The sequence below is a fragment of the Engystomops pustulosus genome, chromosome 1 (assembly GCF_040894005.1).
Source record: "Engystomops pustulosus chromosome 1, aEngPut4.maternal, whole genome shotgun sequence".
Taxonomy (NCBI): domain Eukaryota; kingdom Metazoa; phylum Chordata; class Amphibia; order Anura; family Leptodactylidae; genus Engystomops; species Engystomops pustulosus.
In genome coordinates this window covers 97,625,716-97,769,894 of record NC_092411.1, presented here as the reverse complement: position 1 = coordinate 97,769,894, position 144,179 = coordinate 97,625,716, and the positions used below count along the sequence as shown (strand labels likewise).

Genomic DNA, 144,179 nt, shown 5'->3' with positions numbered 1-144,179 from the left:
AGTATATGACCAGCCCCAGGGTCAGGCTCGGTCCCAGCCTCCACCAAGTTAACCCAATGTGCCGTCAGCGATATATAGTGGCCCTGCCCGGCAGCACTCGTTCACGTGTCCGTGGTCAGGTGGACCTTGTCAGAAACGTCATTGGTAAGGGCACGGATAAAGTTGTCTGACACGTGCTTGTGCAGGGCTGGAACGGCACGTCGGGAAAAGTAGTGGCGGCTGGGGACCGAACACCGAGGGGCGGCCGCCGCCATGAGGTTTCGAAAGGCCTCAGTCTCTACCAGCCTATAGGGCAGCATCTCCAGACTAAGCAGTTTGGAGATGTGGACGTTGAGGGCTTGGGCGTGTGGGTGAGTTGCACTATACTTCCTTTTGCGCTCCAGCTGAACGCTGGTGGATGCTGTAGGGGATCGTGGAGGCGAAGATGGAGTTTTCGCACGGGAGGTGTTTGGGCCGGGGTCCTGGGCAGGGGGCTGACTAGCAGATGAAACAGAGGAAAGAGCAGTGGTGTGCCCGGCCGGAGGTGAACGGGCTTGGTGCCATCGAGTGGGGTGTTTAGCATTCATATGCCTGCGCATACTGGTGGTAGTTAAGCTAGTAGCGGTGGAACCCCTGCTGATCCTGGTTTGGCACAGGTTGCACACCACAGTCCGTCGGTCATCCAGTGTTTCTATAAAGAACCTCCAGACTTCTGAAAATCTAGCCCTCGCCATGGGAGCTTGACTACGGGAAACATTTGGCACTGATGCACCAGCTCTGGCCCTACCTCTCCGTCTGGCCCCACCACTGCCTCTTCCAACCTGTTCTGCTATAGGACTCGTCTCAAAAGCACTGTGTTCACCCGGCCTATCAACCCAGCTTGGGTCTGTCACCTCATCATCCACCGATACCTCAGTCTGCTCCCCCCTCGGACTTCCTGCCCTGACAACAACTTCACCACTGTCTGAAAACCGTGTCTCCTCATCGTTCGACACCTCTTTACACACTTCTTCCACTACGTCAATAATGTCATCATCACCCACAGACTGCGACCGGTGGAAAACCTGGGCATCGGAAAATAGCTCAGCAGCAACCAGACAAGTGGTTTGTGACTGTGGGAAGGGTCCAGAAAACAGTTCCTCAGAGTATGCCGGTTCAAATGCCAAATTTTGCTGGGAGGGGGCAGACTGGGGGGAAGGAGGCTGAGGTGGAGGAGCTGGAGGAGTGCTGATTTCGGTGACATGGGTGGACTGCGTGGAAGACTGACTGGTGGACAAATGGCTAGAAGCATTGTCCGCAATCCACGACATCACCTCTTCGCACTGTTCTGGCCTCAACAGTGCTCTACCACGAGTCCCAATAACTTGAGACATGATGAACCTAGGGAGTGTAGCTCAGCAGGTGGTGTCTCACCCCACCCAGGACCACGGCCTCTGACCCCTGCAGTAGTTGGACGCCCACGTCCATGCCCTCGTCCTCTACCCCTAGCCCTCGAGTTAAACATTTTCCAAATTAAAGTGTAAACTTTATTTTTTTTTTTTTAAACAAAACGATGCTATCCTATTGCTATGGCTAGTTTCTAACCTACACTGACAGCACACAACTGGATTTTGTGCTGTGCCTGATGACTTTGAGTTATAAAAAGAAATAAACGTAAAAAAAAATAAATCAGCAGACTATGCCTAATTCGAATCAAACCCCTAATAAATTGTCCCACTTCGGTGTTTGAGGTGGATATGTGTGTCACTAAGAGCTAAACGCAACGGTCACAAATCTCCCTGCAAATTACTCACAATATGGTACTAGCTGCACTACTAATGGCAGCAAGCCCAGCCACAAGCAAACCAAAAAAAAGGAAAATATAACGCTATTGTAGGCCTAAATAAGCCGTTGAGGTTCTCCTATGGCTATTTTCTAGCCTACACTGAAAGCACACTGCTTTGCCAGATGAGTTTGAGTTATAAAAAGAAATAAACGTAAAAAAAAATAAATCAGCAGACTCTGCCTTATTCAAATCAAACCCCTAATAAATTGTCCCACTTCGGTGTTTGAGGTGGATATGTGTGTCACTAAGAGCTAAACACAACGGTCGCAAGTCTCCCTGCAAATTACTCACAATATGGTACTAGCTGCACTACTAATGGCAGCAAGCCCAGCCACAGGCAAACCAAAAAAAAGTAAAATAAAACGTTATTGTAGCCCTAAGAAGGGCTGTTGGGTTCTTGTAGAATCACTCCTGCCTAACACTATTCTAATAGAACACCCTAACGCTTTCCCTGACCAGCAACAGCTCTCTCCCTAGCGGCATCTAGACAGAGAATGATCCGAGCAGCGCGGGCAGGGGCTAGTCTATTCCAGGGTCACCTGATCAGACCAGCCAACCACTGTTATCGACGTGTAAGGGTACCACGTCATGCTGGGTGGAGTGCAGAGTCTCCTGGCTTGTGATTGGCTCTGTTTCTGGCTGCCAAAAATCACAACGGCGGGAGATGCCATTTTCTTGAGCTGGCAAAATACTCGTCTGAGCAACGAGCAGTTTCGAGTACGCTAATGCTCGAACGAGCATCAAGCTCGGACAAGTGTGTTCGATCATCTCTACACTGAAGTTCACCGGCCTATACTTGGTGAAGGTAAGCGCGAGTCCCGCAACACTTTTTTTTTTAAATGCGGTGGGTTTTCCGAATCCGTTGGGTTTTCGTTCGGCCACACCCCCTATTTCCGTCGCGTGCATGCCAGCGCCGATGCGCCACAATCCGATCACATGCACCAAAATCCCGGGGCAATTCAGGGAAAATCGACGCAAATTGGAAATATTCGGGTAACACGTCGGGAAAACGCGAATCGGGCACTTAGTAAATGACCCCCATTATCTCCAGACTTTCTTTTAGTTGCTTTTTATTTCCAAAGTTATTTTGTGGATTTTATGGCCAGATATGGCTTAGACTTAATATTACTAACACTTATTACATTGAACTCTATGGCATTTATCATACCATAGGCTCCTCATTTTCCAGAATGAAGTAACTGTCTGAGTGATAGATTTCTATTTCATTGTTTATTTTCAGAAACATTTGGCCTTGAGACAAGCTAAGCTATGGTGTTTCAAATTCCCAAACCTTGTAATGAACACATTCAGAGGGGTCTGTTATGAGAATAGAAGCAAATGCCTCAGTAAAGTGTGTAATAATTGGACTCCAATGGGAGTTTCTTTTTCCACGTGTAAGGGTACCACATCATGCTGGGTGGAGTGCAGAGTCTCCTGGCTTGTGATTGGCTCTGTTTCTGGCCGCCAAAAATCACAACGGCGGGAGATGCCATTTTCTCGAGCAGGCGAAGTATTCGTCCGAGCAACGAGCAGTTTTGAGTACGCTAATGCTCGAACGAGCATCAAGCTCGGACGAGTATGTTCGCTCATCTCTAGCCACACGTGACGTACAGTACGCTTTACCGTCAGAGAGAATGTGGATTGGGATTTCTGGAGACTAGCTTGCCAAACTGTAGCAGGCACAACCGTTCAACTACAGTAGACAAAATTTGATTGCTATAACGGAGATTTCCCACCCCCCAAAAAAAATTAAAAGAGAAAATTTATTATTATTACAGGTGGTCCCCTACTTAAGAACACTCGACTTACATACGACCCCTGGTTACAAATGGACCACTGGATATTGTTAGTTTATTGTACTTTAGTCCTAGGCTATAATAATCAGCTGTAACAGTTATAACAGGTGTCTGTAATGAAGCTTTATTGTTAATCCTGATTCTTATGACAACCCAACATTTTTAAAATCCAATTGTCACAGAGACCAAAAAAGTTCTGGCTGGCATTACAATGATAAAATATACAGTTCCGACTTACATACAAATTCAACTTAAGAACAAACCTATAGACCCTATCATGTATGTAACGAGGGGACTGCCTGTATTTTTTTTTTTTCGTTTTTATAACTTTTTTTTTGTTTTTTTAAATTTCTTTATGAACGAAACACGCAGAAGAAATCAGAAAGCAAACTGAAATGCGGATTGCGGAATGTCCGGTACTATTGTGAACAAAAAAACGAGTTCTGGAGACTAGCTTTCTTAACAGTAGCAGGCAGACTAAGCTAGATGAAATTGCATTTGCACCACTGACAGCACACAAAAGGATTTTTGCTGTGGCTTTCACTTTCACTTTTGAAAAAAAAAAGAAAATCGGCAGACTGTGCCTAATTCAATCAAACCCCCAATAAATTGTCCCACTTAGCTGTTTGAAATGGATATGTGTGTCACTAAGAGCCAAAAATAATGTTCGCAAGTCTCCCTGCAAATTTGTCACAATATGGTAGTAGTTGCACTACTAGTGCCAGCAAGCCCAGTCACTTGCTAATCTAATAGAACACCCTAACGCTATCCCAGACCATCAGCAGCACTATCCCTAACGGCATCCAGACAGAGAATGATCCGAGCAGCGCGGGCAGGGTCTAGTATATTCCAGGGTCACCTGATCAGGCCAGCCAACCACTGCTATTGACATGTAAGTGTACCACCTGATGCTGGGTGTACTGCAGAGTCTCCAGGCCTGTGATTGGCTCTGTTTCTGGCCGCCAAAAATCAAAACTGCAGGAGATGCCATTTTCTCGAGCTGGCGAAATATTCGTCTGAGCAAAGTTGAATGCTCGAATGAGCATCAAACTCAGACGAGTATGTTCGCTCATCTCTATTACTTACCTTTCCGGCATCCCCCACAGGTCCTCTTCTGCGTCCAGTCTCCAGTCCTTCGGATCCTCTTGGGATTCTTCCGCTCCTCTTCCGCTCCTCTTCGTGAAGTTCTGTTCCTCTTCGGGTCCCGTCACGATGCCGGCAGCTCACAAACAATGACATCGTAATTTTGTGTGCCAGCTGAGCGCGACGGCTCCAAGAGGAGCTGAACGTCCCTAAGAGGATCCGAAGAGGAGCAGAAGAACCTGAAAAGGACCAAAGGACCCGAGGCGGCATTGGAAGCAGAAGGGGACCTAAGGGGGACGTCAGAAAGGTGAGTACAGTGTTAATTTTTATTTTTTTTACTACAGGGGCTGGCAGGCTGTATACTATCGGAACTGGCTGGCTATATACTAGGGGCTGGCAGTCTATACTACAAGGGGCTGGCAGGCTATATACTACAGGGGGCTGGCAGGCTATATTCTACAGGGCCTGGCAGGCTATGTACTACAGGGGCTGGCAGGCTGTATACTACAGGGGCTGGCAGGCTGTATGCTACAGGGACTGGCAGGCTATATACTACAGGGGCTTGCTGGCTATATACTACAGGGGTGGGCAGGCTATATACTACAGGGGGCTGGCTGTGACCAATGCATTTCCCACCCTCGGCTTATACTTGAGTCAATAGGTTTTCCCAGTTTTTTGTGTTAAAATTGGGTATTTTGGCTTATACTCGGGTCGGCTTATACTCAAGTATATACACACATTTTTAAGAGGGCATTTCTTAATACATTTAATAAACATATAAAAATATATATTTATGTATATATATATATATATATATATATATATATATATATATTTCTATCATTAATAATTATAAATCATTGTTGTCTTGTTATTTTATGTAGGCTGCCTTATCCAATTTTGCATTTGGAGGGTCCATGAAGTTGATTGGAGTCACAGGACATGGCCCACCTCGAAATTTATGGCCTGAACATTTGATTGGTCAAGTGCATGGCGAAACTCTTACAGGGAGTCAGTGTGCAGATTTGGATCCTCTGTAACGGTTACGGTTATCAATTGAATTACTGGAGTACTGACCTGTTTGAAGCTTCCAAGTCCATCTACCATTGTTCACATTGTTATACTAATGTTCTATATTGGTCATATCTGAGCTGTGTTGTTAATAAATATTGGCTTCTGTGGCCAAATCATTCCAAAGAAAAAGCTGTGGTGTTTTCTCAGTGTGAATAGAATTGATTTTGGAGAACAGTGGTTGCATTTGTGGGACTGACTTGACAATACCCAGTTAGGGTACAAAAACGCAGCAAAAAGACAGGTGCACATGCATCCATCATGCACATGCATTCATTAAAAAAGAAAAAAAAATCATATCTTAGTAACATCAAAAATCAACATTATAAAGCATCAATTCATAAATTAGTACAGTGTTGCTTTGAAATGTCTTGAGAAAACAGCTTTGGACATTTGGGGATACTGTTAAGTCATATAAGTGCAGGTTTTTCTTACTGTCTTCCATGCTAGTACTTGAAATCAACCACATTAGTATTCACTAAGAATTTATCTTTACAATTTGTCTTTGATTTGGTTGTCTATTTTCAATTCAATTTTGGTTTTATCCTAATTCATCAAGTGAGTCTATGTATGTTGTTGTATTTGTTTGAGTTTTTTTGTTTGTCTCATAATATTGTTTCTTTTTGCGTTTGTCACAAACTGTTCCTTTTTTTTTGGCGCACATGTCCCTTGATGTCTTGATAAATTTGGTAGTGGTTTTTGTCCTATTTCTACCCCAAGGGCGTGACTGGGGTCATTTTGCGCCAAAGCGAAGATTTGTGCCAAATCGCAAATCATGAAGTTAGTTCAGTATTGTGAAAACTGGTCTATGCAAACAATGAATTTGGTGCAGATAGGGTCTATTTTATAGTCACTTTACACTGTCCTCTGTTCATTTGGCACAATGGAAAGTCGCAAATCAGCATTTGTACCACTAGTGTGCCAAAGCGATGCCAAAAATAGACAAAAAAAACAAAAATAAATAAATTCCCCCAATGTGTTTTTCAAATGCTTTAAGGATTGGAAATGATGAAAATGATTTGTTTTACAGTGGATGCTATAATTTTTCACTGAGAAATATATTAACACTTTGCATTCAGTCTTCATGTCTTCTTAACTTAAGAGTAATCTTTCTAACGTGATAAACACATACAGTAACAAATTATTTGTATAAATGTGAAAGGAAAAATCATGAACAACAGTACAAATATGAAAGTTTTCTACCTCCATGCTTTTGCTGATATGAGATTCAAGGCCATCTACTTTACTTTATTCCTGCTTGTATACCTTGTCACAGTGATAGGTAATATTTGTATTATTACACTTACAGAATTGGATCATAAGCTTCAGACACCAATGTACTTCCTCCTTAGAAATCTGGCATTTTTAGACATCTGCTATACCTCTACTACGCTTCCACAATTGCTTGTCAATTTATTAATTGAACATTTAGCCATTTCCCTACCAGCATGTGTTGTCCAGCTATTTGTCTTCCTCTCATTGGCAGCCTCTGAGTCTTCACTACTGGCCACAATGGCTTATGACCGATATGTAGCTATATGTCATCCACTAAGATATCCCGTCATTATGAATAGAAATATTTGCCTCTATATGGTTGCTGGTACATGGGTAATTGGGGGTATTTATGGGGCAATTCACACAATTAACACTTTCAGGCTGCCCTTTTGTGGTTCCAATGTTCTCAATCATTACTTCTGTGATATTCTACCATTGTTGAAGATATCCTGTATTGATACACTTCCCAATGAAGCTACTGTTTTTGCTGTTGGTGGCTTTTTAATGCTCGGTTGCTTCTTATTGATATTCGGATCTTACGTACAAATTGTGTTCTCAGTCTTGAGTATCGAAAAAGGAGGTGGGAGAAAAAAGGGTCTGTCAACATGTGTATCCCATCTTATTGTTGTACTACTGTTTTATGGAAGTGGTAGTTTTATGTACTTCCGCCCCAAATCTAATGAGCTTGCGAATAAGGAATGGTTCTTGTCTCTTTTTTATACAAGCATTACACCACTTTTAAACCCCTTAATATACAGTCTGAGAAATAAGGAAATACAAGGCGCATTCAAAAAACATTTTAGGAAATGTCAAATAAACAGGCTTTTATAGAATTCTTGTTTCAGTATTTGGTTAAATTGGTCCCATTTTTGGTAAAGCCAAAACATTTTCTTTTGCATAAGGTAAAGTGCGTGGGAACCCACTGTGTCACCAAAAGGCTTTGACATCGGTCTACTCTAAAAGGCATCCCCTGGTTTTCACTCTTTTATCTTGTTCCTTGCCACTACCTCTGAGTTTGCTCTGGTTTTGGTGACAGCCGAAACAAGCTGAAGACAGAGTGCCATCCATGGGATGGAGCAGGGCACAAATGAAACCCCTCAATAGCATAGCTAGCACAAGCTACTTACAGAAGCTCCAAACTGTCCCCTGCAGTTGCTCAGTGTTGTCAGTAAGTGTATACATAGTTGCATTTTGCTTTAATGATTCAGCAAATCTACTGAACAACCAGAGGTGAACATATGGAGCTCAGACCAGGGACTGAAAGAGGAAGCATCCTTGTGTAAATACTAATGCCAGGAGTTGTTGGGTGGAGGAGAGAAACCTAATGTATCATTCGCACATTCCTGTGTAATGAACAAAAGGGACACTGATTGTTCTGCCAGTTGATGTTGGGTGCAGGAAAAGAGGGATCTGATGGGTCATACACACTGGAACAGATGCCAGAGGCTGTTGGGTGAAGGAACTTAAAGGGAACCTGTCACCAGGAGACCCATTTTTTAGCACTCTCCCAGTCCCCGCAGAGCATAGTACATACACTGCCAAAGTGTTTTTGTATAAAAAATAGGTTTTACAGAAAAAAAGATATGTTATATTGTACCTTTCATTAGCATCTGCTATGTGACTAGGCAGTTGCCAAAAAGGAGGGACTGGAAAGGAGCAGTTCCCCCCCACCCTTGGGAAACATGTGACCATTTCAAATATATGAATAACTCCCCACACTCGGGATTGGCTGTAGAGGAGCAGGGGGGTGTCGCTAAGCCCAGTGATGGGCGTTTTCATATATTTGAAAAGGTCACAGGTCACATGGAGAAGCTGAATCCCAAGGGTGGGGGGAACTGCTTCTTTCCAGCTCCTCCCAAAAGGTAACTGCCTAGTCACACAGCAGATGCTAATGAAAGGTACAATATAACATATCTTTTTTTCTGTAAAACCTAATTTTAATACAAAAACACTTTGGCAGTGTATGTACTATGCTCTGTGGGGACTGGGGGAGTGCTAAAATGGGTCTCCTGGTGACAGGTTCCCTTTAAGTGATATCAGAGCACAGCACAAGGGATCACTTATCAGTCAATCACATTGATAGTGTAGGAAGGAGTTTGGACTAGAGGGACTTTAATGGAGCATTTGAGATGCCTGAGGCTGTAAGGTAAAGAAGAAAAGATGCCCTGATAGTTTATTTACATTTATAATGATGCCAGGGAAAATAGGGCGCATGGGAATGATTAATCATTTACACTGAAAGTGATACTGTGGGGGAAGGGGGGCATTTTTTATTGAAGTCATGCAGGGCGCACTATATATTCAGGGCATTACATTTAATTAAAGAGGCGATTATTGTATATACTAATATTACAGACAAAGCAGGCTTTCAGGCAGATCAATTTCCTTGTTATAAAGCAGCATATTTATCCATTCAAAGCAAACAAGTACAAAATAAGGTAAAAAGACAATTCCAAACAATTACATAAACAAGGAACCATTGGACATCCTGCCTTCTGTAGAAGAAACTTCCTTTTATATCCTAAAAGAGAAAGAAGTTGCCTGGCAAACTTAAAGCGGTATTCCGGGAATAGGAGCTACAGATACAAAACCCCATAGTGCTATCAATAAATAAATACAACAAAATAAGGCAAGAGGAAGGCCGGAGGGCTGAAATGTACGCTGGGGTGACACACCATCTGGCTATTCATCTTTGGCTTTAATAGGTTTTTGATGCTAGTAGCCAGTCTTGGGATGTAACTCCAAGTAATTGTGATTCTGGTACAAGTAACAATGTTAGTGCTCTTACTCCTATTGCGAAAGTCATTTATTTCAAAGCTTCCATAGAGCAGTCTTACCCATCTTCCTTGCAGATTGAGAATTGGAGATTATCCTCGGTAATTCATCCTGTCACACTGCCTGCTTGGGCATGGGTGCCGCCATCTTGCCGCGATCGTTGCTCCCCGTGACGTCATCAGCACATTATAATGTATGAGGATGAAAATCCCCATATACCGTAGTATGGCAGTATATGATAGGATCAATTAGACAACCTAGGGTTAAAGTACCCTTGGGAGTCTGAAAAATAGTAAAAGTAAAAATAAAAAAAAGTTTAAAAAAAAATTATAATAAAAAAACCCTTAAAATTCAAATCACCCCCCTTTCCCTAGAACTGATATAAATATTAATAAACAATAAAAATCATGAACACATTGGGTATCACAGCATCCAAAAATGCCCGAACTATCAAAATATAATAACGGTTTTTCACTGTATTTTCCCCATAGCGGAAAATAGCGCCCAAAGTAAAAAATGGCACTTTTTTGCAATTTTGAAAAATATAAAATAATCAATAAAAAGTGATCAAAAGGTTGCACAGTCCTAAAAAATTATAGCAATGAAAACACCATCAAAAGTTACAAAAAAATGACACCACCCACAGCTCCTTACACCAAAGTATGAAAAAGTTATTGGCGCCAGAAGATGGCAAAATTAAAAAAAAATATTTGTACAGCAGGTTTTAATTTTTGTAAATGTATGAAAACATTATAAAACCTATACAAATTTGGTATCCCCGTAATCGTACCGACCCAAAGAATAAAGTAGACATGTAATTTGTGGTGCACAATGAAAGCTGTAAAATCCAAGTCCACAAGAAAACATTGCAAATGCGTTTTTTCACCATTTTCACTGCATTTGGAATTTTTTTCCCGCTTCCCAGTACACGGCATGGAATAATAAATACCGTCACTATGAAGTGCAATTTGTTACACAAAAAAAAAACCATGACAGAGCTCTTTATGTGGAAAAATAAAAAAGGGCCAAGTTGTTAAGGGGTTAAATACAATCCTCACATGCAGCTATAAGATGCAGTTCATACCAAAGAGTATACTTTCTTATAACATTCGGTAACAACCTCCTATCATAGTTCACTCAGATACTTTAAATTTAAATTATCACATCAAAAATCCCACGTATATAAAAGAAACCCATATAAAAAAAAAAAATAATCTAAGAACGGTTATCTACTATACTCCCTAGTTTTGTCTCAACATTCTTAAAGCATGCTGTGTATTGTATAGGTTTCACTGTCTTCAAAACTCAGGGCATTGTATGGAGCCAACCTACTTTTCTTCTTCGTCCAATTACAGACCGTGGTTTGAAAGCCAATTGGCTTTCAAGCATAGTTCACACCCCTGTGCCCCCCCCCCACCCCCTTGTACACCGATAGGGAGGAATCCCTTGCAAAGTGTACTGCAAAAAGAGATCGGACGCGTCTAAAATTTATTTTTACAACTGAGCAGCTATTCCACTATGTATCTGTATCACAAAAGGGAATAAAATGAGTCCCAAACTATTTTTCCAAAATTAAACCACCGTTCTATAATGCATGTAACATATAGACAAAGAAGGAAAAAACATTTCTTACGTATCAGGGGATGAGGGACTTGCATTATATGATGGATAGAGGAGGGGGAAAGGAGGATTTTTTGGCAGTAGGGGACTTAATTCCAAGGGATTGCTTGACAAAGACCTGTTGCGGTTGAAACGCGCATTGGGGGTGCACGCCAGGTACCGTAATAGTCTGTCCTTCCAGCCCCATTCACTTTACTTATTCATCTGTTCACTTATATGTTGCTTCTAGCGTGTAATGTTACAATACTATTTACCTTATACTTTTGTGTTCTGTGGGTTACACCACTCATTTGTGCCATTCACACTGTATATAGTCATTTATTTTCAGCGTGGTTTTGGCTACTATATACTCCTACCATTACGAGAGTACTTTATATTTACATAGGACCTATTACCTGGTGTGCATATACTCATTCTTCTTGAGATACACTCATTTTTATGATGTATTTTATTACTTCTATGTTTAATAAATATATAATAAATATATTTCCCACATTTATGTTGTCTGAAGCCTTGATTCTTTATCCTCTTGTTCTCTTCTGTTCGGTTTTTAGCCCATATGTTGATCAGCAAGATGTCACTGATGTCACCTCACAACATAAAAGGATACTGCTTCTGCATGTACAAAATAAATGAATAAAATGGTAATACAAAAATTTTAGCTGTAAAAAAACTGCCCGAAAGTAAGTTGGAAAAAAAAGCTGCCCGAAATCTAAAAATGTACTCATTTACTATACATAACCACTTATGCTCTATTCTTTTTCTTTTCACACACACAAAAAACAGATGCCAATGAGTGATATGTCACTGATCGGCACTCCTCAGTTGCAGGACACACGCAATTAGGCAGCACACATACAAAAAATGAACGTGAAAAACCCTCCTGCACCAAAACTGAGCACAGATGCGGATACAGCTAGTGTTGGCATGATCTGTATGAAAATAACAAACCCTCCTGTATAAAAAATAAATCTTTGCTGATAAAACTGCAATTAAATATGATCAGACCCATGCTCTGTTATATGTTTTCTGCATTTCTATGGTGACAGGTTTCCTTTAACAGTATAAAAACTGAAATCTCTGTGCTGATTAATGATTTGTAATCTCTTGAGGAAATCATTTAAGCAATCTGGGGAATTCTATTTGGAGAGTCAAAGCTTATATAGGTGCAGAATCCAGTCACCTTATTGTCTTACAGATTGGCAAAGTCTGACTTCAAAATTTCAGAAAGCAGTAATATCATGTCAATACGAAATATTGTTACTTCATTGGAGTCACCCATTCCTGAAAATGAACAATGGCACAGATATGAAGATGTTTTACCTGCATGCCTTTGCCAATATGAGATTCAAATGTTTGTACTTTGCTTTCTTTCTGATTGTATACCTTGTGACAATGGTAGGTAATCTTCTTATTATTGTCCTCACAATCAAAGATCATCTCCTTCAAACATCAATGTACTTCCTCCTTAGAAATCTGGCATTTTTGGATATCTGCTATACCTCTACTACGCTTCCACAATTGCTTGTCAATTTATTAATTGAACATTTAGCCATTTCCCTACCAGCGTGCATTGTGCAGCTATTTGCCTTCCTCTCATTGGCAGCCTCTGAGTCTTCATTACTGGCCACTATGGCTTATGACCGATACGTTGCTATTTGTAATCCACTGAGATATTCGGTCTTAATGAGTAAAAATGTTTGCCTCCAAATGGTTACTGGGACTTGGATAATTGGGGTCATTTTTGGAACAATTCACACTGTAAACACTTTTAGGCTGCCCTTTTGTGGTTCCAATGTTCTGAACCATTACTTCTGTGATATCCCACCTTTGTTGAAAATTTCCTGTATTGATACACTCCCCAATGAGGCTTCTGTTTTCGCTGTTGGAGGCTTCCTAATGCATGGCTGCTTCTTGATGATATTTGGATCTTACATACAAATTTTTTGTTCAGTTCTGAGAATACCAAAAGGAGGTGGGAGAAAAAAGGGTCTGTCAACATGTGTGTCCCATCTCACTGTTGTACTGCTGTTTTACGGAAGTGGTAGCTGTATGTACTTCCGCCCCAAATCTAAAGTTCTTGCAAACAAGGAATGGCTCCTGTCTCTGTTCTACACTAGCATCACACCTCTCTTAAACCCTCTTATATACAGTCTGAGAAATAAGGACATCCAAGGGGCATTTCAAAGACAATTTGGTACAATTTATTTACAAGGAATACATGTTCAGAATGTGTAACAACAAATGACATTTTAGCGAACAAAAACAATAGTATTAGTCATAAATTGGTCCTTTATTTTTAACAAGAGCAAAGCATCCTATTTTTTTTCATATTTTTTCAACTTCTTAAAATAGTTTTTGCAGTACTGTATATAGTGAATTTTTAGGCTCTTTTAATAATATCTTTTTTTTTTAACTGAGTGAAAAAGTGATTACTTTTTTGTTTTCTTCCAAAATCAGCAAAATGTCTGCATTGTTCTCATTTTAGAATTTTTATAATTTATTAATAATACTTTCAATTCTACATAGACTTTATTTATAGAAGATCTGAGTCTTACTATCATAATTCACCTGCACTGATAGGAATTTTAGTATCCTTGCCAGACCTCACAATTCACTCTTAAAGGACATCTACCACCAGGATGAAGGATTGTAAACTCAGCACACTGACATACTGGTTTGTGACCCCTCTGGCAGGATCTGCTCTTCCCTCAACCTTTTATGCTTTTGTTTTTACAAAAAAAAAAATTATGCATAATTTTAAAGCCTTTATTTCTTTAAAACACGTCATAGGAAGCTTAGGAAGAGCAGATTGCAGCAGAGGGGGCGCACGCCAATCTGTTAAATGACTGTAAAAAGTAGTGGCGGCAAGAATCAAATATGGTGGTCTCAGTCATAGAAGAAGATGAAAGAAAAGTTCTCCAATTAAAGAAGTCATCTGCAAGTCACCAGATTTGAACCTTCATTGTTGATCAATAGTTAAAATAAATCATTAGTGCCACGAGTATTCTGTATTTAGCCAATGACTAATGTTCAAGCAAGTGTTCACATTCTCACTGTCCATAGTATGTTTCTCCAGCGATAATTGGATACAGCCCTGAGACAGGAATTTGGAGGAAGGTTGATTTAGAATTGTTATTTCACTGAGCCAAGTATCAACTAAGACAGATATCAGGAATGATATCCAATGCATGTTTTGTGCTAGTGTATACTCAACATTTATACATTGAGCTGGGTTCTGGTGTTGCATTTATCTGTATTCTATTTACCGAACTTGTTTCTGGTGCTGTATTTATGTACAGTATAGAACTCAGTTCTAGGGTACCTTGTGTTAGTACTTCTGGATTTATATAGTTGATGAAATTTTGTTTGAACTTATGCGAAAAACCAGTTCAGAACACAGCCACTTCTTCTTTTTCACAATGAATTCTAAAAGCTGTAACTTTTTATTTTCAACAAATGTTGTTGGCTGAGGGCTTGTTTTTTGTGAAACAAGTGGCAATTCTGGCGGTGTCCATTTGGGGTCCATGTAACTTATTAATTGAATTTTATCATCTATTTAGGCAGGGGATGAGTAAAAAAATTACATTTTGCCATGTATTATATAATTAAATATTCTGTGGCGCTTACGTACAGCAGGAGTAACATGTTAACTCTTTTTTGCAAGTCAGTATGATTTGGCAGATGCCTAATTTATACACTGCTCAAAAATATAAAGGGTAAACTTAAACAAGACAATATAACTCCAAGTAAATCAAACTTCTGTGAAATCAAACTGTCCACTTAGGAAGGAACACTGATTGACAATCAATTTCACATGCTGCTGGGAAAATGGAATAGACAACAGGTGGAAATTATTGGCAATTAGCAAGACATACTTAATAAAGGAGTAGTTCTGCAGTTGGGGACCACAGACCACTTCTCAGTACCTATCTCAGTACCAGGATTGTAAAATTCACCACTGGTGCCCTGTGTTCTTCACAGATGAGATAATGGTTCAATAGAGAACCAGAGTTTTTAACTTAGAGACAAAAAAAACCATCACACCACCCAAGTCATCTAATAAAAGCCCGTTGTCTCAACTTTGTTATTGTGATTGTCCTTTTGTTCACATTTTGTTTGCAAGTCTTCTCTGTCTATGGTGTATAAGATCTGTGTCACTTCAGAAAGACTGTTATACCATGCCTGAAAAAGTTACCTAAGATGTTCCGAAAGCTTGCTTGCAACATCTTCATTTTGACTTTCTTTAAAAACATTTCATCAAAGTTGAATCAGCCTGTAGTGTGTTTTCCACTGACCTGTGACTCCAAATCCAGGCCTCCATTGGTTTATACATTTGATTTCCATTGATGATTTTTTGGTGATTTTGTTGTCAGCACATTCAACTTTGCACAGAAGAGAATATTTAATTCATTTAGATCTAGGATGTGTGTGTATACATATAACTATATATGTATATATCAATATCAATATCAATATCTATATATATATATATATATATATATACATATATATATATATAACAAAAATATGTTTTGCTCTTGTTTTACAATAAAAATGCATTCATTGGGGGTCATTTACTAACGGACCAATTCGCATTTTTGCGACGGGTTAACCAAATTTTTCCACTTTGCGCCGATTTTCCCTGTATTGCACGTGACGGAAATGGGGGTGGGGTGGGGGGGCGTGGTCGTAAAAAAACCCGACGGTTTCGGGGAACTTCAGTGCATTCCGATGGTCTTCAGTGCAGCAGCGACACCTGGTGGATGTCGGAGGAACTGCCTCAGTGAATCCCGGCCGGACCCGAATCCACCACAGAGAACGCGCCCCTGGATCGCGAATGGACCAGGTAAGTAAATCTGCCCCATTATCTCCTTTGTGATGCAGCCTGAAAAGGCGAATTTTCATTTGCGCCGGTTTAAGGGCCATAAATTTCTATTTTTTGCATGATACCTTACATTTTTTTGCAGTGTTTTTTTTCGAGACACATAGAGCTAGTTAAAAAAGTAATAAAAGTTTAAAACATTTTTTTCATTTTATTTTTATTTCAGGTTAAAAGTGGAAAAAAGGCTATTTTTGTAATTTATAGTATTTTTTTTAAATTTTCAAATAAACTCAAAATTAATATAATTAATGAATTCATCTATTTTGTTTTGGTCATTTTGATATTTAATATGTGTCTCGGGCAAACGGGGTGACTATATCGTTGCTTTTTGTAGTGTAGCAGGGGATTTTTTTTTTTTATTATCTGGGGAAATGTCATTGTAATTTTATGAATATTTATTAATATTTTTTTTATTCGTGTTTTTTCATTATATGTCCCCCCATTAGGTAATAAAAGACCCCTGGGGGACATCTTCCCTTTTTTTTTACTTTATTTTTTTACTTTTACAAGTTTTTACCTGTAACTATGGCATCTGTAAGAGCTTCAGTTACAGGGAAAATGACCACCTGTGAATGGGGATTGTGATCAGAGCTGTGCTGGGTCGAATTAGACCCAGGATCTCTTAATAAGCCCTTTACACCCGGTATTCACGTGACCGCCGAGTTTATGGTGCCGGTGGCCGCTGATTCAGCGCAATGCTGTAAGGAGCAGAGAAGGGAGAAGCAATAACGAACCACATCTCCCTTCTCCCTGGGGTCTCTGGGTGACTCTGACAGCTCTGGCAGCTCCAGTTAACTCTGGAAGGTCTGGGGGCCTTCACTAGGCACCTGTTTGCCATGGCAATGTATCAGCACCCTCTGATCATAGTGTGGGGGATGCAGATGAGGGGAGGTAGAGAGGAGGATCTCTAGTAATGGGTTAAATGGCCACAATTAGCAGTTAAATCGCCCATTGCAACTGTGGCTGGAGCCCCGTTGACAGGCTCCCTCAGTGATCACACAGGCTATCTCCAGGATGGTAAAGTACGTTGAAGTGCTTGAACTTACTTTATTTGTCTACTAATAAGTGCATATAGAAAAATGAACATTGATTTATATTGTATGTATTTTACAGTGCATTTAAAATATTGTTATTGCCTATTAGTGTAGGTATAATTTTTTACCTATGTTTTCTTACCCTGGGCTATATGAGCAACTTCTTCCTCCCAAATTGGGAAGCCTGTTGTAAAAAAATTAAATCCCAACCCTGGATACATGGCCTGTTGTCACCTTGCAGTACATCCACATCTCAGTCATGTCAGCAGTTTTTTAAACCGGCTATTATGAGCCAAAACCATGTAAGTATAATATACAAAGATATGATGGAATGGATGTGTCCTCTTCTTTTGAGGATAAACCCGCCGAAAATGCTGCCGTGGGACCCTTAGTAAATAAGCCCCATTGTTTCATATGTGGTATGCATTGTGTCACTATTTTAGTCATACTGTCTGTGCTGTGTAATTTTTTTCCTTATTCTGGAAAAATGGACTAAGACAAGAACTTAAAACAACAACATAACATTAAGAAAAAAATACAGAAACAAATTGATTGCAGATTGATGAACCAATGGGAAAACCAAACACCCTTTCTCTCATTGTGATTTAAATCTAGCTACTGTGGTATTTGTCAGATGTCAATTTTGATTCCGACTAATGCAGAATTTGACAATTTAAATTTTTAGTTCAGCGAATGTGGAATTTGTCACCTTAAATTTTGAATCCAGCAAATGTGGAATTGCATCTGTTTAAATTTGGACTCCAACTAATGAGGAATTTGACAGTTTAAATTTTGAATCCAGCTTATGCAGAATTTGACAATTTACATTTTGAATCCAGCAAATCCAGGATTGGCTCATGTGGCTTAAGGCTGCCCAGAGGCAAGGACAAGTTGTCCTCGGTAGGAGGTGTCTCCTCCTCCTTCTCCGTATCCCCCAGCATTTATCCTGTGATACCCGTAACCTACTCCAGGTGTCATCCTGCTGGGAGCCATGTGTGTACTGGCCTGACATCTGTTCCCCCTACTCTTTCGCTGTGCTTTTTCAAGCAAGGAGAAGAAGGGGATGGTAACAATGACACTAGCACAATCAGCACTGATCCTATTGGGGGGATATTAGAAGCTGTGCAGCATGGCATAAATGTGGAGGCCCAGTCATTAGTGGTGAAGTTCTGTAGGTCACTTCTTGAGCTGGATAGGTGAGCAGCACCTGGTTGTGAACAACGAAAATATGCAACATGCCATACACTTTATTTAGGAGCTTTGGAATGTCTGTATAATTGCTGAGAAACCATTGGACCACCTGGTTAGACCTAAGGTTGCTTCAAGATTTGGTCCGTTGCACACCCCTTTGCCAGGCATGAGATTCTGCGGCAGCAGCCACTCATATGCTACTGGATACCAATCCAAAGTTCATGGAAAGTGGTATGGTTATTCACCTCAAACAGATGAGTTTCAGCATGGTCTGCTGCCAATTCCCCATAGAGGCTTCTTTGGAGTCTGGTCCACTGCAGCTCATGTTTACTTTGCAGGTGCCTCATCATAAAAAAGGTGCTTACATTTTTGAGACTCTGGCTATGCTTTATAGACTGGTGACACAGTGCACAAATGACAAGTGTTCTGTCTTCTGCAGCCTGGGTGAAACAATGTCATGCTATGAACAGTCTGACCTTTTTGTGCTGTGCCCCAAGGCATGATGGGCAGTAGCAGGCAAAGTCATGGCTAAGGACTGACTCTTGCATCTTGTGACACAGTGCTGCCCACCGTAGAAACAATGCTACCCCCCAGTAATCAGTGCTGTCCCCAGTAGTGTGTGCTGCACCCAGTATTCACAGTTCTGCCCCCAGTGGTCCCAGTGTTGCCCCATGCAGTCAGCCCTTAGTAGTCAGGTCTGCTCTCTTCCCCCCATGCCCCTCCACAATGACCCTCCCCTCCTCCAGGCTACCCCCAGTAACCACAATGCTGCCCCTTCTAACCACAGTTCTAGCCCTCAGTAGGACCTCTACTGCCTCCAGTAGCCAGTGCTGCCCCCCTCCCCTATGCCCCCCACAAATGACCACCCTCCTCCCCTATTAGCCACAGTGCTAGCCCTCAATAGGATCTCTCCTACTAAATAGTTATAGTGCTACAGTGCTGCCAGCAGTAGTCACAGTGCTGTACCCTGCTGCCCTCTAGTGTGTGCTGAGTAGGAGGTAAAAACATGGCTACAGGCTGACCACTACGCTTTGTAACTCTCAAAGTGCAGTGATTTGTTTTGTGGACGTTCCAATAGTTTTTAGCCGGTCTGTACCTTATGTGGGGCAACAAGCATATTTGATGCCTAAACTGCCTTCCTTATTATCTGACATTGAATCTGTTGTGCTCCTCACATTGCCTTTATTTGCAGAGAACACCCCAGTTTATGATCCCTGCGTGCAAGCAATTTACCCTTAATTCTGTTGATCCCTCCCACAGCCCTGAAAGCATCATGCCCCTGGTGCAAATCTTGGGTTCAGGAAAAAGAAGAAGGACAATGCAGGCGCCACATGTGTGAGATCTGTTTTCGGTGTGAGTTTTTAAGCAAGATTAGTTCACTCACCTTTTTTGGTTGTACGTCCGGTACAACACGTTAAAAAGACATTTTAATGAAATATGAATAGGAGTCTGGCAGCCTTCCTGGTCTCCGTAGCAGTAGGCGTATGCATGCATAATCGAGTACTATTTGTTTTTTCAGGAGGTTATTTCGGCGCCAAATGGAAAGATCACACCAGGTGGTGATATGTATTTAAATGGAAGAGGAACAGGAGTGTCTCTCCCGAAGCGCTGGGAGAGACGCTCCTGTTCCTCTTCCATTTCAATACATATCACCACCTGGTGTGATCTTTCCATTTGGAGCCGAAATAACCTCCTGAAAAAACAAATATTACTCAATGGTGCAAATCTTGGAAATGCCTGTGCAATGAATATGAGTTATGGCTCATTGTGTAAGTTAGCAAGTTATCAGTTTTATTTTACAGAAAACGAACTTTCAATTCCTACTTAGGGATGCAATGTTAAAAAGGAAATACATACCACTGGTAGTGTACCACCTTTGTTACAATTAGTGGGTATTCTGAAAGTTTTGGCCAATCACCTTGATGAGCTATGACTTATAATAAAAATGAATACGTAATTTTTGATGCTGTCTCATGGATTTTTCTCATGTGACCAGTGGAAATATATTCTAACTAGGTAAAAAACATTACAAAAAATATGTGTCAGTAAAAGTGTGGGTTAGTAAAAAAGTACAAATTCCAGTAATGCTTGAAAAAAATTAAAAAACACTTTTTATTGAATGATTTTAAACCTGATCCTGCACCAAAAACCCCTGTTAAAATGTGGCGCAAATCGGAAATAGTTGGGAAACCCGATGGAAATGCGGTGTGCGGACCCCTAGAAAAGGGAGTGCCCCGACAGAGTGCCCCAATGTGCTTCGAATCCTAGAAGTCTATAACCAAAAATCCTGCCAGGAGTTTTTAAATGAAGCAATAAAGTGTTTTTTATTTTTATTTTTACATTTCTTTTTCAATTGCTGAAATTTCTACTGTTTTCCATAAAAATATTCTGAACAACATTTTAATCTTTGCCTACATCTGGGCAGGACTACAAACACAAAACTTGAAAATACTGCCAGTTTTATGTAGGCCTAAAGAGACAGGGCCACTGGGGGAAGTTTTTGGAGCATGTTCACACTTTTATCATTTGATACTTGAATAAAATCTGTCTAGTTAAACTAAGCTCTGTTCTAAACAATGAATAAATCTTCCCAACTGTTTGTTATTCTTCAAGCCTTTTGTGGTTTTACTGATTTCCCTTGCATCTGTTGAAAAATCCTTTCATTTGAGACCATTGGGAATCGGGACACTGCCATTATCATGTTCCTGCATTTATTATTCAGATTTAAATGATATATATATGTTTTGAAAGCTCGGTTTCGCTCAGTTTCCTGGGCCACATTAATTCACATACCTGCAATTTGTGAGCAATATATAAGAACTGCCCTAATACTTATGATTATTTAAAGTGAACTACCATACAAATGTCAACACCAGAGAAACACTTTCTTACCAATAACTTCAATAACCACTTGTGTTACTAATTCCATTGATCCAATATTTATTTTTATAACACAAAAAGTTTTTGTTTTGCATCTTCTGTATCATCAATAAGTTTGTGAAATTACACTGTACAAAAATATTACTGTGCTGGCAATACACAACGGGACTCGAAAGAATGTGCAATTTTCTAAATGGATTATAAAATTAATTTTGCACATCAATAATTGCATGCAACTTTGCCAATTAATAATTACACATATTGATTTTCTGAAGTTTTTACGACATGGCCAATTTCACAAAAATGAACGTTTTCTATCTTGGTGCTTTTGCTGACAGTATGAAATGGAAGTTCTTCTTATTTGTGTTTTTTCTGGTCATATACTTTTCTACACTAATAGGGAATGTGATAATTATTATTCTCACAAAAACGGACCATCATCTTCAGACTCCAATGTACTACTTTCTAAGAAATCTTTCCTTTTTAGACATCTGCTATACCTCTACAACACTTCCACACATGCTTGTAAATATATTAATTGAACATTTAGCCATTTCCCTACCAGCGTGCATTGTGCAGCTATTTGCCTTCCTCTCATTGGCAGCCACTGAGTCTTCATTACTGGCCACTATGGCTTATGACCGATATGTTGCTATATGTAATCCACTGAGATATTCAGTCATTATGAGTAGAGATGTTTGCCTCCATATGGTTACTGGGACTTGGGTAATAGGGGGGATTTATGGTGCTATTCACACCACTAATACTTTCAGATTGCCCTTTTGTGGATCCAATGTTCTTAACCATTATTTCTGTGATATTCCCCCTTTGTTGAAGATGTCCTGCATTGACACATTTCCTAATGAAGCTACCATTTTTGTTGTGGGTGGTTTTTTAATGATTGGTTGTTTCTTGTTAATATGTGGCTCTTATCTTCATATTCTTATTTCAGTCTTGAAAATTCCAAAAGGACATGGCAGAAGCAAACCATTTTCTACTTGCATATCCCACCTTATTGTTGTCCTGCTATATTATGGAAGTGGTAGCTTTATGTATATGCGACCAAAATCTAACCTATTGGCTGATAAGGAATGGCTTCTTTCTCTTTTCTACACCTGTATTACACCTCTCTTGAACCCTATCATATACTGTTTAAGGAACAAAGACATTCAAGGAGCATTTGCAAAACTTGTTAAAAAAGTGCTTTGGAGAATGTACTTGTAAATGACTGATATCAGTTACTAAACCAGTGTTTCTTTACTATGATACTATGTATATTTCTCTTATCAGCTCTCATTGTGATGTCATAATGGACCAGTGTGACAATGGGTCATTGTGATTTCATGATGGGTAATTGTGATGTCATAACTGACCATTGTGACAATTTGATGTCATAATGGGCTATTATGATAATGGGTCATTTTAATGTCATAATGGGCCACTGTGATAATGGATCAATGTGATGACATATTGGGCCATTGTGACCATGGGTCATTGTGATGTCACAATGGGCAATTGTGACAATGTGTCATTGTGATGTTATTTTGGGTCAATGTGATGTCATTGGATTTGTTTGCAACGTGAAATAATTTATTTTTGTAGCATAAAGTACAGTGTGAACATTTTCTCTTTAAATATCGCCATGTAAAAATTTGCATATGGGGGAGGCCACATTGGTTCAGGTCAGAATTTTGATTATTTTGTCAAAACCTTATTGATGTTCAATAGAGGTGTATAGGCTGGTGACATCCCATGTTACTAGTATGGTCCAGGAGGGTAAAGGTCCTAATGAGCGGATACAAGTCAGAAAATCGGATGTGTCCAGTAGAAAAGAGGATTTTTTTTAAATCAAAGGGGGTTAGAACTTTTTCCAATAATATGACTGAATGAGATAAAACTGAATAGGTCTCCCCGGTGGGTTAATGAAGGCTTTATGAACCTTGGGAAGTATGTAGATTACTGGGATAATGGGGTGTGGGTTAATCAAAAAAGTTCCGATTTGGGTGTCAGTCGTGTCTCGTGTTTTGGTTTACTACTTTTTGAATTTTTTCTTGCGTCCTATTTGTAGGATTTTAATTTTTGTAAAAAGTTTTGTCATCAAGTTGACGATTAACCTCAAATATTCGGCCTTGTTCATGACAACCAGGGCTCCTATCTTGTCAGCGGGTTTGATGATTATGTCTAAACTGTTCAAATTGGAGTAGGTTCTATATTTATTAAGATTGCACATTTAGATCTACAACTAGATCTGCATCTCGATCTAGAATTCTTGCCATCTGTATATTCGTTTTAAACGATAGTCCTCAGCGTCTCTCAGGAATTTCTTTCATTTAGTTTCTTCAACTGTAAGGCGATGATTATCAATTGTAGTCTTGATCCATTCCTTGATTTTTGTGAATTCCTCAGTGGGTAGGGATGACCAGAGTTGTTGTTCTGTATTCTGTATTTCAGATTGTAGCTCAGAGATGGATTTTTGAAGAAGGGAAATGGTGATGTCAAATGAACATTCATTTTCAGTTCAAAATGAGCCCAATAATCCTTATGGTTACTGAATATGGTAGGACGTAATCTAATGACCTGTCACGACCCGTAAGTCCCATAGTATACGTTCAAGTATCAGGTATTCAGCTAGGCAAGTGCTGTGCAATTTTTAATTGGTCAATTTGTAAATTATCTTCTCAAGGTCCCTCTAACAGACAACAGAAGTTGGTTTCTTTAGGAAGTCGCTTGATATTTTCACTTGTGAAAGGATAGCAGCTCTGTTTTGGTTATGTCATAAGAGAATGTGGAGCTTGTCATGTTGTCCACTTTTATTTATATGCTTCGGGATGTTTCTACTCTACATATTGTAAATACACTGTATATATCTTGTATTGTATCACTCATGTATTATGAATTTTATCAGTGACAATATGTATGTCCACTACACTGAATTATTCATAATGGGTCATTGTGACAATGGGCCATTGTGATGTCATAATGGGCCATTGTAACAATAGTTCATTGTGATGTCATAATGGTCTATTGTGACAATGGGTCACTTTAGTATCATAGTGGGCCATTGTGACAATGGGTCAATTGGGGACATGTATCTTCATTCCTGCTAGTGTAATTGTCTAATTTTTGTGACTTTTGTGCAATTTTTCACTGCAACTTTTGCTGTGGTTTTTCAAGTATACCTTGCTCTCTGCACCTTGTGCAATGAGCCTTATGTATGTTTGTTTTCCAGATGTTCCATGTGACTTTTCACTTATGTATCAATTTTTTGGCTTATTTTTGTGACTTTTTATGTGCAAATCTGCACCTGGTCCAGGGCAGGTGCAAAGTAAGGATTTGTTTAAGCATATATATTGGAATTATTTCACATACTTTAAATATTTAAAATTTTGCACATAAACCTGCTGGGCATTGAAAGTTTGGGCTGTTATTTTTTTAATTCAGAAATTTTTGCATTTACATTTTATTGAAATTTATTGGTTACTTACAAGGATGAGGTCATAGGTGGCATTAACACATACATTTTCAAGCGCATCACAACAGTTGAGAAGAGCAGATTTGCCTAATTATATTGTTAAAAAAAATGGAATTACCAAAACCCATGCATAAATGCTAAGTTAACATACATGTTAACACTATGTTAACAAATAAATTTATTACCGCTACATTAGTGTGTATGTTAACATCTTGTTAAAACATGTATTTTGTAAATGCAATGTTGACAGGAATGTAATTAGGCAAATTTACGCTTTTCAGCTGTTGCGATGAGTTTGAAAATGCATGTGTTAACAGCAAGTGTGACCACCTTCTATGTTGTCTTCTCCCTGGGGTGTGACTAGAGTGCTTAAAATGCAGGCTATGGCCTCAAATACTATATTTACAGTATTGTCCAATCTTGAACCCCCCTCCCTTTCTCACATGACTTGTGTCTATGTGGATTTGAGACATTTGCAACAAAAAGTCTCAAAAAAGCCTGCCAGGATAAGAAAAACTAAATATGCATTAAAAGAAAAAAAACTTGATCATACATAAGGCAAAAAAAGTCTGAATTATACACCTAAGAAATCATGTTACACATGATTGTTTTGTGTCGCAATCACTCCTGCTTTCCCGCAAATCGTGGGGCAGGCCATCGGACGATCCGACGGATTCTGACTACGCGCGGGATTCAACATTTAAATTTGTGTCGCAATCCACGCACTTACATGCACCAGGAAGAAGAAGGTGAACTCCGGCGGACCTGAGCGGAGAGCGACACATGCAGGAAATAAGGCGCACGATCTTCATGAATCACGGCAGAGTCCAGCCTCGTCGGACAGTCCGGATTGGGGAATCCGCAGGGACCGGGGTAAGTAAATGTGCTCCAATGTGTCATAATGACCCAATGTGACAATGAATCATTGGGATGTCATAATCGGTCATTGTATCATGTATCTTTATTTCTGCTAATTTAAGTTTCATTTTTGCTACTTTTGCTGTTTTTTTTGCAGCTTTTTACAACAACGTTTGCTATTGTTTTTCAAGTACGCCTTGGTCTCCACCTTGTGCAATGTGCCTTATGTATCTATATTTTCCAGATGTTCCAAGCAACTTTTCCCTTATGTTTCACTTTTTTTGCTTACTTTGCGACTTTTTAGGCAGTATTGGACCCTGTTTATTATTTAAATTGGAATTATTTCACATGTATTAAATGTTTAAAATTTTGCATATAAACCTGTTGGGCATCATAGGTTTGGGCTGTTTTTTTATTCATAAAGTTTTGCATTTACAATTTATTGAAATGTATTAGTTACTTCTAAGGTAAATACATATTCCTAATTTATTGGTTACTTATATTTTCATGACACACATATAACATGCATTTTCAGACACATCTCAACAGTTGAGAAGCGGAGATTTGCCTTATTACATTTGCAACATCCCTGCCAATGTGAGGCAGAGGAGTTGTTGCGAATAAGCCCCTTATATGTGTGTCCCCCTGGTAGTGGGTCTGATCAGCTCCCCAGCAGGACATTACACATATATTCAGGTAATTGTGCAGCGTTAAATTCTGCCTGGATAGGCAAGGGTTAAACATTATTTCTTGTTATCATCCAATGATATGCCTCAATGCACTTAAATGTGAACGGGAGTGTTATTGGAGGAGTAGACCACCTGACCAGGGATTAACTAAACCCTTAGTCAGTCTTCAGGCCCAGCTCTGCTAGTGAGTAGATGTGTCCAGTGTCGGACTGGAGTACCTTGGGCCCACCAGAGAAAGTCTTTTTTGGGGCCCACCTTTCATGTAAATAGAAAGAATACTACAGAACCCAAAACACGTTGGGGAAGATTTATCAGAAGCATTCAACATTAGACAGCGTAAACGGAGACGGACAGATTTATACTGCAGCGGAAAGAATCCAGCATCGCAATGTACAAATCTGGATGATAAATATGTTGTAGTATTAGTCTTTTTAGTATAAATTTTAACCTTCTATTAGTTGGTTTAGATTACATCAAAAAATAAGCCTGATTTTTGGGCTCTTTTGAACCTGGTGCTAAGGCACAGCCCCTTTACTCATATTAGTTGAAAAACTGTCTAAAAACTGCACTGCCAAGCTCAGTACACAAATACAGAACCAGAACCATATAAAATACAACATTTGTACATTGCCAACGACAACCTTGGTCATAGCAACACAGGTGACATTACTGTACTGCAAGCTCCAGGCAGGGAAGATCTGGTTACTTTATCCACCAACCTTTAGATGAGAGACAGAGCTAAGAGCGAAATCTAGAGAGTGCTAAAAAATGTCTATTGTGACTAACAGTGACTATGTAGTAGTCAGATACAAGGTATACACAGGGGCTCTGCAATACTCTCATTCTCCATGAAATAACAATTCTAAGACACATTTTTCTCCAAATCCTGGATTGAGCATCTGTTATTTCTCCGTATATGTATGCATAATGTGACAACTGGGTGTTCCCATTACTTCTGTTAGAGGCCAATGCTTAATATACACTACAACAGTATCCTGACAACATCCTATTTGGATTCACTTAATGAGACTTTATGTAGTGCTTCATAACTATAGAGTGACAGCTGCAACTCTCAAGCTTCAATGATGTTCCATGCTGTGTACTGCGGCTGTAGCTCCATGTACGGCTGTGTACTGCGGCTGTAGCTCCATGTATGGCTGTGTACTGTGGCTGTAGCTCCATGTATGGCTGTGTAATGCGGCTGTAGCTCCATGTATGACTGTGTACTGCGGCTGTAGCTCCATGTATGGCTGTGTACTGTGCCTGTAGCTCCATGCATGGCTGTGTACTGCGACTGTAGCTCCAAGTATGGCTGTGTACTGTGACTGTAGCTCCATGTATGGCTGTGTACTGCGGCTGTAGCTCCATGTATGACTGTGTACTGCGGCTGTAGCTCCATGCATGGCTGTGTACTGCGACTGTAGCTCCAAGTATGGCTGTGTACTGTGACTGTAGCTCCATGTATGGCTGTGTACTGCGGCTGTAGCTCCATGTATGACTGTGTACTGCGGCTGTAGCTCCATGCATGGCTGTGTACTGCGGCTGTAGCTTCATGTATGGCTGTGTACTGCGGCTGTAGCTCCGTGTATGGCTGTGTACGGGTGCTGTAGCTCCATGTATGGCTGTGTACTGGTGCTGTAACTCCATGTGTGGCTGTGTACTGCGGCTGTAGCTCCATGTATGGCTGTATACTGCGGCTGTAGCTCCATGTATGGCTGTGTACTGTGGCGGTAGCTCCATGTATGGCTGTGTACTGCGGCTGTAGCTCCATGTATGGCTGTGTACTGTGACTGTAGCTCCAAGTATGGCTGTGTACTGCGGCTGTAGCTCCATGTATGGCTGTGTACTGCGGCTGTAGCTCCATGTATGGCTGTGTACAGCGCCTGTAGCTCCATGTATGGCTGTGTACTGCGGCTGTAGCTCCATGTATGGCTGTGTACAGCGCCTGTAGCTCCATGTATGGCTGTGTACTGCGGCTGTAGCTCCATGTGTGGCTGTGTACTGCGGCTGTAGCACCATGTGTGGCTGTGTACTGTGGCTGTAGCTCCATGTGTGGCTGTGTACTGCGGCTGTAGCCCCATGTATGGCTGTGTGCTGCTGCTGTAACTCCATGTATCGCTGTGTACTGCGGCTGTAGCTCCATGTATGGCTGTGTACTGCGGCTGTAGCTCCATGTATCGCTGTGTACTGCGGCTGTAGCTCCATGTATGGCTGTGTACTGCGGCTGTAGCTCCATGTATGGCTGTGTACTGCGGCTGTAGCTCCATGTATGCAGGTCACAGAACAGATTCTTCAGAATTGTCAGCTCATGGGTAATAAAAGCATCACATGACTTATGGGTGACATCTAATTGGAGGAGTTCTCTTTCATCTACTTCTTAGAACTAGACCAACATGTCGGCTCCTACCAGACACAACTTGTCTCTGCAGACTAAGAAACACAAAAATTTTAGGTTCTTCACTTCATTACAGTTGCCAATAACACTGCCCAACAGTAGGCAACTTTAAAATGCTGACTCCACTGTATGGGGTATCGTAAAGGTGCTCTTACAATAGCCAATATAAGCAAAGGGGCCTCACAGTAGCATCGCCAAAATAGTAACTGTGCTCCCACAGTAAGACATTTAGGTATGAAGCCCCCACTGTAGTCAGTATCTTAATGGTGCCATCACAGTAGTCATCGTATTAATAGTGTGCTTACAGTAGTCATAACATTAATGCTGGCCCCACTGTAGCCAACATTGTAACCGTGTCCCCAAAATAACCATTATAGACATAAGGTACCCAACAGTAGCCAATTAAATAACAGTGCCCCCAAAGTAGCCAAGATAGCCAAAGAATCTCCTTAGTAACAAATATAGTCACAGAGCCCCTCACAGCATCCATTTCAAATCCCCCCTCCACACGTAGAATCCATTAGAGCCCTCCCCATCCCTCTCCCCCCACAGCATCCATTACAGGGCCCCCTCTTCCCCATCCTCCTCCACCCCCACAGTATCCATTACAGGGCCCCCCATCCTCCCCACTCCATCCACTGCTGGGCCCCCCTTCCCCCACAGCATCCATTAAAGGGCCCCCTCTTCCATATCCCCCCTCCCCCCCACAGCATCTCTTAAAGGGCCCCCTTTTCCATATCCCCCCTCCCCCTTACAGCATCCATTACAGGGCCCCCCCGTCATCCCTCCCCCGCAGCATTTATTACAGGGCCCCTCTCCCCCCAAAAGCATCCATGACAGGGCCCCCCATCCCCCCTCCCCTCATGGCATCTATTAAAGGGCCCCCCCTCCCCTCATGGCATCTATTAAAGGGCCCCCCCTCCCCTCATGGCATCTATTAAAGGTTCCCCTCTCCCCTCATGGCATCTATTACAGGGCCCCCCCTCCCCTCATGGCATCTATTACAGGGCCCCCCCTCCCCTCATGGCATCTATTAAAGGCCCCCCTCCCCTCATGGCATCTATTAAAGGGCCCCCCCTCCCCTCATGGCATCTATTAAAGGGCCCCCCCTCCCCTCATGGCATCTATTAAAGGGCCCCCCCTCCCCTCATGGCATCTATTAAAGGGCCCCCCCTCCCCTCATGGCATCTATTAAAGGGCCCCCCCTCCCCTCATGGCATCTATTAAAGGTTCCCCTCTTCCCTCATAGCATCTATTAAAGGGCTCCCCTCCCCTCATGGCATCTATTAAAGGGTCCCCCCTCCCCTCATGGCATCTATTAAAGGGTGCCCCCTCCCCTCATGGCATCTATTAAAGGGCCCCCCCTCCCCTCATGTCATCTATTAAAGGTTCCCCTCTCCCCTCATAGCATCTATTACAGGGCCCCCCTCCCCTCATAGCATCTATTACAGGGCCCCCCTCCCCTCATAGCATCTATTACAGGGCCCCCCTCCCCTCATAGCATCTATTACAGGGCCCCCCTCCCCTCATAGCATCTATTACAGGGCCCCCCTCCCCTCATAGCATCTATTACAGGGCCCCCCTCCCCTCATGGCATCTATTAAAGGCCCCCCCTCCCCTCATGGCATCTATTAAAGGCCCCCCCTCCCCTCATGGCATCTATTAAAGGCCCCCCCTCCCCTCACAGCATCCATTACAGGGCCCCCCCTCCCCTCCCCTCCCCTCAAAGCATCTATTAAAGGCCTCCCCTCCCCTCATAGCATCTATTAAAGGGCCCCCTCCCCTCATAGCATCCATTACAGGGCCCCCTCCCCTCATAGCATCCATTACAGGGCCCCCTCCCCTCATAGCATCTATTAAAGGCCCCCCCTCCCCTCATGGCATCTATTAAAGGCCCCCCCTCCCCTCATAGCATCCATTACAGGGCCTGGCCCCCCCTCCCCTCCCCTCAAAGCATCTATTAAAGGCCTCCCCTCCCCTCATAGCATCAATTAAAGGGCCCCCTCCCCTCATAGCATCCATTACAGGGCCCCCTCCCCTCATAGCATCTATTAAAGGGCCCCCTCCCCTCATAGCATCCATTACAGGGCCCCCTCCCCTCATGGCATCCATTAAAGGGCCCCCCGCCCCCTGCAGTTTACATTACAGGGCTCCGAACACTTACCTCCTCAAAGGCTGCTGACTGTCTCGCTCCGATGGTCCAGCCTGCCTTCCTACGCGCTTCACAGCGATTGTGCAGCGCGCACACTGATGCCGGCGCCGCGGACACTGATGAAAGTGGCGCGCACACTAATGCCGCCACCCTGCTAACTGACGCCGGCGGCGCTCACGCTGATACTGCCGGCGTGGATGACCGCGTCGGCAGTGCACTGTGACCTGGTGCTGGCGGAAACAGCTTCCGCCAGCGCCTGAACACAGATGCGATTTAAGTGTGTAAGTGTCGGGACTTGGGGCCCACCGGAGGTTTCTCCGGTACTCCGCTGGGCCAGTCCGACGCTGGATGTGTCTTAGGCCCAGCTCTCCACACAGGAGGGAGAGTTCCAGAAACTTCTGAAGAGAGCAGATCTCTTCAGACCCACTGACTGAGAAGCACCACCTCAGAGCTCGTGCTCTGACCACAGGCCTCAGCAGCTATATAGAGTGTCAGTCCACCTTCAGGGCTAACACTGAACCATTCTAGGATCACAGCTGAAGCTTCCTACATTGGACACAGCTCCATCCCAGCCTGCTCCTGCATCCAGGCTGGTGAACAGAGTCCTGTGGTTCCCTCTCCAAGAGCACTCTCAGTATCCTACCTCTGTAAGGATTCATTGGGCGCGTTGCCTGCTGTCGCTGTTGGTTCGAATAAAGAACTTTAAGTTATTTTTGCACAACGTTGCCTCCGTCTGGTCCCTGCTACGGCTGTAACACCAAGGGCGTCCCATCCATCTACCACGGACACACACTACAGATTCTAAGGGCTGCCCCAGGGAGAATCAGTACAACAGCCTCTCCCTCCATATCATTTCTTGCATACACCACCTGCTGGAGACCTACCAGGCTGTGGGACAGTCCTCCGATCTCCATACCAAGCACCGTGACACTAGGGTGCCTAGGCCGCAACCGCCAGCCACTCCGGTATTCTGGGCCCCGACTGCCTCCAGGCCCCAAGAAAAGGCTAGGCCCCGGTGGGGGATGTTGCACATTGCTCTCATTGCATGTGTTAACTCAGTGTTAACACATAAGTTAACACAATTTTAACATATGCATGTATAAATGGTTTGTTAAAGGGGTATTCCCACGAAGACAAGTTTCTTACATGTACTCAGGATAACAAAATAACACATTCTCTAATTCACTGTTATTAACAAAAATCCAGCATTTCACTTGTCCTGGTGTACACAATTTAAGTTGCCCCTAGACACGACCCTGTAACTTCTGACTTAGGGTCGGCGGCCATCTTGCCTCAGGCTCCGCCTAGCTTCTTTCTCTCAGTCTCTGCTCTCTTCACTGCAGCCACGCCCCCTGGATTCCAGCAAGGAGCTCACTCACTGATGCACACAGAGACAAAGGGGCAGATTTATCAAGCAGTCTGAAAGTCAGAATATTTCCAATTGCCCATGGCAACCAATCACAGCTCCCCTTTAAAATATTCATGAGCACTGGTGAAATGAAAGCTGAGCTGTGATTGGTTGCCATGGGCAACTGGAAATATTCTGACTTTCAGACTGCTTGATAAATCTGCCCCAAAGAATCTGAGTTCCTGAAGCAGCAGCAGCATTCGGACAACTACAAGCTAAAGCTAAGTTCTTTATCTGGGGCGGCACAGTAGGATGGAAGAGCAGATCTAGTGCGTTTTAGAGTTGTTGTAGTAGGTGAGGAGACATTGGGGCAGATTTACTTACCCGGCCCTCTCGCAATCCTGCGGGGTGTTGTCTGATGAGGATTCCGGTCTGCGGCGATTCACTAAGCTCATGCGCCCGAGTTCCTGCATCCATCGCTTCTGCGCCGAGGTCCGCCAGAGTTCACCTGCTGCTTCCCGGTGCTTGTAAGTGCGTATTTTGCAACACAATTCTAAATGTTAAATTCAGTGGGTTGTCCGAATCCATCGGGTTGTCTGACGGCCCGCGCCCCGATTTCTGTCGCGCGCAAGCCGGCGCCGATGCGCCAAAATCTGATCGAGTGCGGCGAAATCCTGGGGCAATTTGGTGCAAAAGGGAGATCGCCGGGAAACCGGACGAAAATGGGTCTGACGGGCCCGATTTGCGTTTTCCCGACGTGTTACCCGAATATTTCCGATTTGCACCGATTGTACCTGAGTTGCCCCGGGATTTTGGCGCACGCGATCGGATTGTGGCGCATTGGCGCTGGCATGCACGCAACGGAAATCGGGGGACGTGCCCGAACGAAAACCCGACGTATTCGGAAAAACCGCCGCATTTAATAACCGAAAATGTGTCGCTTGGGAAGCGCTTACCTTCACCTGGTCCAGCTAGGTGTATTCCGGCGCGTTCAGATGATTTTCAACGCAGCAGCGCCACCTGGTGGACGACGGAGGAACTACCTTCATAAATCCCGTCCGGACTCGAATCCTGTTCAGAGAACGCGCCGCTGGATCGCGAATGGGCCGGGTAAGTAAATCTGCCCCATTGAGTGTAATAGGTATCTAATAGGCGTCTAACTCTAATTTCTATGACAGTACAATGTCAGAAGCCAGATGAAAGTGTATATAAACTTGTACCCTGATAATCTAACCACATTGTCACCCCACTTAACTAGATGGATCATAATGGGCCTCATTTACTAAGGGTCCACAGAGTGCATTTTTGTCGAGAATTTCCATTTTGCGCCGAATTGCCCTGGGTTTTTTGCACTCGCAATCGGATTTTGGCGCATCGGTGCCGGCTTGCACGCATCAGAAATGATAAAATTTCCATGACTATTGTCATAATGGCCCAATATGACATCACAGTGAAACATTTTCACGATGGCTAAATATGACATCACAATGAACCATTGTCATGATGGCCCATTATGACATCACAAAGAACCATTGTCACAATTGCCCATTATGACATCACAATGACCCATTGACACAATGGACTATTATGACATCACAATGGCCCATTATCACATCACAAAGAAGCATTGTCATAATGGCTTAAAATGACATCACAAAGAATAATTGTCACAATGGCCAATTATGTAATCAAAATAACCCATAGTCACAAGGGCCGATTATGACATCACAATGACTATTTTCATAATGGCCCATTATGACATAACTATGACCAATTGTCACAATTGACCAATATGACATCACACTGACCCATTTTCATAATGGACACTTATGAAATCATTAAGAACCATTGTCATAATGGCCCATTATTACAATAAAATGCTCCATTATCAGAATGGCCAATTATGACATCGCAAAGAACCATTGTCATAATGCCCGATTAAGAAATAATAATGACTAACTGTCGCAATGGCTCATTATGACATCACAATGAACCACTGTCAAAATGGCCTATTATGACTTCACAATGAACCATAGTCACAAAGGTCCATTATGAGATCACAATGAACCATTGTCACAACGGCCCATTTTGACATCACACTGACCCATTTTCATAATGGCTCTATATAAAATAAAAATGACACATTGTTGTAATGGTACATTATGACATCACAATGACTAATTGTCACAATGGCCAATTAAGACATCACAATGGCTCATTATGGCATAATAAAAAATAATGATGACATAACAAAAAACCATTGTCTTAATGACCCATTATGACATCATAATGAACAATTGTCACTGTGGCCCATTATGACATCACAATGACCCATTGTCATAATGGCCCATTATGACATCACAATGACCCGATGTCACAATGGCCTATTATGACATAACAATGGCCCATTATGACATCACAATAACCTATTGTCACAATGGCCCATTATGACATCACAATGACCCATTGTCAATGTGGCCCATTATGACATCACAATGACCCATTGTTACATTGGCCCATTATGACATCACAATGACCCATTGTCACAACGGCAAGTTATGACATCACAATGACCCATTGTCACAAAGGCCCATTATGACATCACAATGACCCATTGTCACAATGGCCCATTATGACATCACAATGACCCATTGTCACAGTGGCCTTTTATGATATCACAATCACCTATTGTGACAATGGCCCAATATGACATCACAATGGCCCATTGTCACAATGGCCCATTATGACATCACAATGACCCATTGTCACTATGTCCCATTATGACATCACAATGACCCATTGTCACAATGGCCCATTGACACAATGGCCCATTATGACATCACAATGACCCATTGTCACAACGGTAAATTATAAAATCACAATGACCCATTGTCACAATGGTAAGTTATGAAATCACAATGTCCCATTGTCACAAAGGCCCATAATGACATCACAATGACCCATTGTAATAATGGCCCATTATGACATTACAATGACCCATTGTCACAATGGCCCATTATGACATCACAATGACCCATTGTCACAGTGGCCCATTTTGACATCACAATGACCCATTGTCACAATGGCACATTAAGACATCACAATGACCCATTGTCCCTATGGCCCATTATGACATCACAATGAACGATTGTTACAATGGCCCATTATGACATCATAATGACCCATTGTCACAATGGCCCATTATGACATCACAATGGCCCATTATGACATCACAATGACCCATTGTCACAATGGCCCATTATGACATTACAATGACCCATTGTCACAATGGCCCATTATAATATCACAATGACCTATTGTCACAAAGGCCCATTGTGACATCACGATGACCCATTTTCACAATGGCCCATTATGAGATCACAATGACTCATTGTCACAATGGCCCATTATGATATCACAATCACCTATTGTCATAATGACCCATTATGATATCACAATCACCCATTGTCACAATGGCCCATTACGACATTACAATGACCCATCCTAACAATTGCCCATTATGACATCACAATGTCCCATTGTCACAATGGCCCATTAAGGCCTCACAGTGACCCATTGTCACAATGGCTGATTATGACATCACAATGACCCATTGTCACAATAGCCCATTCTAACTTCACAATGACCCATTGTCACAATGGCAAGTTATGACATCACAATGAGCTATTGTCACAAAGGCCCATTGTGACATCACGATGACCCATTTTCACAATGGCCCATTATGAGATCACAATGACTCATTGTCACAATGGCCCATTATGATATCACAATCACCTATTGTCATAATGACCCATTATTACATCACAATGACCCATTGTCACAATGGCCCATTATGACATTACAATGACCCATTGTCACAATGGCCCATTATAATATCACAATGACCCATTTTCACAATGGCCCATTATGACATCAAATTTACCGATTGTCACAATGGCAAGTTATGACATCACAATGACCCATTGTCACAATGGCAAGTTATGACATCACAATGACTCATTGTCACAATGGCCCATTATGACATCACAATGACCCATTGTCACAATGGCCCATTATGACATCACAATGACCCATTGTCTCAATGGCTCATTATGACATCACAATGACTTATTGTCACAATGGCCCATTATGACATCACAATGACCCATTGTCACAATGGCCCATTATGACATTACAATGACCCATTGTCACAATGGCCCATTATAATATCACAATGACCTATTGTCACAAAGGCCCATTATGACATCACAATGACCCATTGTCTCAATGGCCCATTATGACATCACAATGACTTATTGTCACAATGGCCCATTATGACATCACAATGACCCATTGTCACAATGGCCCATTATGACATTACAATGACCCATTGTCACAATGGCCCATTATAATATCACAATGACCTATTGTCACAAAGGCCCATTGTGACATCACGATGACCCATTTTCACAATGGCCCATTATAAGATCACAATGACTCATTGTCACAATGGCCCATTATGATATCACAATCACCTATTGTCATAATGACCCATTATGACATCACAATCACCCATTGTCACAATGGCCCATTACGACATAACAATGACCCATCCGAACAATGGCCCATTATGACATCACAATGTCCCATTGTCACAATAGCCCATTCTAACTTCACAATGACCCATTGTCACAATGGCAAGTTATGACATCACAATGAGCTATTGTCACAAAGGCCCATTGTGACATCACGATGACCCATTTTCACAATGGCCCATTATGAGATCACAATGACTCATTGTCACAATGGCCCATTATGCTATCACAATCACCTATTGTCATAATGACCCATTATGACATCACAATCACCCATTGTCACAATGGCCCATTATGACATTACAATGACCCATTGTCACAATGGCCCATTATAATATCACAATGACCCATTGTCACAATTGCCCATTATGACATCAAATTTACCGATTGTCACAATGGCAAGTTATGACATCACAATGACCCATTGTCACAATGGCCCATTATGACATCACAATGACCCATTGTCACAATGGCCCATTATGACATTACAATGACCCATTGTCACAATGGCCCATTATAATATCACAATGACCTATTGTCACAAAGGCCCATTGTGACATCACGATGACCCATTTTCACAATGGCCCATTATGAGATCACAATGACTCATTGTCACAATGGCCCATTATGATATCACAATCACCTATTGTCATAATGACCCATTATGACATCACGATCACCCATTGTCACAATGGCCCATTACGACATAACAATGACCCATCCTAACAATGGCCCATTATGACATCACAATGTCCCATTGTCACAATAGCCCATTCTAACTTCACAATGACCCATTGTCACAATGGCAAGTTATGACATCACAATGAGCTATTGTCACAAAGGCCCATTGTGACATCACGATGACCCATTTTCACAATGGCCCATTATGAGATCACAATGACTCATTGTCACAATGGCCCATTATGCTATCACAATCACCTATTGTCATAATGACCCATTATGACATCACAATCACCCATTGTCACAATGGCCCATTATGACATTACAATGACCCATTGTCACAATGGCCCATTATAATATCACAATGACCCATTGTCACAATGGCCCATTATGACATCAAATTTACCGATTGTCACAATGGCAAGTTATGACATCACAATGACCCATTGTCACAATGGCCCATTATGACATCACAATGACCCATTGTCACAATGGCCCATTATGACATCACAATGACCCATTGTCTCAATGTCCCATTATGACATCACAATGACTTATTGTCACAATGGCCCATTATGACATCACAATGACCAATTGGCACTATAGCCCATTATGACATCACAATGAACAATTGTCGCAATGGTCCATTATGATATAACAATGAACCATTGTCACATTGGCCCATTATGACATCACAATGACTCATTATCACAATTACCCATTATGGCATCACAATGGCCTGATATGACATCACAATGACCCATTGTCACAATGGCCCATTATGACATTACAATGGCCCATTGTCACTATGGCCCATTATGACATCAAAAATAACCCATTGTCACTATGGCCCATTATGACATCACAATGACCCCTTTTCATAATGGCCCATTATGTTATTAGAATGATCCTCTATCACAGTGGCCCATTAAAACTTCATAAAGACCTATTGTCACAATGGCATGACATGACATCACAATGACCCATTGTCATAATGGCCTATTATGACATCACAAAGAACTATTGTCACAATAGCTTAATATGACAGCACAATAAACTATTGTCACAATGGCCCATTATGACATCACAAAGAACAATTGTCACAATAGCCCATCATGACATGACAAAGTACTATTTTCACAATGGCCCATTATGACATCACAATGACCTATTGTCACCATGACCCATTGTGATATCACAATGAATTATTGTCATACTGGCCCATTATGACATCACAATAATCCATTGCGATAATGGCCCATTAAAACATCACAAAGAATTATTGTCACAATGGCCCGTTATGTTATTACAATAATCCACTGTCACAATGGCCCATTAAGACAGACATCACAAAGAACCATTGTCAGAATGGCCTGATATGACATCACAATGACCCATCGTCATATTGGCCCATTATGATATCACAATGATCCATTGTCACAATGGCCCTTTATAACTTCACAGTGACCTCTTTTCATAATGGCCCATTATGACATCACAATAACCCACTGTCATAATGGTCCATTATGACATCACAATGACTCATTGTCACAAAGGCCCTATTATGACATCATAATGACCCCTTTTCATAATGGCCCATTATGATTTTACAATGATCCACTGTCACAATGGCCCATTAAGACATCACAAAGAACCATATTCACAATAGCCTGATATGGCATCACAATGACCCATTGTCATAATGGCCCATTATGACATCACAAAGAACCATTGTCACAACAGCTTAATAGGACAGCACAATAAACTATTGTCACAATGGCCCATTATGACCTCACAAAGAACAATTGTCACAATAGCCCATCATGACATCACAAAGAACCATTGTCACAATAGCCCATCATGACATCACAAAGAACCATTGTCACAATGGCCTGATATGACATCACAATGACCCATTATAATATCACAATGATCCATTGTCACAATGGCCCTTTATGACTTCACAATTACCTCTTTTCATAATGGCCCATTATGATATCACAATGACCCATTGTCACAATGGCCCTATTATGACATCACAATGACCCCTTTTCATAATGGCCCATTATGTTATTACAATGATCCTCTATCACAATGGCCCATTAAGACTTCATAAAGACCCATTGTCCCAATGGCCTGACGTGACATCACAATGACCCATTGTCATAATGGCCTATTATGACTTCACAAAGAACTATTGTCACAATAGCTTAATATGACAGCACAATAAACTATTGTCACAATGGCCCATTATGACATCACAAAGAACAATTGTCACAATAGCCTATCATGACATTACAAAGAACCATTGTCACAATGGCCCATTATGGCATCACAATGACTCAGTGTCACAATGACCCATTATGATATCACAATGAATTATTGTCATACTGGCCCATTATGACATCAAAATAATCCTTTGCGATAATGGCACATTAAGACATCACAAAGAACCATTGTCACAATGTCCCGTGTTAAACATCTGCAATGTGTTCTTCACACGTATTGTTCTACCTATACTATTGTGAAGAACACCTTTCTGCAATAATGTCTTCTGATAAGTTAGCAGATGTTTCCATGGAGTTCCAAAAGCATTGGGGCAGATTTATCAAGTGTCTGAAAGTCAGAATATTTCTAGTTGCCCATGGCAACCAATCACAGCTCCCCTTTAAAATATTCATGAGCACTGGTAAAATGAATGCTGAGCTGTGATTGGTTGCCATGGGCAACTGGAAATATTCTGACTTTCAGACACTTGATAAATCTGTCCCATTGTGTTATTCTGAACTTGTGTGAACTCTCTTTGAAGGAAATCTTTAAACAGGTACTCTTAAAAAAAAAAAGAAATGTTGTGCACTCACCAAAACTGTGAACTTCTTTTATTCAAGTCATGCAGGGAACAAAAGACATGCCGGACACAAATGAATTACGGACCGTTTCACGCTACTTAGGTTTCTTTGGATGCAATGTGCCTAACGTGGAAGTGGGAGTGAAATATCATCCACACCCCCCAACTTCATAACGTAAGCAAACACAGGTGTGTAATTGTAAAATCAGAACCCAGATAGCGCAAGAAGCACTAGGGACTGGTTCACAATATATTTAAAACTTTCTGAAAATAACAAAACCAATAGTACATATAGCGGTTTTTCTGAAATACAATATTTGTGCTTGTGCAACTATAAAAACAATTATTACACCCCATTTAGAACAACGTAAGAATAGAAAGATCTACATTATGACTACAAAAAAACCACTAAAGGGTGGGAGTTTTACTATTTAAACACCTGCAAATTTCATGCAACTAGTGTCTCCATAGTGAACTACCCTAATATGTTGGATTAATCTAGGGCTGTGGTGGCGAACCTATGGCATGGGTGCCAGAGGCGGCACTCAGAGCCCTTTTTGTGGGCACCCAGGCCATTGCCCCAGCACACCAGAAAAGACTCAAAGAATCATCGTGCAGTTCCAAGAAACATAAAAGATGCTGCTTTCAGTCATGTTTTGATACTGACTCCGCTAATTTGGACTGTAGGAAGAGGGAGAATTAGACAGGGTCGAATTATTTTTGGAGGACCTCCTGCTGGCCCCACGATTCTATGTGTACAGAGGGAAACTGGAAAAATTTTCCACCTTCTACCGTGTTGCTGTCCTCAGGAGGCCAATATAATTGAAAGTTGTTGAACAGGAAACAATAAGTTACTGCTTTAATTTTTGGTTGGCACCTCGTGATAAATAAGCAGGGTTTTGGGTTGCAGCTTAAGCACTCGGCCTCTAAAAGGTTCGCCATCACTGATCTAGGGGAACCTTTGCCCATTTTTATGGAATTAAAATGTTCCCTAAAATGGACGTACATTCTTCGTATTGTTTTGATGATATAAAAACGACAGTACATAAAATTGCATATACTACGAATTTCATTTTGCAATTTATAAAGTCATTCACTACTATATTGGTTCCACCCATTTTTACATTTCTACAAGATAGATTTGATGTACAAAAAGAACAGTGACTGCAACGAAAATTACCTTTAGGTATACTACTTCTTCGCCAATTGTCACTATTCTACATGAACCTACTTCTGACCAAGCAATCTCTTAATGTATTATTCCTTCTCAGGGCAATAATAGGTTTTTCCACTGCTAGGTCTTTTAACCCCTTCCCGACATTTCCGGAGATTTGTCGACCGCGGCGTGTTAGGGGCATTTGACAAGAATCGGACTCCCCCGCGGCGCTTACCGGACGGTCCGTGGCTCCGATCACAGCCCCGGGACTGCCAGTGCCCGAGGCTGCATGATCCTCTTCTGTGTGCCGGGTCCCTGCCTTCTGGCAGGACCCGGCTGTAGCACACTGTAATACATCTGTATTACACTGTGTAAGGTGAAGAATAGCTTGACCAAGCGAACAAGCTAACCTGTAAAAGTGAATAAAAACAGTTAAAAACATTAAATAAAAACATTTTTTAATAAAAAAAATTAATTAAATAAAGTTAAAGTCCCATAAACACAAACATTCCCTATACACATGTAATAAAGTAAAAAAAACCCGCAAAATCGCCAAAAAAAACCCAAAAGTATACAGCACAGCCCCCAGTAGTATACAGCACAGCCCAGCCCAGCATAAAAAAAAAAAAAAACTTATATACTCACCCTCCGGTGGCCCCGATGTGCTGTGCTGCTCCCCCGATGTCCGCGCCATCTTCTTTCTTCTGCTGGGCGCCGCCATTGATCTTCCCCGGCAGGCGCCTAGTATGACGCGCCGCTGCTGACGTCATACTAGGCGCCGCCCCGGGGAAGGACATGGCGGCACCCAGCAGAAGAAAGAAGACGGCGCGGAAGACTGAAGACGAGCCGCGCAGACATCGGGGCCAGAATCGAGGGTGAGTAGACATCGAGGGTGAGAATGCGCCGCTATCGCTGTGAAAACTAGCACCGATCGCGGGTGTTACCGGTAAGCCTTTGCTGCAATATGCAGCAAAGACTTACCGGCTATGGAGAGGGCTCAGCCCGTGAGCCCTCTCCATGCACCGGGACCCGACCGCCGCCGTGAATACACGACGGGCGGGATTACCGGCGTATAAGATGACCCCAGACTAGACAGAAGATTTTTCTGTCTTCAAAAGTCATCTTATACGCCGGTATATACGGTAAGTCTTAAATCTTTTGCTTGGTTAATGTAGCCCTCCATGTATGTTCACATGGCGGTATGCATATGGACCGGCATACCGCCGTGCGCTGGGGAGGAGGTAACCCCTTCTCCCTTCATAGAAAACAGTGGCCCACTGCCACACACTCGGGAAAAGATATAGCTTCTCTATCTTTTCCAGGTGTATGGCACATAACCACCATTGGGCCGCCATTGCCATCTGTGGGGACGTTTGTGCGGCCGCACATTTGCGCCCGCATGTACATCCCCCCAGACGGCCGTGTAAATGCACCCTTAAACTGACAAATTGCCTGAAAGGTACTGCTTCTTTCACGTGGTGGGGATGAAAGCTATTGTAGTGCAACAGGGCATTGGTAGCTGTTGGTTTTCTATAACCCTCTGTGATAATGCTCCCTTCTCTCTCTTTTACAAGCACATCTAAAAATTCTAGCTCATTCCCTCTGAATTTTGATGTGAATCTCATATTCATCCCATTATTTTCATTTAAATAGGTGACAACAGAGTTAAATTCAGATTCTGTTCCAGACCATACAATAAACACGTTGTCTAAAAAATGAAAATACCCTTTTATCATGGTGCTCCATGGGTTTGCAGGAACAAATACTATTTCTGTTGCTAGTAAGCTAAGTGTAAATACACCAGGGTACTCGCCACCCGTGTACCCATAGGCGTACCAGTTTTTTGAATAAACCAATTGGGACCAAACATGAAAGTATTGTGTGCTAATATAAAACGTAATGAGTCAGAGATAAACTGAATATATAATTCCTCTTTTTCTGCACAGATTAGGATTTTCCTTATAGCGTATATAGCCGGTTCATGGGAATGCATGTATATAAACTATTACATCAATAGAGGTTAATTTATATCCCTTATGCCAATGTATATCTTGGAGTGTTCTCAGAAAGGAGTTGGTATCTTTCAAAAAAACAGGTACATCTGGTAATAATGGGTGCAATAGCCAAAACAGATATTGTGAGAGGGGTGCCATTAGAGAGCCCACCCCGTACACTATAGGATGCCCCTATTGCTACTGCTCTTACCCCCCAAGCTCCCCACAGCAGCCGTGGCAGTAGTATGTGAACGATCACTGCCAGAAATCCCCCAGTCAGACCTGACAGAGGATGGACAATGGTTCATCTGTATTTTCAGTATTTCCCTTTAGTACGCCAGTTGTTCCTCCCTCCTGGAAGCTGGAAAAAAGTCACCCATTTTTGAACCGGTAGAGAGGGTCCAAGAGAGTGGATAGCCAAAAGTCATCCCTATGACGGATGTTGACTATTCAGCTGTCACTAGTTAGGCAAAGCGGCATGCTGCGGGCCATCTGCGCAAGTGACTCTGAGGGACTCTGGCCTCCATCTCCACTGTATACTGCGACAGTGCTCCTAGGTCATCTGCCTCATCTTCAACCCCCTCCGAATGCTCCTGCTCCTCCTCTCTTGTCACCTGAGTGGAAAAACCACTGATTTCACTAGACTCTGCATGTGCTGCAGTGTCCTCCTCCTCCTCCAGTTCAGCCCCCACCAGACTCATGTGGTCATGAGATGTAGTTGGCACTTCTCCAGTGCCCTGACCAGGCAGATTTTGCAGCATGAGTTCCAGGACATGAAGCAGTAGAATGATGTTATTCCTCCCGCAGTCCTGGCAACTGACAAATATCGTGGCCTCCCCAAAGGGCCTGAGCAAACGGCAGGTGTCATGCGTTAGCTGCCAGTGGCTGACATCAAAGTTACACAGGGGAGAACTCCAGTCTGCTTGCAACAAAAAAATCATTAATAGCTTTTCTCTGTTCATACAGGTAGTATAATATATGGCGGCTGGAATTCCAATGGGTGAAAACATCACATATCAGACTGTTTGTGGAGGCCGTTCTGCTGCTGCAACTCGGGGAGGGTGTTTTCGGCTTTGTAAGAATGGATGAAGTGCATGCACGGTTTCCTGACCATTTTTAGAATGTCTTGCAGATGGGTGGAAGACTTGAGGAACCTGTTGATAACCAGATTGAACACGTGCGCCATGCAGGGCACATGGACCATCCCTTCTTGGTGCAGCACGGACACCATGTTCCTCCCATTGTCTGTCAACATGGTTATGATTTTCAGTTGTTGCGGAGAAAGCCACAGATTGATTTCTTCTTGCATGACGCGGAGCAGTTCCTCCCCTGTGTGACTTTGTTCACCCAAGCAAACTAGGTGTAGAACTGCGTGACACCGCTGTGCCCTGCACAGTGTGCCACTAGGTGCTCCTGTTGCTCCACATCTCTACCATGTTTTTCCCAGGCCATTGGATGGTGACGCTTCATATGTTGATACAGGGTCGTGGTGCCAACATTAGATCCCTGACCACGCTTCACTTTCTGCCCGCAGATTCTACATATACACACGCTCGGCTCCTCTGATGTCTTAACAAAAAACTGTGACATCGCTGAGTTGTGATTTTACTGCCAACACTCTGCACTGAGTGACTACTAACACCACTGCCTCACTGATCCCCTGTGTCACTGCTTACTTGGACCTGCACCCTGTTGACTCACAGCCACAGTAGTGACTTGTTGCCTGCTTCGCAGCCTGACGAGCAAGCTAACACCCTCTTCTCCTAACAATGATGATGAATCCCTGATTTCCTCTGGCTGAGGGAAATGAACAGGACAGAGGCTGGTTAAGGACAGGTGAGCACCGCTGACCTGCTCCTGGGCCATACCAACTAAGTGTTGCATCTGAAAAACCCACGGACTCTTGGCTGAGGTTGTCAGATGTCATCTGGGAGGAAGTGGATGACCAAGTCAATCAATCAACAACCTTTGGATTGTTTATCAACACACTGCCGCTAGATGAAAACGGCAGTTCTAGCCTCAAAGAGTCACCCCTGTGCTGCGACCTGTGCCTGCTCCACCTCCCCCCTCTTTGTGTGACATATTGGTTAATCAACTATATTGATTTGACATGGATCTACTTTATCTACCAGAAAAACTTGAAATTTGGGGTATACAGAAGCACAAGATCTGACACCCCGAGATAGAAATTAATTTTGTAACTCTTGTTATTTTTACTAAATGAGCACTGTGACTGGCAGTCACAATGATCAATTACCCAAAGGCCACCATGAACAGTCTCCAGGCTGCACTATATGATTGTAACTTTGGGAGACAATGCGATCCCACTGCTGTTCTGCTGCTCCCAGCACGTATGAAGTTGTACAATGGGAGGCAAGTGGTTGAAGCTGTTTTTTTATTGTATTAATAAATAGCGCAGATGATAATTGTGAAATTTACAATGCTCTTCATTGGGTAAACCAGCTTCTCTTTGACTTTCTGCTTTCTTGTGCAATCTGATGTTCAGTATATAGCAGAAGATTTAGAAAAGAGGCTAAGGATGAGCTGTGTCCACAACTAGGGAATATTTCACTTGAAGATTCAACCACAGACTGATTCGACAGGTTTAACTTTTAGTGGAATATGGGAAAGAAAGCTGAGAAAATGCAAAAAACAGGAAGAAAAGCAAGGGATAAAGAACATAAGGACTTGTATTTAATAAAGTATATTACAAAGTTTTTCTTTAACACCTGTACTATTTATTAAAAGTTGTTAAATGTTTAGTTAAGCTTTAAATAATTTTGTATAACATTTGCTGTCATACTACAATGTGCACCGCACAATAATTATCTCAGAGATAAAGAGACTGGAGACCTCAACTGTGTGTATAAATGGACACATTTCATAAAGGTAAAAATAAATTGTGCCAATGCTATGTTCCATTCCTAGAAATAAATAAATGCTTGCATTGTGAATGTATTGAACTGCAAAGATGAAAAGAAGCAAAATACAAAATATTATTGTTGATCATTTTTTTTTATTGTTCTCTCATTAAATTATTTTAAGTTTTACTAATATCTTTTTTTTTAATAATTTGTATTTGTCCCCAACGATTTGTAAAGCGCCACGGAACATGATGGCGCAATATAAATAAATATTATTATTATTATTAATTTGCTTTTTTAACAAACACCGAAATTAAGATGAAACTAAATTTCAATTGCATTAATTGTTTTTGTATCTTACAGGTTACGGACAGACCATGCTCTCTATTGAAAGTATAGATAGATTGAATGCAACACATTTTATTTTGCTTGGCTTTCAAGTGTCTCAATCAGTTAAGATCTTACTTGTAACAATATTCTCTATTGCATATATATTCACAATCTTGGAAAATGTGGCTATCATTTCCATTTCGCTGTGGGACTCAAAGCTTAATAAACCTATGTACTTTTTTCTAAGTAAACTGTCCTTGCTGGAAACAGTTTATGTCTCTGTTACTGTACCAAAAATGTTGAGTGATCTTTCAACAGGGAATACTTTTATTTCTCTATGTGGTTGTATGTTTCAGCTATACCTGTTTCTATCCATTGGGTGTTCTGAATGTTTCTTGTTGGCTGCCATGTCCTATGATAGATATCTTGCTATTTGTAACCCTCTGCTCTATCACAATATTATGACAAAAAAAATGTGCTGGATCCTCACTGTAGGTAGTCTGTTTTTAGGCTTTCTCGCCTGCTCATTCTCTATAGGCTTGATAACGCAACTCAACTTTTGTGGATCCAAGATAATTAACCATTACTTATGTGATATTTCCCCAGTAATTCACCTCTCCTGTGATGATATTTCCGTTATAGAGTTGGTTGATTTCATCACTGCATTGTCTGTATTGATTAGCTCATTAATACTCATAATAATTTCTTATGTCTACATAATATCTACAATAAAAAAAATACCTTCTGACCGAAAGTGGAAAAAAGCCTTCTCCACTTGTGCTTCCCATTTGACAGTAGTGGTTTTGTTTTTCGGCACTACTATATTTATGTATGGAAGACCTCAAGCTATTGATTCATTTGATTTCAACAAATGTCTATCTATATTCTACTCTTTCGTTATCCCAATGCTGAATCCAGTGATTTACACCTTAAGGAACAGTGAAATGAGGACAAGTTTGTCTGCAATGTTTATCAAGTGCTGTACTCAGCTACTTCCGTCATTGCTATACAATCAAATGGAGCGACAGGACACGAACTGGTCCTGCTGTAACACCAATTTGTGACAACAGTATCCACATGCTCTAGATCCTGGGAGTCCCATTCTTGTGATCAGTGGCGTCCCGGCAGTTAGATCCTGTCCTGTGAATAAGCAATAACTTAAATACTTTGATAAAAAAAGCCTTTAATTCAGGATCGGGACAAGGGGTAGGCAAAGGTAGACAATGGCCTAGGGGGCTACCTCTGCTGTACCTTAAGAGGCCGAATTTTGTACTGTGTAATGTATAGTGTGATGTGTACAATTTGATGTATGCTGTGTTGTTCTGCAGGATGTATAGTGTACTTTGTGATGCATGTGGTGTGATGTGTACTGTGGGATATATACTGTGCGGTGTGTTGTGTGATGTATGGGGTATGAAGTATACAGTGTGATGGTCACAACCACACAGGGCTTTTCAACTATCTTAGCGGTTGTGAGGCGCCGCTGTACCTCTTTTTAGGCTAAGCTGTTGACATTCAAAAGAGAATATACATTGTGCCTCATCATGTCTTCCACCGGGGGATTTTCCTGAGTTTAGACTTTATTCAATAGATTGGCCCTTTCCTCATCCCCCTCCACCATGACCACAAGGTTATTCCGCAGGGGACCCACACTCTCCGTTTTTAGTTTCTAATCATTTATATACTTGAAAAGTAATTTAGAATCATTTTTACTTTCCTTGGCAATATTTCTTTCATCTCTATTTTTGCTGCCTTTACAGCATTTATTTTTCTCTTTATAATCCTGTATTGCCTAACCACTATCTTCTTGTTTCAGCAAAGTATCATTCTCGCTTATTGCTCTCCTTACAGTACTAGTTAACCACATTGGCCTTTTTTGTTTCTCATATGCTTTTTCCCATATGTTATGTGTTTTTCGCAGGACTTTTTTAGAACATTTGTGAAAATGTCTCTATTTTTTTTTGGTGCTTTTATTTTTGAGAACATTGTCCCAGTTCATGCCTATGCGTTTGTGTTGAGATTGTGGGGCAAGTACCAAGCTCCTCAGTTTTGGGGCATAGATGATTTATACCAAGTATCATGATACCTGAAGGGGTCATAAATATGGTTCTGGTTTCCAAAATACAGAACATGCCATTCAGGATGTAGGAGGGTGGGGGTTGTTACTTCAGCAGTATAGTAAGGAGCTAGTTCAGGAAACAGCCAGTTAAGATTATAGCTAAAATTAAAGAAATAAAGTCAGATGCCATGGGCTCAGTCTACTGAGATGGGGTAAAATATGAGGATACAATTTCCATGGTTGGAAAAGGGAAGGACAGCCAATTAGTCTGATAATAAACAGGTCTACTTCATAGTATTCATGGGAACAGTCATCTCAAGTGTCAGGACTGGGAGTCTGTGGACCCTCTGGACCACTGCGGGAGATGGTACTAGCCGACCTGGGACCGTAGACTAAGTGGCACCTGGTTTTCACCAGAGCCCACCACAAAGCGGGATGGGCATGCTACAGCGGGATACCACCAGGTCGTTTCACAGGTACGACTATCCCGCGGTGGCTGCCAAGGTATTAACACAGGAGACAGTGTGTACTCGGAGTGACGGCAGGAGAATAGCACTGGAAGGCACACTAGGACTCACGTCAGGAATCGCAGGAGCTGGCACACAGGAACGCAGGACCACAGGAACGGACTGGCACACAGGACCACAGGAACGGAGTGGCACACAGGAACGCAGGACCACAGGAACAGACTGGTACACAGGAATGCAGGACCACAGGAACAGACTGGCACACAGGAACGCAGGACCACAGGAACGGACTGGCACACAGGAGCGCAGGAATCACAGGAACGCTGGAATCACAGGAACGGAGGAATCACAGGAACGGAGGAATCACAGGAACCGAAGGAATTACAGGAATGCAGGAATCACAGGAACGCTTTTTTCTAAAGGAAGTTTGAAGATCCAGCATGGGTAACAGGAAGAGGCTGGTATTTAAATCAGGCCAGCGCCAATTATCTGCAGGGACGAGCGTGCACCGAGCCATGGGAGCAGCGGAGATCGCCGCTGGAGTTAAGTGGTGCCGGCCCGGGGCTACACGGAGAGGCACGGGTGCGCCTGTGATCCGAGTCCAGACATCAAGTGTACTGTTAAACATTGATTCATTACTTCTACAGGGTCTAACAAAGAGGGAGTAGGGAAAAATACAGCTACATGGTAAGCATCTGAGTAGGGCAGAGAATAGAGAAAGAAAAGGGCCACATTTCAATTTTCCCTTTCCTTCAGTACCTCTGGTAACAGCATGTCTCGTTGCCTAACTAATACTTTTGTTTTTTGGTGAGAGGTTCCAGATTCCACCATAAGACAAGTTACAAGACCAGATATGCTATTACCACCATGACAGATCGGAATTCGAATGAACCTTCAAATCCTCTGTGTCAGCACAAGTGGCTGAGCTGAAGGCACTAGAGAATAGAGATGAGGGAGTTGGTCAAAATAATAATGATAAATATTTCTTTATTTATATAGATTACTCAGCGCTACACAGAGCTTGCCAAATCGGCCCCTGACCTCAGTGGAGCTCACAATCTAATCAACATACCAGTATGTTCTCGAAATTCAGAACTGGCTGGACAGTGCAGTAGGAGACCACTAGCCTGGGAACCCTCCCTTCAAGCCTTGTCTGGACTGGCCTGGCATCTGTTTCTCCTCTATTTCCTCATCTGCTACCATTACATCCTCTCTCATGGCCTGAAGAGTTTTTTCTAGCATACAAAAGATGGGAATGGTAGAGCTGACAATAGCGTTATTAGTGATAACCCAGTTGCTAGCCCAGTTGTTGTGTTTAAGTGCTGCTGGTCACTACTTCGAATTGCCCATGTGCTCTGAAGCTGGAATTCCACAATTGCCTGCTGTTGCTTATGTAAAGCATGTAAAATGGAATTCCACCTAGTGGGCACATCATATATGAGGTGCTAGTTGGGCAGTCCAAAGCTCCTCTGCAGTGCAGATAGGCGAAAAGCTGCAGGGTGTGACCATTGAAAATGTGAACACATGGCACACAATTTAAGCAGCGGCTCTGGCACGTCTGCATAGTTGGTGAGAAACCTTTGTACCACCAAGATGAGCACATGTGCAATACATGTCATTGTCACAGACCATTTTGCCAGGGTTGAGCTTTAGAGGCAGCATCCACTCATCTGTCTGCTCCTAGATCCCAGTCTACAACTCTGTGGCGATGTGTTGAGGTTTAGCATGGCCTGCTGCTATTTCCCCATTGTTAGTCTAAAATTGGCATTGCACTGACTAGATGAGGAAGCAGGAGAGGGCAAAGAGGAGGAGGCGACTGGAGGCAAGGTGGGATGTCCGTAAATCCTGGGTGGGGACAAGATGGGATCTCAGTCTGCCCCTGGCCCAGCTGCCACTACATTAACCCATTGGGCAGTTAAGGATATGTTACATCCCTGCCTCTCCTTAGTGATCTACATGTTAGTTGTGAAGTGCACCTAGGATCTAATAGCATTGCACAGTGCACGTCTGATTTTGTCTACAACCTGTTGGTGTACGGTGTTGACTGCCTACAGGGAAAAGTAATGGGAGTTGGGAACTTCATACTGTGGGACAGCCGCTGGGAAACAGGTAGCCATGTGACTAGGGAGGCAGTGGAACAGACTGGACCAACTGAAGAATCTTCGTGGTTTTCCAGGCTTTTTTGATGTGTCAGCCTCTGTAGCTCATGTTTACTCTGCAGGTGCCTGGTCATACATGAGGTTCTCAGATTGTTACGGATTTGGCCAAGCTTTATGGACTGGTAACACAGCCTGCACAAAAACATGTTCTGTATTTTGCATTATGTGAGAAAAAATGCCTTGCATACCTCATCATCACCCCTCTCTTCTTCTGTCATTGAGTCATTGCCCTCACCATTGCCCTATATCATTGCAGAAAGCCACAGCCATTGGTTGTTGGCAGGTCTCTTCTGTTGGTCCACCGCCCACACCCTCATTTGACAATAAAAGTTTGTAGGAATCTTGGAACTCTGTATCTGCTCTACATCTGCAGGGGCAGGTGGATGGTCCATACAATCCCTGCTAGGATAGTTATCATTCAGACTGACTGTTCCATGACTTGTGGCTGAAATGGCTTTGCTGCTTTGAAGGGGAGTAAGGTGGAGGGCATGGTTAAGATAAAACCACAGAAGTTGATGTTGTTTGCCATGTAAATGACCAAAGCCTCAACTTTTAGTAGATGCTGAACACCCCGGCGCCTACTTGCACTGGAGGAACTTGGAGCAAGCAGAGACGGAACACATCTCTGTAGTACCGGCTCCATCACTACCACCACCAGTAGCAACACCACGGCCACTTAAAGTCCCTTAATTCCTGCTTTCCTCCTTTTAAAAGACCTGGAGTACCAAACAATACTGAAACAGCACCTTTTCAATCAAGGGATTACTGGACGCTATTCACAGAACAGAACTTTTATGATCAATGTGTGATATTCACAAAAAATCAAATAAATCTATGTATTACTGCACACTTTTTACTAACAACAAAACTTTTCTGATCCATGCTTTAGTGTACATTTTTCACTGACAACAGAGCTTGTATGATCTAGGTATCAGTGCACAATATTTACTGACAACAGAACTTTTATGATCCATGTATCAGTGCACGATATTTACTGAGAATAGAACTTTTATGATCTATGTATCATTGCCTGATATTCACAGACAACAAAACCTTTCTGATTCATGTATTAGTCAGTATGTATTAGTTTCATTGACAACAATACTCTACTGATTGATGTATTACTGCACGTTATTCACTATAATGAGCACTTTTCTTATCCACTTATTAGTCCACATTATTCACTGACAGGAGCAACTTTGCAATCAAGGAATGATTGATGATTTACAATTTTTCTGGGGTCCCCTATAGTCCCCTATAATTAGCAAAAATATCCCTGCAGTATAGAAGCCTGAAGAAATTTTTTGCCCCTATAAGCTAATTATTTCAGTTATCCACCTGTCCCTAATAGTTGGAGCCTCTTCTTTACATCTGACAAAGGAAATTACTGTTTTTTCAGAACCCCCTGCATAGCTGAGTGACCCTATGTGGAGCAACATGTTCTCCCTAGTAGCGTCCTGTGTTTAATGGCATATATACATGTGACCCTGCTCTTATACTGCAGAAGAAGAGTGAAAAAAATCAGGTAATAGATTTTGAAGTATATTTGATGGTGAGCTTTCGAGAATATTAGTTCTCTTCATCAGACTTGATGTTATGCATGAAACAGAAAATTTGTAACATTTTATACACACTAGGCAGTTATCAACAAAGGATATAAAAAAAAAACAACAGATTGATAAATACCGGGACATTTTTACAAAAAGAGGGCAATAAACAGACTAAGAACCTTTAAATGTCCCATTAAAATTGTAATCCTCAAATCTTCCATAGTGTAGTCACAGGGAGAACTTTCCTTTCATTTTTAATGTTAGATTAGTGCAAGTTTAAGCGCTGATGAAGTCTCTGGCCTGTTTTCCAAACATAAAGGCATGTGGTTGGACACTGTTCACACATAGTAAGGTATACCACATTGGAGGAACTTCAGGAATAAGTGCCCTTGATCTTATGTACCTGCTTCAGCTTGCTCCTTTTTCTAACCACGGACCGAGATCCCAAACAGCAGTGCTTGTTTGGTTTTAAGGTTTGTGGGTGCCGAACCCGCCAAATTCGGTACGGATTTGAATAATGGGCTTTGGGTTCACGCTTTGGTTTTGGGTTGCTAATAAATGTAAACTTGTATCCCATTTGACCAGTAATACACAAAGTCAAGGAATTGACTCAGAGACGTTATGCTGACAATGAATCGACTGTCAATGTATCTTCCAAATTTTTTTATGTACCTAATGTAAGGATTCTCTATTGTGTACTCCAAAAGTATCCAACTTCTGTCTTCTGAAGTCTGAATTATGTTGACTATAGTGTACAAACTTTTGTGTTTAACTATTCCCACTCCATTTAGTATTAGAAGTATCATTGATCTCCAAAAAAAGGCTATGAAGTTTTTATTTTTTATATGTATGTGGAAATTTGAGGATTAATGGACTTTCATACTTTGGTGATTATGTTTTGCCTACAATGCTTGTAACAATTGATATATTTTTGCTAAAGAAAAATTTCTAAATAGCAATAGAGATGAGCGAGCATACTCGTCCGAGCTTGATGCTCGTTCGAGCATTAGCATACTCGCAACTGCTCGGTGCTCGGAAGAGTATTTCACCAGCTCGAGAAGATGGCATCTTGCGGCATTTAGATTTTTGGCGGCCAGAAACAGAGCCAATCACAAGCCAGGAGACTCTGCAGTACACCCAGCATCACGGGGTACACTTACATGTCGATAGCAGTGGTTGGCTGGCCTGATCAGGTGACCCGGGAATATACTAGCCCCTGCTCGGATCATTCTCTGTCTGGATGCCGTTAGGGATAGAGCAGCTGCTGGTCAGGGATAGCTTTAGGGTGTTCTAGTAGATTACTGTTAGGGAGGAGTGATTCTCCAAGAACCTTACTCTTAGCCAGGAGTAATTCTCCAAGAACCTTACTGTTAGGCTGGAGAGATTCTCCAAGAACCCAACAGCCCTTGTTAGGGCTATATTAGCATTTTTCTAAAGTTAAAGTGACAGTCACAGCACAACAGCCTCCTCATGTCGTTTTTATAGCTGCCTCCACACATTGTCTCCATTGCTGCCTCCACATGTTGTCTCCATTGCTACCGCCACACGTCGTCTCCATTGCTGCCTTCAAAAGTCGTCTCCATAGCTGCCTCCACACATCACCTCCTTAGTAAACGAGCTGTGTCAGGCAGAATTTTCGGGTGTTTCACCAGATATGTAATGGAACTTGGCCCATCTGTCGCCGCCATGCTGGAGACCTGAAGTTTCAATCATAGCAGCGCAATATGGATGCCCCATACCGTCGCTTTTAACCATGGAACCATTTCCGGAAAAAAAAATGGAACCGCAATGCTATTCTATTATTCGTAGATGTAATATTCAAACGACCCCGCCTGCTTTGAAAATTATAATTTTTTCAAAGTAAACACTTCGGGCCCCCAGGTCCATTTTGGGTGGGAAGGAACCGAGAGGCAGGGGCTTGGAAAGGCGAAAGCTTGTCTGGCAGCGGACCGCCAGCTCCATCCCAAGATCCAACTAACATCGTTTTAGCTGCAGCAACTTACATCTAGTACTATAACCTTTTACCTCTAAAATCTATCTTCACACTCCTCTTTTCTCACCTCCTTACATTCACCTCGGGTGCCATAACCGTCGCCATTTCCTCTACATGTCGTCTACATAGCAGCCTCCACACGTCGTCTCGATAGCTGCCTCCACAAGTTGTCTCCATAGCAGCCTCCATATATTGTCTCCATAGCTGCCACATGTCGGCCCCTTAGCAAATGAGCTGTGTAAGGCTCATTTTTCGGGTGTTTCACCAGATACGTTATGGAACTTGGTCATGCTGTGTTATTGACTAAATATACCATCAACCTTTTGTTCACATAGGAAATCATTTCAGTGCTTCTTGTTCACCTCCTTTGGTTCCTCTCTGCCGCCATAACCAGGCCAAATACTGATACGTACAGTGCTACATGTTATCCTCGCCAAAAGGAATTTTTTAAATTGGTTTGAAGCCTAAGTCCATTTGGGGTATGTCGCAATGCCACTCTCTAGCCTGCTGCTGCTGCCGCTGCCTTATTCCGCATGCCACCCCCTATTGTGTCAGGGTCAATTATTGGGTGTTTTAGATGCTATTTCGCCTCACTCTGTCACTCTGTCATCACCATGCTGCCGCCCAGAATTTTGGCATAATGGTGCGATTAGGCAGCCTCAGAGGCATCCATGCATGCTGCCCCTGCTGTTTACTGTCCATTTCCGTGGTGTTTCCATCATTTTCTGAGGTTTCCAGGAGTTTGGTCCTGTGCAGAGCCTTGGTCCCCTTGAAAAATGCTCGAGTCTCCCATTGACTTCAATGGGTTCATTATTCAAAACGAGCACTCGAGCATCGGAAAAAGTTCAACTCGATTAACGAGAACTCGAGCATTTTAGTGCTCGCTCATCTCTAAATAGCAAATAAAAGTGTGGTGAGCGTTTCATTTTACTTTAAGGATTACTAAGGGCATGGAGACCCAAAGAAAAGCTCAGGGACTATTCGGATAAGATATTTTTTATGCGACAGGAAATCATTTTGTTGTTTCACTGCTTGATTATATTGTATGTAGAAAGGTGTTGTTTTGCAGGTATTTAACAGTTGTCTGCACTTGGATTGTGTCGCACTTGTATGCACTTACATGCACCAGGAGGAAGGTGAACTCCTGAGCAGGGAGGCGACACATGCAGATTATCGGGTGCACAATCTTACTTAATTATGGCAGAGTACATTCTCGTCGGACAATGTACTTTCGGTGAACTCTGTTATCGTGCCCCAATATACTGCTATACTGAAATATTGCAGTGTATAGTAACTGTCAGCCCATTACGATTGCACTGACAGGCAGTGGCATAACAACGGCTAGTCAAAACAACAGTGGCATATCTTTGATCAAGGGTATTATATCATGACGTCAGTTCTAAGGTATAGCGGACACTGTTGTGTATGGCATTTCATCAACTTGTGAGCCAGGCCATACCACAACCATAACAGTACAATGAACTTTGGAGAGTCACTTCATGGCATTGCAATACTTTTAATCCACCCTTGGAGAATAGGTTAAAAACTGATTCATATAAATACTGTACACTAGAAGTGCCGCTTTTGTTCCCTCAAGCTCACATTGAGAAACTACAATTTTAAACAGAGCCCTTAGTAAGCTTTATTGTCAAAAAAAGACCCGTGTGCTGCTCAAATCCCAACGATCAGTGCAGTGGAAAACAGGATCAGATCCCGGATGGAGCAGCATATCCCTACTCCATAGTAAGCACGCCCGATACAAATTTTAACGGGGAAGATTTACCATAGAGAAAGTGGCTGAAATAATGGTAAAAAATATTTTTTAAAATTAAGAAATATATTATATAAATATAAAAAAGTAAACGTTTAAATCATCCCTCTGCTCCTAGACACATTTAAAAATAAATACAACAGCAACAATCTTAAACATGGTAGGTATTGCCACATCCCAAAATGCCCGTTGTATCAAAAAATATAAAAGATTATTCCTGGAGTTAAACACCACTAAGTAAAATAGCGACTGATCAAACAGTCACATAGGTCCCAAATTGATATACATTAAGACAGCAGCACATAACGCAAAAAATAACACCTTACATATGTCTGTACACCAAAGTGGCCTTAGAATTTGGCAAAATGGCAAATATTTTTGTTTACAATAGCTTTTAATTCTTTTAAATCTATTAAAACCTAATAAAACCTATATAAATTTGGTATCCCTGTGATCGTACAGACCCAAACAATAAAGTGTAATTTGGAGCTCAGAATAAAACCCATAAAAACAGAGCCCACAAGTAAATAGCAGAAATGTATCTTTTTGACAATTTCACAGCACTTGAAAATTTTTCCAGCTTTCCAGTACTTTGCATGGAATATTAAATGGCGCTACTAAAAAGTACAATTTGTCCCGCAGATAACACTAACACTAACACATCTCTGTAAATGTAAAAAAATATAAAAGTTATTGCTTTTGGAATGAGGAGGGTAAAAAACAGAAACGCAAAACCAAAAAAGGTCTGAGTCTCGTAAGGGTTAAACATATTGCACATATTAAATCCAATATGTAGAACATATCTAACCTATTTATACTTATTCAATTAAACATTATTAGTCATATTCCTATCCAAAGAGTACTGTATAGCACCAATTCATACACACAAACCTTCTAACAATTCAACGTATACCATATATACTCGTATGTAAGCAGAATTTATCAGCACAAACAAGTGATGAAAACCCCAACCTCGGTTTTTATTCACATGTGTATAAAAAAATACACTTACATACTCACCATCCGATTCTTCCCCGGCTCCTCTTCCTTCTTCTCTTCACTTCACTTCTCTGCCTGTCCATGCACACTATGAAGTGGCGGTGTCGCCACTGCTGACGTCATAGTGTGTGCGGGCGGGCAGAGCACATAGGCACATCTCTGCTCGCTCTGTTACAAGTGAAGAGAAGAAGGAAGAGGAGCCACGGGGAGTATCGGAAGATGAGTATGTAAGTTTATGGTTTTACACACCAAGGAGCTGCAGGGCATTTCATTAATTAGAGGCCTACAGGTCATTTCATTATTTGGGGGGCATTTCATTATTTGGGGGGGCTGCAGGGCATTTCATTACTAGGGGCTGCTGCAGGGCATTTCATTATTTGGGGGGTTACATGGAGCATTTCTTTACTGGGGGAGGCTGCTGCAGGACATTTCATTACCCGGGGAGGTTGTGACCAATGCATTTCCTACCCTCGTCTTATACATGGCTTTATATTTGTTGTGGTGAATGTGAGATGGTAAGAGATCCTTATTCATCAATCTTTTCCCTTCTATTCCCAGTGTTTATAAAATCAATAATAATGAATTTACAAAAAAAGAAACACACTATATTTTGTAGCAATACTGAGATTATCAACCATATCTTCTAAACAATTGAACCCGGCCCATTGATATTTATGTTGGGAATTTAATATTTTTTTCTGTGCATGGAAAGATATATGATAGTAGTTCAATAGTAAAGTATAGTGCATTCAGCATTCATAAGTTTTAGGAAATACTATAAATAGAAGAATTATATAAGAAATGCATTATTTTGCTAGACACTATTGAGCACAATTATTTTGTTTTTCACCCGCATTCTAAAGTCTCACATATTTTTGAATCTCTTTAGTATTCTACGTAAAGCGTTCTTCATGTCCTTATTCCTGAGGCTGTAGACAAAAGGGTTTAACAACGGGGCAATTATTCCATAGAATATAGCAGCTATCTCATTTCGACTTGGGTTTGAACCAGATGGGTGAACATACATAACAGATACTGAGGAATAGAAGATGAGTACTGCTGTAAAGTGAGAGACACAAGTAGACAAGGCCTTCTTTTTACCAGTTGCAGAGGGTATTTTTACAACAGTACGTATAATAAAACAGTAAGATGTCATTGTAAATAAAATAGAGCCTACGGTTAATGTAGTTATAAATAGAGAAAGCATAAGTTTAGCTGTGGAAACATCTGTACACGAAAGGTGCAATAATGGAGCTGATTCACATAGAAAATGTTCAACTACGTTTGGACCACAAAAACAAGATGTGGCAACTAAAAAAATAGCAGCAATAGCTATAATGAATCCCATGGACCAGGATAAACATGCCAACTGTAAACACATTTTAGGAGACATTATCAGGTTATATGTGAGAGGGCTGCAAATGGCGAAATAGCGATCATAAGCCATAAAGGCCAGGAGCACATTCTCAGTAGTTCCTAAACAGCTGAAGGCATAAAGCTGGATAATACAAGCAGTGAAAGAAATAGACTTATTTCCTGACACAATACCAACCATTAAATTTGGCAGCGTGGAGGAAATATATCCAATCTCCAGAAATGACAGATTACTGATAAAAAAGTACATTGGAGATTGCAGATGTGAGTCTATCTTAACCAATATAATTATTACAATATTTGAAAATACTGTTAAGAGATACACAGATAAGAAAAGTATAAAACTAAAAAAGTATGTTTCTGGAATCCCCTGAAAACCAAGTATGATAAAATATTTTGTTCTGCTACAGTTATTCTCCATTGGCTCGATAGTCTGAGAAACTATGTCAAAGTGACTTTATCTAAAAAATAAGACTAGTTCTTTACAATGAGGTCCGGTCAATTTAACAACGAGCATGATAAATGCAGCTTGCCAAATATTTCACAACTGTACTATGCTTGTAAACAATGCCATTAACACAAGGTTTATTGGCATTATATATGTTAGGTCCTGCACTGCTCATGGGAATCACTCTGTGTAGGATTGAATAAACAATTATTTTACGCATAATTAGTCATGTAATCATTGTAATATAATAAAATAGCTATAATAATAATAAACATAATGATGATATAGATTATTCCTTGGAGCATAAAACCTTTACTGCAGGTTATTTCATTAGGACATGGAAAGGACATGTAGTCCATGCGAACAGAGTTTACAGAGTGTCAGTGCCACAAAAAGCTCAATTTTACAACCCTCACAACTTTTTGTTTGTCTCTCAATTTGAGCACAGCTTTTGTTACTCAGCACCTTTCCTGCACTTCCAGTTCCAGACACCTATTTTTTGTTGCACATCAAGACCAACATAAAACAACATTAAAGTCGATGCTAAAAAAGAGACAATGTACCAAAAATACACAAATTCCCAACATGGCCTTCATTTTACATGGCCCACAAGGTCTACAATATGTGAAAACCTGATTTAGCTCTTAAATGCAAGTACAATGTCCACATCTTCACTAGAGCTCTCTCCACAGGCAGTAGAATACTATTTTAAAAACTGCACCCCCAACCTATTCAAAACAACATGTAGGAAACTTGTTATACCTACAAACATTTTACAGAAATTAGAAGAAAATTAAGATTGTATTAGAAATTTTCTAAATTTGTCTCCAGTATATACATTTAGCATTCATTACGACTCCTGGGATAAGGGTAAAATCTGTGTATGAGGGTTAGCAAATGGCTTAGTGATAGAAAACAGAGGGTCATCATTAACCTCACATTCTCATATTGGGTCATAGTTACTAGTGCAGTGCCATAAGGGTTAGTATTGGGCCCCCTTCTTTATGATATTTTTATTAATGACCTCATAAAGGGTATACACAGTAGATTTGCAGATGATAACAAGATCTGTAAAGTAATTAATAATAAGGCAGAGGTTTACAGGACATCTAACATCAGAATAGGTGATTCCTTGCCGAGGTGTAGAAATCTTCTTTTAGTATGTCTAAGCAGTGCACCATTTCAGAGAGATAAGAAGAGCCTAAGGTGCTCTGCCGAGTGCCTCTTGACTTTTCCTATTAGTAATTCTAAATGGCATCTGGCCCAGCTGGCTCCAGCAGCGGTCATGAAGGTGTGATGTCATCAGCTCTTCGTCCACAGTTCTCACACTATGCACAACCATAGCTTTGCATCTAAACACTCTGCTTCTGACCTTTAACCTGACCATATTCCACACTAAAAATACATTTACACATTTCAAATACATACATACTACGTCGATATAAACATTCCACAGACATATGAATTTCAAATCTATTAATACTATTACATATTCTTATGTAATAATTCAATACTTACCATTCTTCTTCAGTGAATCTTGTCACTTATGCTAATCTACCAGCAGCTTAGGGACAGAGAGGGTAAAAGAGCAGCTTGGAAAGGGGTCAAAAGATAAAACTGAGCAGATGAGGAGGACCAAAACATAGCAAACAGCTGGTGGGGGGATAGAATAGCAGTAGAGGTAGGAAAAGAGGTGTGGGGGGAGAACAAAAGCCAGGGGTGAGCATCTAGTGTTGGGAAATAAGTATTGAGCAATTTTTGGGGAATTTAAACCTAAGGAGTAGGCAGTGTAGAGGAGGCGTCAATAAAACTCCACTACTGTGTGCTAATGAGGGGAAAAGCACGGCAGAGAGGGGTTAGAATACAGGAAACACTTCAAAGATGACTACATACCTATTTAAGCAGTCTTTGAAGCAGTAGCAGCACATGCACAGAGCTCCGGCTGTATTTAAGTACCACTCTGCATAAGCTCCGAGCTGGTGGATGTGGCTTACTTATCTGAATGTCTGCAGCAAGTGCAGAGAGCTGGGCCCACTGAAGGATTCTCTGATCCTGATATTGACAGCCCGCTAGGAAAAGTAGTGGAAGCTGGGAACTTTATACTCTGGAACAGCGGCCGCCATGAGATCTGCATAGCTGTCAATCTCTACCAGCCTCATTAGGACCATTTCAAAGGCCAGCAATTAGTAAATGCTCCTGTTCAGGAGCTCATGTATGCAACAGCCAAACTTTCACTTTTTCTCCATGATTTGGGGGATTTTTTGCTTGTTTCCTTGCTCCCTGGGCCTCTGGCAGTAGCAGTTGATGACATGGCTATGGGCTGACCGCTGCACCTCGGTCCCTTTTTGCTTGCTTTGCCAGCTTCCCTTGCCACCACCTCTTCTTTTGAAGTATCACTGCCTTCTATCCAGGTCGGCTATAGGACCTGATCATCACCCCTCACTTCTTCCACCATCAAGCCCTCACCGCTACCTGCCTACTCTGTCTGCACATCACAGAAAACCACAGTCATTGGCAGTTGTCTTTCATCATCAACATAGGTGTCTTCTGCAGCCCACCGCCCAGATTTACCCAGATTTACTAAAGTTCCTTCACCAATTTTCTGTTGGATATTGCATGTATTTTTATGTGCAAATTGCTTGCACATGTATTTAAGAATGTGTCACGACTGCACTATACCCAATGCAACATACTCTTTATATATAGTTAATTCCAATAAATCCCAAGCTTGTTGTGTTATGGATAAAAATTAAGAATATTAAATTAAGGATGTTATTTGAATAGTGTTTTTATAGTGTATTTTTTTCATTCTTATAACCTAAACCCACATAGTATTGGGGCAATATTTAATTTCAATTGTATTTTATCATACATTTTTTTAATTTTATCTTATTATCATAAACCAAGTGTAGGAGTTCAGCAAGAAAGTTCACAGAGACATGATGACAGACTTGTAGCTCCAAACGGGTGTGTCTTCAAGGCTTTATTATCAATTGTAGTCACAGGCCCAATATATACAGGCTCATAACAAGTAACAAAACAAAATACAAACAAAAAAAACCTGGGCGCTAGCTAACACAGTACCTTTTCCTTCTCTAGCTACTAGCCATAGAAAATAAAGCAATGGCACTCTATGGGGCTCATTTACTAATGGTCCGAACGCTGAAATTTCATTGGGTTTCCAGAATATTTCCGTTTTGCGCCGAATTGCCCCAGGTTTTTGGTTCGATCGGATTGTGGTGCATCGGCACCAACTTGCACGCGACAGAAATCGGGGGCGTGGCCGTCGAACAACACGACGGATTCAGAAAAACTGCTGAATTTAAAAAACCATTTGTGTCGCAAGATCAAGCACTCACATGCACCAGGAAGAAGAAGGTGAACCCCGGCGGACCTCGGCGTAGCAGCGACACCTGCTGGATATCGGGTGCAAGACCTTAGTGAATCCCGCAGTCCCAAATCCTCGTCGGACAATGCGCCGCGGGATCGCGACTGGACCGGGTAAGTAAATGTGCCCCCTTTACGAGCTGGGCCGGCATCTCTGTGTCCAATATATATTGGAAGCTGAGCATTAAATCCCAGTGCTCTGCATCAGATATATCGGACGAAGACCGCTTAGAGGTTAAATAAATTTTTGTTAATAAATAAGATTTTTGAGAAAGAGGTATAATAGAGTAGTATACTTCTACAAAGAATAAAACATTGCTTTCCAAGGGAGGGATATTCATAGACAGTAATCAATATAATTCTTTTCAGAAACATACTATAGTATAGGCCCTATTGAAAGAGGCCCCTGTGTTTTGAAAAGGTTTGTGGTGTTGAACTATGCATAAATGTCCACCAAATAGAATATTAGTTGGATTTTGTACAGCTCATTTATCCTCACTTTCTTATCTCTGATCCGGACTGGCTTTGCAGCTCCATTTAAGGTTTCATTTATGATGGCAGCACCGATTCCATGCACTAATAATGATGAAGCCATCACTGAGTGTTGCCCCTCTGATTGAGCTTCAAACCTTCTCATTACGACATGCTCACCCGATAAGTACTCTTTCTTTTTTTGCCATGTCCCCACATGCTAAAATATGACTTTTTTAGATCTTAGTGATCTAAGTAAAGCATTCTTCATGTCCTTATTCCTGAGGCTATAGACAAAAGGGTTCAGCATTGGAGTAATGATTCCATAAAAAACAGCAGCTATCTGATTTCGACTTGGGTTTGAACCAGATGGACGAACATACATAACGCATACTGAAGTATAAAAAAAAAATACTGCTACAAAGTGAGAGACACAAGTAGACAAGGCCTTCTTTTTACCAGTTGTTGAAGGTATTTTGACAACAGTACGTATAATAAAACAGTAAGATAACATAGTAAATAATGCAGAGCCTAATGTTAATAAAGATGTAGATATGGAAAGAACAGATTTAGCTGTGGAGACATCTGTACAGGAAAGTTGCAATAATGGAGCTGATTCACATAGAAAATGTTCAATTATGTTTGGACCACAAAAGCAAGATATAGTGATTAAAACAATAGCAGCAATAGCTATTATGAATCCCATGGACCAGCATAAACATGCCAACTGTAAACACATTTTAGGAGACATTATCATGTTATATCTGAGAGGGCTGCAGATGGCTAAATATCGGTCATAAGCCATAAAGGCCAAAAGCACATTCTCAGTGCCTCCTAAACAACTGAAAGAATAAAGCTGGATAATACAAGCAGTGAAAGAAATAGACTTATTTCCTGTCAGGATGCCAACCATCAAATTTGGCAGTGTAGAAGAAGTATATCCAATCTCCAGAAATGACAGATTACTGATAAAAAAGTACATTGGGGATTGCAGATGTGAATCTATATTAACCAATATAATAATTACTATGTTTGCGAATACTGTTAAGAGATACACAGATAAGAAAAGTATAAAACTAAAAAAGTATGTTTCTGGAATCCCCTGAAAACCAAGTATGATAAAATATTTTGTTCTGCTGCAGTTATTCTCCATTGACTCCATAGTGTGTAAAAAAAGACTATATGTTATAAAATATGTAGTAATAGTTATTTGATGTAAAATTGTTGATAATCAGTTGATAATAATATGCCAGTAAATGACAGTAAAAATGATATACTGAGAGTACTACAACAGACAACATGGGGGTCATTCATCAGTCCAGTATGTGTCATATTTTCAAGTAGGCCCACTGGATAAGATGAAAAATGTAGCATGACAAATAATTCACATATGAAGAGTTTGTTTGTAAATTGTATTTTTTTCTATTTTATTAATAGATAGTGATTCAAATTAATGGAAACTAAGTAACAAAATAATTTTGTAACTGGAAAATACCAAACCAATGCTATATCTGCCTATATACAATTGTCTGCAACTGAAGCTTTTGCTATTTATGATCTTTTATATGTTTTATAGGTCCCATGCTACTCATGGGAATCATTCTGTTATGGGAAAAGCAAATGACTAAAGAATCAATTTTTATTATTGTTTTCTGAAATAATTAAACTGACTATGACAATAGCCATGCGTTATTTTGTTGAAAAGATATTCGTTTATTTGAATCAATCAAGGAAACTCAGATTTTATTGAGGTGCATTTGCATGTTTCAGTTAAAACTGCCTCGAAATCGGTTTTAAGGTAATTTTAGGTGCAGATTCTTATTTCAACAGGTGAAAGACATGAACTGAACAGTAAGTGACAATTGTTGAACAGGTTTCCCCTTCAAAATCAAATTCACCCGTTCAGTTCATGTTTTTCCCTTGTTAAAATAAGAATCTGCACCTAAAATCTAAATGATGGAAACAGGTAAATGGGGAGGGGGCAACACAAATTACTGATAGTATTGTGTCGTGTCGCACCTAGTCTGTTGCCTCAAAGTGCTAAACAGATAAACCAAATGTACCTCACGGAACGTTGTGAGGGAGGGCAAGACTATACTCATGAGACAATTTCGATAAAAAATTAATAGATCTTTATTAGTGCAATGCTAACAATAAAATCAGCATGTTATGAAACAGCAATGGCACCACAGGTAGGGTGTCAAAGAGATACAATCATTGGTGGTGAAACACCGCAGAAATGCAGCCAAACCCTGGACATCATGGAGACTATGCATATATCAAAAGGGGTGCAGCAGAAGAGACTGGATACAAAGTAGCAAAGGGACCTATTAGGTATTATCTGAAGAAAAGTGTATGTATTACATAAAAAAAGCATAGAGAAAGCCTATCATGTACAAAATCATAAAAAGACCTCCAGATGGTGGGTACCAGTCCTTACCAGGTTGAGCATTCGCCTGGGAGTATTGTCTTACCCTCCCTCCCCTCGTTCTGTGGGGTATATTTGATTTACTTAAAACCACCTAAAAACTGATGCAGTTTTATCTAAAACATGTGAATGCACCATCAATAAAATCTCAATAAACCCTCAATGCAACTTATAGCACCTTAAAATTGGTGATTTTGATGCAATTATTGTGATGCAATTATAACTGCAATGTATGACCACACCCAAAATCAAATTCACCCATTCATTTTATGTCTTTTACCTGTTAAATCAACAAAACTGCACTAAAAATCACCTCAAAACTGATTGCAGTGCAATTTTTACTGAAATGTGAAAACTGTTCCGCACTCACTCCACTCTGCCCCCCTCAGTACTTACATAAGAATATAACAGGTGAGGCATTGACAATTTAATGAATAATGGCATACAAAAAAACTACATTTACACATATTATATTACAAATATTATATACACTCACCGGCCACTTTATTTGGTACACCTGTCCAACTGCTCGTTAACACTTAATTTCTAATCAGCCAATCACATGGCGGCAACTCAGTGCATTTAGGCATGTAGACATGGCCAGACAATCTCCTGCAGTTCAAACCGAGCATCGGTATGGGAAAGAAAGGTGATTTGAGTGCCTTTGACGTGGCATGGTTGTTGGTGTCAGAAGGGCTGGTCTGAGTATTTCAGAAACTGCTGATCTACTGGGATTTTCACGCACAACCATCTCTAGGGTTTACATTGAATGGTCCGAAAAAGAAAAAACATCCAGTGAGCGGCAGTTCTGTGGGAGGAAATGCCTTGTTGATGCCAGAGGTCAGAGGAGAATGGGCAGACTGGTTCGAGCTGATAGAAAGGCAACAGTGACTCAAATCACCACCCGTTACAACCAAGGTAGGCAGAAGAGCATCTCTGAACGCACAGTACGTCGAACTTTGAGGCAGATGGGCTACAGCAGCAGAAGACCACACCTGGTGCCACTCCTTTCAGCTAAGAACAGGAAAGTGAGGTTTAATTTGCACAAGCTCATCGAAATTGGACAGTAGAAGATTGGAAAAACGTTGCCTGGTCTGATGAGTCTCGATTTCTGCTACGACATTCGGAGGGTAGGGTCAGAATTTGGCGTCAACAACATGAAAGCATGGATCCATCCAGCCTTGTATCAACGGTTCAGGCTGGTGGTGGTGGTGTCATGGTGTGGGGAATATTTTCTTGGCACTCTTTGGGCCCCTTGGTACCAATTGAGCATCGTTGCAACGCCACAGCCTACCTGAGTATTGTTGCTGACCGTGTCCATCCCTTTATGACCACAATGTACCCAACATCTGATGGCTACTTTCAGCAGGATAATGCGCCATGTCATAAAGCTGGAATCATCTCAGACTGGTTTCTTGAACATGACAATGAGTTCACTGTACTCAAATGGCCTCCACAGTCACCAGATCTCAATCCAATAGAGCATCTTTGGGATGGGGTGGAACGGGAGATTCGCATCATGGATGTGCAGCTGACAAATCTGCAGCAACTGTGTGATGCCATCATGTCAATACGGACCAAAATCTCTGAGGAATGCTTCCAGCACCTTGTTCTATTCCACGAAGAATTGAGGCAGTTCTGAAGGCAAAAGGGGGTCAAACCCGTTACTAGCATGGTGTACCTAATAAAGTGGCCGGTGAGTGTATTACAAAAGCAGATAATATAAAAGACCATATATTTTCTCAATATATATAGATTAGATGAGTTTGTGCCATTTCTCTAGAACATCTTCCTAGGACCATAGCATATTTCAACCCAAGGCCTGACACACACAGATTTGCCAAATCACACACTTCACATTCTTTACTTCGGTATAGACAGGGAAGCCATGGCTTGGCTGCTAAAGGAAATGGCCGTGTGAGAGAGGAACTCCATTGCAACCACCACCTAAAGTGCACAAAACAGCCACTGAACAGCATCTATTTAGCTGAAAATGCCATGGAAACTACATGGGACTCCATTGGACACTACATACCAAAGGAGATGCAGGAGATGCAGATCAACAAAGATGGTGCTGGGAAAAGCAAAGACATGGGATTTGCTAGGTGGTATTTTACCATCTAGTTGGTGTGATGCGTACGTATGAGGGAAGATTCTATTGTTAGCTGACAGGTGTGTCAGGTAGGTATGAAAGGAATATGTGTGCTTATAATATTTGAATATATTTAGGGCCACTTGACAACACAGTTCTCTTAATGCTCTTAGGCTGAGACAGTTATGTAAGACTGTTTTGGCAAGCTCTTTTTATCACTGTAAAATATGTTGCTGCTCAATTACGAACCACAAAAGGTATCCAGCTATCCCAGGAAATATTGATCCAAAACTACACTTCTATTTGTACCTCTGGAAGACCATCACACAGTCAGCATTATGAAAAAATATTACATAAAACAAGGCAACAATTAGCCACTGTGAATTGTTATTGGTGTATGAATAAAGAGTCCAGCTCCCATCTCCCGATGCACGTAAACATCACCTCCAAGACCTCCGGTGAAATACGGACCACAAAAGGTATCCAGCACTCCCAGGAAATATTGATCCAAAACTTTATATCTTTTAAAGCATATCTTACAGTGGTGCATACGAAGAAGCAAACATGTAATCAGGTACACAGACCTATGTGTTTCGCTTTACAGCTTAATCATGGTTTGCTGTAAAGCAAAACACGTAGGTCTGTGTACCTGATTACATGTTTGCTTCTTTGTATGCACCACTGTTATGCTTTTAAAGAAATAAAGTTTTGGATCAATGTTTCCTGGGAGTGCTGGATACCTTTTGTGGTTCGTATTTGACCGGAGGTCTTCGAGGTGATGTTTACGTGCATTGGGAGATGGGAGCTGGATTAATTGTTACCTTGTTTTATGTAATATTTTTTCATAATTCTGACTGTGTGATGGTCATTCAGAGGTACAAATAGAAGTGTCTGGGCCCTTTAGCGGACTTCTGCATGACGCCCACCTTCCACATAAAAATATATATATACATTTGTACACACCAAGTTTACATAATGACACATATTTACACACATATATATGAACACAAATATATAATCATACATACACACAATCTACAGTTATACACACAAAGTTCTATAGTCAAATACTTGCATTTATAAATTTTTACACACATACATACATGTATACACTTACATGTTCTCATATTTATATTGTACACACAGCATATACACACAATATACACACTGATACACACAGTGAACATAAGAACAGACGTAAACTTTGTCAATAATACACTAACAAGCCCATACTACTTGAATACATAAATAATCTAGTCATGTTTGCATCATTAGGAAACAATCACTGGAGACTATAGTATCTCAAATGGACATGATCTGCAGACCTAAATTGCATTGAAAACCTATGAGATTAGTTTAGTAGACATGTATATGATCGTAACTCTTTACACCAGACCCTCAATGCCCTGAGGGATACTCTTCAAGAACTGTAGGATCTTATGTCTCAGCAGATGAGATGCCATTGTCAATCCATAATTGAGGCTCAAGGTCACAAAATGAGTTATTAAGATGTTTTTTCCTGTGGGTGTACCCAACACCAGTTGAATTTTGTTAATTTGTTTTATTTATTTGTTTTTCTGTATGATCTAAATACCACAAACTTAGAGTCTGTCCATAACACTTTTTTTCCAACCTTCCTCTTTTCAATGTCTGTGTATTTTTGCCCATATTAATCTTTTTCTTTTATTATCCACTCTCAGATATGGCTTTTTCTTTGCCACTCTGCACTGAAGGCCTGCAGTCGCCTCTTCGCTGTAGAGGTTGACACTGGCATTTGGCAGGTACTATTTAATGTAGAGACTCTAATGTACTTGTCTTGTTGCTTAGTTATGCAGCGGGGTCTCCCACTTCTGTTTCTACTCTTGTTAGAACCTATTTGTGCTCTCCCCTTAAGGAAGTAGTACACACTCATATATACTCTGGAAATTCTTTTTGCATGACAAAGGTTGGATATTAAGCTTTGCAGATGCGTTGACATACCTCAAATGAAAAATAAATCCAAGCTTAAAAATGCAAAGCCATATTATTTATGAATATGTTGTACTTGTTTCGCTACTATGTTTCGAACATAACTAGTCAAACATTTTTTTTTTATATATATGTATTTGCTATTGATTTCTGTAAGACACCTGTTCTTTTCTACATGTACCATATTTATGTATGCAGTTTTATGGTTTACATTGATAATAATCAGATAAAAATGTGGTTTACTATTTTATTGTCTATGAATAAATTGCTTATCTAAAGCTTTTTTCACATCTTGATTCTTTAATGTATAAATCACCGGGTTCAACATTGGACATACAACACTATAAAGAACAGAAATGATTCTGTCTTTGGCCATAGAATATGAAGAAGTTGGGCGCACATAGCTAAAAAGGACACTACCAAAGTATAAAATGACCACAGTAAGGTGGGAGCTACAAGTGGAAAATGCCCTATGTCTTCTCTCAGTGGATTTCATTTTTATTATAGTTACAATGATGTAAATGTAAGAAATAATAATGCACAGGAAAGGTGTCCAACCAATGAAGACTCCGATACACAGTAGCAGCCTTTCATTGATTGAGGTATCATCACATGAAATGGAAAGCATTGGCGGTATGTCACAATAAAAGTAATTTATTGTGTTGGAATTGCAAAAGTGAAGACGAAATGTAAAGAAAGTATGGACTACAGAATTTACAAGTCCAGCAAACCATGATATACCAGCAAGAATACAGCAGTTCTGATCATTCATAAGCGTAGAATACCTGAGGGGTTTGCAGACTGCAAGAAAACGATCATAGGACATCACAGCAAGTAGAACACATTCAGTGCCTACAAGTGCAATAAATGTGTACATTTGGATCACACAGCCTGAAAAAGAAATTAACTTTCTCTCTGCTAAGAGCAATTGCAGCATTTTTGGCATTGTAGTTGAAGTATAGCAAATGTCCAAGAAAGATAAATTTCTCAAAAAGAAGTACATTGGCATATGTAGGCTTGTGTCCAGAAATGAAATCAAGATAATAACTACATTACCTCCTAATGCCAGTAAATATATGATAAGGATAGTACAGAAGATAATAATTTTCAGATCATGGCTGTCTGTAAGTGCCAGAATGAAAAAGTCTTGGATGAAAGTCTGATTCATACTGATAAGATATTTACCAAACCTGAAATAGATTAAAATAAACAGTTATCAAAATCAGTGTAAGCATTAAATAATATTTTTTTAAAGAAGTTTCTTTTGGTCATCGATTGGAACAAAATAATTTTTAAAAATTCTAGCCTTGTGCCACTAAGCTACTAAGACAAGGTCCAAATTATTATTATGCCTCAGTTATTCCCTGGAACTTAAAGGTCATCTACCACCAGATTACTGGCGGTAAAACGTCCTAACTAGACTTCTAATTAGACATCTACCACCAGTTCAATGAAATATGAACTTTGTAAAACAGCCAGAGGCGCTCTTTCAGAAGGCAACTGAGCACATTCTAATTTTTTTTGCATGCCCCCCTTAGCAAGCCTCCTCCTGCTCCCGGCTGTGGAATTATGATCCAGCTGGCGACGTCAGAGACGGAGCATGGAGAGAGTGGGACATGTGCTCTCTCCTAAATAGCCGGCCAGGAGCAGCAGGAGGCTTGTAGTGGGTTTGTGCATAAATTAAACCTGAACAAGCAGTCTAATTAGGATACCCTACAACCAGTAAACTGGTGGTAGAAGTCTTTTAAGGTTTATATTGACATTCAGTTGTGGTTAACACCAAACACCCCCTTTTTCACTGAAGCATTATTATTAATGGTAGGTGACGAGCATATGCACTGTTGGCAAAGAGAAATAAATTACTCCTCAGAAAGTGAAGTGTTTTCTGCACAAGCTCCATATGTACAGAGCCATATAGGATCCATAGGTGACCTAAGTATGAAATTAGAACCTATTAACTTCTAATTCTGATATTTTTAACTACTGTAGCCTAGTTCCACAAAATCAAGCCCAACAACCAACTCATCAAATGAACAATAAAAAAGTTATGACACTCATTATATGAGTACACAAAATCTGATTGTGTTTTTCAAAACAGTTGGTTCATATAGTGCAAAATGATTAAAGCGCCACATACTATATAGGTCTAGTATTGTTTTAATCATTCAATCATTCAATAGATGCAATTGTGGAGATTTATGGGGGATTTATCAGACAGCCATCTGTGAGACTTTTTTGAGCAAAAGTTTGTGACTTTTTGAAAGAAAAAAACACCACACAAAGGAGAAATGATAGACTAACAGGCACAGATGCAATTTAACACAAGGAGAATCCACCAAGTCAAATAAAACTAGAAAACTAGACAACAAAGAAACTAGACAACTAGAAAATTAGAAAAGAGAAAAGATAAATAAATCAACCTCAACATGTTATTCATACTTTATGAAATAGCTTCCTTAATTTAGCCAAGACATTTTTTTAAAGATGCTGTTTTATAGCCAAAATAAGTAGAAGAAAAAACTGAAAAATAAAGTGTGTTGCTGTTCTATTTATCCTTTCAAAATGAGTCCCCCATCTTGCCAAGCATTGACTATAAGACCTCATCCCACACTCATCACATAATTTTCTGGGTATAATATCATCTGATGACTCCTAGAATATCCTTACAAATCTCCCTTAACTTCAATACAGTAGATAATGTTTTAACCAACTGTGTTAGCCCATCTCTTACTCAACTAAGACACATGTTTGAAATCCAATTTAAGGATATAATCCAACAATGTGATATTTAGAGACTCTGATTGTTGTGCATATGCTGAGAAAATTGGGCTTACATACACAGTTTAGGATGGTTATATTAGAACTGCTGCTGAAGCTCTCACATGAAAATCCCACAGTAGGTAACATGTGTGTGAAGGTCTAAGAGTATATTTGCATGAAAAAGATTGTCTCAGAAATTCATGCAACTTCATTTAAAAGTGGCTTGAGAAAATGCATACCCATGCTGCAGAAAGAAAGAAAAAAAAATAAATGTGCAGCAGAGCCATGAAAGTCATTTATAAAGCAGAAAGGTTTGTAACAAATGTTGCTACACAGTCCTCAACATTTTCTTAAGGTTTAATACACATGGATCATTTTGCATTTTTTATCATGTGAATTGAGACTCCAGATAGAATTTGTTTTATTTTCTTAGATTACACATTCACGCTACTTCTATGAAATTCTGCTTTTCTCCCAGAATTCTTATTGAAAAAAAAACATACACTGAATATAGCAATGTTTGAATCACTGGACACACAGTAACTTGCACTACAAAGAGAAGGAAGAAAATGGTAATCTCATATAACAGTTTAAGTTGAAATTTTATAGAAGAATATGTATAATACTAGGATACAATTTTCATAGATAGTATTTATGGAGTGTTTTGTGCTGGAAGGCTTCAAACACAGAATGAATAAATTCATTACCTTTTTAATAAGACTTTACCTCCTAGAAATCATCAATTCCTGTCCATGCAGCTCTAAACCTCTATCAATACAAGAGAACAAGAGAGAACGGGAAGACATTGACAATTATTGCTTCTCATTCTGTCCTGAGAGATATATAAGGAGGGTAATGAATATACCATAGGATTTGTGTACCTGGAGAATTCCGATGCTAATTTTAAACTCAAATTTCTTGTTTTAAAATCTTTCTTTTATTACATAACATGCAATACCCCATTGTACTGCTGGATTAGAAACAAAGAGATTCCATATTATAGAATACTGTATACAGGCACTCCCCGGGTTACGAACATGATAGGTTCTGTAGGTTTGTTCTTAAGTTGGATTTGTATGTAAGTCGGAACTGTATATTTTATCATTGTAACCCCAGACAGAATTATTTTGGTCTCTGTGACAAATGGATTTTAAAAATGTTGTATTGTCATAAGAACCACCATTAATAATAAAGCTTAATTTCAGACACCTTTGATAATTATTACAGCTGTTTATTGTAGCCTAAGAATAAAGTACAGTAATTTAACAATGTCCAAAGGTCCGTTTGTAATTAGGGGTCGTCTGTAAGTCGGATGTTCTTAGGTAGGGGACCGCCTGTATTGAGATCTATAGATTGGTGGTAATGTGGTTGAAACATTTAAAGCATTTATTTTTAAATCTAACTTCAAAGTGCTCTATGAGTCTTATATAAAATAAGTGATTAGAATTGTATTCTGTAAATATAGATTAAAGAATAAATAATAAGTAAGCCAAACACAGAACAACAGATCTTTTAGAAAAGTTAGGGTGTGTGGCATGAATATCTAAGTCTAAACTCGCTAAGTCTAATGCAAAATAAAATTGTATCTGCGTACATAAATCAATTAGGAGCTGGGGGCTGTGTTTTATAGCTCTCCCGTGTTCTTGATTGTCACATATTATATGGGTCTGTCCCTGCTTTCTTAATTTTTCCAGAAGTTCTCTCGATTGTGTTTTGGATAGCCTGTTAATCTTACTTAAGACTTGTATATATCTGTTGTTTGTCTTTCATTATCGTTTACCTATCCGCTGTTATTCCGCTTTCCCTGTCTCAGACCTGTGTTAGTATTCTGTGCACCAGTGTGAACACTGGTCTATTCCTGTATTCCGGTTACCTGTCCGCTTCACCATCCAGCAGCTGCCAGACGAAGTAAGCCTTCCCTGTCATCTAGTAGTGTCACTCAGGGACCGTCAGTTAGGTTACTGATAGTGGATTCACCCTTATCAGGGTGATTTATCTGTTTTAGGCAGGGCCTTAGCCCGCAGGGACGTCGCAGGGTGAGTTCGCCACCACCTACCTAGTCAGGTAGTGGTTGTGTGTTTGCTGGACTAGTGCTGACAACCACACATTAAATGGCACACTGAACCACGCACAAAAAACAGACTTTAAGTGAACAAAGGCTTAAAGGATACCAAAAGGCTAAACTAAGGGCAGCGTTTTAACCATTGTATTATTATTACAATTATTAATGGGGTATTCCAAGAAAGACAAGATTCTTAAATTTGAGGATAACCTCATAACACATTCTTTATGTTAGGATCAGTGGATCCTCTGGACCACCGCGGGAGATGTAACTAGCCAACACCCGGAACCGGAGCCTAGCGGCACCTGGTTTTCACCGGAGCCCGCCGCAAAGCGGGTTGGACTTGCTGCGGCAGGATACCACTAGGTCGTTCCCAGGTGTGACTAGCCCACGGTGGCAGCCGAGGTCGAGGTACCTTAACGGATGACAAACTCGTAGTCGGGTCCAGGCACAGGGTCAGGGCAGGCGGCAGAGATGCAACGTCAGGTTCAAGTCCGGGGTCAGCAACAGGAGGTCCAGGCAGGAGGGAACGGGAACACAGGCACACAGCAACAGGGAGGAACACAGGTAACACGGCAACACAGGACTCAGGAACGGGAACACACAGGAATACACTGGAACGCAGGAATACAGGAATACGCAGGAACACAGCAATACTCGCTAGGAAGCTTTCTCTAAGGCTAAGGTGCACAAAGATCCGGCAGGGAATGATGGGAAACAAAGGGTTATATACAAAACAGGAAATGACCAATACTAATCACCTGTGCGCTGGCCCTTTAAATCGTGAGGCAGTGCCGCGCGCGCGCCCTAGGGAGCGGGGCCGCGCGTGAGACCCAGTCCGGACGGGAGCGGGAGCCAGGAGAGGTGAGTGCACCGGAGCAGCACTGGGGCAGCGGAGGGAGCCACGGGTGCACCCGCGATCCGCGATATGGATCGCGGGGGTGCCCGCAACGGAGGCACGGGTGCACCCGCGATCCGTGGTATGGATCGCGGGGGTGCCCGTGACAGTACCCCCCCCCCTTCGGCCTCCCCCTCTTCTTCTTGGTCCCAAGAAACCTCTGGAGGAGAGTCCGATCAAAAATATTCTCTTCAGGCTCCCAGGATCTCTCCTCAGGCCCGAACCCCTTCCAATCTACAAGGAAGAACCGCTTACCCCTTACGAACTTCATGTCCAGAACCTCCTTGACTTCATATACATCTGGAGAATCAGCCTCAGGAGCCGGAGGAGGGAATTGCTGGGTGAAGCGGTTCAAGACGACTGGCTTCAGGAGGGATACATGAAAGGAGTTCGGGATGCGCATAGATGGAGGAAGGCGGAGCTTGTATGCCACTTGATTAATGCGCTTGATTACCTCAAAGGGGCCAAGGAACCGGGGCCCAAGTTTATAGCTGGGTATCTTAAGCCGAACGTATCTGGAGGATAGCCATACTTTGTCACCAGGAGAGAAGACAGGAGGAGCTCGACGTCTTTTATCAGCCTGGGTCTTGGTACGGTCTGAAGCTCGTAGAAGGGACTGGCGGGTCTGGTCCCAAACAGCCTTGAGATCCTGCACCAGATCCTCCACCGCAGGGACAACAGAGGGAGTAGACAGCGGGAGAGGTGGGCGAGGAATACGTCCATAGACCACGAAGAACGGAGCCGAACCAGTAGATCCCGAGTCCAGAGAATTGTAAGAGAACTCAGCCCAAGGTAGAAGGTCAGTCCAATTGTCTTGACGGGCTGAGACGAAGTGGCGCAAGTAGCAGCCCAAAGTCTGGTTCACCCTCTCTACTTGACCATTCGACTGAGGGTGGTAAGCAGAAGAAAAGTCAAGGATGACCTGCAGTTGGTTACATAAAGAACGCCAGAATTTAGAGACAAACTGGACTCCTCGATCGGACACAATGTGAAGCGGAAGGCCATGCAGACGGAAGATATGTTTGAAGAACAAACTGGCAAGCTGTGGAGAAGACGGAAGACCTGGAAGGGGAACAAAATGGGACATTTTGGAAAACCGGTCCGTCACCACCCAGATGACAGTATTGCCCGAGGAGACAGGCAAATCAGTAACAAAGTCCATTGCCACGTGAGACCACGGGCGACTGGGTATCGGCAACGGGAGTAACAGTCCAGCCGGTTTGAGACGAGAGGCTTTATTGCGGGCACAGGAGGAGCAGGATCCCACAAACTCCCGAACATCTTTGACCAGGTCTGGCCACCAGTAATAGCGGGAGATGAGGGCCAAGGAGCGCTGCACCCCAGGGTGCCCAGCCAGACGAGAAGAATGTCCCCAAGACAGAATCCTCTTCCTGAGAGCAGGTCTAACATAGTCTTGCCAGGAGGCAGCTGCCGAAGGTCCACCAGAGCTGCAACAACAAGCTGATCAGGAGAAATTATGTGCCGAGGAACTGGTTCATCTCCAACAACATCTGACGAACGGGACAGAGCATCAGCCTTGACATTCTTGTCTGCCGGACGAAAATGAATCAGCAAGTCAAAGCGGGAGAAGAACAAAGACCACCGGGCTTGCCTGGGATTCAGGCGCTGGGCTGTCTGGAGATACAGAAGATTCTTGTGGTCAGTGTACACACAAACAGGATGGAGAGCTCCCTCCAGAAGATATCGCCATTCTTCAAGAGCAAGTTTGATGGCTAATAGTTCTCTGTCTCCAATGGAATAATTTCTCTCAGCTGGAGAAAAAGTCTTGGAAAAGAAACCGCAAGTCAAAGTTTGGCCCTTGGGCCCTTTCTGAGTGAGCACCGCTCCAGCTCCTATGGAGGATGCGTCCACCTCCAGAAGAAAGGGTTTGTCCGTATCTGGCCTAGAGAGTACGGGAGCCGAGGAGAAAGCAGACTTTAACTTGGAGAAGGCCATTTCAGCAGCTGGAGACCAGGCACGTGGATTGGCACCCTTCTTGGTGAGCGCCACGATGGGGGACACCAGAGTGGAGAAATGGGGAATAAACTGACGGTAATAGTTCGCAAACCCCAGGAACCTCTGTATGGCTCGGAGACCCTCTGGACGTGGCCACTGAAGAACTGCAGACAGCTTCGCGGGGTCCATCTGGAGGCCTCTGTTGGAAATTATGTAACCAAGGAAGGGAAGGCAGTGCTGGTGAAACAGGCATTTTTCTAACTTGGCATAGAGGTGATTGGCACGAAGTCGACCTAGAACTTGTCGTACGTGTGCCTGGTGGGACTCAAGGTCTGGAGAGTACACCAAGATGTCATCGAGGTAGACCACGACACAAGTATAAAGAAGGTCCCGAAAAATGTCGTTCACAAACTCCTGAAAAACAGCAGGGGCATTACACAGTCCAAAGTTGCATCACTAGGTACTCAAAGTGCCCGTCACGGGTGTTAAACGCTGTCTTCCACTCATCACCTTTGCGGATCCGGATGAGATTGTAAGCACCACGGAGGTCCAGCTTGGAGAACACCTTGGAACCACGTAGGCGATCAAAGAGTTCTGTAATCAACGGCAGGGGGTAACGGTTTTTTACCGTGATCTTATTCAGCCCACGATAGTCTATACAGGGACGTAGGGAGCCGTCCTTCTTGGTAACGAAGAAAAAACCTGCGCCAGCCGGAGAGGAGGACTTGCGTATAAAACCCCTCTGCAGATTCTCCTTGATGTAGTCGGACATGGCTAGAGACTCAGGTACAGAAAGAGGGTAGACACGACCTCTGGGAGGAGTGGCGCCAGGAAGAAGATCCACAGGGCAATCATAGGGACGATGTGGTGGTAGAATCTCCGCCTGCTTCTTGGAGAAAACGTCCGAAAAGTCCCGATAACAAGCTGGCAGACCCTCCAGAGACTTGGGAGCCAGAGTCGAAGTCCTCACAGGTAGCGGACGGGGAATCTGCATACAACGTGAAGCACAGTTCGGACCCCAACGGAGGATATGCCCGGAGGACCAGTCCAGTACAGGGGCATGAAGCTGCAACCAGGGGAGACCCAGCAGTAGAGCAGATGTGCTTTGGGGCAGCACAAAAAACGAAAGTCTCTCTTGATGTAGGGCACCAACTTGCAGAAGCAGGGGCTCCGTGCGAAACCAGATGGGTACGGAGAGAATCTGACCATTGACCGAGGCAATAGACAATGGCTTCTCGAGACGAACCACCGGGAAGTGATGCCGAGAGACCAAGGCTGCATCCACGAAGTTCGCTGTAGAGCCCGAGTCCAGGAAGGCAGTAACCTGGATCTGGGTACCGGTACCAACGCTGAGGAGCACGGGAAGAGTCAGACGTGGAGAAGCTGTATTTACACCTAGGGACGCTTCTCCCAAGAAGCCTAGGTGCTGGCGTTTCCCGGACGTTGAGGACGGACAGGACAGGAACCGATGAAATGCTCAGGGCTGGCACAGTACAGACAGAGGTTCTCCTGTCGGCGTCTTGAACGCTCTCGTAGAGTGAGCCGGGTTCGGTCAACCTGCATGGGTTCCTCAGCAGAAGATTCAGGCGGACCCTGGAGCGGCCTTTGGAAGACTGGCGCCAGGCGAGGAATGCGTCTAACACGGCCTTGGGGATACTCGGAGCGTAGTTCCTCAGCTCGCTCCTTAAACCGAACATCAATTCGAGTGGCCAAGGTGATGAGGTCACTCAGAGTAGATGGAAGATCCCGAGCTGCCAGTGCGTCCTTGACCTGCGCAGAGAGCCCTTTCTTAAATGTAGAGATGAGGGCTGCATCGTTCCACGCAAGTTCAGAAGCCAGGGTGCGGAATTGAACTGCGTACTCTCCCACCGATGAGTTGCCCTGACGCAAGTTCAACAATGCAGACTCCGCAGAGGAGGCTCGTGCTGGTTCCTCGAAGACTGCCCGGAACTCTGACAGAAACGCAGTGAGGTTAGACACAACCGGGTCATCTCTGTCCCAAAGCGGAGTAGCCCAGGCCAGGGCTTTCCCGGAAAGAAGGCTGAGGACAAATGCCACCTTGGACCGCTCTGTGGCAAATTGCGACGGCATCAGTTCTATGTGCAAGGAGCACTGGGTTATGAAGCCCCTGCACATCTTTGGATCTCCATCATACTTGCCGGGCAAAGAGAGGCGTAGCCTGGGTTCAGCAGCAGGAAGATAAGCCGGGGCAGCAGGGGTCGCAGCGGCCGCTTCAGGAGACTGTTGCTGATGTTGGGTAGCAAGTAGTTGTTGGAGCATGGCGGTGACTTGCTCTAGCTGATTCCGCTGTGCTGCAATCTGCCGGGATTGGTGGATCACGATGGTGGCGAGATCAGGCTGACTGGGAGAAGGAGCCTCGGCGGGATCCATGGCCGGATCTTACTATTAGGATCAGTGGATCCTCTGGACCACCGCGGGAGATGTAACTAGCCAACACCCGGAACCGGAGCCTAGCGGCACCTGGTTTTCACCAGAGCCCGCCGCAAAGCGGGTTGGACTTGCTGCGGCAGGATACCACTAGGTCGTTCCCAGGTGTGACTAGCCCACGGTGGCAGCCGAGGTCGAGGTACCTTAACGGATGACAAACTCGTAGTCGGGTCCAGGCACAGGGTCAGGGCAGGCGGCAGAGATGCAACGTCAGGTTCAAGTCCGGGGTCAGCAACAGGAGGTCCAGGCAGGAGGGAACGGGAACACAGGCACACAGCAACAGGGAGGAACACAGGTAACACGGCAACACAGGACTCAGGAACGGGAACACACAGGAATACACTGGAACGCAGGAATACAGGAATACGCAGGAACACAGCAATACTCGCTAGGAAGCTTTCTCTAAGGCTAAGGGGCACAAAGATCTGGCAGGGAATGATGGGAAACAAAGGGTTATATACAAAACAGGAAATGACCAATACTAATCACCTGTGCGCTGGCCCTTTAAATCTTGAGGCAGTGCCGCGCGCGCGCCCTAGGGAGCGGGGCCGCGCGCGAGACCCAGTCCGGACGGGAGCGGGAGCCAGGAGAGGTGAGTGCACCGGAGCAGCACTGGGGCAGCGGAGGGAGGCACGGGTGCACCCGCGATCCGCGATATGGATTGCGGGGGTGCCCGCAACGGAGGCACGGGTGCACCCGCGATCCGTGGTATGGATCGCGGGGGTGCCCGTGACACTTTAATTCAATGTTATTAACAAAAATAAAGCATTGCACAGAAATAATTCCAACTAGAGATGAGCGAGCATACTCGTCCGAGCTTGATGCTCGGTCGAGCATTAGCGTACTCACCACTGCTCATTGCTTGGACGAGTATTCCGCCAGCTCGAGAAAATGTCATCTCGCAGCGTTTTGATTTTTGGTGGAGCCAATCACAAGCCAGGAGACTCTGCAGTACATCCAGCATCACGTGGTACACTTACATGTCGATAGCAGTGGTTGGCTGGCCGGATCAGGTGACCCTGGAATATACTAGCCCCTGCCCACGCTGCTTGGATCATTCTCTGTCTGGATGCCGTTAGGGATAGAGCTGCTGCTGGTCAGGGATAGCATTAGGGTGTTGTATTAGATTACTGTTAGGCAGGAGTGATTCTACAAGAACCCAACAGCCCTTTTTAGACTTACAATATCGTTTTTCAAAAGTTAAAGTGACAGTCACAGCACAAAATCCTTTTGTGTGCTGTCAGTGTTGGTTAGAACTAGCCATAGCAATCATCTTCTGAGGTTGCTGTCTGATTTCTTCTGCATGTTTTGTTCTATAAAACAAAAAAAAAAAATCACCCAAAAAAATTTACAATTTATATATATATTTTTTGTCTATAAAATGGACTTTAGTTTGGAAAATGTTGAACCCGAGAGCTAAGGGTAGAGGATGAGGGCATGGGCATCTAATTACTGCGGGGGTCAGAGGCCGTGGGCGGGGTGAGACACCACCTGCTGATGAGGGAGCAGGGGAACGCCGCAGAGCTACACTCCCTAGCTTCATGTCTCAACTTACTGGGACCCGTGGTAGAGCACTGTTGAGGCCAGAACAGTGCGAACAGGTGATGTCGTGGATTGCGGTCAATGCTTCAACTAATTTGTCCACCAGTCAGTCTTCCACGCAGTCCACCTACGATACCCAAGAGAGCACTCCTCCAGCTCCTCCACCTCAACCTCTTTCCCCCCAGTCTGCCCCCTTCCCAGGAAAATTTGGAATTTGAGCCAGCATACTCTGAGGAACTGTTTTCTGGACCCTTCCCTGAGTCAGAAACCACTTGTCAGGTTGCTGCTGAGCTCTTTCCTGATGCGCAGGTTTTCCAACAGTCACAGTCTGTGGATGATAATGACATTGTTGACGTAGCGGAAGAAGTGTGTAAAGAGGTGTCGGACGATGAGGAGACACGGTTGTCAGTGGTGAAGTTGTTGAAAGGGCAGGAAGTCTGAGAGCGAGCAGACTGAGGGATCGGAGGACGATGAGGTGACAGACCCAAGCTGGGTTGATAGGCCGGGTGAAGACAGTGCTTCTGAGACAGAGGCGAGTCCTATACCAGAACAGGTTGGAAGAGGCAGTGGTGGGGATAGATTTTCTGAAGTCTGGAGGTTCTTTAAAGAAACAGCGGATGACTGATGGACTGTGGTGTGCAACATGTGACACACCAGGATCAGCAGGGGTTTCACCACTACTAGCTTAACCACCACCAGTATGCACAGGCATATGAATGCTAAACACCCCACTCAATGGAACCAAGGCCGTTCACCTCCGGCTGGGCACACCACTGCTCCTTCCCCTGAGTCATGCCGAGGACCCCGGCACAAACACCTCCCGCTCAAAAACCACACCGTCGCCTCCACGATCCTCCACAGCGTCCACCAATGTCTCCATGTGCAGCGTTCAGCTGTCTATACCCCAGACGCTGGAGCGCAAGAGGAAATACAGTTCCGCCCACCCACACTCCCAACCCCTCAACGTCCACATCTCCAAATTACTGAGCCTGGAGATGCTGCCCTATAGGCTGGTAGAGACCTAGGCCCTTTGCAACCTCATGGCTGTGGCCACCCCTCGGTGCTGAATAACTTTGAGGAGTCAACACAGATCATCAGCCTCACCATCCCGCTGCTTGGCCTGTTGAAAAACTCTCTGGTCAGCATGAAGTCGGAAGCTTTGCGCTCGTCACAAGAGACGGGGCAAGAAGATTCCCTTGTTGATAGCCAGAGCACCCTCCGGTCTGTTTCTCAGCACGTATTGGAGGAGGTGGAGGAGGATGAGGAGGAGGAAGAGGAGGAGAATGTTGGCGAGACAGAAGAGGGGACCATTGCTCACTCCTCAACTGTTCAGCATTTGTGGGCAGAAGAAGAGGAGTTGGAGGAGGAAATGGAGAGTCAGACCAGTGAGGGGAGTGAATTGTTGCGCGTTAGGACTCTGGCGCATATGGCAGATTTCATGCTAGGCGGCTTATCCCGTGACTCTCGCGTTCAAAGAATTTTTTCCAGCAACGATTACAGTGTATTCACTCTCCTGGAGCCATGGTACAAGCAAAATCTTTCCACTCTCATCCCTGTAAAGGAAAGGAGTGTGAGAGTACATGAATACCAGCAGGCCCTTGTGCACAAGCTGAAACAGTCTTTCTGACACCGCTAGCGGCAGAGGGCATACATCTGCGGGACAAGTAGCGAGGGAGGGTAGGCGAGCAGGCAGCTTTGCCAAAGTTATGTCACCCCAGCAAGACACTGTCACCTGTACCCAGTCTCGGCAAAGTAGCGGTGATCTTTACGGAAAGATGGTGAGGGAGTACGTAGCTGACCATACCATCGTCCTAAATGATCACACAGCTCCCTACAACTACTGGGTTTCAAAGCTGGACATCTGGCCCGAACTGGCGCTGTACGCCTTGGAGGTTCTTGCCTGCCTTGCCAGAGCGGGTTTTCAGTGCAGCTGGTGGCATCATCACGCCTGTCGACTGACTGTGCTGACAGGCTGACGCTAATCAAGATGAATCAAGCATGGATTTCTCATGATTTCCATTCTCCACCAGGTAAAAGCAGCTCAACCTGAATAACTCTCATGTGTATACTCCTCCTCCTCATTCTCCTCCTTCTCTTTGTACACTAAAGCAGAGGCAACTGGCTATTTTTTTCCAGGGCCAACTGGCTCTAGCTATAGTACTCTATGTACTCTAAAGTACTCTAGTACAAAAAATATTTGGGAGTGCCACGTACAGGTACTCTATGTATTTAATTTTTCTGGAGGGCCACCTACCCAGTCCTCTGTTTTAGAAAATTTTTGGGAGTGCCACATGCAGGTACTCTATGTAGCAGCAAAAATTATAAAAAAAACAGTGCAGCACACTTCCATACCACAGGAGCTAACACCACAGTCCGAGATGGATCCAACAAGTCACACATTAAACAATAAAGAAAGGAGTACAAAAAAAACTCTGACCGGAGCTCTCAATGAATCCAATACGGCTGTTGTTCAAAGTTCCTTCAAAGATCTTCAATTATATTCTACCGATGAGGAAAGTTTTGCAACAAGATGTAGGTCACTATTTAGAACTTCCTTAAGGCGCAGTTTTCTCCTTAAACTCCCTCAACAGTGTGGTAGCAAAAACTAAAAGAGAAAGTAGGCACCAAATCGCATAGTATGTTCTTAAAACCTTGGATTTTATTCTTAAAGGCTCCACTCGCGAAGAAACCCAGGTTTGGGCGAGTGAGTGGGGCTGGAATCCCGTTTTGTATATTGTTTTATGCGCATTTTAAACATACTCTTGTGAGTATAACTTTTAAGAATAAAATCCAAGGTTTTAAGAACGTACTATGCGATTTAGTGCCTACTTTCTCTTTTAGTTTTTGCTACCACACTGTTGAGTGAGTTTAAGGAGAAAACTGCACCTTAAGGATGTTCTGAATAGTGACCTACATCTTGTTGCAAAACTTTCCTCATCGGTAGATTATAATTGAAGATCTTTGAAGGAATTTTGAACAACAGCCGTATTGGATTCATTGGGAACTCCGGTCAGAGTTTTTTTATACTCCTTTCTTTAGGTACTCTATGTATTTAATTTTTCTTGAGGGCCACCTATCCGGTCCTCTGTTTTAAAAACTTTTTGGGATTGCCACATACAGGTACTCTATGTATTTAATTTTTCTGGAGGGCAACCTACCCGGTCCTCTGTTTTAAAAAAAATTTTGGGAGTGCCACAAACAGGTACTCTATCTATTTAATTTTTGATCCATGCATGTTGCCCCTGCTGTTACCTGTCCATTTTCGTGGCGTTTCCATCATTTTCTGAGGTTTCCAGGTTTTTAGCCAAGCTTCCCTGTGCAGAGCCTTGGTCCCCTTGAAAAATGATTGAGTCTCCCATTGACTTCAATGGGGTTCGTTATTCGAAACGAGCATTCGAGCATTGGAAAAAGTTTGACTTGAGTAACGAGCACTCGAACAATTTAGTGCTCGCTCATCTCTAATTCCAACCTATCTCTATCAATCCCTGGATTGACCGTAAATCTTCTGAATCTGTTCGGCTTTTTCTTATGAATAGCTTCTCTTGTCTGCACTGCTCTCTGCCTCCTACCCCTCCCCTTGCATTACAAGACCAACTCAGACACAGGCAGGATAAGTTCTTGATCCTAGAGGAGGGGGAGGCATAGCAGATCTGACTGTGTGTGTTATAGGTGAGGTAGCAGAGCTAGAGTGTGTCATTGTGTCTTATTTCTATCTGTCTCATCTCTCTTTTTTATGTCAGATATTAGTAGACTGTTCAGAAGCTAAATGAAAGTATAGATAAACCCTGGACCCTGACAATCTAAGCACATTGTCAGCACACAGCATCTCATAGCACAGATGAATCATGAAATGCCTCCTCAGAAAGTCTGCTCCCAATCTTACGCTGGCCGTCACTGAGTGATAGGACCAAAACCAGCAATAAAACTAAGTAAAATTGTAAAACAAGGGGTTAAAAATGATTTTTATTGTGACTTTTTCTCATGGGCAAATCACTTAAATTTATTAAGACAGTTTTATTAATTCTATGGTTGATAAATAAGGTAGAGAAAGAAAGGAGCATTATGGGGCTTTGTATTGAAATCCTATCCCTCTACCGCAACCCCAAAATAAATGGGAGTCTCTCTGACTCTTTCCCCATCCACAACAGCACCCATGAGGGATGCCCCCTTTCTCCGCTCCTATACACAGAGACTTCATGGTTTCACTGAGACTGTAAACACTTAAGCCACTTGTAATGTTTCGGTTTCACTGAAATCACACAAGCGGCTTGAGTGTTTACGGTCTCGCTGAAACCATGAAGTCTGTGTGGACACTACCCCTGACTATGGACTGTTACTATAGAATGGAAGCCGAATCTAAGTGTCACCCAGAGTTCACCAGAGCCTGCCACAAAGCCGGTTGGACTTGCTGTGAAGGGATACCACCAGGTACCACCAGGACATGGTCGCAGGAATACACGAGAGCAGGCTTCTTGTGATAGATCTGTGACTTATCTTGGAGCTCTGCTGCAGTTTTGGCCCTTTAATAAATCTCTCAGCAGTCTTTGGGATTTTTTTACAAAGTAAAGTCCAGAGTAGCACTCCAGACATATATACTTCTAAGTGACAGGTGGCAGCCAATGAAGAGTAGCAAATCAGATGGTTTATTGCATGGCTACTTTTTGCCCTCTTAACTCTGACTCTCTGTGACTTACAAGAATATTACACAAACGTAACACAAATCTAACTATCATATATTTATTCTCTTTCTTAAAAATATTCAATTTTAATTACGAAATGTATCAATATTTATCTACATTTTTTAACATAAAGACATCAAGCATGCTTGACATCAAGCATGACCTTCACAAAGCCTTATGATAGGATGCAGGATTAAAATAAAACCAGTGTATCTATTCCAGAAGCAACAGATTCCCAACTGTAGACAGCACTGTTTTGGCCTTATTGGGTCTTTTCAGTACAGCGTACTAGTCAAAAGCCTCTCACTCCGCCAAACCAGTTTCTTATACTGTACTGAAGAAACCCAACCAGGTCAAAACAGTACTGTCTACACTTGGGAATCTGTTCCTTCTGAAATAGATATACTGGTTTGGTTTTAATCCCGCATCATATCATAAGGCTTCCTTAAGGTCATACTTGATGTCAATGGAGCTGCCATACAAGGTAGCTAAAAGAGGCGTGGTTATCCTTATCCCATCCTGGAAAATGTATTTGCATATTTTCCCAGAGCTAAGGTATAGACATCTGGGAGGTGGTGTGGCCCTAATCATATAGTTGTGTCGCCAAGGCTTCCTGATAGATGATTCAATGTTTGATTGATGAATTCATATCATGCTACAGACAAGATTGATGCATCATTGTTTAGGTTTTGTTATAGCTTATTTCAACTGTCCTTTTTAATTTGTTTTGTTCATGGATTTCCATCATTTGAATATCTCGACACACTATAACAGATAACCCCTTCAAAATTTTTTCGTTTCCATATTTCACTCCTCTCCTTCCACAAGCCATAACTTTTATTTTTTTTTCATTTAGAAAGCTATATGTTGTTTTGCTATGTGAGAAAAAAAATTATTTTCTAGTGGCATAATTTAATATACTGTACCATGTACTAGGAAGGTGGAAAAATAATCCAGGTGGTGTATTAAAGGGGGTGATACCACACCAAATTACGATGGGCGGAAGGGACTCAGTAAAAGTCTCTGTTATCTGATATAACTGGTAACAAGATGTCGTCACAATTTTTTTATATGTTTTTGTTTTTTTTAAGTTCTACATACCAAAATTCTGAAAGCAGGTGTCAGTCTCTTGCCATGTACTTATTTAGTGAATTTTACTTTTATATTGAAAATTTGCTTATAAAAGGCTCTTTTAACATCTTGGTTTCTTAAAGTATATATTATTGGGTTTAACATTGGAGTCACAACACTGTATAACACTGAGATGACTTTGTCTTTATCCAATGAATGTGTAGAAGCTGGCCTGACATAATTTGAAATGGAACTTCCATAGTACAAAATAACTACAATTACATGCGAGAGACACGTAGAAAAAGCCTTTTGTCTTCCTTTGGTTGACCTAATTTTTATTATGGTCACAATAATATATATGTATGACACAATAATACACAGAAATGGAGTCCAGGCAATGAAAACACCTATAGACTGTAGTAAAAGTTCGTTGACAAAGGTATCATCACAAGATAACAACAAGAGTGGAGGGATGTCACAAAAAAAATAATTGATTTGGTTTGAATCACAAAAATTCAACTGGAATGTGAAGTATGTGTGAATGATAGAATTCAGTAGTCCACTAGCCCAAGAGACAGCGGCCATAGTATTAGTCACCTTTTGGTTCATTTTAACATAATATTGTAAAGGATTACATATAGCTACAAAACGATCATATGACATAAATCCAAGCAAAATGCACTCTGTGCCAATACATGCAAAGAAAAAATATAGCTGCATAATACAACCGATAAATGAGATAATTTTCTTCTCCACCACCAATGCTTGTAACATCTTGGGTATGGTAGTTGAAGTATAGCATATATCTAAAAATGACAAATTTGATAGGAAAAAATACATAGGTATATGAAGACTCTTTTCCAGTTGATACAGTATCATAATTGTCAGGTTCCCCAGAAAAGCTATCACATAGATGAGAAGGAGTACACAAAAAAGAAAAGGTTTCATACTGGGGTTATCTGATAACCCAAGTACTTGAAAGTCTGTGATAGTTGTCTGGTTAACATTCATTGTATTCGCTGGCATCAATATTGTTACATTTATACATTATATTTAAAGAAGTCACCATGTGAAAATCAGTCTTCTCTTTCTGATATTGCTTTTGTTGCTGAAATGTGAACTATTTTCATAATTTGTTTCAAAGCAGAACAGAAATATAAGAACAAGCATAAAAATACTTTTTTTCTTAGTGACTACGTTAAAGTAGTTGGTACATGCAAAGTACTTCTATAACAAAAACATAATTTTAAGTTCATTTCAAATTACGTTTAATATGATCATTCTATAATTTGTAGAGCACCATTAAGTCCACTGCATTAATGTAATATGGGTTTACATACTTTGCACAAAACAGACTCTAATAAGTACCAACCACACAAAACTAGGCTCCATGGACACAACTGTAGGAAAAACTTGTTTGTGTCGCTTCATGTAAATAGAAGGTTATGTAAGTAAAATAAATGATGGGGTTATTGTGCATTGTAGACACTTCGAAGAGGCACTGTAAATGTTCAGGTCAAGATTGAAAGTTTAGGAGTTGGGGGACAGTCAGACATGACTGTATGTTGAGTGCATCAACGAAGCCTTGGAGAGGGTTGTGAGAAGAATGGATAAATCAGTGGAATGGAGAGTGCAGAGCTAAGACAATAGTGGTATTGTAGAAGGAAGCAATGGTTTCTGCTTCATTGAATTAAAATAAGGTATAGAGTGGTAGGAATATCATTATGATGGCATGAAGTTTGAGGTGTGAAATCTTTTTGACTGTAAAAAAAAAATTATATTTAAATTAAAATGCATATAACCTGGATGTAAATGGCACAAGTACACTAAACATAAATAAATTATACCTCATCTTTAACACCTTAAGAACTTGTGACATAACTGTACCTCACAGTGTTGTTAAAGTTGTATGAAGAGTACTCGCAGGCTGTCCTCTTTACTGCTGCGGTATAGGATACAGAAGAGTGGGAATGGAGGCCAACCCTACGGCCTGGGTTCTGTGTGCATTTACAAATTCCTCCGGTGTACAACAGTAAAAAATATTAAAACTGATTGTATTATTTTTAATTAAATTATTTTACATTTTTCATAATGTATGCTAATCAATCAAAAAATCCCTGGTAAATAATTGAGCAAAAATTCACATTAATAAAAAAAACTGTTTGCTGGTGATACATTTCTAAGTAACCAGCATATTTATACAGAATATATCAGCAATTTAACAGTATGTTGTCAGTAACAGTATGATTGTAAATAAAGTCATTCCTTATTCTGGGCCTCAAGCATTGTAAGGAACTGTTAACATTTTATGATCTTTGCACTGAACTGCTTCACAGCTTTCCCCCTCTGCTCTGAGTAAAATTTATATTTTCTAACCATTCCAGGTCAGTATTGACTTTAACGCAAGCCACTCAGTGGGAGACTGGGAGAAGTAGGATGTCAACCCACATCCACCTCTGTGTCTTAAACTATGAATAATGACTAAAAGATTGCAGTCTTATGTTTTAAGTGCAGGAGAGTTTCATTGAGGGTCAATTATGTTAGGCTTTTCTCTTTGTTTGTCTTATATGTGCGTAAAAAATTGAGACTTTTCTGCTTACCTTGCAAAGTTACCCTGTTTCCCCGAAAATAAGACAGTGTCTAATTTTTGCTCCTAAAAGGCACTAGGTCTTATTTTCAGGGGATGTCTTATTTTTCCATGAACAAGAATTTACATTTATCATTGAACAAAAAATCAACTTCTCTAACATCCTTATAACTCTCCAAACTCTGAATTTCATGCTGTGTTTCTTGGGACTCCATTTCTATTAGAATCATTGGCCCCAGTCTCTCATGTTTAGTAAAAGCACTTTCCATAAATGAGCCCTTCTTATCCTGATAGCCAGTGATTTAATTCCATGAATTCTTCCCCATGTCACAACCTTCTGCAGCATATAAAATATTTACTAATTCTAATATATGGTGTGGGAGGAGCTGCTGCAATGACGGCTGCTAGGTCTTATTTTCAGGGGAGGCTTTATATTTCGAAGCCTGAGCAAAATTGTACTACGTCTTACTTTTGGGGGATGTTTTATTTTAGGGGAAACAGAGTAGATGTGCAAGAATTTTTAAGTGTTGCGCCTGACATATTTAAAATCTAGATGTAGACGTATAAAATATTGCATTTTTAGTGCAAATTGCAGTAAAATGATAAAGTCTGGTGCACATAAACTCCAGTCCCGAGCATGCATAGGCAAAGGGTTCGAAGATAGTGGTAAAAATATATGCAAAAAACAACAGGCAGACATGCCTGATATAACACCATCTAAGATTAATTAAACAAGGCCAAAACAGAAACGAGCAAATGCCCTGACTAAAGATAAATGACCCCCATTATATTTCAAACTGTCTTGTGTGTATAATCTTAGTTATATTTTAGATTTCAGACGTAAAGGTATAAACATCATGCAATTATAAATCAATGTATGTATTGTCGATAAAGCCTTCATGCATACAATTACATTCCAGGGATATTCATAAGGTGATTATATTAGATAACATGAATCAAAGGTATTGTCAGAAGAAAGAGCATTTAAAGAATAGTATTATATACATGCACATCTTAGGGGAGATGGGCACAGGGCACATGACTAATTAACTGTCTAGTTAATTTGACACAAAACAACTATGGCTTTCATGTAACCATGTAAACATTTGAGAATTTATATTCACACTCTTATTTCTGCTTTATAGAATCAGAATTGGCACCAAATAAACTTAGTTTGCATTTTAACCACTTCATGACCGCCATATCAACTTTTTAGGGTGGCAATTGAGGGGACTTCTTCTGCAATGCCTTCCTATAGCCCATACCCGGCACTAACACCTGGGATCAGAAATGCTCTGATCTTATGTGTTTAACCCCTTAGACATCATGTACCATGGTGTCTAAGCTGGTGCAAAGGGAGCGGGCTACCTCTGCCACCCATTGGCACCTTGTTACTGAAAACTGAAGGATCCCAGCGCTGCCTGGGATAGTTATCTATTAAGCCAAAGCAGAAGCAAATGCCTGTTAGATATCATATAATGCACTACAGTACGAAAGCAGTGCAGTGCATTATAAAAGAATGTCTGTGTCCCCCCCCCAAAAAAAAAAGGTTAAAAAAAGGCTAAAAAAAAAGATACACCACACAAAAAAACGCCCACCCCTTTAAAAGTAAAAGTAAATTCACACACATTTGTACCTTTACACCCATAACAAGCCAGGCTACAAAAGAATAAATGAAAAACACAATCAAACACTTTATGAACCTCCAGTGTGTACAAATAAAATTTACAGTTTGAAATAAAATATACATTTTGAAAAAAAATAAACCCTCCCATAGCCAAATTGATAAAATATTTCAAAAGTTATGGCCCTTGCAATGCAGGCGGCAATGCAAAAGGTTTTTCTTCTACCCCAAAAGATTTCCATTATGCAAAAGAAAGTTAAAAAAAAAAGTGATATTTTTATATGCATATTGACCCAGATAATTTTATTTGTACATTGTTTCGGTTCGATGATAAAAGCAGGATTTTTTTTACAAAATACAACATCCGATTTATGGTCTTTTTTAAAAAATCCTGTACAGAAAGGGTAAATAAAAGTTCACCAGTAGGATATATGAAACCCAAAATTGTGCAATTAAACTAAACCCATACAACTATAATGACAGAAAAATTTAAAAGTTTGAGCTTGTTGAAGACATTGAAGACATGGAAAAATGGCCTGGGCATTACCATGGAAAGCAACGGAGATAAGAGGTTAAATAAATATTGTACAAATATTGTTAACCACGTATTGGCCAAGCTTATTTGTGGCCAATAAGCCATATTTTTTAAATCTGGCATGTGTCACTTAATCTGGTAATAACATAAGAACGCTTTACCTTACCAAGGCAAGGGGTATATATAATGCTTCGTTTCAGCAGTGCAGCTCCATCAACTACAAATCTTTGCATCTTTTAACACATTCCTCCAGTACGATCAAAATCCAATAGTTCGACATCAGTAGTCATATAACAATTAACTAGATCATTGTTATATGCACAAGTCCAGAACAAATGTGGAAACCATTCCTCCCCCCGCCAGACCCTGGATGTGATGATGTGGATATGGTGTGTATATTAGGAAAAAAAAGGTGTAGCATGTGTAGTTTAACTCTAGGTTTGTTGGCAGGTCTGCAGATAGAGCCAGGATGTTTGGGTATTTTATATTCTTTTATATTCTTTGTCCCAGACCATCCTCAAAACATTTGGTGTTAGTGACAAACGTGCATGTCTTACAGCGGTTTGCCCTATATTTATAAAATCAATCACCAAGAATTTATGATGTTGGTTAGATTATTATCTCATGTTGTGCCATTGTTTATATAACTTAGGATTGTATAGATTAATGTCTATATGTCTTTGTATTTGGATCACAAATACTAAGTGACATCACTGCAACTTACTGCAACATAAAACCGCCTTTATCAAACACTGAAATTATGAACACAAATAATAATATTATAATATCATGTGATGCAAAATGACATAGTGATATAATCGTATAAAAGTACAGGATACAAAAAGAATTACTCCCTTCAACTAGGATTTCCACCGGGTCCCCACCAATAACTTAGGACTCACCTATGTTTCGATACATCATCATGCTATATGCTACATGTCTTATGTCTACTGGTTATGTGCCTAGGTCCATACTTTTGGTCCATACTTTTTTGCTTTTTTTGACTTGATAACTGTACACACAAATTGAATTCTTATTATTTCCTGTACTTTTATACAATTATAACTATGTCATTTTGCATCACATAATATTATAATATTATTATTTGTGATCATAATTTCAGTCTTTGATAAAGGCTGTTGTATCAGCCGAAAACGTTCACGCATGAAAAATTTTGGCCATAATTCCTAATAAAACCACTTTCTGCATATTGGAGTGCTTGTATTACATTGTATAAACATATTTCGGAGTTGGATCCCTAATCCTTAAGCCCCCCTTCCACTCCTGATGTGCACCGATACCTATTGAAAATTTGCAACTAAACCGGTACATGAAATCTTTTCAATTCTGGCACCAGCAGTTTTAGATGAATACATCTTTCCTAGCAGATAATAAGAAAACATCTAATTTTATAACATTAATTTATAAAGATATCCCTGATTTGTCTTACACGAATTTGTCTTCTTATAGCTTCCTTGACATCCTGATTCTTTAACGTGTATATTACCGGGTTCAGCATTGGAGTAACAATACTATATAAAACTGAAATCAATTTGTCCTTATCCATTGAGTAGGTGGACACAGGTCTCACATAGCTAAAAATTGCACTACCGTAATATAAAATCACCACAGCAAGATGAGATATACAAGTTGAAAATGATTTCTGTCTTCCGTGACCACCCCTGATTTTCAATATGGTTACAATTATGTATATGTATGAGACAATTATGCAGAGGAAAGGTGTCCAACCTATAAAAACACCTATGCTGAGTAACAAGATCTCATTGATCGATGTGTCATCACAAGATAGGAGGAGAAGAGGTGGTATATCACAGAAATAATAACTGATCCTGTTGGAATAACAGAAGTGTAAACGAAAAGTAAAAGCAGTATGAACAACAGAATTCATAAAGCCACATAACCATGATACGCTGGCTAACGCAAAGCAAATATTTTTGCTCATAAAAGTAGAATAACGCAAGGGATGACATATAGCAAGGAAACGGTCATACGACATGATGCCAAGCAGAACACACTCAGTTCCAACAAAGGATACAAAGAAATACATTTGGAAAGCACAAGCAAAATAGGGCAAAGCTCTGCGGTCAATTATGAGCATCTCCATCATTTTAGGCATTGTCGTTGATGTATAGCAGACATCCAAGAATGATAAATTTTCTAAAAAGAAATACATTGGTGTGTTCAGATTCTTGTCAAGCTGTATTATAAGAATAATGGACACATTTCCCATCAGCGTCAGCACATACATAAGAAGAAGTGCTATAAACAGAATAACTTTTATGTTAGGTACGTCTGTCAATCCCAGTATAAAAAACTCTATAAATAAACTCTGATTTGTAGATCTTGTGTTTGTATCAAATTTTCCTGCAATTAAAATCAATAAAGTTAAATATTAACACTAAAACTGGCCATAACACATACATTAGAGTAGATACATGAATTATGGTATATACAGGACTCTGATTTTGGACGTGTGAAAAAACAGCAACAGTATTTCATGTGTATATCTGGCTTTAGTATAACATGTGAAAATTAAATTTCTCCTTTGAACCTCTACGGTTGATACTGAAATTATGCATCTAACATACTGCATAAAGTACCGTATAACAACAGTAGGGATGAGCTTTTTTTTGTATACTTTGTCTCTGATACTCATGTAAGGTTGAGAGTATAGCTGTATCGAGAATAGCTGATCCATTTTTTATTGTTTTAGATCTTTTTATGGCATTGCAGGGTTTGGTTATCCTGGTCAGACATTCTGCACAAGACAACTCACATGTTCTACATTATGTAAGATTTGTTCTTATTCTCACAGAAATGTAGCTGATACTAAATTGACAACTACTGTGTCAGTTACATAGTGTCTTAATGTGTGGCAGTGCTTCTGTGCATGATTAACTGCATCACTTATCATACATCAAGTACCAATACAAGTATATAGGATCAAAAATGCTATAAAAATTATTCCAATCTTTATTAATAGAATAGAATCCACAGAAACAGAAAATGTGGTGGTGGTGGTCAATAAGTCAAATACAGGCGGTCCCCTACTTAAGAACACTCGACTTACAGACAACCCCTAGTTACAAACGGACCTCTGGATGTTGGCAATTTACAGCAATTTACCCTTAGGCTACAATAAACAGCAATAATAGTTATTAAAGGTATCTGCGATTAAGCTTTATTGTTAATCCTGGTTCTTGTGACAATCCAACATTTTTGGCTACGGTTACAATTATAACATATAAAATTTCGACTTTCATACAAATTCAACTGAAGAACAAATCTACAGAACCTTGTACGTAACTGCCTGCACATACACATCTTTTATGAGTATTCAAATGCCAATTCAAAAATAAACAATAGACATTAAAGTCATTTTACCCACATGGGCGTTGCATAGTAAATTGCTAGAAAGATGTCATTAAACTGAGACCACCACCACACCACCCCCTTAATTGTGCACTAAGGCTGGCCTTTTTAAACCCTTATGAATAATATTGTATTGTCAAATTTGTCAAATTAGGAATTAATTGAATCCTGTACTAACTTGGATTAGTAAGTAATTTGCACACAAGCATATACACACAAACACAAATATTTAAAAGAAATGAGCCACATTAAAATGTACCTTCCATTGAAAATCTTCTCTCTATCACATTTCTTGAATCTTCTTATGATCAATGCTTTACTGTTTTTTATGGCCCTATATATGCTTATGCTGTGTGGTGAGGTAATATTTAGAACAAAATAGAATCTTCTCATTTTAATTGGTGGCTATATGTCAATTGTCTCAAGAGAACTAAGTTTTCAGATATTGTGGGAACTTTATTAGCCAAGGGCATATTGAGTTTGAAACTCAGAAATAGAAGGCCAAAAAAAAAAAATTATAAGGGTTCTACATGTGACTTACGAAAAAAGCATCAAGGAGTTACATCACAATTTAAACTTTTATAACAGCAAATTCTGTGCAAGTTGATTCCAAGGCTGCGTTTGCAAAGAAAATTGTTTTTTTTTTTTAAGTTTTTTTTCTATTTTTTTAATTTATGGTGCTGGTGCTGCTCAAAAATGTTATCTTTTATTTTTTTATTTGCAATATGCAACTTTACATGAGCGAAGAATAAGACATACGTATTTACATAATCTTCTTATCATTTACATTTATCATCTTTTTTGTTTCAATATTCTAGTTCAGTATTTCAATATTCTATCCTTGCAGTTATTGACACTGTTTTGCCAAAAATAGAAACATTGTGAATATATATTTTTTCCATAAAATCAAAATAGCATTTGCTTATGTTTTGGTGTGTTCTTCGTGTTTTTATTTCTTTTTCTTTATTGTTTGCGATGTTTTAGACACAGACACCCCACTTTATTTGGTAGCCCCTGTACCCTTAATCTTTTTTTTTATACTCTATTATGCTTTGCTTCCGCCTGTCTAAACTAAAGTAATGTCACATTGTAGTGTATGATTTGAACAATGACAGAGCCAGGAACATTTCTAGCGCTGGACAGAAGATGCAACTGACCAGAATCATTTGGAGCCAGGTGGAGGTACCTCTGGCCTCCATCTGCTCCAATTCATTCTACAAACAACAGTGTCTACTTAATGACACATGGCTAAATAATACACCACTGTGTTCTCTAACCCCTCAAGGACACAGCACATTTTCACCTTTAGTAAAAAGCCAGATTTTTTAAATCAGCCATGTGTCATAATATGCAGTTATATATTTTAGTTTACATTTTTTGCACTTATTTCTAAAAAAATGGAAATTTGCGATTTTTTTATTTTTAAATGTAATTTTCATCATAAGGTTAGTTTAATCAACCAAATCGGTTACTAACTAACATTAAACATATGTCTTCTTCATGTTGACATAATTTCTTATATGTTATTTTATTGTATTAGGATGTTAAGAGGCTTACAGTTTCAACAGGAGTTATCTAAATTTTTAAGACAATTCATCTTCAGAAGGGTTTTCAAAGTTCTATTTATTAGAAACTCCCCACAAATTGCCCCATCAAACTATTGAAAACAAGACTTGTAAAGCTTGTGAATACTTTAACCCCATAACCTCTAGGAGCTCAGCGTCCAATGTATATGACGCAAAGCTGATGGCGGTTCAGCTCAAAATCTTAGCCGAATCGGCATCGGGATACGGGTTGCCGGCTGTTACTTATAGCTGACACCCCAGTGTAACACCGATTGCCGGTATTTAACCCATTAAATGACGCGGTCAAAGCGGCCGCAGCATTTAACATACCTTTGGTGGGTCTTTCCCCCACGATTGCCCCCCCCCCTCGCGTCGTTTTAGATCAGGACCCCAGACCAGCCTGTAAGCACTGTCTGAAAGATGGCGTCTTGGACGTCATCTTAAAGGCACAGTATCAGCTTGTGCATGTGCATAGGCTGACACTGCTAATACCCTGCAATACATCAGTATTGCAGGATATTATCATGAACAAGCAACAAGATGATTGCTTGTTCATGTCTCATGGTGGAAATAGTCAAAAAATAAAAAAAAATGTTATTCAATAAAAATAAAGTAATAATCAATAAAATTGCTTATAATCCCCATATAACATATAAAGAGAAATATAACGCTAAAAAAAGTCTAAAAAATAACGCAAACCCCACATGTATAGTATCACCTCATCCCCGTAACAACCCATAGAATAAAAGTAAATCATTATTGAAACCACACGATGAACGCTGTTAAAAAAAACCTGTTAAAAACCCGCCTAAAATTATGATTTTTACCTATTGAATCCAACAAAAAAATGCAATAAAAGTGATAAAAAAAACATATGTACTTCAGAATGAAGTAAAGACATCAACCAGCTCTGTAGCCAAAAAAGTAAAATGTTATGCCACTTGGAAGACGGCAATGCAAAAATGATAGATTTTTTCCCACATTAGGTTTTATTTGGCAAATTTAGTAAAATGTAAGAAAAAATATTTAACTATGGTATCCCTGTAATCGTACTGACCCATAGAATAAAGATAACATGATTATTTTCTATATGCTTAACACGAAAAAAAAAAGTAAAATATCCAGTACACAATTGCTGTTTTTCTACTCCTGCCCTCAAAAAAATATTCCTAAATTTTCAACAATAGGGGATAGCAACCCCAAAATGGTGACACTGAAAAAAGCATCTCATCCCGCAAAAAATTTCCATCAAATAATAAAAAAATGAAAAATGTTATAGCCTACAAAAGGGACCAGTGAGGAAACTAAAATCCTGGAAGCTGCAGGTCCCTCCTTCCATTCTGCGCCTCGCTGTGTACCCATAAAACAAGTAACAGCCATGTGTGGGGGGGGTCTCTGTACTGAGGAGAAATTGCATAACAAATTTTAAGATGAGTTTTCTCTTTTTATCTTTTGAAAATGTGTAAATTTTCGGGCTAAATGAACGTATAACCGACACAATTTGACCATTCTAAATTTTTCAAAAAAATGCATAGTTTTTTTCTTTTTTTGTAAATAAACGCAAAACTCATCAGCCAAAATTTACCACTAAAATGAAGTACAACATGCAAGGAAAATACTATTTCAGAATCACTTTGATAAGTAACAGTGTTCAAAAGTTATAGCCACATAAAGCGACGCAAGTCAGAATCAAAAAAATGGGACTGACTTGGGTCACTTTAGAAGGTTATAACTTTTGAACATTGTTACTTATCAAAGCGATTCTGAGATTGCATTTCCCCCACATGTACTTTATTTTAGTGGTAAATCTAGGCTGATATGTTTTGCTTTACAAAAAAAAAAAAAAAAAAATGAATTTAAAAAAAAAAAATTGCCATTTTCGAAATGCGAAATAATCTTGTTTTCAGGCAGATAGATTTACCACCTAAATAAGTTGCTGAATAACATTTCCCACATGTCTACTTTACATTTTCATAATTTTTTAAATGTCTGGATAATTTATTTTGATGTCACGCAGCTTACAAATTGAGTACCGATTTTACGTATTTTCAGAACTTACTTTTTTGGGGGTAAATACTGAAAAACTATCAGAAACATCTTTTAGGAAGATTATTAACCCCTTGAGATCTTCATAGTAATTCAATCAAAATGGAGGTGAAATTTAGAATGGTCAAAGTTTGTAGGTTATATGTTCATTTAGCCCTAAAATTTACACATTCAAAAGATAAAAAGAAAAAACCCATCATAAAATTTGTTATACAATTTCTCCCGAGTATAGAGACCCCCAACATGTGGCCGTTACTTGTTTTATGGGGACGCAGTGAGGAAGGAGCACCCTGCATCTGCCAAGATTTTAGTTTTCTCATTCGTCCCTTTTGTAGGCTATAAAATTTTTGCTTTTTCGTTATTGGGGCCATGTGATGGCATTTTTTTTGCGGGATGAGATGCTATTTCCAGTGTTATCATTTTGCAATTTATAAGGACACAAGTAAAACTGTACAAAATATGACGACTTCCAAAAAAAGGGACCTGGAGCTGTCATTTTAAAAATAGAGGATATCCAAGAAAACTTACATCTTGTGTATTAATTTGAGAGAGAGATGCCAGAAGAAATTATTAATTGTAACCAAGACAATCTTGGCATAATTTACGAAATTCAATAATCTATGGTCTGATTTAAGGAAAATCCTATCCAAAAATTGGAATGTTTTAATTGTGGAAGCAAAACCACAACCTTTTGTAATAAACCAACCGAGGTTGATTGCTGTTTTAGTTCCTATCACTCTCTAAGCTGGTCAGTGTAAAATTCCGAAGTGTGGTTAGGGACTTAGTAAGCAGACACATTCTAATTCCTTTAGTGCTGTGTGAAATACAGTGTGCTGAAAATGTGGTTAGATTATCAGGGTATAGGTTTATATAGACTTTTATTTAGCTTCTAAACATTGTACTTGTATATGACACATAGAAAGAGAGATGAGACAAATCAGAGATGAAATAATGAGATCCAGAAGATTCATATAACATTCTCAGATATGATATATCTCAGTCACATATATAGTCAGATATAATGTGCCTCCCCCTTCCCTGGATAAAGACCTTATCTGTCTGTAGGCTTGCCGACAGGAAGTCTCTGAAATGCAAGGGTTGGTCTTTGATGAAGAGAGCAGCTCAAGGCAGCGTCAGACAGGAGGAAAATATGTCTTCCGCAACCCTAAATTCAGAAGATTAACGGTCGGAACTAGGGGCAACCGAAATTGTGTACACCAGGACAGATAGCGACAGGTTGGACTTATATGTGTGAAATGCTGTATTTTTGTTAATAAAAGTGAATCAGAGAATGTGTTATTGTGTTATTCTGAGTATATTTAAGAATCTTGTCATCATGAGAATACCAGGATTATACAGGAATCCACAGTAATACACAGTAATTATGTAAGAGGGTCCGGCAGCAATTATCAACTATTACAAAAGCATAAAACGGAAAGCATTGAATACAGTGGAGGCACATTTTCAAAAACAACATGCAGGTAAGATCAGGCCTGTATGAGTTATAGATTTGGATGTTGTCCAGACAAATATCAGGAGGGGCAATGTTACATCCAGCCTACTTCAACCAGAAACCCAGTGGATACATACCTTCGGGATGGATTAACAAGGATATGTTATTTATACATATAAATTATGTGCGATTGTGGCCTCAGGTATTACAAACCCTTAATCCTAGAGAATTTGTAAACTTTTTATCATGTGTTAGAGGGGCCATTTTAACCCCTTGTAACTGATGATTTTGAATTTTATTTCCACTTCCCAGTACATGGCATGAACTATAAAACACTAGAAAGTACAATTTGTTACGCAAAAAACAAGCCTTCAAACAGCTCTGTACACGAAGAATAAAAAAGTTGATTTTTAAAAGAGGGGAGCATTAAACAGAAAGTAAAATGTAAAAAGCCCATCAGTGATCAGTGGCAAGGGTTTAAAATTGCCACTATACCATATGATAAAAAGTTTACAAATCCTATGGGATAAGGGGTTTGTGGTACCTGAGGCCACGTTCAATCATTGTGGTTGCATTTTTCCAAAGGCTCCACTAATGATCACATGTTTGGTAATATTGTGTTTCCAACACATTAACTAAATGCAACGAAAATGCAATCTTAACATGTTAACGAAACATGAAGAAAATGCATTAGCATTGGCTGACAAGCAGACTGCTCGACAGTTTAACCCCAGAGCTGGGTACTCACCTGGTGTGTAGACAATTTCAGTGGCCCCTAGACACGACCCGATACCTTCTGACTTAGGGTCGGGTAAGCTATTTTGGATTTCTGTTTGACAGCCGTGGCGCTGAGTTTCTGCTCCCTGCACCCTGGCCTGCCCCCCTGCAGTCTAGGATGGAGGTCACAGACACATACACTAAATTCCTGCCGGCAGTAGAGTAAGGAGAACTACAAGCTACAGAAAGATAAGCTATTTATCGGGGGGGGGGGAAGGCACAGCAGATATAGTGTTGTTGTGGAATAACAGAGATGTAGGAAAGCAGACTGTCATTGTGTGCAAAAAGCATCTAAAGGATCTCATCATCTCTCCTCTCTTTCTTTCTATATATCAGATACTTCAGAAGGTAAATGAAAATGTATATAAATCTTATATGCTAATAATCTTACCACATTGCCAGTGGACAGAACTAGATGGATCGTAATTTGTCTGCTTAGAGAGTCGCCGTCGACACCCTGGGATTTTGCACTGACCAACCTAGGGAGTGATAGGAACTAAAATAGAGATGAGCGAACATACTCGTCCGAGCTTGATGCTCGTTCGAGCATTAGCGTACTCGAAACTGCTCGTTGCTCGGACGAATACTTCGCCCGCTCGAGAAAATGGCAGCTCCCGCCGTTTTGCTTTTTGGCGGCCAGAAACAGAGCCAATCACAAGCCAGGAGACTCTGCACTCCACCCAGCATGACGTGGTACCCTTACACGTCGATAGCAGTGGTTGGCTGGCCAGATCAGATGACCCTGGGATAGACTAGCCGCTTCCCGCGCTGCTCGGATCATTCTGTGTCTGGATGCCGCTAGGGAGAGAGCTGCTGCTGGTCAGGAGAAGCGTTAGGGTGTTCTATTAGAATAGTGTTAGGCAGGAGTGATTCAACAAGAACCCAACAGCCCTTCTTAGGGCAACAATAACGTTATACTTTTTTTTTTTTTGTTTGCTTGTGGCTGGGCTTGCTGGCACTAGTAGTGCAGCTAGTACCATATTGTGAGGAATTTGCAGGGGGACTTGCTACCATTGTGTTTAGCTCTTAGTGACACACATATCCACCTCAAACACCAAAGTGGGAAAATTTATTAGGGGTTGGATTTCAATTAGGCACAGTCTGGCAGTTTCTTTTTATTTTACGTTTATTTTTTCATAACTCAGCGTCATCTCATCAGTGTGCTTTCATACTTGGCTAGAAAATAGCCAAAGGAGAATCCAAACGGCTTACTTACGCCTACAATAGCTTTATATATATTTTATTTCTGGTTGATCTACTGGTGGCTGTCCTTGCTGCAGTGCATATACTAGCCAATTGTGAGGAATTTGGAGTGAGACTTGCGACCGCTGTGTTTAGCGCTTAGTGACGCACATATCCATCGCAAAGACCGAAGTGGGAAAATTTATTAGGGGTTGGATTTCAATTAGGCACAGTCTGCCAGTTTCTTTTTATTTTACGTTTATTTTTTCATAACTCAGCGTCATCTCATCAGTGTGCTTTCATACTTGGCTAGAAAATAGCCAAAGGAGATAGGAGAATCCAAACGGCTTACTTACGCCTACAATAGCGTTATATATATTTTATTTCTGGTTGATCTGCTGGTGGCTGTCCTTGCTGCAGTGCATATACTAGCCAATTGTGAGGAATTTGGAGTGAGACTTGCGACCGCTGTGTTTAGCGCTTAGTGACGCACATATCCATCACAAAGACCGAAGTGGGAAAATTTATTAGGGGTTGGATTTCAATTAGGCACAGTCTGCCATTTCCTTTTTATTTTACGTTTATTTTTTCATAACTCAGCGTCATCTCATCTGGCATAGCAGTGTGCTTTCATACTTGGCTGAAAAATAGCCATAGCAATAGGATAGCATTGTTTGGTTTTAAAAACTAAAAAACACAAAAAAAACTAAAAAACACAAAAAAACACAAAAAAAAGTAAAAAAAAAATTAAAGTTATAACTTTCATTTTCAAAATGTTTAACCCGAGGGCTAGGGGTAGAGGACGAGGACGAGGGCGGGGACGTGGGCGTCCAACTACTGCAGGGGTCAGAGGCCGTGGTCCTGGGTGGGGTGAGACACCACCTGCTGATGAGGGAGCAGGGGAACGCCGCAGAGCTACACTCCCTAGGTTCATGTCTGAAGTTACTGGGACTCGTGGTAGAGCACTGTTGAGGCCAGAACAGTGCGAACAGGTGATGTCGTGGATTGCCGACAATGCTTCGAGCAATTTGTCCACCAGTCAGTCTTCCACGCAGTCCACCCATGTCACCGAAATCGGCACTCCTCCAACTCCTGCACCTCAGCCTCCTCCCCCCCCAGTCTGCCCCCTCCCATGAAAATTTGGCATTTGAACCGGCATACTCTGAGGAACTTTTTTCTGGACCCTTCCCACAGTCACAAACCACTTGTCCGGTTGCTGCAGAGCAATTTTCCGATGCCCAGGTTTTCCACCAGTCGCAGTCTGTGGGTGATGATGACCTTCTTGACGTAGTGGAAGAAGTGTGTAAAGAGGTGTCCGACGATGAGGAGACACGGTTGTCAGACAGTGGTGAAGTTGTTGTCAGGGCAGGAAGTCCGAGGGGGGAGCAGACTGAGGGAGCGGAGGATGATGAGGTGACAGACCCAAGCTGGGTTGAGAGGCCGGGTGAACACAGTGCTTCTGAGACGGAGGAGAGTCCTCGACCAGAACAGGTTGGAAGAGGCAGCGGTGGGGCCAGACGGAGAGGCAGGGCCAGAGCAGGTGCATCAGCGCCAAATGTGTCACGTAGTGAAGCTCCCGTGGCAAGGGCTCCCGCGGCGAGGGCTAGATTTTCAGAAGTCTGGAGGTTCTTTAAGGAAACACCGGATGACCGACGGACTGTGGTGTGCAACCTTTGCCAAACCAGGATCAGCAGGGGTTCCACCACTACTAGCTTAACTACCACCAGTATGCGCAGGCATATGAATGCTAAACACCCCACTCAGTGGCACCAAGCCCGTTCACCTCCGGCCGTGCACACCACTGCTCCTTCCCCTGTGTCAGCTGATAGTCAGCCCCCTGCCCAGGACCCTGGCACAAAAACCCCATCGTCGCCTCCACGATCCTCCACAGCATCCACCAGCATTCAGCTCTCCATACCCCAGACGCTGGAGCGGAAACGGAAATATAGTGCAACCCACCCGCACGTCCAAGCCCTTAATGTCCACATCTCCAGATTGCTTAGCCAGGAGATGCTGCCCTATAGGCTAGTAGAGACCGAGGCCTTTCGCAACCTCATGGCGGCGGCCGCCCCTCGGTATTCGGTCCCGAGCCGCCACTACTTTTCCCAATGTGCCGTCCCAGCCCTGCACCAGCACGTGTCAGACAACATCATCCGTGCCCTGACCAACGCCGTTTCTGACAAGGTCCACCTGACCACGGACACGTGGACGAGTGCTGCCGGGCAGGGCCACTATATATCGCTGACGGCACATTGGGTTAACTTGGTGGAGGCTGGGACTGAGTCTGACCCTGCGGCTGGTCATATACTGCCGACGCCGAGGATTGCGGGGCCTACCTCGGTCCAGGTCTTTCAGGCCTACTATGCCTCCTCCTCCTCCCACCCCTCCTCCACCTCCTCCTCCGAACTACCATCCGTGGGCATGGCGCCATCAGTCGGTAGCTCTAGGCACAGCAGCAGTGCCATCGCTAAGCGACAGCAGGCGGTGCTCAAACTGCTGAGCCTAGGCGATAAAAGGCACACCGCCCAAGAGCTATTACAGGGCATCACGGCGCAGACTGACCTGTGGCTGGCACCACTGAACCTGAAGCCAGGCATGGTTGTGTGTGACAACGGCCGTAACCTGGTGGCGGCTCTGCAACTCGGCAGACTGACACATGTGCCATGCCTGGCCCATGTGTTAAATCTGATAGTTCAGCGTTTCCTCAAGACATACCCCAATATGTCTGATTTGCTCACGAAGGTGCGCCGCATCTGTGCGCATTTCAGGAAGTCCAGCACAGATGCTGCCACTCTCAGGGCAGCGCAGCGCCGCCTCCAACTGCCCGCTCACCGACTGTTGTGCGACGTGCCCACGAGGTGGAATTCAACATTAACCATGTTATCCAGAGTTTACCAGCAGCGCAGAGCGATTGTAGACTGCCAGATGTCAACTTCCACCAGAACTGGTAGTCAGGTCAGTCAGCTTCCTCAAGTCTACAATGAGGAGTGGACGTGGATGTCTGATATCTGTCAGGTGCTGAGTAACTTTGAGGAGTCAACACAGATGGTCAGTGGCGATGCCGCCATCATCAGCCTCACCATCCCGCTGCTTGGCCTGTTGAAAAACTCTCTGATCAGCATGAAGTCGGAAGCTTTGCGCTGGTCACAAGAGACGGGGGAAGAAGATGCCCTTGTTGATAGCCAAAGCACCCTTAGGTCTGTTTCTCAGCGCATATCGGAGGAGGTGGAGGTGGAGGAGGATGAGGAGGTAGAGGAGGAGAATGTTGGCGAGACACAAGAGGGGACCATTGTTGAGTCCTTCACTGTTCAGCGTGTATGGGCAGAAGAAGAGGAGTTGGAGGAGTTGGAGGAGGAGGAAATGGACAGTCAGGCCAGTGAGGGGAGTGAATTCTTAAGCGTTGGTACTCTGGCGCATATGGCAGATTTCATGCTAGGCTGCCTATCCCGTGACCCTCGCGTTCAAAGAATTTATTCCAGCACCGATTACTGGGTATTCACTCTCCTGGACCCACGGTACAAGCAAAATCTTTCCACTCTCATCCCTGGAGAGGAAAGGAGTGTGAGAATGCATGAATACCAGCAGGCCCTGGTGCACAAGCTGAAACACTATTTCCCTTCTGACAGCGCTAGCGGCAGAGTGCGTAGTTTTGCGGGACAAGTAGCGAGGGAGAGTAGGCTAGCAGGCAGCTTGTCCAGCACTGGCAAGGGTACGCTTTACAAGGCTTTTGCCAGCTTTATGTCACCCCAGCAAGACACTGTCACCTGTCCCCAGTCTCGGCAGAGTAGGGCTGATCTTTACAGAAAGATGGTGAGGGAGTACGTAGCTGACCATACCATCGTCCTAAATGATCACACAGCTCCCTACAACTACTGGGTTTCAAAGCTGGACATGTGGCACGAACTGGCGCTGTACGCCTTGAAGGTTATTGCCTGCCCTGCCGCTAGCGTGTTGTCCGAGCGGGTTTTCAGTGCAGCTGGTGGCATCATCACCGATAAGCGTACACGCCTGTCGACTGACAGCGCTGACAGGCTAACGCTTATTAAGATGAATAAAGCCTGGATTTCTCATAATTTCCAATCTCCACCAGGTGAAGGAAGCTCAACCTGAATAATTTATCCACTCCTCCTCCTCATTTTCCTCCTTCTCCTCCTCTTTGTACACTAAAGCAGAGGAAACTGGCTATTTTTTGACAGGGCCCACTGGCTCTAGCAATAGTACTTTATGCATTTAATTTTTCTGGAGGGCCACCTACCCGGTCCTCTGTTTTAAACAATTTTTGGGAGTGCCACATACAGGCACTCAATCTATTCAATTTTTCTGGAGGGCCACCTACCTGCTCCTCTGGTTTGAAAACTTTTTTGGACTGCCACATACAGACACTCAATCTATTTCATTTTTCTGGAGGGCCACCTACCTGCTCCTCTGGTTTGAAAACTTTTTTGGACTGCCACATACAGGCACTCAATCTATTCAATTTTTCTGGAGGGCCACCTACCTGCTCCTCTGGTTTGAAAACTTTTTTGGACTGCCACATACAGACACTCAATCTATTTCATTTTTCTGGAGGGCCACCTACCTGCTCCTCTGGTTTGAAAACTTTTTTGGACTGCCACATACAGGCACTCAATCTATTTCATTTTTCTGGAGGGCCACCTACCTGCTCCTCTGGTTTGAAAACTTTTTTGGACTGCCACATACAGGCACTCAATCTATTTCATTTTTCTGGAGGGCCACCTACCTGCTCCTCTGGTTTGAAAACTTTTTTGGACTGCCACATACAGGCACTATCCAAATTAAATTGTCTCCATAGCAGCCTCCACACGTTGTCTCCATTGCTCCCTCCAAAAGTCGTCCATATAGCTGCCTCCATACATCGTCCCCTTATCAAACAAGGTGTGTCAGACAGAAATTTGGGTTGTTTTCATGGATTCCACATCAAAGTTGTTAACTTTGTCGCCACCCTGCTGTGTTATCCACAAAATATACTGGCAAACTTTAACCATTTACAGATATTATTTCAGCGCTTCTTGCGCATCTGTTTACATTCCCCTCACCCGCCATATCCCAAACTTATAAGAACGCTACTACACTTAACTTGGTGCAGGCTGGGACCGAGTCTGACCCTGGGGCTGGTCATATACTGCCGACGCAGAGGATTGCGTGGGCCTACCTCAGTCCAGGTCTCAAAGGCCTACTATACCTCCTACTCCTCCCACCCCTCCTCCACCTCCTCCTCCGAATTACCATCCGTGGCCATGGCGCCATCAGTCGGTAGCTCTAGGCACAGCAGCAGTGCCGTCGCTAAGCGACAGCAGGCGGTGCTCAAACTGCTGAGCCTAGGCGATAAAAGGCACACCGCCCAAGAGCTATTACAGGCCATTCCACATCAAACTTGTTAACTTTGTCGCCACCCTGCTGTGTAATCCACAAAATATACTGGCAAACTTTTCTCATTTACCGATATTATTTCAGCGCTTCTTGCGCATCTGTTTACATTCCCCTCACCCGCCATATCCCAAACTTATAAGAACGCTACTACACTTGATCTTATACAAAAGGTTCTTAGAAGTGCTGTTTGGGGAGTAGCCTAGAGACAGGGGCTTGGATTGGCCAAAGCTCGCCTGGAAGCGGAGCGCCAGCTCCATGCCAAGATCCAACTAACATAGTTTTAACTGCAGCACCTTTAATCTACTACTAGTTCACTGCCTCCATACATGGTCCCCTTATCAAACGAGCTGTGTCAGGCAGAATTTTGGGTTGTTTTCATGGCTTCCACAACAAACTTGTTAACTTTGTCGCCACCCTGCTGTGTAATCCACAAAATATACTGGCAAACTTTTATCATTTACCAATATTATTTCAGCGCTTCTTGCGCATCTGTTTACATTCCCCTCACCCGCCATATCCTAAACTTATAAGAACGCTACTACACTTGGTCTTATACAAAAGGTTCTTAGAAGTGCTGTTTGGGGAGTAGCCTAGAGACAGGGGCTTGGATTAGCGAAAGCTCGCCTGGCAGCGGAGCGCCAGCTCCATGCCAAGATCCAACTAACATAGTTTTAACTGCAGCACCTTTAATCTACTACTAGTTCACTGCCTCCATACATGGTCCCCTTATCAAACGAGCTGTGTTAGGCAGAATTTTGGATTGTTTTCATGGCTTCCATGTTAACTTTGTCGCCATCCTGCTGTGTAATCCACAAAATATACTGGCAAACTTTTATCATGTACCTATATTATTTGAGCGCTTCTTGCTCACCTCCTTTGGTTCCTCTCTGCCACCCATTGGTTTGAAGCCTGAGTCCATTTAAGGTATGTCGCCATGCCACTCTCTAGCCAGCCGCTGCTGCCGCTGCCTCTGCATGCCGTCCCCTATAGTGTCAGGGTCAATTATTGGATGTTTTAGATGCTATCTAGCTTCATTCTGTCACTCTGTCATGGCCATGCTGTTGCCCATAATTTTGGCATAATGGTGCGATTAAGCAGCCTCAGAGGCATCCATGCATGCTGCCCCTGCTGTTTCCTGTCCATTTCCGTGGTGTTTCCATCCTTTTCTGAGGTTCCCAGGTGTTTGGCCAAGCTTCCCTGTGCAGAGCCTTGGTCCCCTTGAAAAATGCTCGAGTCTCCCATTGACTTCAATGGGGCTCGTTATTCGAGACGAGCACTCGAGCATCGGGAAAAGTTCATCTCGAATAACGAGTACCCGAGCATTTTAGTGCTCGCTCATCTCTAAACTAAAACAGCAGTAAAATTTGAGAATTTTCTTTCATGGGAAAACCCCTTTAAATTAAAAACACAGAAAAGTCTACCATCAAGTGACAACACTTCAATTGATGAGTTCAGTCATCCATCGCAATACGATGGATCCGAAAGGTTGGAGGGTATTTATATTTCTCTGAAGACCATGTTGGCCAGCATGGAAGCCCTTGTGCTGGACATTCTGGTCACTAGGGGGAATGCAATTCAAGAACCGTGTTGAAATAAGGCTTCCTTTTTGATTAGAAATTTTTCTAGCAAATATTTTTAGTATAGACTAAAATGCTTTTCATAGGTATTCCAGTATAAACTTGGCATACTCACTGATCAGATGACTACACGCTCCTCAAGGTTTCCCCGTTTCCCAGGGTTTGTGAATACATTCATGCGCAGTACAAGAACTGCAATAGCCAGATATTGTAGCAGTAAGTGAAGGCAATGAAGGAACAGGGTTGTAGCCCACGTAGTCATCAGTAACAGTTTAATGAGCTTTATCTCATATGCCACTCAGCACATAAATGCTACTTTATGCAGACTTTTCATGACGGCCAGTCTTCACTAATGCATAGTCTTGTATCAAACCTGTGTAGATGGTGGCATTCTGTTACAGGCAATCAATCATCAGATGCATTTCGGAAGTATCTCACTTCCTTCCTCGTTTATAACTCTTGTATACTATTTTAAAGGATTTTATAGGAGGTAAAATGCCATAAAAATGAATGTCCATAAAAGAGAAAAGAGATCTGTTAGCTAAATCCACACTAAAACTATAAGTTACACTATAGTTATTCAGCGAGAAACTTTTTCTACTAGGATACTTTCTTGATGAGCTGACGCAGATCCATCTCTATCAGTGAGAGAGGTTACATTGTATTTTCAATTTTGCATTCATTTACATTAAACACTAGCAATAAAAAATTGTGCCCCAGCACAGTGCTTATTTAAATGCAAAGGTTTTCTTTCTATGCTGCAATTTAATATTAGCTATAGCACAGGGTCAGGAACCTTTTTGGCTGAGAGAGTCCTGAACGCAACATATTTTAAAATCTCACTCTGTGAGAGCCCTACAATATGTACCTGCCAGCAATTAGAAAGGTAGCCACGGCACATGCCACCAGTACATGTATAGCCACAGCACATGCCCCCTGTAGATAGGTAGCCACAGCACACTGTTCCATAGTATATAGTTAGCCACAGCACATTCCCTCAGTAGATAGGTTGCCACAGTACAGTGCCCTCCAGTCGATATGTAGACAAAGCACATTGCCCCACCAGTATAAAGGTAGCCACAGTACACTGACCCAAGAGTAGATAGGTAGCCAGAGCACATGCCCCAAAGTAGGTAGGTAGCCACAGCACAGTGCCCCTAGTAGATAGGTAGCCACAGCACACTGCCCCCCCCAGTAGATAGGTAGAGACAGCACACTGTCCCCTCAGTATAAAGGTAGCCACTGCACACTGTCCCCCAGTAGATAGGTAGCCAGAGCATGCTGTCCCTCAAGTAGATAGGTAGCCACCGCACATGTACCCAAGTTAGGTAGCCACAGCAAAGAAAATATATATATATATATATATATATATATATATATATATATATACTCACCTACCTATGCACCCTGCAGCTGGCTCCACATTGCTCCCACGCTCTCATCTATAACCCAGGAGGCGCTGTGCCATCGTTGCTTAGGTGACAGCACCTGGGTCATAGATAGGAGTGGATGCCCGATGTCAGGGATCACTCCTCTCTATGACCCAAGTACCGTCGCCTAAGCAATGACGACAGTGCCTGGGTAGCACAAAGAATGCAGGTAGTGGTAACATCTTAGACACACAAAATGCAGATTGCTATAATATTTGTCTGCGAGCCAGATGCAGCCATCAAGAGAGCTACTTCTGGCTCCCGAGCTCCCGTTCCCTACCCCTGCTATAGCATTTTGGTTGGGTAGTTTGTAAGTCTTGTCAGTCAGTCCTACCAGTATGATTTTGAACCACGAGAATGGCCCTCTCCAGTTTTCTACCCAATAAAGAGTTCTGGTATTTGCTGCAGAGAGATTTATACCTATGGTGGTCTTTGAGAGGAAAGCAGTTGGTCCAACAGGCACAGAGATACAGGTGTGGGACAATGAGGGTTCAAGCAAGTGAATGATCAAGGTAAACCTGAGTCAACATTCAAGCAACATTAAGTAACAGTCTATGAGAGTAAAAAGCAGGCATTTTAAAAGACACTTTTAAAAGTAACATGCTTCAAGGAACACTTCTAGGAATGGAACCAGCTTAAGAAAGTTTTAAAGTACAGTATGTAGCTCATCATAGCATATGGTAACATATAGATTATATTTTAGATATTAATGATTTATCTAGAGACCATGGGCAGATTTGTGATTTCTTGGGTCCCAAGCAAAGCAATGTGTGGGTACTCCCTTAGTGCACAGTTCTGATCTGAATTGCAGAGCTTATCCATAGTTGTATTCTGTATAGGCACCTGCGGAGTACATTTTAAAGCACACAAGGAAATATGCTGGTTTTCATCCCACTTATTTTTACAACTTGTCTTGGAGAATGTGATGGCCTCTAATAAAAATAATAACTGATTACTTATATATAGCTATACTTAATATGTAACACTTTGTGGATCATTGGGTACAAATACCAATGAAATAGGACATTACAGAATGATAAAATAGTCTAATAACTCAATGAGAATGAAAGCCCTGCTTGCAAGAGCTTACTCTTGGGAACCAAGCATTGCTTTGTTTGCTCTATGGATAAATCTGCGTCTACTATGACCTTTCATAACCTCCCCCAACCCTCTTTCATTGATCCATCTGAATGGAGATGTGGCTCTACATTGACCTATGGAAGTGCTGATAATATTTGCGCTCAACTATTTTTCATTGAACTTATTAATAGAACATAGAACTTATTAATTAGGTCGGAGGAGAGGACCCAAGCAGCAGTTTAATTGATAACATCTGTACTTTTTTTTATATAGTTTTGGTGCTTGCATAGATGTAATATTCCCTAGTATTCAAGTCTCTTAAGACTACAGTTATGTTAATATACATATAAAAATATATAAATATATCTGCATTTTTATGAGGCAGCCACTGCATGCAGTGATCATAATGATTTTTAAAGGTAAGCTTGAATGAAACATGACATCTGCTTATACTAATGCCATAAAGATGGAACAAAAGATTCAGTAATGGTCCCAGTGCTCCTGTTCTACCTCTATGCATTTACTTTTTGGCTTCTGCAGTGTATTTTATTGTGATTTAAGCAATGCAGATTAATATCTCACATAATATTTGCCTATGAATGCTTGATGCTGTATATTTAACCCCTTAACGCCGAAGCCACTTTTCACCCTCCTGACACGGCCCATTTTTAAAAATCTGACGTGTGTCTATTTAAGTGGTTATAACTTTGGAACGCTTTTAAATATCCAGTTGATTTTGAGATTATTTTTTCAGGACACATTGTACTTCATGTTGGTTGACAAATTTAAGCAATATGTTTAATATTTATTTATATAAATCACTAAAATAACTTGATAACTAACATTTTCCATATGTCTGCTTTAACTTGGCATCATTTTTCAAACATCTTTTCCTTTATTTAGGATGTTAGGAGGCTTATAACTTTAGGTGCAATTTTTCAGATTTTCACAAAAATCTTCAAAACCTACTTTTGGAGGGTCAATTTAGTTAGAAGTGACTTTATAAGGCCCACATGACAGAAAACCCACACAAAAGAAACCATTTTAGAAACTACACCCCTCAAAATATTCAAAACACCGTTTGGGAATGTTGTTAACCCTACGAGCGTTTCATGAAAGTGAAAAATAAAGGAAAGTGAAATTACAGAAATGTAATTTTATCTTACCATAGATACATTGAACACTAAAATGTGTACCTTCACAATGGGTTAAAAAGGAAAATGCATTTTACAATGTTAAGTGCAATTCCTCCTGAGAATGCCAATACCCATTTTGTCAGTGTACCCTGCTGTACGGGCACAGGGGAGCACTTGGAAGGGAAAGAGTGTTGTTTCATTTTTGTACACCCCTTGGAGAGTTTAGCAAGGTGTAATTTGTGTATTTTCCCCAACAGGTGTTTTATTCAATTAGGCCCCAAAAAGGAAAAAGGCAAAATTGGTGGCTGTCAGGAACAGCCGCCACCCTGCACCGATCACCGTGTCTACAGACATGGTGATCGGTATTACTGACGTCATAAGTAAATTCGCTGCTATTGGCTGGTCTGCATTGATGAACCAATAGCAGCGATCACTGGGCAGGTGGGTGGGACGTAACCCTTCTGGTCCATGGGGCAGGATGGATGGCTGTCAGGAACAGCCACCATCTTGCCCCGATCACTGTGTCTGAACCGTGTTGTCAAGTGACTACCCGCCGCACCGTTCTATGACAATGTGCGTCGGGAATAGGCTATACAATCTTTATTTATTTTTTTGGCAATTTAGACAAATAAGGGCTTATATTTTGCGAGATGAGATGCACTGTAAAAAAAACCCTTCATTTTAGTGGGTTTTTAGCTTATTGAAGCAATTTTATTAACTCTTTACGTGTGGAGGAACATAAAATCATCAATTCTTGTTTTGGATTTTTAGCATTTTTTTTTGGGGGGGGGGTGTTCACTGTAGCATAACAATAATATATTATCTTTATTCTATGGATCACTATGATTATGGTGATACCTCGTTTATATAGTTTGGTTAATATTTGTCAATTTTATTGAAGGAAAACTAGAATAGAAAAAATTGCATTTGTTTTAGTATTGACATTTTTACAGTGGCATAAATATAGTATTTTTTGGTTGACGGAGCTGTTTGTGAGCCTATTTTTTGCGTGACAAGTAGAGATGAGCGAGCACTAAAATGCTCGGGTACTCGTTATTCGAGACGAACTTTTCCCGGTGCTCGAGTGCTCGTCTCGAATAACGAGCCCCATTGAAGTCAATGGGAGACTCGAGCATTTTTCAAGGGGACCAAGGCTCTGCACAGGGAAGCTTGGCCAAACACCTGGAAACCTCAGAAAAGGATGGAAACACCACGGAAATGGACAGGAAACAGCAGGGGCAGCATGCATGGATGCCTCTGAGGCTGCTTAAACGCACCATTATGCCAAAATTATGGGCAACAGCATGGCCATGACAGAGTGACAGAATGAAGCTAGATAGCATCTAAAACATCCAATAATTGACCCTGACACAATAGGGGACGGCATGCAGAGGCAGCGGCAGCAGCGGCAGGCTAGAGAGTGGCATGGCGACATACCCTAAATGGACTCAGGCTTCAAACCAATGGGTGCAGAGAGGAACCAAAGGAGGTGAGCAAGAAGCACTCAAATAATATTGGTACATGATAAAAGTTTGCCAGTATATTTTGTGGATTACACAGCAGGGTGGCGACAAAGTTAACATGGAAGCCATGAAAACAATCCAAAATTCTGCCTGACACAGCTCGTTTGATAAGGGAACCATGTATGGAGGCAGTGAACTAGTAGTAGATTAAAGGTGCTGCAGTTAAAACTATGTTAGTTGGATCTTGGGATGGAGCTGGCGCTCCGCTGCCAGGCGAGCTTTCGCCAATCCAAGCCCCTGTCTCTAGGCTACTCCCCAAACAGCACTTCTAAGAACCTTTTGTATAAGATCAAGTGTAGTAGCGTTCTTATAAGTTTAGGATATGGCGGGTAAGGGGAATGTAAACAGATGCGCAAGAAGCGCTGAAATAATATTGGTAAATGATAAAAGTTTGCCAGTATATTTTGTGGATTACACAGCAGGGTGGCGACAAAGTTAACAAGTTTGTTGTGGAAGCCATGAAAACAACCCAAAATTCTGCCTGACACAGCTCGTTTGATAAGGGGACCATGTATGCCTACAGTTCATGCCAGTCGCTGCACTGGCTGCCAGTCTCCTTTCGAATACAGTTTAAAATAATAACCCTCATCCATAAAGCTCTGTATAATGCTGCACCCCCCTACCTCTCCTCTCTTATCTCAGTCTATCGCCCAACTCGTGCTCTTAGATCCGCCAGTGATCTTAGATTAACCTCTACCCTAGTGCGGACCTCCCACTCGCGTCTCCAAGACTTCTCTAGAGCTGCACCAATTCTATGGAATGCTCTGCCCCGGACTATCAGACTAATACCTAACCTCCAAAGTTTCAAACGTGCTCTTAAAATCCATTTCTTTAGGCAAGCCTATAACACTCATTAACTGCATGAAGTTTTAACTCTTCTACTAACCCGTCCTGTGTCGTCCTCCCATCTGTTATCCAGCAACCAACAGGCACCAGACTTCTCTGCAGTCCCATTCACCCTGGACCTGGTATATAAGATGACGGCTGAGTGGTTCAAGCGACAGCAATTCCATTTATTATATTTTGTTCTATTCCCTAAGAAGAATGGCTTGACCATTAAATATTCTTTTACCTCGTGTTACCCCATCATCTTCATAAACCGTAAGCTCTGGCGAGCAGGGACCTCACTCCTGTTGTTCCATACAAATGTTGTGCTCTGTTATATTACATTTGTATTTGTTTCCTATGATTTGAAAAGCGCTACAGAATATGATGGCGCTATATAAATAAAGATTATTATTATTATTATTATTATTATTATTATTATGGAGGCAGTGAACTAGTAGTAGATTAAAGGTGCTGCAGTTAAAACTATGTTAGTTGGATCTTGGGATGGAACTGGCGCTCCGCTGCCAGGCGAGCGTTCGCCAATCCAAGCCCCTGTCTCTAGGCTACTCCCCAAACAGCACTTCTAAGAACCTTTTGTATAAGATCAAGTGTAGTAGCGTTCTTATAAGTTTGGGATATGGCGGGTGAGGGGAATGTAAACAGATGCGCAAGAAGCGCTGAAATAATATCGGTAAATGATAAAAGTTTGCCAGTATATTTTGTGGATTACACAGCAGGGCGGCGACAAAGTTAACAAGTTTGATGTGGAATGCCCTGTAATAGCTCTTGGGCGGTGTGCCTTTTATCGCCTAGGCTCAGCAGTTTGAGCACCGCCTGCTGTCGCTTAGCGACGGCACTGCTGCTGTGCCTAGAGCTAGCGACTGATGGCGCCATGCCCACGGATGGTAATTCGGAGGAGGAGGAGGTGGAGGAGGGGTGGGAGGAGGAGGAGGTATAGTAGGCCTTTGAGACCTGGACCGAGGTAGGCCCCGCAATCCTCGGCGTCGCCAGTATATGACCAGCCCCAGGGTCAGACTCGGTCCCAGCCTCCACCAAGTTAAGTGTAGTAGCGTTCTTATAAGTTTGGGATATGGCGGGTGAGGGGAATGTAAACAGATGTGCAAGAAGCGCTGAAATAATATCCGTAAATGGTAAAAGTTTGGCAGTATATTTTGTGGATTACACAGCAGTGTAATCAACAGATGCGCAAGAAGCGCTGAAATAATATCGGTTAATCATAAAAGTTTGCCAGTATATTTTGTGGATAACACAGCAGGGTGGCGACAAAGTTAACAACTTTGATGTGGAATCCATGAAAACAACCCAAATTTCTGCCTGACACACCTCGTTTGATAAGGGGACGATGTATGGAGGCAGCTATATGGACGACTTTTGGAGATAGCAATGGAGACAACGTGTGTAGGCTGCTATGGAGACAATTTAATTTGGATAGTGCCTGTATGTGGCAGTCCAAAAAAGTTTTCAAACCAGAGGAGCAGGTAGGTGGCCCTCCAGAAAAATTGAATAGATTGAGTGCCTGTATGTGGCAGTCCCAATAATTGCTTAAAACAGAGGACCGGGTAGGTGGCCCTCCAGAAAAATTAAATGCATAAAGTACTATAGCTAGAGCCAGTGGGCCCTGTCAAAAAATAGCCAGTTTCCTCTGCTTTAGTGTACAAAGAGGAGGAGAAGGAGGAAAATGAGGAGGAGGAGTGCATAAATTATTCAGGTTGAGCTTCCTTCACCTGGTGGAGATTGGAAATTATGAGAAATCCAGGCTTTATTCATCTTAATAAGCGTCAGCCTGTCAGCGCTGTCAGTCGACAGGCGTGTACACTTATCGGTGATGATGCCACCAGCTGCACTGAAAACCCGCTCGGACAACACGCTAGCGGCAGGGCAGGCAAGAACCTCCAAGGCGTACAGCGCCAGTTCGTGTCACATGTCCAGCTTTGAAACCCAGTAGTTGTAGGGAGCTGTGTGATCATTTAGGACGATGGTATGGTCAGCTACGTACTCCCTCACCATCTTTCTGTAAAGATCAGCCCTACTCTGCCGAGACTGGGGACAGGTGACAGTGTCTTGCTGGGGTGACATAAAGCTGGCAAAAGCCTTGTGAAGCGTACCCTTGCCAGTGCTGGACAAGCTGCCTGCTCGCCTACTCTCCCTCGCTACTTGTCCCGCAGAACTACGCACTCTGCCGCTAGCGCTGTCAGAAGGGAAATACTGTTTCAGCTTGTGCACCAGGGCCTGCTGGTATTCATGCATTCTCACTCCTTTCCTCTCCAGGGATGAGAGTGGAAAGATTTTGCTTGTACCGTGGGTCCAGGAGAGTGAATACCCAGTAATCGGTTCTGGAATAAATTCTTTGAAGGCGAGGGTCACGGGATTGGCAGCCTAGCATGAAATCTGCCATATGCCCCAGAGTCCCAACGCGCAAGAATTCACTCCCCTCACTGGCCTGACCCTCCTCCAACTCCTCCAACTCCTCTTCTTCTGCCCATACACGCTGAACAGTGAAGGACTGAACAATGGTCCCCTCTTGTGTCTCGCCAACATTCTCCTCCTCTTCCTCCTCATCCTCCTCCACCTCCTCCGATATGTGCTGAGAAACAGACCTAAGGGTGCTTTGGCTATCAACAAGGGAATCTTCTTCCCCCGTCTCTTGTGACGAGCGCAAAGCTTCCGACTTCATGCTGATCAGAGAGTTTTTCAACAGGCCAAGCAGCGGGATGGTGAGGCTGATGATGGCGGCATCGCCACTGACCATCTGTGTTGACTCCTCGAAGTTACTCAGCACCTGACAGATATCAGACATCCACGTCCACTCCTCATTGTAGACTTGAGGAAGCTGACTGACCTGACTACCAGTTCTGGTGGAAGTTGACATCTGGCAGTCTACAATCGCTCTGCGCTGCTGGTAAACTCTGGATAACATGGTTAATGTTGAATTCCACCTCGTGGGCACGTCGCACAACAGTCGGTAAACGGGCAGTTGGAGGCGGCGCTGCGCTGCCCTGAGAGTGGCAGCATCTGTGCTGGACTTCCTGAAATGCACACAGATGCGGCGCACCTTCGTGAGCAAATCAGACAGATTGGGGTATGTCTTGAGGAAACGCTGAACTATCAGATTTAACACATGGGCCAGGCATGGCACATGTGTCAGTCTGCCGAGTTGCAGAGCCGCCACCAGGTTACGGCCGTTGTCACACACAACCATGCCTGGCTTTAGGTTCAGCGGTGCCAGCCACAGATCAGTCTGCGCCGTGATGCTCTGTAATAGTTCTTGGGCGGTGTGCCTTTTATCGCCTAGGCTCAGCAGTTTGAGCACCGCCTGCTGTCGCTTAGCGACGGCACTGCTGCTGTGCCTAGAGCTAGCGACTGATGGCGCCATGCCCACGGATGGTAGTTTGGAGGAGGAGGTGGAGGAGGGGTGGGAGGAGGAGGAGGCATAGTAGGCCTGAAAGACCTGGACCGAGGTAGGCCCCGCAATCCTCGGCGTCGGCAGTATATGACCAGCCGCAGGGTCAGACTCGGTCCCAGCCTCCACCAAGTTAACCCAATGTGCCGTCAGCGATATATAGTGGCCCTGCCCGGCAGCACTCGTCCACGTGTCCGTGGTCAGGTGGACCTTGTCAGAAACGGCGTTGGTCAGGGCACGGATGATGTTGTCTGACACGTGCTGGTGCAGGGCTGGGACGGCACATCGGGAAAAGTAGTGGCGGCTGGGGACCGAATACCGAGGGGCGGCCGCCGCCATGAGGTTGGGAAAGGCCTCGGTCTCTACTAGCCTATAGGGCAGCATCTCCAGGCTAAGAAATCTGGAGATGTGGACATTAAGGGCTTGGGCGTGCGGGTGGGTTGCACTATATTTCCTTTTCCGCTCCAGCGTCTGGGGTATGGAGAGCTGAACGCTGGTGGATGCTGTGGAGGATCGTGGAGGCGATGATGGGGTTTTTGTGCCAGGGTCCTGGGCAGGGGGCTGACTATCAGCTGACACAGGGGAAGGAGCAGTGGTGTGCACGGCCGGAGGTGAACGGGCTTGGTGCCACTGAGTGGGGTGTTTAGCATTCATATGCCTGCGCATACTGGTGGTAGTTAAGCTAGTAGTGGTGGAACCCCTGCTGATCCTGGTTTGGCAAAGGTTGCACACCACAGTCCATCGGTCATCCGGTGTTTCCTTAAAGAACCTCCAGACTTCTGAAAATCTAGCCCTCGCCGCGGGAGCCCTCGCCACGGGAGCTTCACTACGTGACACATTTGGCGCTGATGCACCAGCTCTGGCTCTGCCTCTCCGTCTGGCCCCACCACTGCCTATTCCAACCTGTTCTGGTCGAGGACTCTCCTCCGTCTCAGAAGCACTGTGTTCACCCGGCCTCTCAACCCAGCTTGGGTCTGTCACCTCATCATCCTCCGATCCCTCAGTCTGCTCCCCCCTCGGACTTCCTGCCCTGACAACAACTTCACCACTGTCTGACAACCGTGTCTCCTCATCGTCCGACACCTCTTTACACACTTCTTCCACTACGTCAAGAAGGTCATCATCACCCACAGACTGCGACTGGTGGAAAACCTGGGCATCGGAAAATTGCTCAGCAGCAACCGGACAAGTGGTTTGTGACTGTGGGAAGGGTCCAGAAAACAGTTCCTCAGAGTATGCCGGTTCAAATGCCAAATTTTCCTGGGAGGGGGCAGACTGGGGGGGAGGAGGCTGAGGTGCAGGAGCTGGAGGAGTGCCGATTTCAGTGACATGGGTGGACTGCGTGGAAGACTGACTGGTGGACAAATTGCTCGAAGCATTGTCGGCAATCCACGACATCACCTGTTCGCACTGTTCTGGCCTCAACAGTGCTCTACCACGAGTCCCAGTAACTTCAGACATGAACCTAGGGAGTGTAGCTCTGCGGCGTTCCCCTGCTCCCTCATCAGCAGGTGGTGTCTCACCCCGCCCAGGACCACGGCCTCTGACCCCTGCAGTAGTTGGACGCCCACGTCCCCGCCCTCGTCCTCTACCCCTAGCCCTCGGGTTAAACATTTTGAAAATGAAAGTTATAACTTTAATTTTTTATTTTTTATTTTTTTTTGATGCTATCCTATTGCTATGGCTATTTTCTAGCCAACTATGAAAGCACACTGCTATGCCAGATGAGATGACGCTGAGTTATGAAAAAATAAACGTAAAATAAAAAGTAAATGGCAGACTGTGCCTAATTGAAATCCAACCCCTAATAAATTGTCCCACTTCGGTCTTTGCGATGGATATGTGCGTCACTAAGCGCTAAACACAAAGGTCGCAAGTCTCCCTGCAAATTCCTCACAATATGGTAGTAGATGCACTACAGCAAGGCCAGCCACCAGCAGCTCAACCAGAAATAAAATATATAACGCTATTGTAGGCCTAAGTAAGCCGTTTGGATTCTCCTATGGCTATTATCTAGCCAAGTATGAAAGCACACTGCTATGCCAGATGAGATGACGCTGAGTTATGAAAAAATAAACGTAAAATAAAAAGTAAATGGCAGACTGTGCCTAATTGAAATCAAACCCCTGATAAATTGTCCCACTTCGGTCTTTGCGATGGATATGTGCGTCACTAAGCGCTAAACACAACAGTCGCAAGTCTCACTGCAAATTCCTCACAATATGGTAGTAGATGCACTACAGCAAGGCCAGCCACCAGCAGATCAACCAGAAATAAAATATATAACGCTATTGTAGGCCCAAGTAAGCCGTTTGGATTCTCCTATGGCTATTTTCTAGCCAAGTATGAAAGCACACTGCTATGCCAGATGAAATAACGCTGAGTTATGAAAAAATAAACGTAAAATAAAAAGTAAATGGCAGACTGTGCCTAATTGAAATCCAACCCCTAATAAATTGTCCCACTTCGGTCTTTGCGATGGATATGTGCGTCACTAAGCGCTAAACACAACGGTCGCAAGTCTCACTGCAAATTCCTCACAATATGGTAGTAGATGCACTACAGCAAGGCCAGCCACCAGCAGATCAACCAGAAATAAAATATATAACGCTATTGTAGGCCCAAGTAAGCCGTTTTGATTCTCCTATGGCTATTTTCTAGCCAAGTATGAAAGCACACTGCTATGCCAGATGAGATGACGCTGAGTTATGAAAAAATAAACGTAAAATAAAAAGTAAATGGCAGACTGTGCCTAATTTCAATCCAACCCCTAATAAATTGTCCCACTTCGGTCTTTGCGATGGATATGTGCGTCACTAAGCACTAAACACAACGATCGCAAGTCTCACTGCAAATTCCTCACAATATGGTAGTAGATGCACTACAGCAAGGCCAGCCACCAGCAGATCAACCAGAAATAAAATATATAACGCTATTGTAGGCCTAAGTAAGCCGTTTGGATTCTCCTATGGCTATTTTCTAGCCAAGTATGAAAGCACACTGCTATGCCAGATGAGATGACGCTGAGTTATGAAAAAAAAAACGTAAAATAAAAAGAAACTGGCAGACTGTGCCTAATTGAAATCAAACCCCTAAGTCCCGGGGCTTTACTGTTTTTTAATGTGTTAATCACTCTGCCTACTTCTTCTTTGATGTCTTGAATAAGTGTGTCAAGCTGGGTTTGCCTAAGTTTGGGTAGTTTGATGGAGGATAGGAAATTCTCTGCCTCCCCATTGTTTTTACTATCGCCATAAGTTCTGTATTTTTCTGTTAAAAAATCTGGTTGAGGGCTTATTTTTTGCGGGCAGTTTTTCATGTTTTTCTTAATATCATTTATCGAGCAGGTTCAATATTGATTTAGATTTGTTGTACAGATTAATATGGACGCGGTGATACCAAATATGTAAGTTTTTTTGTGATTTTGTGTTTTATATACCTTTTTTGCATTTTATGTGTAACTGGGGAAATTATGGGACTTTGGCTTGAACAAGAGTTTATCCGATCGCTTGTTCAAGCCCTTACACTGCAATACACTTGCATTGCAGTGTACAGTGTAAGTAACTGAGTATGCTGAGCATGCTCAGTTACTTACAGCCGGTTCCTGCCAGGAGCTTGAACCTGGTGTGAAGAGGAGGCGGCAGCCTCAGGGAACTTGTCGAACCCTGGAGCTGCAGCAGGAGGGATCAGATCCCCGAGATAGCTCACCGGGGTGGTCCGATCCACAGTAGACACACTTACACGCCGCTGTCATGCTTGACCACGGTGTGTAAGGGTTTAAACACCCAGGATCTGAGTTTTTCCAATCCTGGGTGTTAGTGCCGGGTCTGTGCTGTGACGGCTCAACCCGACACTGGCACGAGTGAGACCAAATGTCTCACAATCTTCTTCTGACGCGCCACCATACCTTTAATAACCGCCTTAAGTACCCTTAATAACCGCCGTAGAATCCCAATAGGGCGGTCATTAAGGGGTTAACAAGAGCAGCTCTGGACATATATATGACTGGTAGTGAAAACAAATAGTGCCAACATGTATTTTTTAATCATGATTTTATATAGTGTATTTTTTTATATTCTAGAAAATACTTTGCTGGACCTATTTTTTTTTAAGTGAAAACAAATACCTGTGTTTAGAAGGACATCATTATAGCACCTGATGTGCATTCATTTATTTCTATCTATCTATCTATACATACATTTTATCGTGTAGCTTTTGATCATACAGTCGTGCTGTGGTTAAAAACAAGATTACTACCTTAGCATACAATATCTGTTATCCAGCTCTGCCATTTTGAATACCGTATATACTTGTGTATAAGCTGAGCTTTTCAGCACAAAAAACGTGCTGAAAAACGTTCCCTCGGCTTATACACGAGTCAATATCCAGCTATAAAAGGTAAAAATACTTTAAAAATAATAAACTTATATACTCACCCTCCGCTGGCCCCGATGTGCAGCGCTGCTCCCCCGATGTACGTGCAGCTCGTCTTCGGGCTTCCGTGCCCGTCTTCTTTCTTCTGCTGGGCGCCGCCATGTTTTTCCCCAGGCGGCGCCTAGTATGACGTCAGCAGCGGCGCGTCATACTAGGCGCCGGCCAGGAGAGAGCAATGTATACTACTGGGGGGAGGCTGTATACTACTGGGGGCAGGCTGTATACTACTGGGGGCAGGCTGTTTACTACTGGGGTCAGGCTGTTTACTACTGGGGGCAAGATGTATACTACTGGGGGCAAGCTGTATACTACTGGGGGCAGGCTGGACTGGCTGTATACTATAGGGGGCTGGTTGGCTATATACTGGGGGGGTCTGTGACCAATGCATTTCCCACCCTCGGCTTATACTCGAGTCAATAGGTTTTCCCAGTTTTTGGTGATAAAATTAGGGGTCTCGGCTTATACTCGTGTCGGCTTATACTCGAGTATATACGGTATTCAATGTCTATTTCAAACACATAATATTTTTTTGGGGTCATATGATGCCTCATTAACTTCTGCCATCAATACATATGCATACTAGAGCCAAAGATTGAAACCACAGATTGAAAGCAGGACAAAAGAAAATATCCTCAATTCCCTAAAAAGCTTGATTTTAGTACCATATGTAGGAAATGACTTGATTTGTAAGGGCTACAATATTCAGACATCCCAGGGCCCATGGCATTCTTAATCTTCCCCTGTAATATTTTATATATATGATTATATTTCCTATTTTATGTGTCACTATTATATTTCATGTATGCTTTGTTTTATGTTGACGTGCATAATAAATGTCATAATACACAATTCCATGTATGCAATAACCAATCTTTTTCCTATTTTCCCCCTTGAGTTTTTAACTTGCTACAAATGTATTTCTTATTTCAGAAAACTCCATCAATACAAATTGTTGCATTTAATAATTTACTTGAAAAATGATAAATCAGTCCTTTGTGAATGAATTCTTTATGCTTGGATTTCCAATACCCCATTGGCTTCGCACACTGCTCACATTTTTGTATATACTTATCTATGTATTCATGATTGGTGGAAACATTATGATTATTATGGTTGTGAGAAATGAGGCTAAGCTCCACTTACCAATGTATTTCTTCATAGCTAATTTCTCCTTTCTGGAGATTTGGTATACAACGACAATTGTACCCAGAATGATACGAGACCAAATAATGGAAAATAAATCTATTGGCTTCAGCGCATGTATATTTTGATTCTACTTTGCTATGGTATGTGGAGGCAATGAGCATTGTCTACTAGCTGTTTTGGCATATGACAGATTTATTGCTATTTGCTATCCGCTTTACTATACTATTATTATGAAACCTAAAACTTGTGTACAACTGATTGTAGGGGCTTGGCTTGTGAGCTTTGTGGCTCCAATTTCCACTGCTGTCTCACTCTTTCAAATGAAATTTTGTGGTAGAAATATTGATCATTTTTTCTGTTATATTGCTCCAATTTTACAGCTTACTTGCAAAGGCAGAAGTACAATAAGTTCCATATTCTATTTGTTGGCTACTATCATAATCCTGACCTGCTTCTTTATGATATGTATTTCTTACACATTAATTCTTGTCACTGTACTTCGTATAAAATCCAATGAAGGACGTCGCAATGCTTTTTCCACCTGTGCCTCCCATCTTACTGTAGTTACAATATTTTATAGTTCCTGCATTTTCATGTACATTAGACCAAAGGCAAGGCCATTTCGTCATACAGATAAACTTGTGTCCCTTGCTTACACTCTTGTTGCCCCTGTATTAAATCCCATGATATACACATTTAGAAATAAGTCCATGAAAGTAGCACTACAAAAATACATAAACCCTAAAAAAGTTGCTGCATCTTTTCAATAAATGTGCATTTAACTCAATTAAATCCTGCTTAGTAGACTTATAATCATGCATGATCCTCGTGTGCCCTGTAGTGGACATTGGTAATGGACACTGAGTGGTGGATTACTAACCATTCAAATACCCAAAATAATTGTACACATTACTTTCAAAGGGTTATTGTTGCATATTTATATTCTATGTCTGCAACTAGAAACTATCTTAAAAGTCCTAATCACCCAATAATACAGTCAATTACCACATCCTCATGTAAACATATGCAATGGTGGTCATAAGACTCTGAATTGAGCAAGACCAATGCTGGAATGCCCCAACAGAGAAAAGGGAACCTCTGGTGGGCCCAAGCTGTAACATAATACTGAACCACATGAATGCAGAACCTAATTTAGAGACTGGAAGGATCCATGATAATGGGGATAATGAAGGGTAAGCCACCAGAAAAATTTGATCTGGTAGGTCAGAGGAACTGTAGCCCAAGCAAGGCTTACACTGCAACAACTGATGGTATAACAATGAGGGAGATTTATCTTTATTTTTCTTTCTAATCTTTGCAGTTTGGTTTTGGGGTATTTTCCAGCGACTTTTCCTTTAATTCACCACAATGTAGGGTGCACAGGTTTAGGATAGATTTGCATTATTTCAGAAATCCAGCTGTTTAAACTCAAACAGCTGTGACTTTTACAATAGTCACAAAAAAAAGCAAAACCTTGCCTACTATAGGCTGGCGAACTTGGCTAAAAGAAACAGGACATTAGATATAAGCTATTTTTTTCAGAATATTTGCAACTTTTAAAAAAGTCTCACCAGGCAAACAAGGTGGCCTAACAAGCACAAGTCCTAATTAACACAAGAATAAAACACATAAAACAAATTGGACTCCAAAAAAAGCCAAAACAGAAACTACAATAACTAAAAAACTAGAATGAGAAAAGATAAATCTTCCCCACTGAATCTTTTGGTTAAACCCCTAAAGTACCGTGTTTTATTGTTCTGATGCATAGCTGCAATGCAATGATAATGGGTTAACAATAGATTTCTATGCGAACTTTGGGGGAGATCTATCTTATTTTTTGCATAGTATCTTTACTATTAAAAAGTTGCACATTTCTATACATTGGGAAATTGCTTTTTCTTAACTATTTTCTTAGAGGCTATTTGCATTTCAACTCCTTGTGTACAAGTCCATGCAGGATTCACTTTATTGACCTTTTTCCCAGATGTTCTGTTGCCTATTAGTCACATTGCAATCTTTCACACTGCAATCTTTTAAAAAGTTGCAAAAAAATTTGCAAAAGCCTAGTCTAGGCTGGAAAACTTACCCCCAAAAAACCGAACAACTTGTGACACACAGGACAAATTAGCCTTAGAAACATACCAAAAAAATGTAGACTGACATAAAAACTAGAAGGAAAATACTGTATATACTGGCGTATAAGACTACTTTTTAACCCCTTAAAATAATGGCTACAGTGGGGGGTCGTCTTATACGCCGGATATACGGGGGCCGCACTGTGTGAGGTGTTTTTTTTCCCCGTCAGCGCGTAGAGAGCCGCTTCCTGGGACCGCCGCGCATGCGCGGCAGTCCGCCTCTCACAGTCATTAGAAGAGGCTTAGTACGCGCTGACGGGGCGGCGCGCTGTTACAGCGGTCGGCGTCACAGAGCTGGGGGTCACAGGCGGCACTTACAGAAGCATGTCGGATCTTCGTTAATATCGCAGCTTACAGTTATGATCACCAGGCACTTGCTCTCTTGTTTGTTTTGCAAAGTTTTAAGCAGACTTTTTTTCATTTGGGAGAGGGGTAGTCTTATACAGTGAGTATATACCAAATTCTATATTTTTAGGGCAGAAGTTGGGGGTCGTCTTATACGCCCAGTCGTCTTATACGCCGGCATATACGGTAGATAAATCTTCCCTTTTTAACATTCGTCTGTGTATTTTTCAGAATAACTTTTTCATCCAAAAGTAAACATTAAGATTCCATGGTGGAATTGCAGTTTAATTGCATTCATGACAGTTAATATACATGATTAAAGCATTTTCAACTAAATGAAATTAGAACAGTTTAAAATGCTTCAATTGTTTATATTGACTTTTCAAACTCTTATAAATGCAATTAAACTGCAATTCCACCATGGAATCTTAATGTGCTAAAGCTTTAGTCTAGCCTAGCAAACTTGGCTCAAAGAAACAGATCAACCAACATGTGACGATTTGTTGCAAAAAATTTTAACTTTTGTTTTTTTTTATAATCTTGCATCCTTCAAACATCAAAATTCCATGGTGGAATTTTATTTTAATTGCGTACATAAGAGTTTGAAAAGTCAATACTGTATAAACAATTAAAGCATTTTAAACTGTTCTTATTCAATTGGTATTCAATATATTTGTGTAACTTTCATGTGTTATATCATGTAACTTTACAGTAAGTAAGCCCTGTTACTGTAAAAATATATTATTGAGATGGTATAAGTACATAGTCTTATAATTACACAAAGTAACAAAAACATGACATGTCCTGTGCTTTTCAATAAAGTGAAGGAATTCTATTTCATCTTTTGTAGAATCTTTGAAGTACCAGTAAAACTACAGTGATCACACTATAGTAACTCAAGAATTTCTACAGTACTATTTAAAGTCATAAAGCACACCTGAAAAATTTTGTGGACCCCTCTAAACCCTGCACATATTAGTTTTCCAGTTAGTGGTGTGATATAGTAGAAAAAGTTTAAGACTGTCATGGGACCTGGGTTATACCACAGATTGAAGCCTCCTCAACAGTATAGACCAGCTGTCTTCAACTGAGGGGCAGCAGTCTGCCGATTGATAATGCCCCTGCACGGGGTTGCATTATAGCGGGTGCGTTCAGGTAGAGAGCCTAGACAAGCCTCGGACTACACTGCCAGGAATCTAAGGGTAGAAATAGCCGGAGCCGTGGGGTGGGGATTTGCGCTGAAGGTAAGTGTTTTCTTTATTATTTTTATGGGGACTGTGGAGCACTGCTGGGAGCATTTTAGGAAGCGTTTGGGGCACAGGACATTTTATATGGGGGAGCAGTGCTGAGAGCATTTCATTAATGGGGGGAGAACTTCTAGGAACATTTTAGGGGTGAGCACTGCTGGGGACATTTTATAGGGTGCGGAGCAAGCTGATGGCATTTAATTAATGGGGGAGAACTGCTGGGGACATTGCCTTGGGGGTGCACTGCTGGGGACATTGCATTTGGGGGATCACTTCTGGGGACATATCATTAATAGGGGAACACTGCTGGATAAGTTTTCATTGGGGGATGCATTACTGGGGAGATTGCATTAGGGGAACACTGCTGGGGACATTGCATTGGGGGCTCTGCTGTGGACATTTCATTGGGGGCTCTGCTGCGGACATTTCATTAGTGGTGGGGAGGCTGTTGCGGACATTTTATTAGTGAGAAAAGCTACTGCTGAACAGTTTATTAGTGAAGGGAGGCTGCTTCTGGTTGATTTATACTAGTGTATGTGGTATGTATATTTTTCATCACAGTGAAAAGCCCAAAGACAAGAGGACATTATAGGTGTGTGGGAGCATGGTAAGAGGGTAACCCGGCCCAGTCCCTGGTAAAAAAAAATTGGATAAAGCTTTCCTTAGATACAAAAGGTTTGAGGAACATTGGTATATAGAATTTAAAAGATCTAACATTTAGTGCATAAAACAATAAGAAAATTACTTATTATAGAAAGTATAACATAACTAAAGGTATTACATTGGCAAAAACAATCTTATTATTATTGATTTATTATTGATACAGTACTAGAACCAAGAGTCCTTCATAGATACATTACCAGAACCAAGCTTACTGCATAGATACAGGACCAGAACAAAGATTAATACATACATACAGAATCAGAACCAGTCTCTCATAGGAGAATACAACAGCACAGAGGGACGTATAGACTTGTGAGCTCATGGGTAATAGCAAAACTTACTTTAAATATGGTGATTAGAAAAGTCTCTGACTCACAGTAACCAATATAGACACAGGGGCCCCACAATAGCAAATTTACTCCAGGGGCCTCACAGTAGCCAATATAGTTACAGTGCCCCCACAGTAGCCAATACAGTTACACTGTTCCACAGTAGCAGTAAAAAAACAGTGCCCTAACAGTAGCAATATAGTCACAGAAGCCCACCAGTAGCCAATAAATACACAGGGACACCACAATAGACAATTACTGTATATACTCGAGTATAAGCCGACCCAAGTATAAGCTGAGACCCGTAATTTTACCACCGAATACTGGGAAAGCCAATTGACTTGAGTATAAGCCGAGGGTGGGAAATGCATTGGTCACAGCCCCCCCCAGTATATAGCCAGCCTGCCCCCTGTAGTATACAGCCTGCCCCCTGTAGTATACAGCCTGCCCAGCTTGCCCCAGTAGTATACAGCCAGCCCAGCCTGCCCCCAGTAGTATACAGCCACCCCAGTAGTATACAGCCTAGACCCAGTAGTATACAGCTTGCCCCCGTAGTATACAGCTTGCCCCCAGTAGTATACAGCCTGCCCCCAGTAGTATACAGCTTGCCCCAGTAGTATACAACCTGCCCCCAGTAGTATACAGCCTGCCCAGCATTAAAAAAAAAAAAAAAACTTATATACTCACCCTCCAGTGGCCCCGATGTGCAGTGCTGCTCCCCGATGTCCGTGCGGCTCGTCTTCTAGCTTCTGCTGGGCGCCGCCACCGATCTCCCCCGGCCGGCAGGCGCATAGTATGATGCTCCACTGCTGACGTCATACTAGGTGGCGCCCAGCAGAAGAAAGAAGACGGGCGCGGAAGCCAGAAGACGAGCCGCACTGACATCAAGGGAGCAGTGCTGAACATCGGGGGCCCCTGGAGGCTGAGTTTATAAGTTTACTATTTTTTAATTATTTTTTACTCGTGCATTGACTCGTGTATAAGCCGAGGGGACGTTTTTCAGCAAATTTTTTGTGCTGAAAAACTCGGCTTATACACGAGTATATACGGTAACTCCCACAATAGCCAAGTCACACTGCCACCCACACTAGCCATAAGGTATGCTGCACCTCAGGGTAACCAGCTTACAGTAGCCATTAGTTTTATTGCCTTGCACAGTAGATATATATGTAATATTGCCCCATCCACAGTAGCCTTTGCTCCTCACAGTAGATATTGCTCCTCACAGTAGATATTAGACATGTTGAACCCCTTGGAAGCCATTGGTCATTCAGTTAGCTACAGTTGCATGGTAGTCATAGTTGCAATGAATAGTATTGCCTGCTACAGTAGCCAAGTCCCAGTGCCTCCCTTAATAGTAACTCTGCCTCCATAGATTAAGGTAAACAATAAAATATTTACCTTATTCCTCTCCTCTACACAATGTCCTCTCTCCAGATGTCCAGCAGCTGTTACATTGGTGGGATAATGCTCCTGCAGCCCAAGGGTCAGCTATGGCCATAGGAAAGATTGTGGTCACCCCAGTAGTTAATAAATGCATTACCAGAATTGAAATTACTACAAAGAAATGGCACCAGAACCAAGCTTACTACATAGATATGTTACCAGAACCAAAGTTAGTACATAAATACAATAACAGAACTAAGCGTACTATATAGATAAAGCACCCGAATCAAGTTTACTACATAGATACAGTACCAAAACCAAGCTTATTACATAAATATTGAACAAAAACTAAGAAGAGTTACACAGGCAGCCTGTGCTACAGTTTTCATAGTGTCTGGTACTAGATTACAATTGTGATATGGTATAAGTCTGTCTGCATGTTGGGTGCCCTTATAGGAAAGATAACAGCATGGGCAAGATTTACAGAATTGTAAGCTCATGGGTTATAGCTGTACTTACTCTAAATCTGTGACAGATGACATTATTGATTGGAGGAGTCTCTAACTCTAATATAGTCGCCAGTATCAAAACAGGGGCCCACAGTAGCCAAGGTTGTTAAAGGTGCCAGATAGTAGACAACTAAGTAATAGGCAGCCCACAATAGCCAATATATTTACAGTGTTCCACAATTGCAGTATAGAAATACTGCACTCACAAAAGAAATATGATAACAGGTGCCCACACGATAATAAATTGTCACAGTACTCCAAGGTAGCCACAATATAGTCACAGTTCTCTAAGGTACCCAATATAGTCACAGTTCCACACATTAGCTAACATAGTCACAATGTTCCACAGTAGCCAATATAGTCACAGGGCCTCCACAGTAGCAAATATGGTCAAAGTACCCCCAAAGTAGACAACAAAGTCACATTGGCCACACAGAAGCCAAATCACATTGCCCCCCATTGTAGTCATTAGGCATACTGTACTTCACCGTATCCAAGTAATAGAGTACCCAACAGTAGCCATTGGCCATACTTCTCCATACTATAGCCATTAGTAATATTAACCCCACAATATAGTCACAGGGGCTCCACAGTATCCAACGTAGTCACATGGACCCCCACATTAAACAATATAGTCAAAGGGCCCCACCGTAACCAATATAGTCACAATTCTCCAAAATAGTCCCAATAAAGTCACAGTTCTCCAAAGTAGCTAATATAGCAATAGTTCCACACAGTAGCCAATATATTTACAATGTTCCACAGCAGCCAATATAGTCATATGGCCCCCATAGTAGCCAGTATGGTCAAAGTACCCCCACAGTAGCCAAAAAAATCACAGTGACCGCACAGTAGCCAAATCACCTCGCCCCCACTGTAATCATTAGGCATACAGTACCTCACAGTAGCCAAGTAAATTAGTACCCCACAGCACCCATGTCACAGTAGCCATTAGTCATATTGCCGCTTACAGTGGATATTATTAACTTTGCCCCTCAAAACATATTAATCCCCACAGTAAATATTAGTCATGTAGGCCCCCAAACTGGCAGGCCCAATGCAGGCGGACATGTCCGTCAAATGTCACCTGTGCCATAACTCCTCCATTTCACTGACCACAGTCTGACAGTCTGCATGATGGAACTAGAGCAGCAGAGTAGGGAACTTAAAGCTCCTATGCTGCTTTGCTAAAGCTAAAAGGGGCCAGGTCTGCATTCCTGCTGCCACCCAGCTGCACAATGCAGCTGCAATTGCAGGGTGCAGATTATGTCACAGGCAGCCCAAGGGTTCAGGGACCACTAGGATGCTTTTAGTGTCCTTCTATTAACCCCTTCCCGACATTTGACGTACTATTACTGCACGGCGGGAGGTGCGTTCCCGCAAAATGCAGTAATAGTACGTCATGCTTCTGGCGCCGGCTCCAGAACGGAGCCCGCGCCAGAAGCTGCGGGTATCGGCTATTTATTATAGCTGACACCCGCCTCTAACACCCGCGATCAGAGATTTCTCCGATCGCGGGTGTTAACCCCTAACACGCCGCGACCGTGTCAGGGGCATTTGTTCCGCAATCAGTGGATCACTTGTTCAAGCTAACCTGTAAAAGTAAAGAGAAAAAGTTAAAAACACTAATTAAACACACTTTTTAATAAAAAGAATTAATTAAATAAATTTAAAGTCCCCTAAACACAAAGATTTCCTATACACATCTAATAAAGTAAAAAAAACGGAAAATCACCAAAACCCCCCACATATTTGGTATCGCCGCGTCCATAACAATCTTCACAATAAATCAAAAACATTATTGGACCCGTACGGTGAACGCCGTAAAAACAAAACCTGAAAAACTCGCCAAAAATGTAAATTTTCATAAAATCCCTAAACAAAAATGTTCCAAAAAGTGATCAAAAAAAAGTTATGTGCACCAAAATGGTACCACTGAAAACGAAAACTCAACACGTAAAAAATAAGCCATAAACCAGCTTTGTCAACCCAAAAATATTAAAGTTACGTCTCCGAAACTATGGCGATGCAAAAACAAATGAGATTTTCTTTATATTCGTTTTTTACTGTAAAATTGTAAAATATATAAAAAACTATATAAATGAGGTATCACCGTAATCGTAGTGATCTATAGAATAAAAATATTATAGTATGTTTAGTGTATGGTGTACGACCCTCAAAATATACAAAAAAAAGTAACCCAAAATTGACAATTTTGTTTTCCTCCATACATTAAAGAGTTAATAAAATCTCATCCAAAAGCTACAGAACCACTAAAATGAAGTATTTGTAAAGTGCATCTCATGTCGCAAAAAATAAGCCCTTATATGTCCAAATTGCCAAAAAAATAAAGATTGTATAGCCATTATAAAGTGACAATGCATAATCTTCTCTGAATGGCGCAGCTCCCCCCTCGATGCCCTGGCGTGTGACAATACAGCAGGTTACCACCACATATGGGGGATTGTTATACGCGGGAGGGATTGGGTATCAAATTTTGTGGAGCGTTTTGGTATTTTATCCACTGGGAATTTGTACATTTTATGAAAAACACATTCATTTAGCCCAAAAAAATGTAATTTCAAAATTGCATCCGATTTTGTTTTAACCCCTGTAAACCAATTAAAGGGTTAACAAACTTCATAAAAGTTGTTTTTTACGTACGTTGAGGGGTGTAGTTTCTACAATGGAGTAATTTATGGGGTTTCACTTTTATTTAGGCCTCTCAAAGTGACTTTAAACCTGAGCAGGTCCCTCAATAGCAGGATTTAGCTTTTTTAATGAAAATATGAAAAATCGCACCTAACGTTCAAAGCCCCATAACATCCTACAAAAATAAGAGTGTGCATAAAAAACCACTGAGGCATAAAGTAGACATTCGGTGAATGCTAGTTATTATGTTTTTTGGGGTTATGACTTATGTGTGGAAAAAGTAGAAAAATTTTGAATTTCGAAAACTGCGAATTTTTCAAAATTTTCACCAAATATCTGATTTTCTCATAAATAAATGCAAAACATACCACCAAAAGTTTTTAACTAACATGAAGTACAATGTGTCACGAGAAAACAATTTCAAAATCACTTGGATATGTTAAAGCGTTCCAAAGTTATAACCATTTATAGTGACACAGGGCAGATTTGAAAAAATGGGCCGTGTCAGGAAGGTGAAAAGTGGCTTCAGCGTTAAGGGGTTAATCAGAAACTGAGTGTATAATACATTGCACTATAAAAGAGATCAAGCGATCTCCTGTCAGTGCCCCCTTGTCGTGCAAAGCAGTGAAGAGATTAAAAAAAACGAAAGTTTATGAAAAAGAATAAAGTCTAAAAAATTTAATTTAAAAACATGACCACAGAATTCCCATTCCAACTCAGGCAAAGAACTACAATATTCCTTTTCCTGTACAACAAAAACTTTTTTAAAAAAGCTACACAAGTTGAGATTGTTTAATAATCCACCATACAAAAAATATTTAACACAATCAAAGATTTGTGGATCCTAAATTGTGAAAAAACAAATACTACAGATCTTCACGCAAAAAGCTAGGCCCTTATGCAGCCATATGTACAAAAAATAATAATTAAAAAAAAATATATATATATATATATATATATTCCAAGAAATTAGGCAGCACTCCGGTTGTAATGTGCAAAAGAGTGGTTTTCTTTATTCCATGCTTTTTTAAAGATACAGCAACGTTTCGACTCACTGGGAGTCTTTCTCAAGCCGAATAACAAGAGTGAACATCGTACATATATATCAAACACAAGTGATCACGTGACATGTTAGTTCCCACCCCCATCGTTAGCATATTGCGTCATAAGACTAGTAAAATTTGTGAATAATGATACAAAATTACATAAATTTCATTAAAATAGACATTCTTAAAGTGCTACGGCATTGACAACAAGTTGAATGACTGTTATTTAACACCAATGTGTTTGGTAAAGTGCTGGATGCAGATTGTGCCTAATAATAAATGTGATAAAGCTTAAAAACAGAATGGGGTGACTCACCGTCACGTCCACTAGCTGAAACAAGACTGTAGATCCTCAGCTGGCAAGGAGCGCTTGGCGCGCCAGAATATGTGTAGGCTTGACCCGCATAAGTGGAACGCAAGCGGTATTGCGCTCTAATGCGCATGTCTGGGAGGGTCATGTTGCCAGGAAGACTGTTCGCGTCACAAGCCCGCTGTCAGATCTTCCCTGATGACACCTCGTCAGAAACCTAGAGTTACTGGCACAGCGGTAAGTGCATCTATGAAGCTTAAATCGAGGGCTATATTAGGGGAGAAGCAAATATGTGAAAACCCCAAATTAGGGGAAAAGGAGCAGATATTAATTCCCCAAAGTCTCTTTGAGACCCATAGGGGATATTTGATGAGGTAGTAGCTATACTCCCAGCCCACAAAATGTGAATTGTTGCTGGCCAAAGTTGTAACACAATATACATGATGAACAATGACATGTGTAAAAAAGAAAATTGCAGAGGTCAAGAAGAAAAAAAGCGTCTTGGATCAGTCTTGTGACAGCCAACAAATTGTGGAAGACGGCAGTGAGGGAAACCCCATTATGGCTTTCTGAGTATTCATGTAATCTGTAAAGACAGAAAAGAGTTTTTAGTCAAATTTGATGTTATGTTTGTGTATATCAACGTTGGGTGGTTCTTGTTATTACCAACTTATATCACATGAAAAACAATAAAAGGGCAAAGCAAGGCTGGACAACAACGCTGTCATTAACCCCTTAACGCTCTGCGCCGTAGCTCTACGGCGCAGAGGTATAAGGGATGTATGAAGAGGGCTCACGGGCTGAGTCCTCTTCATACAGAGGTGGGGGTTTTTGCATATTGCACAAAACCCCCACCGCTAATAACCGCGGTCGGTGCTTGCACCGATCGCGGCTATTAACCCCTTCAACGCCGCCGGCAAAGTCGCCGGCGGCGTTTAAAAGACGGCGGCGCGTGGGCGCCGCCATCTTTTTTTCGATCGCCACGCCCCCTAACGTCATCGGGGGGCGGCGATCGGTTGCAATGGTAGCCTCGTGTCTTCTTTTGACACGAGGCTATCTGGCAGCTGCAGATTCGTTACAATGAGCCAGTGGCTCATTGTAATGAATGTGCTGCAAAAATGCCATATATTGCAATACAGAAGTATTGCAGTATATGGTAGCAGTGATCTGACCATCTAGGGTTAATGTACCCTAGATGGTCTAAAAGATAGTGAAAAGAAAAATAAAAAAAAAGTTTAAAAAATAAAAAAAATTAATAAAATATTAAAAGTTCAAATCACCCCCCTTTCCCTAGAACGGATATAAAACATAATAAACTGTAAAAATCACAAACATATTAGGTATCACCGCGTCCCAAAATGCCTGATCTATCAAAATATAAAAACGGTTACAGGCGGCGGTGACCTCCGAGGCGGGAAATGGCGCCCAAATGTCCGAAATGCGACTTTTACACCTTTTTACATAACATAAAAAATGAAATAAAAAATGATCAAAATGTCGCACAGACCTCAAAATGGTAGCAATGAAAACGTCGCCTCATTTCGCAAAAAATGACCCCTCACACATCTCCGTGCGCCAAAGTATGAAAAAGTTATTAGCGTCAGAAGATGGCAAAAATTTTTTTTTCTTTTTTGTACACATTCGTTTAATTTTTGAAAATGTATTAAAACACAATAAAACCTATATAAATTTGGTATCACCGCGATCGCACCGAACCAAAGAATAAAGTAGGTGTATTATTTGGAGCGAAGAATGAAAGTCGTAAAAACTGAGCCCACAAGAACGTGACGCACGTGCGTTTTTTTTTCAATTTTTCCACATTTGGAATTTTTTTTCAGCTTCGCAGTACACGGCATGTTAAAATAAATAACATTACGGGAAAGTAAAATTTGTTACGCACAAAATAAGCCCTCACACAGGTCTGTACACGGAAAAATGGAAAAGTTATGGATTTTTGAAGTTGGAGAGCGAGAAATGAGCCGGAAAACCCTCCGTCCTTAAGGGGTTAAACAACACTTAATTTAAAATCGACATTCAATCCATTGGGGCGTAGGGTGTTTAGTGTGTGGATCCAACGTGATTCCCTGGTCTTTAGGATCTTTTCTCTATCTCCCCCCCCTATGTAATGGGGGTACGTGATCGATTAGCTGAAATCTGAGGTCCCTCTCGGAATGGCCCATCTCGAAAAAATGTTTGGATACAGGTAAGTCACGTCTATTGTTGCGTATTGTGTAACGGTGTTGGTTTAGTCTAGTTTTAAATTCGAGAGTGGTCTCTCCAATATATAACAATCCGCAAGGGCATGTGAGCATGTATATGACAAAACAGCTGTCACAATTCAGGTAATATTTAATATGGTATTCTGTGTTATTGTGAAAAAATGTTCCGCCCTTGTTCATGAATTTACAATTAATGCAATTCCGACATGGAAATGAGCCTTTGTTGAGATGCCCAAATATGCCGGTTTGTCTGTGAGGGCGCATGGTACCCACATCAGCCTTTACTACACGGTCTTTGATGGATTGAGCTCTTCTATAAGAGAAGAGAGGGGGATTTTTGAATTCCGGTACAGGAATTGGGCTGCCTGCTAATTTGGACCAGTGTCTGCGTATCGTCTTGGTCACAATCAAGAATTCCATCCTAGAAACAAACATTTATGTGAAACCCACAGACAGAAATACTCTGCTCAAGTACCAAAGCCACCACCCACGGGCTATGGTGAAATCATTACCTTATAGCCAACTTTTAAGAGTAAAACGAATCACCAGTGACCCCAACAAGGTAAACAGAAATCTAACGAGAATGACTAATAAATTCCTACAACGTGGATATCCCCACCACATCATAGACAAAAATTTGAATAAAGTACATCGTATAGACAGAGCTACAACTTTGACCCCGGCCAACAAAAAACCTTATTGTGCCCGACTACCTTTTGTTTCCACTTATAGCGAATATAGTAACTCTATCTGCAACACGATACGCAGACACTGGTCCAAATTAGCAGGCAGCCCAATTCCTGTACCGGAATTCAAAAATCCCCCTCTCTTCTCTTATAGAAGAGCTCAATCCATCAAAGACCGTGTAGTAAAGGCTGACGTGGGTACCATGCGCCCTCACAGACAAACCGGCATATTTGGGCATCTCAACAAAGGCTCATTTCCATGTCGGAATTGCATTAATTGTAAATTCATGAACAAGGGCGGAACATTTTTTCACAATAACACAGAATACCATATTAAATATTACCTGAATTGTGACAAAATTACCTGAGCTGTTTTGTCATATACATGCTCACATGCCCTTGCGGATTGTTATATATTGGAGAGACCACTCTCGAATTTAAAACTAGACTAAACCAACACCGTTACACAATACGCAACAATAGACGTGACTTACCTGTATCCAAACATTTTTTCGAGATGGGCCATTCCGAGAGGAACCTCAGATTTCAGCTAATCGATCACGTACCCCCATTATGTAGGGGGGGAGATAGAGAAAAGATCCTAAAGACCAGGGAATTACGTTGGATCCACACACTAAACACCCAACGCCCCAATGGATTGAATGTCGATTTTAAATTAAGTGTTGTTTAATGACAGCGTTGTTGTCCAGCCTTGCTTTGCCCTTTTATTGTTTTTCATGTGATATAAGTTGGTAATAACAAGAACCACCCAACGTTGATATACACAAACATAACATCAAATTTGACTAAAAACTCTTTTCTGTCTTTACAGATTACATGAATACTCAGAAAGCCATAATGGGGTTTCCCTCACTGCCGTCTTCCACAATTTGTTGGCTGTCACAAGACTGATCCAAGACGATTTTTTTCTTCTTGACCTCTGCAATTTTCTTTTTTACACATGTCATTGTTCATCATGTATATTGTGTTACAACTTTGGCCAGCAACAATTCACATTTTGTGGGCTGGGAGTATAGCTACTACCTCATCAAATATCCCCTATGGGTCTCAAAGAGACTTTGGGGAATTAATATCTGCTCCTTTTCCCCTAATTTGGGGTTTTCACATATTTGCTTCTCCCCTAATATAGCCCTCGATTTAAGCTTCATAGATGCACTTACCGCTGTGCCAGTAACTCTAGGTTTCTGACGAGGTGTCATCAGGGAAGATCTGACAGCGGGCTTGTGACGCGAACAGTCTCCCTGGCAACATGACCCTCCCAGACATGCGCATTAGAGCGCAATACCGCTTGCGTTCCACTTATGCGGGTCAAGCCTACACACATTCTGGCGCGCCAAGCGCTCCTTGCCAGCTGAGGATCTACAGTCTTGTTTCAGCTAGTGGACGTGACGGTGAGTCACCCCATTCTGTTTTTAAGCTTTATCACATTTATTATTAGGCACAATCTGCATCCAGCACTTTACCAAACACATTGGTGTTAAATAACAGTCATTCAACTTGTTGTCAATGCCGTAGCACTTTAAGAATGTCTATTTTAATGAAATTTATGTAATTTTGTATCATTATTCACAAATTTTACTAGTCTTATGACGCAATATGCTAACGATGGGGGTGGGAACTAACATGTCACGTGATCACTTGTGTTTGATATATATGTACGATGTTCACTCTTGTTATTCGGCTTGAGAAAGACTCCCAGTGAGTCGAAACGTTGCTGTATCTTTAAAAAAGCATGGAATAAAGAAAACCACTCTTTTGCACATTACAACCGGAGTGCTGCCTAATTTCTTGGAATATATCATCGGAGGATCCGTGGCCCGATCCTAGTGTGCCTGCACCCACCATTGCTCTTTTTCTCGGTGTGCCGTTCTCATTTTCCTGAAGTATATATATATATATATATATATATATATATATATATATATATAAAGATACAAAGAGGTGAGGCAGCACTCGGGAAAAGTTATGAACTCGGGTGCAATTCCCAGGACCTGAACCAAGGTCCATCAAACCATAGAACAGCAAAAAAAGGCAGCACTCCGAGATTTGTGGAAATCAGAAAAACATACTCATTTATTCACACATGTGTCAGGGCCTTGACACATGTGTGAATAAATGAGTATGTTTTTCTGATTTCCACAAATCTCGGAGTGCTGCCTTTTTTTGCTGTTATATATATATATATATATATATATATATATATATATATATATATATACCTTATATACTCGAGTATAAGCCTAGTTTTTCAGCACAAAAAATGTGCTGAAAACCCCAAACTCGGCTTATACTCGAGTCAAAAAAGTAAATCAAAACTCACCTTTCCGGCGGCCCCCTTAGATCTTCTGTACGATCCATCCGCTACAATGGTATTGTTGTGCTGCACAACGGGGGGTGGGGGTGTTATATACACTGGGGCAGGGGCTGGCAGGCTATATACTGGGGAGGCTGTGACCAATGCATTTCCCACCCCCGGCTTATACTCGAGTCAATAGATTTTCCCATTTTTTTTGTGGTAAAATTAGGGGCCTCGGCTTATACTCGGGTCGGCTTATACTCAAGTATATACGGTGTATGTATATATATATATATATATATATATATATATATAAATTACTTGGTACCAATGTATGCATATTGACCCAGGAAAAATGCTTTTATGTTATTTAGGTTACATAATAAATGCAGGCATTTTTTATTAGAAAAAAACAATGTCAGATTTACAATAATTTTTAAAAATTTAAAGGTTTACTAAAAGTTCATCAGTAGGACATATGAAATCCAAAATCTGAAATTCATATTGGAATTTTCCAACTCCATCATTAAAATGTGTAAATTGCACATTGTAAGAAACGAGACAGCCAGGGGTCTTCGGAAGACCTGAGGCTGTCATGACGACCGATTGCCACACCTCGATGATGACACGGGGAGCAACGATCGCCACCAAGATGGCGGTGCCCATTCCGGCTGCTATCGCGGGGATAACGCGTGCGATCGTTGCTAGCAATATGCAGCAAAGACTTACCGGCTATGGAGAGGGCTCAGCCCATGAGCACGGCGCACGTTGGTAAGGGGTTATACACTATGTTTCGTCTTAAAAAAATCAACCGCCTACAGCTATGGTCTGAGCATAAATGTGTGAAATAGGTGGGAGAGGGATGAGGATTATTGATTGAATTCGTACAGTATCCAGAAAGGTTTGGATGGTCTCTCCAATAAGAAATATTATATCCTTTTGCAATATATGATTATTCACTAGGCAATATTTGTTCCAAAACTCCTATGTGTACACCCAAGTACAAGCCAACCCGAGTATTGGCCGAGGCACCTAATTTTACCACGAAAAACTGGGAAAACATATTGACTCGAGTATAAGCCTTGGGTAGAAAATGCAGCCTCTACTCTCTAATAAAATGTCCAGTACTCTCCCCTTATCAATAAAATGTCCAGGATTCTCTCCTCATGAATAAAATTTCCATGGCAACCCCTCCTATTAAAACATAGTACTCTCCAGCCAGCACTAAGCCCCGGCATCCTCTTCCTGCAGCACCTCCTCAGGGACACTGCCTTGTCATAGTTTCTGTGTTGGCCAAAAGCCTAAAGAACTAAGTTTTTTTATATATATATATACCCGAGTGTAAGCCAAGTGGTGTTAAAAATTGTGCTGAAAATCTCGGCTTATACTGAAGTATATGAGGTAGGTTGATTAAACTCATCTGCTTATTGAGAGTGCAGAATGCTTATTATCAATACTGTGCTTTTGGGTTGCAGTAAATTACATTAATTTTGTACCTTTTCTCCTTGTCAGTCACCCTGTGAAGATGGTGATGCCCTTCTAGAATCAAACAATTTGTATTATAGCGGTATATTTGTAGCACAGTATTATATTACAGTAGTATTGCAGGATATTATTGTCAGGCTTACGGGTTGTGGATCCGCTGGACCACTGCAGACGATGACTCAAGCCACAACCTGGGACCGGAGTCTAAGTGGTACCCGGTTTTCACCAGAGCCCGCCGCAAAGCGGGTTAGACAAGCTGCGGCGTGGTACCACCAGGTCGTTCCACAGGCGTGACTTGTCTGCAGTGGCGGCCAAGGTTGAGGTACGGAAACAGCAGTCAAGCTCGTGGTCACAGTCCAGGCACAGGGTCAGGGCAGGCGTCAGAGATGCAATGTCAGAATCCAAACCGGGGTCAGCAACAGGAGGTCCAAGCAAAAGGGTACGGGAACACAGAACTCACGACAGCAATACGGAGGGACACTGGTACACGGGAACACGGAGGTAGTCAGGCAACACAGGAACACGGAGGGAGTCAGGAACGCAGAAGACACAGGAACGCAGGAGACACAGGAACGCAGGAGACACAGGAACGCAGGAGACACAGGAACGCAGGAGACACTGGAACGCAGGCAAATCGCAACAGAGCTTTCTCTAAGGCTATGAGGCACAAAGATCCGGCAAGAGTGTGAGGGAGGTGCAGAGTTTTTAAAGGGGAAGTGATCAGCCAGTGCACCAATTAGCGGTGCACTGGCCCTTTAAATTTCCTGAAGATACCGCGCGCGCGCCCTGGGAGACGGGGACGCACGCGGCCAGAACCTGGCAGCGATTCCGGAGCGGGGAGAGGTGAGTCGCGCCGACACCGCGCCTGCGAGGCTCGGGGGGCACGGGTGAGCCCGCGACCCGCGATATGGGTCGCGGGACCACCTGTGACAATTATTCAGACCCTCTAGACTCAAATAAATTGGGATGCCTAAGGTCATTGTTACTAAGCAGAGCCAACGCCAGAAGCTGTGAGTATCAACTATATATTACAACTATATTACTAAAAAAATTAAAATTTTATAGCCTGTATATTGTGACAATACAAATCTGATCTGAATTACACTTCTTTCATTTAATACATGGCTGTGTGCCAATACAGTAGTTTACTACCACAAATGGGGAATGGGGATACTCAGGAGAAATTGACTATCAAACTTGACATCGCATTTCATCATTTAATCCATTGTGAATGTGTCATTTTTGGCCTAAATGAATGCATTTTCCCCAAAAGATACAGTTTCTAAATAGCCAGTTCCATTTGGTTCTAACTCTTATTAAACACTTAAAGGGTGAACATATTTTGTTAAAAGTTTTTTACATACATAGAGGTGTGTAGTTTATAGACGGTTGATTTATAGGCTTTTACAATTATTTTGGCCTCTCAAAGTAACTTGAGAGTTGAGTTGTCCCTCAAAACACAAGTCTTGGCAATTTTCATGAAATAAAATCTCACCTAAAATTTTAAGCCTCATAAGATCATAGAAAAATGAGAGGATGCAAAAGTGTCATCATAAAGCAGACATTCCAGAAATTTTAATTATCAAGCTATTTGGGCGGACTTACTTTCTGAAAACAGAAAATTTCAAACTTTGAAAATGGAGAAATTTTCCAATTCTTTGCAAAATTTTTATTTATTTTTGTAAAGGAAAAAGCAAGATTTATGACTAATATTTCTCAAAATCACCTACTTAGCGTTCCTAAGTTATAACCAATTATAGTGACACATGGCAGATTCTAAAAATAGAGCCTGGTAAGGCTTTGAAGGTGAGGGGTTAAAATCCATTACAACAAACTTTTCCCAGCTTTTCAGTACATTGTTTGGAAAATTAATGGTGTCATTAGGAGGCCCAGTTTTCTCCTCATAGGACTTGTCTTTTTGTTGCTGATGTGAAACAGCGGAAGCATGACGGACATATGAAAAATATGGCAAAAAACAGAAGCAAAGCAGAAACAAAATGCAATAGAAATGCAGTGGACAAACCAATGTGAATCAGCCTTGTTAAAGAATCCCAATTACTGAAGGTCCAGTGCTATGTGACACTTATTCCCTACTATGTGGAAAGCATGTTTTATAAAGACCACTGAAATCATTGGATTTTTTTACCATTATTTTCCTTTTCTTGTTTTTTTTTTTATTTCAGAATTTCACAGTCATTAATAATTTCGTTTGCATCTGGCTAATAGTGTAAATGTATGGCTTTCACGAAAACATGTTTACATATAATGATTTAATTGTGGGTCATTTGTGTATGATTAGTCTTATATTCCCTTGATATGATCCCCCAAATCTCTGAAAGGCTAGTAT

At 41.8% G+C, this 144,179-nt stretch overlaps 8 protein-coding genes across 8 annotated transcripts; 4 read left to right on the top strand and 4 right to left on the bottom strand.

Annotated features, from left to right (window-relative positions):
- The first annotated feature begins 6,924 nt into the window (after positions 1-6,924).
- LOC140115766 (olfactory receptor 5V1-like) lies at positions 6,925-11,171 on the top strand. Its single transcript, XM_072132824.1, has 3 exons — positions 6,925-7,569; positions 9,735-9,905; positions 11,091-11,171. Exons 1-3 carry the CDS (start codon positions 6,925-6,927, stop codon positions 11,169-11,171), a joined length of 897 nt encoding a protein of 298 aa, XP_071988925.1.
- A 1,543-nt stretch (positions 11,172-12,714) lies between these two features.
- Positions 12,715-13,662, top strand: LOC140115608 (olfactory receptor 5V1-like). Its single transcript, XM_072132810.1, has one exon. The coding sequence runs from the start codon at positions 12,715-12,717 to the stop codon at positions 13,660-13,662; it is 948 nt and encodes a 315-aa protein (XP_071988911.1).
- An 8,037-nt stretch (positions 13,663-21,699) lies between these two features.
- LOC140115455 (olfactory receptor 5V1-like) lies at positions 21,700-22,638 on the top strand. The gene has a single exon (XM_072132796.1). It carries the CDS (start codon positions 21,700-21,702, stop codon positions 22,636-22,638), a length of 939 nt encoding a protein of 312 aa, XP_071988897.1.
- A 23,209-nt stretch (positions 22,639-45,847) lies between these two features.
- On the top strand, positions 45,848-47,860 carry LOC140115298 (olfactory receptor 6B1-like). The gene is made up of 2 exons (XM_072132784.1): positions 45,848-45,902; positions 46,830-47,860. Exons 1-2 carry the CDS (start codon positions 45,848-45,850, stop codon positions 47,858-47,860), a joined length of 1,086 nt encoding a protein of 361 aa, XP_071988885.1.
- A 2,584-nt stretch (positions 47,861-50,444) lies between these two features.
- LOC140115143 (olfactory receptor 2AP1-like) lies at positions 50,445-64,636 on the bottom strand. Its single transcript, XM_072132769.1, has 2 exons — positions 63,934-64,636; positions 50,445-50,557 (listed from the first exon to the last, which is right to left on the bottom strand). Exons 1-2 carry the CDS (start codon positions 64,634-64,636, stop codon positions 50,445-50,447), a joined length of 816 nt encoding a protein of 271 aa, XP_071988870.1.
- Positions 64,637-70,209: 5,573 nt separating this feature from the next.
- On the bottom strand, positions 70,210-74,492 carry LOC140114989 (olfactory receptor 5V1-like). Its single transcript, XM_072132755.1, has 2 exons — positions 74,458-74,492; positions 70,210-71,152 (listed from the first exon to the last, which is right to left on the bottom strand). Exons 1-2 carry the CDS (start codon positions 74,490-74,492, stop codon positions 70,210-70,212), a joined length of 978 nt encoding a protein of 325 aa, XP_071988856.1.
- Positions 74,493-87,447: 12,955 nt separating this feature from the next.
- On the bottom strand, positions 87,448-88,389 carry LOC140114833 (olfactory receptor 5V1-like). Its single transcript, XM_072132741.1, has one exon. It carries the CDS (start codon positions 88,387-88,389, stop codon positions 87,448-87,450), a length of 942 nt encoding a protein of 313 aa, XP_071988842.1.
- A 5,152-nt stretch (positions 88,390-93,541) lies between these two features.
- Positions 93,542-135,273, bottom strand: LOC140114676 (olfactory receptor 5V1-like). Its single transcript, XM_072132731.1, has 2 exons — positions 135,132-135,273; positions 93,542-94,509 (listed from the first exon to the last, which is right to left on the bottom strand). The coding sequence occupies exons 1-2, from the start codon at positions 135,271-135,273 to the stop codon at positions 93,542-93,544; spliced, it is 1,110 nt and encodes a 369-aa protein (XP_071988832.1).
- Between the last annotated feature and the right edge of the window lie 8,906 nt (positions 135,274-144,179).

Excerpts from the sequence above, each read along its gene's own strand:
- LOC140115766 (XM_072132824.1), top strand. The coding sequence starts at position 6,925 with ATGAACAACAGTACAAATATGAAAGTTTTCTACCTCCATGCTTTTGCT. Across the intron at positions 7,570-9,734 it reads TATTGATATTCGGATCTTAC|GTTTTTGATGCTAGTAGCCA; the intron begins GTACAAATTGTG and ends TGGCTTTAATAG. Across the intron at positions 9,906-11,090 it reads AGAATTGGAGATTATCCTCG|GTTTCACTGTCTTCAAAACT; the intron begins GTAATTCATCCT and ends TGTATTGTATAG.
- LOC140115608 (XM_072132810.1), top strand. The coding sequence starts at position 12,715 with ATGAACAATGGCACAGATATGAAGATGTTTTACCTGCATGCCTTTGCC.
- LOC140115455 (XM_072132796.1), top strand. The coding sequence starts at position 21,700 with ATGGCCAATTTCACAAAAATGAACGTTTTCTATCTTGGTGCTTTTGCT.
- LOC140115298 (XM_072132784.1), top strand. The coding sequence starts at position 45,848 with ATGATCAATTACCCAAAGGCCACCATGAACAGTCTCCAGGCTGCACTA. Across the intron at positions 45,903-46,829 it reads CCAGGCTGCACTATATGATT|GTTACGGACAGACCATGCTC; the intron begins GTAACTTTGGGA and ends TGTATCTTACAG.
- LOC140115143 (XM_072132769.1), bottom strand. The coding sequence starts at position 64,636 with ATGGAGTCAATGGAGAATAACTGCAGCAGAACAAAATATTTTATCATA. Across the intron at positions 50,558-63,933 it reads CAAAATACCTTCAACAACTG|AAAAAACTCTTCAGGCCATG; the intron begins GTAAAAAGAAGG and ends TTTGTATGCTAG.
- LOC140114989 (XM_072132755.1), bottom strand. The coding sequence starts at position 74,492 with ATGAAAGACAAACAACAGATATATACAAGTCTTAA. Across the intron at positions 71,153-74,457 it reads CAGATATATACAAGTCTTAA|GTTTGGTAAATATCTTATCA; the intron begins GTAAGATTAACA and ends AATCTATTTCAG.
- LOC140114833 (XM_072132741.1), bottom strand. The coding sequence starts at position 88,389 with ATGAATGTTAACCAGACAACTATCACAGACTTTCAAGTACTTGGGTTA.
- LOC140114676 (XM_072132731.1), bottom strand. The coding sequence starts at position 135,273 with ATGACCCTCCCAGACATGCGCATTAGAGCGCAATACCGCTTGCGTTCC. Across the intron at positions 94,510-135,131 it reads TTCAGCTAGTGGACGTGACG|GAAAATTTGATACAAACACA; the intron begins GTGAGTCACCCC and ends TTTTAATTGCAG.